Source organism: Xiphias gladius, chromosome 21 (assembly GCF_016859285.1).
Source record: "Xiphias gladius isolate SHS-SW01 ecotype Sanya breed wild chromosome 21, ASM1685928v1, whole genome shotgun sequence".
In the NCBI taxonomy this organism is placed as follows: domain Eukaryota; kingdom Metazoa; phylum Chordata; class Actinopteri; order Istiophoriformes; family Xiphiidae; genus Xiphias; species Xiphias gladius.
In genome coordinates this window covers 30321865-30443760 of record NC_053420.1, presented here as the reverse complement: position 1 = coordinate 30443760, position 121896 = coordinate 30321865, and the positions used below count along the sequence as shown (strand labels likewise).

General features: G+C 39.2%; 1 protein-coding gene and 1 long non-coding RNA gene across 2 annotated transcripts; one reads left to right on the top strand and one right to left on the bottom strand.

Moving 5' to 3' along the window:
- Window positions 1-6453: 6453 nt before the first annotated feature.
- LOC120807109 (dihydropyridine-sensitive L-type skeletal muscle calcium channel subunit alpha-1-like) lies at window positions 6454-99288 on the bottom strand. The gene is made up of 42 exons (XM_040158804.1): window positions 99101-99288; window positions 98752-98857; window positions 90926-91065; window positions 87305-87447; window positions 86901-87053; window positions 84522-84727; window positions 83037-83140; window positions 82718-82863; window positions 78705-78786; window positions 78453-78613; window positions 71942-72167; window positions 70853-71060; window positions 70201-70321; window positions 69911-70025; window positions 66104-66206; window positions 65906-65975; window positions 65673-65805; window positions 63751-63880; window positions 63559-63618; window positions 59943-60049; window positions 59681-59768; window positions 59481-59588; window positions 59312-59364; window positions 57297-57443; window positions 56908-57109; window positions 55460-55618; window positions 54279-54389; window positions 52866-52949; window positions 48505-48552; window positions 46409-46435; window positions 46191-46316; window positions 46047-46112; window positions 45143-45234; window positions 42010-42169; window positions 38790-38917; window positions 33187-33283; window positions 22169-22271; window positions 18342-18443; window positions 17615-17745; window positions 11257-11382; window positions 10222-10370; window positions 6454-7015 (listed from the first exon to the last, which is right to left on the bottom strand). Exons 1-42 carry the CDS (start codon window positions 99286-99288, stop codon window positions 7006-7008), a joined length of 5019 nt encoding a protein of 1672 aa, XP_040014738.1. The 3' UTR covers window positions 6454-7005.
- Window positions 43052-44100, top strand: LOC120807513. Its single transcript, XR_005709836.1, has 3 exons — window positions 43052-43313; window positions 43741-43929; window positions 44037-44100. It is a non-coding gene; the product is annotated as an uncharacterized LOC120807513 (long non-coding RNA).
- Window positions 99289-121896: the final 22608 nt, after the last annotated feature.

Genomic DNA, 121896 nt, shown 5'->3' with positions numbered 1-121896 from the left:
ACTGAAGCGACTGCACTGTAGTGTTAATTTTGTCAACTATTCTTAGATTTAGTCTGGGTCTTAGTCCTGAGATAAATAGTCCATTTTAGTTTTAGTCATATTTAGTCAACCTCACCCTTTTTATATTTATTAAAAACTCTGGATATTTTAGTCTTGTCTTAGTCAAAGAAAAACAAACATTTTGGTCTAGATTCAGTCAAGACCAAGGAGAGCATTTTAGTCAAACTTCAGCAAACTGCTTTCAAATAAGACTTCATCCATCTGATTTTAACAATTAAAATTAATTAACAATTAAAAAAAAAAAATCAAAAAGATGTAACACTTTCAATATGAGTTAATCATAAAGTATCCTGTTGAGGAAGATTTCCTACAAAATACTTTGAACACAATTAAGCACACACAACACTGATAGGGTTAGAGTGAAATATATTTTATGTTACAATATAGGAGACAAACAAACGTTATCACAAGAAGTCAAAGGAGGGTCTCAATAGAAAAAGTCTTACAATCATTTTTTATAGTGTTTCTTGAGACAAAGAACTTAGTTCCAATGGGTTATTTTTACTTCTACCTGAACACATCATCCAATAGGATAGAAAATTATTTGATTTTCACGCACTACCCATGCACTGGCCAGAAATTCAACCTCAAACATGCATAGCTTGGCTTATTTCCATTTGTTGTAAGGCAACAGGCTGCTCCATATGCAGCCCCCCCTGGATTTTGGACATCTAAGGCTCCTGGGAGAGACCTTGAAACTTCTATAGGAGCATCAGCAAAAGTGAATAAATGATAAACAACTTTTCCTTCACAATTCAGTAAAAGAAAACATTACACAATCAAAAAGAACTTTGAACAACAGCCCTGCAATAAATTCTACCCTTATAATGTTCAGTTTTGTCAGGACTGTGCCAGAAAGGTGTTGACTTTATTCTGTAATTTTGTAGGCCTTAGTGGTAGTGTTGTAGAGTAAGTGTTTATAATAGGTTGTACACTACCATTTAAATGAATTTGTAAAGTAAATATTTGGAATGTTTTTGCACACAAAGCAAGCTAAGTACTAGACAGCTAACTACTGCCCAACAGACTTCATTCAAGCCCCAAACAATCCCCTACATTATATGCTGAGCATTTTAATAATCAGCAGAGGTCTCAAATAGACCACATTTAGCCATCATGGACCCATTTAAAATCGTTTAATGTTTAATACAGCAAACCAAACAAAAGGTTGGCCATCATAGCTGACTGGGCTACTGATTTTCAACGAGACTAAATGCAGCTGTTGTGAAATGCTAATAAATAATGTTACACTTCTGCCTTTAGTAGTTGGCTTCCTATGTCTTTAAAAGTAAAGTAACATTATTGAACACCTCAACATTAGGTCAGCTAAGGTCCTGTGTGGTGCACCTTAAAGGTGTCTGTTCAGGTTTGTGGTTTTCCTACCAGTGATTTTGTAGCCGCAGGGCTTCTCTCCTCACAATAGGTTACACTCAATTTTTCTTTCTGCGGTTTTATATTTGAAGTGGGTTCAATTGTTAACCTGTTTTGTTGCCGTCATGTTCTTTTCCCTTCACTGGATGTTATTTGATCATAGCTAGGTCCAGTCTTGCACTGTTGGCATGTGTTCTGGGGTGCGCTGGTGTGTTGCTGCTGTGCAGAATCACCAGAAAGATGATTGGAGCACGCAGGAGGAGAAATGTGCAGTTCAGCCATTCAAAGGACATTTAGATGATGTAATTGTTTGAAATAAACGCTCCATGTAATTGGGTCTCCTGCTTTTTCATCAATGAAAACTATAAGGGCAGGTGTGTGTGGATCCAAGTGCAAGAGAGAGAGGTGAGGGCATGCAGAGGCGCTGCGACCTGACTGAAGTTCTGGATGAAACGGCGATAAAAGTTGGAAAAACCCAGAAAGCGTTGGAGCTGTTTCCGGTTGGTGGGGACAGGCCAGTTTAAAACAGCCTTGACCTTTTCTGGGTCCATCTGGATGAGTCCTGGTGAAATCACGAGCCCGAGGAATGACACTGGTCTGGTGAAAATCACACTTCTCTGCCTTCACAAATAACTGATGCTGGAGCAGCCGCTGCAACACCCGACCGACATGACCCACATGTTCCTGTTCGGACTGGGAGAATATCAGAATTTCATCCAGGTAAACAAACACGCAGACATTCAGCATATCTGAGGACATCGTTCACCATTGACTGAAAAACAGCTGGGGCGTTTGTAAGTCCAAATGGTATCACCAAATACTCATAATGACCACTGGGTGTGTTGAACGCGGTTTTCCACTCGTCCCCTTCACGAATACGGACGAGGTGGTACGCGTTGCGGAGGTCCAGCTTAGTGAAGATGTGGGCCCCTTGAAGAAGCTCAAAGGCAGATGACAGGAGAGGAAGTGGGTAACGGTTCTTCACTGTGATGTCGTTCAGGCCACAATAATCAATACAAGGAAAAAGGGTCTCATCCTTTTCCACAAAGAAAAACCCAGCTCCTGCAGGGGAAGAGGAAGGACGGATGATCCCAGCAGACAGCGCCCCCTGGATGTAGTCATCCATGGCCTCTCAGGACAGGAGAGGGAGTACAGACGACCCTTGGGTGGAGCTGCACCAGGGAGGAGCTCTATGGCACAGTCGTATGGGCGATGTGGTGGCAAGGACGTGGCACGAACCTTATTAAAAACCTCCTTCAGGTCTAGGTAGACTTCAGGCACCCTGGACAGGTCTGGAAACTCAAGAGGAATCAGCAGGCGGGGAAACCGACAGAGAAGACAAACAGGAAGACTGACAAGTAGGACTCCACTGTAACACTCTCCCAGTAGACCAATTCACGACAGGGTTGTCTTTACACAGCCAGGGATAACCCAGGATAAGGGGGTATTGAGGAGACTCAATAATAAAAAATGAAATGTCTCTTTGTGAGTACCTGACATCAACAGAGACAGAGGAGGGGTCTGGTATGTGACCCAGTTGAGCAGGTGACCATCGAGAGCGCTGGCCCGGCATGGCTTGGACAAAGGGTGGAGTTGTAGATTCAGCTGGTGGGCCAGGTTCAGATCCATGAAGTCCTCGTCTGCCCCGGGGTCAATGAAGGCTATAAGGGCCAGGGAATTCTTGGGAGAAGTGATGAGCTGAACAGGGGTCAAGGAGCGTGCTGGTGTAGAGGCAGTCACGGTGTGGCTCACCAGTAGGCCTCCGGTTACTGGTGAGCCAGGCCTTTTACCGGGCACTGAGCCAGGAAGTGCCCCATTTCCCCACAGTAGAGGCACAGTCCTTCACGTTGGCTCAGACGGGTACGACCAAGCTGCATAGGTTCCTCCTTGGGACTAAAAGGTGCAGATCCAGGGCCTGTAGCTCCTCTGAGCCGCTCGCGTTCCTGCATCCGGTTGTCAATGTTAATAGCAAGTTCCACAAGACCCTCAAAACTTGTAGGAAGATCAACCATGGTAAGTCTGTCCTTTATATCTTCAGAGAGACTCAGGAAAAAAGTGTCTGCAAGTGCTTCGTCGTTCCACTGACTCTCCGCAGCCAGAGTGCGAAATCTGATGGCATGATCAAATACACGGCTTCTACCTTGCTCGAGATTACCAAGTGCACGGGTTGCCTCACGGCCCGAGACAGGTTGACCAAAAACACGACCCAAAGCAGCAGAAAAAGTAGCTACAGAGTCACAGGTAGATGAATGTGCCACTCAGCCGTGGCCCACTCACGTCCCCCCCCTGTGAGATTAGTGATCATAAAGGCTACTTTAGAACGCTCAGTGGCAAAGGTAAGAGGCTGCAGTTCAAAAGTTAGCGAAAGCAAAGAAAAAAAAATGAGCGCAGGAGTGTCAGGAGTGCCATCATTTCGGGTGGGGGGGGGTGCTCTGGGTTCTGAAAATTAACTGAGATGGAGGGGGGGGAGGAGGTGGAGGCAGGACAGCTGGCCCTGTTGCTGAGAAGACATGGAATCCAGAGTCCAGACCACTTGGCAGCTGGCAGCCAGAGGCTGCTGCTCTGCTCAGACAATGACTGAACCCGGTCCCAGGCTGGAAACTGCCCACTCCAAATCGGTGAGACGCTTCCCTTGAGCTCCCAGAGCACGACAAAAATTCTCTCCCTCCGCTGGGTCCGACATGGCCAGATTGTACTGTAAGGGCAGGTGTGTGTGGATCCAAGTGCAAGAGAGAGAGTCAGGCAGAAGTGCAATGTCCAAAATCCAAATCTTTAATCCGAGAGACGTAGCAGAGGTCAAAATACCAGGAGTCAGTTAAACAAGGCAACAAGGCAGATCAGGAACGGGCAGAATCGAGGATCACAAAAATACCGGAAAAACAGATCATACACAGGGAATCAATCGGGAATCAATCAGAACTAAATGCGAGAGAGCTTGAACACAAGGGTAACAAAGACAATCTGGCAAGGCATGAGAAATGAGGCGGGGTTTAAATATACAGGAAACAAGACACAGGTGAAAGACATTAAGGTGGAGACAGTAATCAAAACAGGCGGGAAAAACCAGGAAGAAAAACAAACAGTAACACAACAGAACCAAGACTTCAAAATAAAACAGGAAATGAATACAGATCCTGACAAAAACAGAGAGATTTTGGTAAAGTTTTTATTTTTTTAATTACATTTTAGTCTCGTCTTTTTTGATATTGCAAGTTGATATAGTCACAGTTAGTATTTAATGACGGTGCCGTCTCATCATCATCTACTCTTAGTTATGGAAAAAAAGGTAATTGACAAACATATTTAGTCATAGTTTTCATTAACAAAATTAATACTACTATACTGTATATCTCATCTGCCCTGGGAACACCTCGGTGATCCCAATAGGAGCTGGAAGATGTTGCTGGGGAGAGGCACATCTGGACTAATCTGCTTAACCTGCTGTCTCCACTACCTGACTGTGGATAAGTGGCAGAAAATGGATGAATGTATTGCATCTGTGTTCACAAAGCTTTTACTTGGTTACCAAGCATTTGGACATTAGTTTTTTACTAAACTGGTGTTCTAGAACCAGGTTTCACCATCTACAAAATGAATGAAACCACATTAAATCCTTACTTGAAAACCCTATATGAAAGCATTTTCCATCAAAAGACCCAACAAAGATGTACAGTAAACCGGCCTGAGAAAATTGCTGTACCTGTGTACATGAAATTTTTCACAGGACTATCTTTTTCTTTTTTTGCGTGCATTCATAATAAACTGCTAGTCATTACTGATCTAACTACTGAACAATTTCAGAATTTGAATGTTGAAACACATGCTTATGTCTTAGTAACTATGCGAAACAGAGCCATGCTAGATTTTATCTTGGCAAAAAAAGGTGGTGTATGTTCTCTGATAGGAGATCAATGTTGTATTTCATTCCAAGAGCTAATGTAAATATGACTTTTTATAACTGACAAATTGCACAAGGTTCTTCTAGCTGCTCAGTCTGATTCTAATGATTGGATATCTTGGATGAGAAACCTATTACAAATGTGTATAACTAAATTGTTCATGATAAGTGTGTGCAGTAATGTTGCTACTTATGATCTAAAGTTGTGTAGTCAAATGCATCCAGAAACTGTATTTGCAAGTAGTGACCAGTAAACAAATGGTCATGATGCAGATTTGGGCAAATGCTACAGCTAAGTAGGAGTTAATTGAGGAGGAGACTGACATTGTATCCATATAAGTGTGATGATTATGTTTATTTTACAGGATGTTATTCAGTGAATAAGTCAATAATCAGTTTAACAATAAATAATTTTTATCCCCTTACATGATGATGTCATATATCTTATACTCATAGTCATAATATTCAAATTATGATCAAGTTGATATTTTTGTGATGTCATGTGACTTAGTTAGAATTTGAGTGCATTTCAGATTTTTCCTTTCTCTGCTTTCTGAGGTTTTGCCTAAATTGTTTTGATAGTGTAGTGAGTCACATAAGGTCTTTTACCCATTTCTAGTCACCCCTGAAGTGGGATGCATCTGTGACATATGACCTTTGTCTGTTAATCTTAAACTTGATTAGTTAATATCAAATAATCATAATTATGTTTTGGTATGGTCCGTATGTATGTGGCCAATATTCGGTGTGGATGTAACTCCTAGGTCATATGGGTGTAATTCATTGTATTACTGATCTCATGATCAAAAAGGGGGGAATATGTGAGTTTTTATTCTGGGAGGCTACCATACTCTGTGACCTTGTTATCTTCACCCTACAACTTCAACATCCTCCCTGCACTCAGTGGAGACAGCTGAGAAAAAGACCCTAATTTCTCCAATCACTTTTGTTTTAATAAACCTCATACTTTGATGAATGAACAGACTAGATCTCTATTTGTCCATTTTAATATCACACTGATTCATTTCTTCCACAGAAAGAAACTCAACTCCAAATGAATGCTAATGTTGCTCTGCTTTGCTGGATGTGTTTATTATGTTTACAGCTTGTTCCGTTGTCCCCAAGTGGCGTAAAAAAAAAAAGATTAATGCAGCTTTAGGCATATCACCAGATCCAAATACCACAGAAAAATAAAAGAATTTACTTAAACGTCCAAAGGAAAATGTGCAGTCTTTCAGTATTGATATATCTGTGTAAAATGCATCCATTTCAGTTACCCCTCCCTGTTCTTGAAGTTGTGACAAAATGGGGCCAGGAAAATATATGTAGAACTTATAAAATATGTAAAGGTTTTGTGAACACAGCGCAACAAGTGTAAAAAGTTCACATCAGACTAGTGTTTAATAATTTAATGAAAAAAAAAAAAAAGTCTTTCTGTGGCAGCCAATGTTTTGTAGTAGTGCATTTCTTAGCACTCAGTGTTAATGGTTAACATTAGAGGTTTTCCTCCTGGTCCTAAGCCTAACCCTCTACACTGGTTGAAAGCAGGGCTGGCAGGATTGGCAGCGCCATTCATCACAGTCCTTCATGTCTGTTGAGAAGCTCTTCATGTTGCCGAAGTCAGCGGTCATCGCTTTGAAGTACTGGCAGATATCAATGGTCAGAGGCCAACTCTGTCAATAAAGGCTGAGAAAAGACAGGGAGAAGAATAAAACAATGACATACTCTCAGGCTTAGGAAAATATGCAAGCCAGCAAACCTCTAAATCAAGTGAATCACCATTACGATAAAGAACCATGTACATGGGGCTTCCTGGTGAGTGAGGGTTTAAGTGTTAAGTGTTTTGTGGGCTATGGCAGATTTTTTTTCTGAAGTTTTTCTCCTAAAATTCTACTACACCTATGGTTGCTGGCTGGGCTACAACTCCAGCCTTTTGTATGTGAATGTGTTGCTAAACACTGGGCAGCCTTTTTCAACCCACTCACTGTCAGAACTAGCCCCGTGGAGTCCCCCTGATTATGGGAGTAACTGACACACGCCTAGAATCTTAGGTTAAAAATACTTTCCGGCTTAAAGTCTTCAGTTTTCCTTTTAGCCATTTGATAGTATAATGATCTCTGTAAAAAAAATGTTATTATGAATTATGAGCCAGTGATCAGTATGTCATAGTGAGTTTGAAAAAAGCTGGATATGGCTCTAAAATCATTTTAAAAATTATTCAACTGAATAATAAATACAATGGAACTGATGTTTTGGTGACATTGTGTGAATCTTAGACCACTAGGCCACGAGGCCACATGGATAACACAGTTGTTTTTAACAGCAATGGAAAGTATAACCAGTGACTCAGTTAACTATACAATCAGGTTACTGAGTTTCACATGTAACTACTTTATTTTAATTAACTAATCATTATGAATTATTGTGCAGGGAATCAGTATGTTGTTGTGAGTATGGGGCAGTTTAGAGAGAGAGAGAGAGAGAGAGAGAGAGAGAGAGAGAGAGAGAGATGGGGAATGATATGCATCAAAGGTTCCTGGCTGGATTCAAACCAGTGATGACGTTATTCATTGTCTGTAAATGACACGAAACAGGGCTTCAGTTGTTTTCACAGGCGGAATTACAAATACAGCAGAGGTCTATGAGAATTAATATTGTGGGATCTTTCAATGATAAAAACTTTCAAATTTACAGATACATTTCCAGCAGCAGCAACAACAACAATACAGGATTCTCAAAAACACAGAAAGGGTGTAAAATATCTTCATGAAGTTCATTCACGCATTTGGCATGTAAAGACATATTCTATGTACCTACGTATAATGCTAAGATATTTACTTTCAGATTTTTTGACATATTTCCAAACTTTATACATTATTTGTTCTCCAGAATCTAAACAATCAGTGAAGCAATTTTGGTTTAATTTAAACAAATCCTTCCGGAGTTTATGTTAAAGTCATAAACTTAGTTAATTCATTTTGCAAATTGCAAGTTTATTCACATTTTGCAAAATATGTCGCAAAAAGATTGAACCCTTAAATAAAAAATGAGATTAAATCAGCAGCTTGCAATGACAGTTGGTTAACAGGTAGTATTTATGAGCCATGACCAAGAAACAGAAAAAGATGTGGATGAGATTTAATTGATTGTATTTGTATGTGCCAGAAAAAGTTGTGTCAGTTCTGAGAAACAGATGTAGGTCTTTACGGTTGAACATTATCTCTCCACAGAGAGCATAATTTTACACTCACCTACAGCAGCTCCACCTTCATGCTGTTCTGAATCTTAACAGAAAGCAGAACTACAGGCAATTGTCATATTAAGTTAGCCTACGACACGATTCAAGCTCAGCATCAAACAATGAAAACTCTTTCTACTTAAATATAAATTAGTTGATTTTCGGCTTAAATTGTCTAAAGATGACTAGACCTGTTATATATTTTGTTGAGTTCTTTACTTACATTGTCCTAAATGTTTCCAGCAATTTTCAAACCTAGAGAAATCCTTAATTTTAATCAGCGTAACGGTCTGTTTCATTTAGTTGCCGGTCAATTGCAAATTGATTGTCATATCCCATGCCCAGGCCAATTTTGACTGCTTCTTTTATCCAGTTTTAAGCCACATTTTTACAATTCACTTTTTTCAGATCATGGTAGTTTTTAACTAAATATTTTAACCGATTTTAACCGATTTTAACATCTGTGTATGGTGATCTGACAATGGCTGTGCTGTGATTTCAGCTATATTTACTTGTAAAATGATCACTCAGAGAGAGTAAGAAGCTCATTCATGTCTTTATCAGCTGCCGTGTAGTTAATTGAATGAGTACACAGACACGGGTGCCTGTAGAGGTAAAGACCGACCTTTCATTTAGACAGAGCAATGGCCAGTGGGGAAACTCCAAACATTGGCCGGCAAACCAAAGGTGTAACTTCAGCACTCAGTCAGTCAGTCAGTCAGTCAGTCAGTCAGTCAGTCACAGACCTTCAAATTTTATTTGGATAGTGCCAAATCATAACAGAAGTTATCTCAGGGCACTTTTCAAATAGAGCAGGTCTAGACCATACTCTTACAGGAACTGAGAGTGTGTCCGGTCAAGAGAACCTTACCCCCTAGAAAGTTTGGAAGGATTAGTGCCATGGTTTAAATGTCACAAATGTTTTAACAACATTTGTGTGGACTAGGAGGAGGAGCTGGAAAATGGCGACTTTTGGTGTTATTGGTGTCTTAATTAAATGGTGTTAATTAATTTGTCTTTAATTTAAAAAAAAAAATTACAATTTTTATTTCATATTTTTCAGACATTTATGTTATCACTCATCTTTTCCATCATAGTCATTTGTCTTTGATTTGAGAAAATATAACTTTAATCATGTACCCTTATGTTTATAGTCATACTATAAATATTACTATATTATACTAAAGTAATATTATACTATACTATAGTAGATGTATAGTAAACTATACTATAAATAGTATACACTGCAAAATGGAAATTAAGGAGCGTTACTGTGAAATTTACAGTCGTTGAGGCATGTTATCTTAATGTGAATGACGTAAATATGGTACTTGATGTGTTGACAGCACTGATGCAAACTTGACCAACTTAGCAACAACCTAATAACCACGCTAAATGACTAGTGCTTTGTGTTTTCCCTGAGAAGATAAGGGTGGTTGACTCAGGACAAGGCTATGCCATTCTAAATCACTGCCGAAAGAGTTCTTTTGCCAACTTTAGAGTAAAAGTAAAGGACAATATACAGCTAGAAAGGTATGATGTTAGACATTCCACCATTTGATTAATTGAAAACATTACAGAATTATTTATATTAGTAACATTGGTTATAGTAAATTTTTAATACATAACCAAACATAAGCATGAGCACACAGACCTGTGACTTGCATTGCTTTTGGTGATATTGTTGTTGATGACTCCTTCTGCCATCTGCAGTGGGCGCTGGCTTGTGGCCTGGCTGGCACTGGCTATGTCACTCTCAATAGAGAAAGGGTCTGAGTGGTTTCCAAAAAGACCACCTTGTCTCTGTTTTAGTGGATATAGCACAGTTACTGTGGGCAATATTCATAGTTGTCACATATGTCACACATGTCAATACAAGTTAAAACAAATACATTATACATCAGTATTGAGACTATCAATAATACATGTGCATCATGCCTTATTTTTTTGTTGATCCCCTTTCTGTTTTTATTTGTCGGGAATTTCTAGGAATTACAAAAGATGCAAAACTTTGACTGACTAATTGGCAACTGTATGTCTGCCAACAATTCACTCTGCATATTCAGGAAAAATTCTGAGTAACGACAGATGCATAAAAGCAAGCGTTGTACTGTAATTGCTGAAAAGATAAGCCTATCTTGTGGTAGGCCTAGAGTTGTGGAGTCTATTACAGCCTTGAATAAAGGGCTTAAGAAATCTCCTAACATAGTGTGTGCATCTATCTTTCAATATAAGGACATTACAAATACCCTCCTTTATTTTCTATCAAAGTGCCACCAAATTCCTAAATTGTGTTCCCTTATGTTTTGAAACAACAAAATTCACAGTTGAGTTTCAAAATATGACCACTAAGTTGGTAGTATATTGGAGGTAACTATAAGGCGTATGGTCTAGACCTGCTGTACATGAAAAGTGCCTTGAGATAACCTCTGTTACGATTTGGCGCTATATAAATAAAATTGAATTAAAGTGAATTGAGGTGAGAGGGGTGCTGTTCAGTGCTATGAGGGAATATATTTTCAAAGTCCAATAGCAGATTGTCATTGTTTTCAGGCTCTCCTAGACTACTTTTTTTAGTGAAGACAGGGAAGGTCGTTCAGTTTTTTTGCAAACCCCATAGCCTTCCTTCCATACTTCTTTCCCTCTCTTCCTCCACCTATCCATTCATTTTTCCATCCTGTCCTGTTACCCTAAAGATGCCATCTGCAGCAGCTTCATCAGTAGCTCGGACCATCTCTTCTTCAGTCATGAGGTCTCCAGAGATGGTTCTATGGAGCTCTGGAGCTGCCTCTTCCTCGATGTTCCTCAACCCTGCCTGATGGACACAGACAAGAGTCATGGTTAGAAAAATGAAACAAGAAAGAAACTCATTCAGGCCCAATGTGCATGCATGTGTGTGTGAGACCATGGTTTATCTACAAGTCAATAATGAAATGCTACCCTTTCCCATGGAGTGTTACATAGAATAGATAAAGAACGTGTATGTAAAATTTGTATATAAAATGATTTGTGTATATTAAAGTGGTTGTCGTACTTGGAATGTCTGTCATCTAAGTACATACAGTATGTATATGTATATACCCACTGTTCATGAATCCTTGTACTTTCGAGATGTAAGTGACACTGCTTAGCGGTACCGATACTACTTTTTACAACATTAGATGTGAAGGTGTTTTAGTAGTTTTACGTCATGGATTTTACTTTGACTTTTCACCCTCTCTTCCATTATTTCTAATTTCCAGATGGCCCTCACTAATCATTCTGAGTGATGGACCTTCTTAGCAGAGAGCAGTTGCAGGTAGATACACAACAGACTTGGTGATGGAGAAAAAACACTCGGAAAGTGAGGTTTCTGATCTCACCAAAAATCATTTCCTATCACAGCAACAACAAAAAATAGTTTTCACACTTAATATATACCATTAAAATGTTCAATAAGACATTCATGTGATGTTCACTCATGAAATAAATGGGAGTATGTTTGGGGTATCCTCAAACAATTTTTTTTCTACGGACCAAAACCCCCATAAAATAAAGAATGAAAACCAGGCCTGTGCTGAATTGATCACCAGAGATCACAGCACAATGCAGCCGGTTAGATTTCTGTCCAACTTGATCCCAACTTGTTGGCAATGATAATCTCACGAGATCAAGGTGGCTTCAGTTTTTGGAGCCAAGTGCCGCAATCACTCTCTTCTGACAACAAGATGTCATTGCATGATTGGTAACAACTGGCTCTGGCTCTCACCTGATCTAAAAGCTGATTGATGTAGATGTTGAATCAAAACATGCTTTATAGACATTGTTCTTTCTTTGTGTGCATGTAATTGGAGATATTTTGCTTTTATCGGTTGGATTTTGTGCCAGGAAGATTTATTCTGTTGATAGAATAAGTTTTGTTGTGACTATCAGTCACAGAGGTTGAATACCTCCAGTTTACACTGCAGAAACGTCCGATAGAATGCAAAAAATCTGTGATACTTGTAGTCTACTATATGAAAATTATTGATTTGATTCTTGAAGTATTAACTCTCACCAAAAATGTTTGCTAACAAGTGGAATGTGAGGTTACTTAAAATAACACTTGTGCAGCTGTGAAGCCCTGACAGTCTGAATATCTGACGGATCAATATTGAAAACTATTGTCTTGTACCTTTCCTCTCCCTGTGTATTTTGACAATTGATTCATAATTTAAATTGATGTAGTTTTAGGGTGATTTATTTACTGTTGCAGATTGATATGATGGCTGCCTTACATGAGAATTCTAATGCATCAAAATGTTGATGTAAAATAATTGAGTAATATGGAGGTTAAACAATAAACGCTGTGATGACGGAGACTCCTATACTGATGGCCTTTCCTTCACTCCAGTGACTCTTTATAGCCATCTTAAGGCAGTATCTGTTCCACCTGCAGTCTCTACTTGAAGTGATGCAGTCCTTCCCCACTGGCTCTACCCAAAAGCACCAGTTAATAGGGGCAATGACTGCACGCATTATATTCTTTTTAATGAGTGTGGCCAAAGTGTCACCTGGAGCGCCATGGTATTATTTACAAAATAGGTAGAGGTGTGGCTGTGCCACCCTGATGTGAAAGAGATTGTTAAGATTGATCTTTCAGGTGCTGGATAATTATGATTGAAAATTCCTTGCAGGAGCAAGCTGACGTGCTGAGGTAAGCATATTGTGTCTTTTCCAGTTCCTGGCATTTGTGTGACTGGTAGTGAGTTTTGCTGCTCTGCCTCTACCCAGTTAATTTTGCTATGTTATTCATCACGGCAGCTAATTACCTGCTGTACATTTTAACCTACATTAGTTCTGCTTAAGAACTCTTAGCACTCTCTGTCTTTTAGCAATTTTCTCGCTACTTCAGAGTTGTTTACACACTATTCAGATCTGCTAGTTACTCTCTTGTTCGGTGTGTCTTATGTTTAGTTACGTCTCAGCCTCTTTAAGCGTTAATGGCACATGTAATAAATGTAGTTTATTTGAAGTGATGGAAGTGAGGATAAGTGAATTGGAAGCATGGCTCCACACCATGGCAACCAAATTGTTAACTGCTGTAGTTAATGAGACCTCAGTAGCTGGTGTGAGCCAACCCAGTGTAGCTCCTACTCCTCCCCCAGCAGATCCTGTGCAGTCGGGAAGCAAGGGAGGCTGGGTGAATGGATGCCTCCGCAACAAGACACATAGCACTAAGTACAGATCCACCACCAACCAGTTCTTGTTTCAAAAAGATGGTCCCCACTCAGCAACACATCCGCTGAGAAACCAACTCTGGTTGCTGGCAGCTTTATCTTGAGAAACGTGAAGTTAGCGAGACAGGCGACCATAGTCAAATGTATTCCTCGGGCCAGAGTGGGTGTGAATCCTATTTAAAACTTGCAGGTTAAGGATAAACCTAGATATAGTAAGCTTGTTATTCACGTCAGCAGTAACGACACCCTATTTCACCAATTGGAGGTCACAAAAAATAATGATGAGTCAGTGTGTACATATGCAAAGACAATGTCAGATTCCATCGTTTTTTCTGGTCCCCAGTGATGACATATATAGCCTCGTGTCATCATTCGACAGCTGGCTGTTGAGGTGGTATCCAGCAAACGACATGGGCTTGGTAGGTAATTGGCAGACTTTTTTGGGAAGACCTTGACTGATCAGGAGAGATGGCATACATCCCACGTTGGATGGAGCAGCTCTCATATCTAGAAATCGTTATAGACCTTGCATTAACATGCGTCTTGGGCTTTCCGATCACACTTGGACAGGTCTAAGTACATCAGTTCACACCTGTTATTAGAATGCATCTCCACATGCGTCTCATGAGTGATTAGGGCCTTACATTCTTCTCTGTGCTTCCATTACACCAGTCACCCACCCAGAACCCCATAGAGACTGTGTCTTCCTCCCAACCACCTACATTAATTAAATCAAAGTCAAACAGAACAGGACTTATTCATAAAAACTTAATAAAAATTAAGACGACCACTGAAAAAGTACATAAAAATAAATTCCCATTGCTACGCAGATGACACCCAACTGTATTTATCTATGAAGCCAGAAGAAATTAATCTGCTAGTCACACATTAGTCAAAGTCTTAAAGACATAAAGGCCTGGTTGACCTGTAATTTTTTACGTCTACATTCAGACAACAATGAAGTTATTGTACTTGGCCCTAAACCCCTCAGAAAAAACATTATATAGTTATATCATATAGTTACTTTGGATGGCATTACCTTGGCTTCCAGTTCTACTGTAAGGAACCGTGGAGTCCTTTCTGACAGAGACAAGTCCTTTGCCTCACATATAAAACAAGACTCAGAAATACCCACCTATAATATTTGATAATGTGTTCTTTCTGAATCTATCCCATATTCAAGTGTGGCAAATTACTTAAAAGTATAAAACTGATTACAGCTGCCTTTATCACTACAGCACCTGTGAAATATCGAAGAGCACAAGGTACCAGGTCCATAAATGTCTGATTTATTGCTTTTTTTTGTTTTTGCTGTTTTAGTTGTTGTTTGTTAATTATTTACACATCATATTTATTTGTTTTAGTGGCCTTAAACAAACAACAAGTCCACAAAATGTGGTGAGTCCATTAAGTGTCGAGAGGTCATCAGTTCACACATAATAGTAAGTGTAGACAGAAAGTTTCCGGGCAACTTTCAACTGAATGAATGTCTTCTGTGTAGACAAACAAGGAAAACCGGAGCTGCTGCTGCACTGCTAACCTGTTGCTCATGCTACAACTTCTGTGTAGACACAGTGTAAGTCAACCAAGAACTATGGCAGGGCAGCACAATTATACAGTGGACCAAAAGGTAGTGATCAAACAGTATGCAATTACAGTGTGTTCAGACACTGGGGACTGGCATACAGTTTACAATGACAAGGGGAGAGAGGAAGCAGTTCCCAGACAATACTTGATTATCAGCAGCTACCAAATTGTTATACTGGGGTTCAAAACATTTGCTCTGTATCAACAGGATATAATAAAGAATAGTATGTTTATTATCATGTCTGTGTTATAGGTGCATTTTGCATCACACACTGCCATGATGTGATCCAGTCTTGGACCACAAGGAGTATGTAGTCTGTCTGCACCAGTATTTCTCTCGGTGAATCATTTTGTCATCTCATTTATGATTGATAAAGTATCAGAGTTTACATGACATTTAGGGCTGGCTCAGGCCTCGTCTTGAACCATCCCCTAGTCATGCTGCTATAGGGCTAGACTGCCGGGTGCCTTCCAATGACTCACCGAGTTCCTCTCTCCTCCTCTTCATCTCCATCTGTATGTATTCATATCCCATCAATGCTCGTTACTAACTTGACTTCTTCTCTCTCCCGTAGTCTTGTTCTTTCTCCTCTCTCTCCTCTCTCTTCCTCTCGCTTTCTGCAGGTATTTCTACCCCTGGTGCTAAAGAGTCTGGATCTGTGACTGCAAATCACCTACTGCCCCCATGATCCTGCTCAATACCCACTGCTTCAATTATTATGATTATCAGTACTATTATTGTATTTAGTTTTATTAGTATTATTATTCACCTTATTATTATAATTATTAGTTTTATTATTAGTTTAATTATTATTATACATCTTTATGTGGTACCTGTATTGTGCTATGCCCCCCCCCCTTCTTTCTTTGGGTCTCTGTAAATATAACTATAAAGAGTCTGGTCTAGACTTGCTCTACATGAAAAGTGCCCTGAGATAACCCCTATTATGATTTGGCGCTATATAAATAAAATTGAATTGAATTGATCGAACATAAGTTTTTCATTCTTATCCATCAGTGCAGCTCAAGACAGCATGACGTGACATTTTGAATATGAATATTAAATCTTCTGGTAATGCTTTAGATTATGGCCTGCAGTGCAACATGTACCTCTTCCCAATATGCAGTGTAACTTTTTTGTATTAATGTTGTACTACTACAGTATGTACCTATACATACGTACATCTAGATACAACTAGTTACAACTTTAACTGGCACCTATTATTACTGAATACAGTATGACCTATTGAGCAGTGAACTGGCATTTGAGAGAAATGTAAAGGGAACTTATAGGTAGGAATAGACCATTAAAGTGTTGAGCTCCATGCAGATATGATCTGCAATACAATGTGCACAGCCACATGAAGCTGCAGGCTCTTAACAACCTGAGGTAGTTCTCAGTATATGTGATAAACTCCATGGTCGCTTAAAAAAAAGAGAGAGAGCATCATGTGCAGACAAAGTCACTCTGCTAGAGGGCAGCACCAAATTACAAATGCCATTTTTAAGATCTGAATTTTCTGTCATGCACAGAAACTCCATTATAGACACCACGAGACCATGAAATGTCTGATTTGCACCAGATCTGACATGCCGAAGCTCATCTGAAGCTCATAGAGGATGTGTATACCAAATATAGTGGAATTTGAATCACATGTATGTTTTGGTGAGTTAATTAAAAAATACAATATAATATAATAATAATATAATATAAAATACTTTTTATAGCACCCCGTAGGTGTTCATTTACCCCAAGTTTTACATGGTAAATTAACAGCTCGTACTAGACATGTTCATTAAATCATGTAGCTACTAAACAACGTAAAAAATAAAAATTCGCACTAAATAAAAATTTTGACTCCAGTAACTCTGAGTCTTAACACCACAGACTAATATGAAAAATTAACTTAAGCATATTAACCATCAAGTGACACATCGTACTGAGTAGTGACTAAGTAGTCCCACGTACTTCATGATTACGATAGGAGGTTCCTGGTTTTTTTCTGGAGAATTTGAAATTAGTCCCTTCATAACAAACCGAGACAGCTGAAAAATTTACCTCACATACAGTTCTTTGCAAAACTGGACACCATGGAGCAAATTACATATTTTGTTAAATTTTAAAGTTAAAACAGGAAAAGAAACCAAAAAATGCTGGTACCATTAACCTTAGTTAACATTTTAAATTAAATTTAAAAGATTTAAATTAATTGAATTGGCTGAGATTAAAGAATAATTCACTGAATACCATTAACTACTCACCTGTATCTCATGGGTAGCACTCTTCATGGTGGGCCTGTAGCCATAGTACTCTTCCTGTCTCTTCTTCAGTTTCCTGAAATAATCCTGGATTAGGAAGGTGGCATAGAACTTTCCCACTGTCACCTCATCATCTGTTGAAGCACATAAATGCATGTAAAGTGTGGAAAAACCACTTGAAGAAAGGTTTAGCAATTGAAAAAAAAAGAATAGGTGAAGTGTATATGCAATGAAAAAAAAATTGTCACCCCCTATATTTCAATCCATTTTATTTTGTAGCCTTTATTTAATAGTTCAATCATGCAACTATCACCATATAACATTTTTAATTTAACCCTTTTAAAAATGTAATGCGGTAACATTCACTCAATGTACATTTTAACTGACGTACATTGCACATTCATCTGAATACATTTTTGCACAACTAATTTTAATTTGAAATTTGTAAATTGTAAATGTAACAGTACTCTTTGTGGTTAAGTCCTGTTATGAGATACTGAAAGTCAGGTCACTAGATTTGCAGAAGGCAAAAAAAGTTCCCACAGACCGCAATTTTATTCCCACTTCTTCTTTAATTTTGTATGGACCTCAGGACCCCTGTGGAAAACCACTTGTGGATGGCAGATAGCAGTCTGTGAGTACTTATTGTTACCCAGCACCTGCCAAATGTAGAGATGGACATGTATCTCCTGATGAATACCTTTTTTTCGTAGCCCTCATAAATACTGACCTCCAATAGGCGGGATGACTTGATCCAGTAGTTTCATACTGGTGCGCTTCCAGATCTTCTTGATAATGCCCCTCAGCTCCTCGTTCGCTTTTTCAAAATTACCTGACCAGTGGAAGAAGCATAATAATGAGAAAAAGGAAATTACTGAAATTCAAGAAAATCAAAATAAAGATATGAGGACAGATTAATGAATATGCAGTGTTGGTGAGAAATATCAACACATGTAGTAAAACTAATAGTTAAACTACATTTTCCAGTAGTGGCCATGTAGCATAACTACTTTCAAAATTGTTGTCTGAACACGGCGGAAATCAGAGGTGTTTTATACCGGATGTGAACATACACTCTCAAAGGCACAGTGAAAAGCCAGCTGTCACAGAGTGCGGGTAGATGCTATATTTTTTAAATATGGGGATAATGGCGCACATTTCCAGTCTCTCCCTGATTAAGTATTTGTGTGAAGAACTGAAAAAAGAGGTGAGAGAGCAGCTCTTTCATCTTCTCCTCACATGAATCCACATGCTAAAATGTAGTCTCAGATAGTTTTTTACTGCACCCATTATCATTCTTCTATAGAGGAGAAAAACCCTCTGGCTTTTCCGCTAAGCACAGGATGCAGCGACGGTGCCCCTGCAAAATACTGTCGGAGGGGAACTTATTTTAATTGAACATTTGCGTGCGGGAAGTGATTACTGTCATTAAAATGGCAGTAAAACACATTCAGACGGCTGACAATTGAAAGGAAAAACCAACAAAACTTGTCTTAGTAAGGTGTTGGGCCACCATGAGCTGCCAGAACCGCTTCACTGCTCCTTGGCATAGATTCTACAAGTTTCTAGCACTCTCCTGGAGGGATGGACACCATTCTTCCAAAAGATATTCCCTCATTTTGGTGTTTTGATGATGGTAAGTACAGGATGCAGCGACTGTTAGGAGATGGGAGATTTTGGAAGGATGTGTTAAACAGCATCCGTCCAAAATCTCCCATGGGTAAATGGACTGCACTTATAAAGCGCTTTTATAGTCTTATTGACCACTCAAAGCACCTACACTACTAAGACATTCACCCACTCACACATACAGCACTCTTTTCATTGCTTACACCGATGATACATCCGGGGCAATTTGGGGTTCAGTATCTTGCCCAAGGAAACTTCAACATACAACAAAGGAGGAGCCAGGGATCGAACCACTGACTTTCCACTAAACGAAGGTCGATGGTTCCACCACTCTACCACCTGAGCCACAGCTTGGTGTTTACCTGGGTTGAGATCCAGTGACTGTGAAGGCCATAGCATATGATTTTCACACTCTTCAAACCATTAAGTGACCCCTCCTGCCCTATGGACAGGGGCACTGTCATCCTGTTTCTCTACTCATTTTTCAGGTTTTTCCTTTCATTTGTCACCCATTTGTATGTCAAACGTGTGATTTCACGATCCAAATCTTCATCAAAGCTTGCCATTTTCAGCGTGTACGTTTCTAGCTTAGAGGTCGTTGTTGTCTGCTGTAGTGAAGGGGGATTTTGAAAATGATAACAAGCCGGAAGCAGAAGAGGAGGAAAATGCCACATGAGACAAGCAGCCAATGGCAAGCTTATACCTGCTGCTGAAATCTGGTGGGTCAGACTAGCTAAAATGTAGAAACATGTTTTAAGACAGAAATTCTAGTGCTTTACATTGAATATTGTTGTGCAAACTAATGTCAGTAACTGTACACTTTGTAATGGTTCCATTTTATCTTCAGTGCATTCATTCATTTCTACCTGCTTTTTCCATTGCAACTAGCTCTTGTCTTTCCAGATCCAGCCACTTGCACCTGCCTTTAGTTACCCCAGCCTTTTGCCAGTCCTAATCACCTGATTCCCCACACCTGCCTGTTCACCTGTTCCCTGTTCCCCTAATTAGCTCCTCTCTAATACTGGCCCAGTTTCAGTCACTCTCTGCCATATTGCTTGGTGTGCTGTGCCTGCTTTCCAGCTTTTTATCCATCTGATATTTGCCCCTCCCTGACCTTGCCTGCCTTTTTAGATTTTTGCCCTTTATCCAGCCCTGTGTACCTGTGCAACTGTTTCCTGCTCGCCTGTTTCCAAGTCCTTCCTGCCCACAAGTTTCAACTCTCGTCATTCCCTTTTCATTTGTCTTTGGCTTGTGTTCTCAAGTAAAGGTCTCTATGTCATGCATTTGAGTCCTGTCTGTTTACTGAGCCATGACACAGTTGTAGCAAATAGAGTTTTTTTTTTTTATACTTACGTACAAGTAATTCCCTGAAAATGTTAATTCCTTAGCAGGCCAGAGTGGAATGGCTAGCTACACCATGTATGAACAGTGAAAAAGGACCCCAGTCCTTGCTGAGTCATCCTTTTTTAATGGCTGACAATTTTCCCTCATCTACTTGCTACATTGTGGGAATTAAGAACAATCACTATAATATTTTAAAATATTCCTAAAGCAATATGATATTTTCATCTCATCAAACCGTAGTGTACTGTAATTCCTCCTGATTTACTCCACATCTTAGTTTTAATTTTACATATTGTATAGTACATACTGTACTTTTTTTTTTGAACCACAGAAAATTGGAGATACCGTTTAGACCTGAGTAAACACCCACTGCTATAATGTTCTGCATCTTCTTCCAGTTTGCCACCTTGGGCCAGATTACCATTCAGCCCTGAAAAGCCTTAAAACTAACTGTTTTTTGTTGTTTTTAAATTTGTGATAATTCAATTTCAAATTTAATATGCATACGCAGTGGATATGTGCACAATATCCACTGACATGATAGGGGCCTTAAACCTACAACAACTGATTATTTTGGCCACTTGGAGGTAGTGGAAACAAGTTATGAACAAAACATTGACATATATCATCTTTTAAGTTGTTAACAGGTTCACCATATCAAACAGTTGCTAATACAATGAACAGCAATCAGCACATGAAAATAAACCATTAATGAAGCTGCGCCTGTATGAGCTCCTATTTGTATCCAAATGTGCTCAAACAAGAATTTCTCTGCATTCGGGGACAGAACAGGTGGGAAATAGACTGGGAAGGACCGTGAGACAAAGACAATGTGCAGTGTGTTGCACAGAATTTTCCACCTGAAAGTGTATATGTTTTGACCTGTAATACATTGATAAGCTGGTCGGTTCACAGCAACACAGTTTAGTAACAAATCAACTACAGAGCCAGTTTTAAAAGGCTCAGACCATCTTCAAGACTGTACACTGAAACATCAGTTGCCACCATCGAGCACATTAACAGCTTTTGGAGGCATTTGATGATTGGTCAATACAAATATCTGGGGGACAAATTTCTACTTTTCAGATACTGTGGGTGCGTGATCCCCACGGCGATTACATACTTCCACGTGATGAATCTAAGTCCAGTATTCCCTTTTAGCTCTGTTTTTGGTCGCTACCCATTCCTGTGGGAAATTTCTGACTCCTTAGCTGCTAAATGCTCCACTAAGTTCACCAGCTGGTCTCTAACTGTGTTTGTCTGCTGTTTGCTTCTGAGGGGGTAGTGGACGGTGAACCAAAACAGTAAAGTTGTGGTCCGGAAGGATAAACAATGAGCTGAAACTCACTATAAAGCTCTGTAAAGCCAAAACACTTTTCACATAGTCGTATTGTCTTCACATTGTCATTTGGTGCATTATTATAAAAATATCCCTTTATAGCCACTTAAAAATGTTTTCTGCTTTATTAGAAGTAATTTTGGGTCCCTGTCTGATTAATTAATTTCATACGTTTCCAAGTCATATTCACTAGAAATCACTAACATAAATATACTATTCACATAGTATATGTTAATAACACAGACCTTCTGTCTTTATTTTCAGCGCAGTTCTAACCAGGGCAAACAGTGTGGCGTTGAAGGTGACTGTTCCATCACTATTGAGAGGCATGTTCATGGAGACCAATCTCTGTAGACACAAGACACAAGACACAAACAGGCACATACACACAAGACAATGTAGAAATGTTAATCATAGCTGTTTTGATAAATTACTTACAAATAAGAAAATGCACTACTGTATTTTTTGTATGCATTTGTAGGTAACTTTTCCTTTTTCAGTTATGAAATATTCCATATACATTTTCCATTTAATTATTTCCTCTTTAAAGGATAGGTTCAGAACTTTTTAACACTGTCTTAGTGTACTTTACAGGATCTCATGCAGGTAGGAAGGTCTGGCACCTGGTTCATTTATCTAACATTCAGAAGAGTGTGATAAAGAGGTTTGCTAGTAATTCTTTACTAAAAGTAGTAAATAATGAATCTGTAAGCCAATCCAAACTTTAAGAGTGTCAACAGATCAAACAAATATTAACTATTATTTGTGGTATTTTAAAAGGGTATCACAAAAATAATCTGCAGCTTTGACAGACACTTTACAGTATAAAAATGGTAATAACCGTCTGACAACTAATAACAGGATCAAGTGAAAACATCCAATTAACTTTGTGAATACACTGTACAGTCCTCACAGGGTGGAAAGCAGCTGCAGGTAGTCCTGTTACTGAGTAGCTTTTTTTCAAGAACACAAGAAATCTACTACTAGATCAGTAATTCCACTGTGAGTTATGGTTATATGATGTAATATATAGTCAACTCCATGCACACTGCCTTTGAAACATTACACTGCCTCGTAATGTAGTGTCACTGGACTGGAAGACACTGGTTTGATGTAACTAATGTGTTCAGTCAAGATAAGAGATTAGCTCAGTGGCTACAGTACTGATACTATTACTTAGATTACATTCATATGTTTGTTTTAGAAGCAGTCACTGTGATGATATACATAGGACAAGTGCAGCTAAATTCAGTTACAGTGTTTTCCTGGCTGCATCGGAGCTGGTAAAGTGGAGGCAGAAGTGCTGTGAATGTATTAAAAAAAGTGGATAGGTCATTGGGTGCATACAACTTAAAAAGACTTTGCAGGTTTACATGTTTTTGGGTCCATAGAGAACTGTTTTCAACTCTTTGGATCTTTGTTTCAATGTTACTGTCAACAGTTTTTTACCGTTATGTGTATAAGTATTTGGACAGTGACAGAATTGTCATAATTTTGACTCTGTACAACACCATGATGGATTTGAAAGGAAGCCATCAAGATGTGATGAAGTGTTTGAAAGCCGGCTTCTACAGTGCAAGCAGCTGCACATCCAAGTGGAAATTAAATTGTGCAAAAGTGAAAAATTATTCAGGCTTACTGGTGAATGATTATGAAATTTGAGCTTGGTAAAATCCAAGCATTCACTAGGCTCCGAAGATACTTATCATTAACAAAGAGCCATGTAAAAAACTTTTCGGTAGCAGCTTTTTATTTTTAGCCGGCACTGAGCGTCACTTTTTATTGGTTAAAACGACAAACATCTTTGGTGGCCAGTCATATAAACTGCTGCTGATTAACATTAACTTGATAACTTGATTATTAGCTTCATATCAGGTCTGTTGTTGGGTTTGTGTGATCTGTACTCAACTAGAGATTGTGATGGAAGAAACAAGTACCGTTGTGTTGTGACCCAAAATATAATTCTCACTGCTGGCTCTACCTTGTGGATAGGAGTAATCGCTGCCGTTTAACTACAATGAATAAATATGCAGCTCTGATAAACACTGTCATACTGCTTACTGTGTTTCACCTCCCCAAATTCCACTAGAAGAAAAGACTGAGGCTGACTGAACCAAGAGATCAGCTCTCCATTCAGTAGGAAAAAATGATTAAAGCTATGGCAGCAAATAATGACCGTAATGATTTATAATCGTATAAGCCACAGAATACCTAATTGTGAAATTTAATCACAACTGAATTCTTCATTTTCTACATGTTGAAATTTTAATACCACTAAACTTAAAGTACTCAAATATTTTTCTTTAAAACCCATCTCTCTGAATTTATGTTATTTGAATTCCATCTCTTTAAAAGTTTTTCAATCGTTAATTACAAGTATATGTATTTTTAGGATTTACAAATCCAGACCAAAATGTAAGTACCCAATATTCAGAAACTATATCCAAATTGCTCAATAAGCTCAATTCTGATCTAAAAGTTAAAGTAAAGAAAAAAATAGTTGCTTAAATTGGTCTGGTCAAATTTGGAGCCTAAAATTTAAGATGTGAAATTCCGACCTGAATTTAGGGGATACCCAAGGACTTAGAGACAAGTGTTTTAAATGTAAAAATAGCGTTTATATAGAGAGGAGGCACACACAGCTTACTCTTGTGTATATATATGTTATTTTGCATGAGTCCTCAGTTCCTCAGATTTCTACATCAGAGGTGGTGAGTGCAAAGTTAGAACAACCAATAGAGTCACAATTGATGGGAAATACACCAGGTTGAAATATACCAGAATTTTCCAACCAGAATTATTTGAGTTCAGCTGAATATGGGCAAATTGACATTGCTATTTCAGGTAAAGCAACAAATATTTTGGAATATTTAAATTTTATTTAATTTTAATTTATTTATATTTTTTATAATTAATGTAAACTACAGACCCAGTAACCTGAAGGCATGGTTTACATTTTAAAGGAGAAGTATAGAAGTTTATAGGATTTATATAATAATATTGAACTTTGACTTTGTTCCCATTATCAGGTATAATGTAAAACCAAACAAACTTTAAAGGCACATCATAATTAGTTGAGCAACAAACATAACATAACTGGCCAAACTTCAGTTTTATTGGTGAATAATGAGCGGCTGAAAAGGTAGGTGACAGTAATTTCAGACAGTCTTTTCAGCAGTTAAGATCAGTTATTAATTAGATATTTTGTCAATTTTCTTATCTTGTTTGAAACAGGCGGTATGAAAAAAGTCATTTCTAATAATTAGTACAACAGATGAGTGAAAACATTAATAATAATAATAATAATAATAATAATAATAATAATAATAATAATAATAATGGATAGCAGTTCTTTTAATACAAAATAAGTACAGATAGCACATAAATAATGATGATTGATGATTTGATGATAATGATTTGTGAATCAGAATAACTTGCACAGCTGCGGCAGTCAAATAGTCGGTCTGTTGGATATGAAAAGAGAAATTATAGCTACTTATTTATATAGGCTACTCAAAGGCTTCTTCTCTAATCTGAATTTCAAGTTTTTCTCTGTTATTGTCATGCCAGCAGCTGCAACTGAAAGTGTGGATTTGGCTATGGAGATATTAAACGAACCCCCGTTATGATATTAATTATTCATGACAGCTCCAAAGCGCAAAACTATGGACAGCACCACTTTTTTTTCACCATCTACAGGTCAGCCTTCATGTCTCAAATCAAGTCGAGCACTCAAGCAATTAAATCTCAAGTTGAGTCTCCCAAAAGACAAGTCCAAGTCAAGTTGCAAGTCCTCAGTGTTTGTGACCTGAGTCTGAATCAAATCTAGGTCACATGTCTCGAGTCTGCAGCGCTGGCATGTGCACTTGAGGTTTTACTTGACCAAGCTGACTGACTTCCTGTTGTCTCCCGGAACACATGAATGGAGTAAAATTATTTATTGAGACGGCTCCTCTCAGCTTTCCAAATTTTATTGCACCTAATAGATCAAATTCAGTTAATAAAAATGTTGCTCTTCTTCAGAAAAGTACCTAGCGAATATCTAGCGGCATTTTGGACAAACCTTAGCTGATTTCTGTAGAAGAGAGTCATCAGTATTGCCCTGTGAGGCATATAGGTAAATATGCAGAGATAAATGTATGTTTTCATAGAGGTCCCTAGGTCGGGGGGACCTAAGAGGATGCCTCCCAGTCTGAAAAGGGAGTTAATACTTTGTGATTGAAACCATATATTAGTGACATTTCTTAGGAAAACAACTGCCTTATTTAAGAGCCGGCAGTCAAGGCTGATCAGAGTGGTTGTTGTATCAGCAGATGTCAGGAGAAGATAGAGTTATGGCTTTATCAGTACATCTGTTTAGACCTAGACTTGACTGCTCTTGGCTGGGAAACTTATCATATGTAAATTTACTCGACAAACATGAGGATATGACAACAGCAGTTCCTGATGAACTGGAAGTGAAACCTGTAAAGGCTGGAGACTGTTTTTGTTCAAAGGAAATGCATAATGGCCCTGCTATCTTTATGGGAATAGCAGACTGTGATAAATATATGATGCAATTAAGGGGCGTGAACACAAGACTGGTGATGGTTTGTATACAGTAACCTTTCATACACCACAACACAAACAGAGTAGAACTTTGATGGTAAAGAACCAAACTTTGCCTGCACATGTGACTATAGGGAATTTCAGAGACATTTGGTGGGTTTGTGGTGATAAAGCATACTTATTTCTGCCATATGGATGGACCGGATGCTGTTACATGGCAAGGTTAAAGCTTCCATATGAAGTTCTGGAGGTCCAGAAGGGACAAGCACCTGATGAGGTCAAATCTACTGCTGTTCCTGGTGGTAGAAAGAAAAGGGAAATGGCAGAAATCTTGGAGAGGAATGGGGTATAGGACTATTTCCGTGGTATGGTGTTTTGGCTGATCTTATTGATAATATCGCCTACACTTTGCAGGGTTTTGCAAATGAGACTATAAAAGGGTTTGAATACTTGTCAAATACTCAAAGGAGTCACAGACTGATGTTGCTGAAACATGATATGACTCTTGATTTTATTTTGACCAAACCGGTGATGCCTGTTATATTTTGATTCCTGACAACTCTGATAATATCACTAGTATTGTAGAAGCATTGAAGCAAATTAGGGATGTGTTTTGTGCACCGCAAGGAGCTGGGTGGTCTGGTAATATTTGGTTACGAGACAGATTCAGATTATTAGGTGCAGCGTTGATTCAGATTTTGATAGGAGTTCTTATATCACTGTGTGTGATGTTTTGTTTTTGTACGTTGCTACTGACCTTTGCGAAAACTATGATATTAAGATGGGTTGGAGTTGTGATGCCTGGGGATCAGGTCCAGATGCCACTACTACATAAAACTGAACCAGATGACGAAGATGAGGAACTGGTGGTAGACTGCAAATTGATTGAGAAATATCCTTTTTGAATATATAATCTCATTATACTTTAAGCATTTGTTCTTGATATTATTTAGTTATTTTGTACTCTCTTACTATAGAGTGGTATAATGAAAGGGGGGAAATGGAAATGTGAATGTTAAGTTGGGATAATGTGAGGTATGATATTGTGAATTTCACATCTCATTATAATGTGATAATATGCATCTGATGTTTTTTTCTTTTTGCAAGATACTGGTTGGTGTTTTTTTTCTTTTCTCCTAGAATGGTATTGGGGAAAACCACTGTGAGGGTGGCTGACTGTTCAGGGACCCCGATGTTCTCAAACACTCAAAACAAGGACAGGGGAAAATGGACGAAGGGCCCTGAACAAGGATACTGTGGAAATAAAATGTCGGGACTCAAAACACCATCAACACTACAACGACAGTCGAAGCTGCTGTGGAGCTGCAGTGTGATACCTTCTTATGTCTTTTCTTATATATACATTCTACAGTGTTAGATGTAATCTGTGACATTGATAATATTCAAATTAGGACATTTATATGCTAGTGAGTCCAAAATGATATTTTGCTTTAGTTGGGGATCTTTTCACTTTAATTGCTTTAAGAATGTTGTTCTCTGTCAGTATGTAAATACACTGGGACCTCATTTGTTTTCTTTTTCTCTGTGCTCAGGGCGATTGGTGCTAGGCAGGGAAAGGTCCATTGGAGGGTCAGATGGGACAACCAGCCTAAATTTGGACATTATTTAGTTTTATTTTCTGAGGTTTTCATATGTATTTGCTTAAGATATATCTGCATATATTTTTCACAAATCCTTTTATTTTAATTGGCTTTGAGTATTATATGTGGTCGCTTAAAGGCAGCGAGGGCCGTGAGGGTAGAATTTCCTGTCTTGATTGACTGAGAGAACTTGTAAGAAAGGAAGCTTCCTGACACATTTTTGCTCTCACACTCCACAAATTTGTTGTCTTGCTAAGATTAAGCTGCAGTAAGCAGTATAGGAAGAGCTATCATTCTTGGTACATTTGTAAACATGCATGAGTAATTATTTCCTTTTTTCTAGGCTTTGTAAGCCCCAAAAGGGGGGAATGAGGTGTATGATTAAATATGCAGAGATAAATTTATATGTTTTCATAGAGGCCCTAGGTCGGGGGACCTCAGAGGACGCCTCCCAGTCTGAAAATGGAGTTATTGCTTTGTGATTGAAACGCCGTAGTTCTTTGTAATAAACCTTCTCAATCACTTGAAGCTTTGCTGAGTACTTTTTGGGATCTGAATCCCATCTACTTTGTGGGTTTTCAGATCTCCCTGAATCCATTATACTGACTTGTATTTTGGCTGTGCAATGTTGTCAGAGAAGCAGTGCTGTCCTCAGTATGTAAGGACCTTTTTCTCTATGCAACTTTCAAAACAAGCGATCCATCTGTTTCCCAGGTGAGAAAGGTCACAACACTGCCTTGGGACTTACTCCAGGTTTCTTGTCTCCTTGCAACAGATGAGCAATGTGCTGCAGTAATATTGAGTTTTTCTTTTTGTTAGGCATAGTGCCACATGGATGAACATCACCACAAAATGTATGTTACTGTTTGTTGTTCTCCTTGATACCATAAATCCTTTTAATTGCTTTGCTTTGATTCCAGTTATATTTCAGCCTTTTTAAGATCATTTTTGTTGACTTCCACCGGAAATATTTCTTCTATAAGTTCCTCTCTGTCAATCACTCTAATAATAATAACGATAATATCAGAATCACTATCCAGGACATAGTTTTGCACATTTAAAAATATGGAATACAGAACGTTGAAATTTAATTAGATGTCATGTATTTCTTTATTTATAATTCTGCCATTGCAGAATTATAAATTCTGCCATTGCAGAATTATAATTGCTAATGAGTCTTTATCGATTTTTTTGTGACCCTCTAAACTCAATTTTTTTTTTTTCTCAGACTGTGAGAAACAAGATTCTCTGGTCTGATGAAGCCAAGATTGAACTGTTTTGGCCTCAGTTCTAAGTGTCATGTGAAGTATGGTGGGGGGCACATCATGTTGTGGGGGTGTTTTTTAAGGGGAAGGGACAGGGAGACTGGTCAGGGTTGAGGGAAAGCTGAACGGAGAAAAGTACAGAGGTTTCCTTAATGAAAACCTGGTCCAGAGCACTCAGACTGGCCCAAAGGTCCACTTTCCAACAAGACAATGACCGTAAGCACACAGGGAAGACCACGCAGGAGGGGCTTTGAGGTACCTATATGAATGTCCTTGAGTGGCCCAGCCAGAGTCCTGCCTTGAACCACATCAAACATCTCTGGAGAGACCTGAAAATGGCTGTCCAACCTGACAGAGCTTAAGAGGATGTGCAGGGAAGAACGGCAGAAAATCCCCAAATCCAGGTGTGCAATGCTCCATACATCATACCCAAAAAGACTCGAGGCTGTAATCGCTGCCAAAGGTCTTTCAATTAGGGATTGAGTAAAGGGTCTGAATACTTACGTAAATGTGATAATTCAGCTATTCGTTTTTAATAAGTTTGCAGAAATTTCTAAATTTCTGTTTTGGCTTTGTCCTCATGTGTATGATTGATCTGGGAAAAAAATGAATTTAAACGACTTTAGCATCAGCCTGCAAAAGTAACAAAATGTGAAAAAAGAGAAGAGGTCACAATACTTTCTGAATGTACTGTATATAGGTTTGCAGCATACCATTACTGTAGCTGAGGTGACAATAATGGAATGACCAGAATCCATTATCCTATTATGAAGAGAGAGGGTGTGACTAATCTTTGGGACTCTTTCAGCCTCCTCATAGGAGTTTTAGGGCTGGTTTATGATCTCTCAGAGCTAGTTATTAAGATGTGCTGTCCGACCCAGCTGGGAATGAAAAATGTTTATAGTTTTTCTGGAAGGCGGAAGGAAAAGCCTGACATAAAAAAAAAAAAACAGGGTAACAGTACAAATGCTCAGTCAGAGTCTCTCAGTTGATTTCAGTTGTTCACATTAAAAGTGCCACAGGTAGTTGAGTATCAAAAGAAAAATGAGAGAAGTACAATGCCTGGCTCCTCTCTCACCTCCCCAAGTTTACCAATCACCGTGTGAAGTGGGTGTGAATGTTGGTTCATCAGTTTTAGAAAGTTACAGAAATGGTGGGGTTTCCGAAGCTTTCGGACCATTTGAAATGCAGTTCGGATTATAAATCGCGCTTTGCTCACCCCGAAGTGGTCTGAGGGCAAATAGGAATACCATGGGTTGACTCATAGGGTCAGTAAAATCAAGCAGTAGGAGAGCCTTCATGTTTAATTTTGGATATGCTCCTTTTTAGGGGAGATTCTTTATATAATTGATGAATTTTAACTTATCACTAATAAGCAGTTGTTCAGTTGAGTGTAAATATGTGTGAATATGATGAAACAAAACTGTTGGGCACCCTAAATGAAAGAATGGGAAGAAAACCTACCCAAACTCCATCTTTTATTGATACAGGTGACTAATTTCTAACAAAACCACATGAAATTGCAAATTATTCAAATGATTTTTTTATCAATAAAATAGTAAATTGAGACAAGAAATATTATGTCTGAATCATACCTCACCATGAGTGCAGAATTAAACAACTTATGAAAGACAATTCCTTTTTGACATTTTAATTAAAGAAAGTAAATAGAAACTAAGTGGAACAACAATTATAAAATAAACACTGATAAACCAGCTGGTATGGGTAATCTAGATGGAAAGCTCTTGAAATTGGTGGCTGTTTCGCTGGACCTGTTTGCCACATCTTTAACAACAGGTTAGAAAATAGTGTCTTCCCTTCAACGTGGAAAGAGGTATTGGTTATTCCTCTACAGGAAAATGCAGCAGAGGGATTTAGAGGTACAAACAGTCAGCCCATCAGTCTGCTACCAATTCTTAGCAAACTGCTGGAGAAGATGGCTTGTGAACAAATATAGTGCTTTTTTAAAGAAGATAGCTTAGCTATTTTGACTTTCAGCAAGCCTATTGAGAAGGGCACTCAACTGGTACAGCATTACCACAGATGACAGATGAATGCCTTAAATATATTTAAGATAATAACTTAGTGGGAGCAGTCTTATTAGATTTTAGTTCAGCTCTTGATGTATTGGACCATAAATTATTGTCAGGTCAACTTAAATGTTACAAATGTGCACCTAGTGCTATATGCTGGTTCAACAGTTATTTGTCTAATAGAAAACAATGTATTTTATAATGGTAGTTTTTCAAATACAAAAGAGTTACAATGTGGTGTACCACAGGGAAGCTGTTTGGGCCTTTACTATTCTTTGTTTTCACCAATGATTTCCTTCTTGTTCTAAACCAAGCGTGAGCAAGTATGTATGATGATGATATGAGAGGATATAAGATTATATCTACCAGCAGTATCAATTGGGGAACTGTCCAGTGCTCTGGATAGAGAATTACATTCAGTTGTATTGTGGGCATGGAGTAACAAGTTAGTTCTCAATCCATCAAAAACAAAATTATTGTATTTGGATCAAATTTAGACTTAAACATAAGCTACAATTAAAATTATCTGTACAGGGAGTGCCTGTTGAACAGGTAGATGAAACAAAACACCTGAGAGTAATATTAGACAGCAGATTGAAGGGATCAAAGCAGATTGAAAAAACTCTTGCAGTCATGGGGAGAGGACTGGCTGTTATTAAGAGATGTGTTTTTTACCACATCAATGCATTTATCAAATTGTTCAAATATTAGTTCTTACTCTGTTGGATTACTGTTCAGTAGTGTGGTCAAGTGCATCAAATAAAGATTTGGAAAAACTACACTTAATCCAGAATAGAGCCGCGCAACTGGCTCTGAACTGTAACAAAAGAGCTAAGATTATCAGAATGCACATAACCTTAGGTTAGTCATTGGTGACAGACAGATGGTTATTTCTCTGTTCTGTTTTTCTATTTCATTGTTTAAAATTCCAAATGTCTTGTACCATCAATTTTCATATACTAGTAATGGCCACAACTTTAATAATATACATTCATCAAGAGGATGTTTTTCAATTCCAGTCTCAAACATTACTGCCTAATTCAATAAATATACTGTATATAAAGGTATAGTATTGAGGGTTTGTTTGTGAATGCACCATTCAGAGTGGGCCCCTCCTCCCCGGCTCAACGAGCAAGAGTGCAGCGGTGGAGAGAGGGATTAGTACAAGCAGAGAATCGGAGAAAACCGTATTTTCTGATTGATTCACGGTTGTTATGTTCTAAAGCACAAATAAACATGCCCTCTAAACACTGTCTGTTCTGCATGTGTGTGTGTGGGTGTGCGTGTGATGTAGCTCAGCCTCGCCCTTGGACACAGACCTGCAGCTCTTTATACATCCATATTTTGATAGAGTCCTGCCCTCACACCCTGCATGCTGTTATTGGCTGGGGTCCACACACCCACAGCCCAAAGACTGTTGCCCAGAAACGTCCCAAAACCAGCAAAATAAGAAGAAAATAAGAAAATGCAGACAGAGAGCAGGATCACTCTGCAGATAAATACACTGCCACAAATTACTTTTGTATGAGTCTATACATTGTTTTTTTTTTTATACCTTTTTTTAAGGAAGTTGCCTTTACAAGCCATTGTCATCTCTTCTGCTTTGAAACACTAAGGCCTGCCAACTGTGTGATTTCACTCTACCCTCAGAACACTTTAGGTAAGTACTAAATTGACAACTCACTACAAATAACTGAGCTAGAAGAATCAAACAGAGGCCAATTAAGACTTGCCATCCTCTAACTGAGGAACAAAATACTTGATGACATTAGGATTGCCATGTGACAGCAGACATTAGACTGAACATTCTTCTCACCTTGCAGGCAATACGATGGGGACAAAACTTTCCAAAACCAAGAGGAGGAGGTATTCTCCGTAGGAGTGTCACCACATCAAGGTGCTTAATACGCCCTCTGTAAGAAAGAAGAAAGCAATAAAGGATTTTATATTCACACAAATACTGACAGAGGATCTTTCTCAAACTTCAAATTGATTAGTATTTCTCTGCAGTTCGTTTTATTTAATAGTGAAGAGAGACAAGCATACTAACCAAAACCAAATCTGCAGTGATTACTTGGTGGACATGCTTATACATTTAATGAAGGAGGCAGTTTGATCCTATTAACCCTATCCACCTGCACCAAAGCTGTCTCCAAAAAGATATCAATGTCATAGTCACTACCACTACGAGCAGGGAAAAATCCCACCATAAATTGATAATGTGTCTATCAGCAGAACCAGACCACCAATTTTCACATCAACTTTCCAAAGAAGCAGTTCTTAATTACTTACACCAAGTTTTAAGCCCTGTTTACACCAGCATTTTTAAACAATGAAATTTAGAGTTCAATTTAAAACCGTTAACTGGTTTTAACATTGTAGTTGATCAGAGTATAACCCCCTCCACAGCAAAGAGCCATCACAAAAAAACCAAGTGAACAAACTGAAGCAGAGAAAAAGCCCTGTGATTGTTGGTTTATCATTTTTTAATGCTTTTGGAAAATATACTGTACTTCTTGAAATATGAGGGGAGGGAGAGACCGCAGTAATTCAGAGTTTGATATCCACTGTCAAACAACAACCCTGTAACGTCAACCTTTACGTTATGGTGACAAATGTAATTGGTGGCTGAATTATGTTCTGTGACAACATAACTTCAATGAATGAGGTGGTACTTGTATTAACAGCTGCCAATTTGCCAGGAGGTGGATGGCAGGCGTCAAAAGCACAGGACCGTGACACCAAAGACCAGGGTTTGCATCCTGTGTCCCCTCTATGGTTATGTTGTAGGTAACAACAGCACTTCGGTTAAGATTCGTGAAAGATGGTGGTTTTGGTTCAATGTAAATAAACACATTGTGTCTGAAATCACTGTGAACTTTTTCTGTATTAAACAAGACCAGGTTCTTTCCCAAACCTAAATCAAGTGCTTAGTATAAAACAACCATAAAACAATTTAATAATGCTGGAGTCACAACAAGTGAATATTTTCCTGCAAGATCAATAAATATGTTGCATGTGATCATTATACTGATACCTTCAGTATCAACATATTTGTGACTTGACAAATACGTATCTGCTGTTGCAAATGAGTTGTACATAAACACAATTTCTTGGAGCCAGGGCTGGAAACTATCATCAGTTTACCAGGAAATGAAAACCCCAAGCCAATTAAATACATTCACAAAGTACATCCCGTTTATTTTTGCTGACAGTCTGTTGCTGTCAGTGTTTGACACTGTGTTTGACTGTGCTGTCTGTACACTGACAGATACTGTATTGTTGTATCTCCCTGATTGGTGTTTGGTTGCTCCAGGCTGTAAGTGGCTGCTTCTTTTTAAATGCCCTAAATATATGTTAAACTCGTGTCCCATAATCTGATTTAAAAGTCAGGGAAATTGTTTACCTCCTGCAGGAGGGAAGGTGGAGGTCCTTGGGGGTGGTTGGAGGAATGACTTCACTTTATCCGAGCTCATAGCTCCTGTATTTTATGATTCAGCTTTCCTCTGATATGAGCTGATACGCCATGACGCACTGTCAGAACTTCTCTTTGAGGAATTCTGCGATCAGACAGTACAGCTGTTTTCATTAACCCTTGTTTATTTATTGTTTATTTTGTCGCAGGACTTGGACGATGGATGTCTCAGTCAGCAGTGCAGCATTTAGGTCTTTAAAAAACAACCTGAAAATGTTTTTTTGACAAAGAAGCAGTGATGTCCATATCCCATTGATCTTCTAAATGGCCCATCAGTACCTCCTTCACAGGCGGCAGGATGCCCAGCCCCCGGTATTATGATTATAAAATGATGAGACCTCACGGTCGTCTCCATTCATGAGCCCTTTGTTGCTTTTCTTCAGGCCCTGGACACAAGAGGAAAAGGCTTCTGTGAGTAATTTTTAGGGCACTTAGAAACACTTGGTTCGGATCTTTCTAACTGTCGAGTAACATGCAGGGTAAAAAGCAGAGGGTCCAAAAGAGAGTGCTGGAACTAAACAGCAGGCCGTTATTTGCTCCTTGTGGAAGTGACACATTGAGCCTTGTTGTTGGTGATAGAGCTAAGTCATTTGTGACTTCTATCGGCTTCTTTGGTTTGTTACAGCAACTTTACACTCTGTTCAGCTCCTCAGTTCACTGCTGGACCATTCTCAAGAACTTTACACTGAAGGCATTGTCAACCAGCAGGATGAAGTGTCAGGTTGAAGCTGTTAAAGCTGTTCACTACCAGCTTCCCAAAATCGTGAAGGCATTGACTGCTCTACAGGAGTATGCCACAGAGAAACGGGATGCAGATGCCGTCTCAACAGCTGGAAGCTGTACCATTGTGTTGTTCCAGATATATAAATCGAGCAAGATCCCCAAGAGCCCTAAAGTTTCAGTCCAAACGTGAGGAAAGAAATCGAGGCAGTGACAGAATTCCTCCAGGAATTTCGAGATCATGGATTCAGCTCTGCCAAAACAGATGCCAGGGAGATAGCAGAAAGATGAGCTGGCCAGAAGTGCGTCAGAGAAGAACAACTAGACAGTGTGAGGACGATGGAGGAATGCAAACTAGGTCAACTGCAAAAGAGCTCTTCAAAGGATGGTTTTTCCTGCCTCTTATAAACGTAGCCCTTGTCACATTAGGGGAAAGATTTTCACACATGGGAACCTTCTATGAGCTGTATAGATTTCTCGGCTCCACTGACATAATGAGAAGCACTGAGACCGGAAGGAAGCTGGATGAATGCTGCCACAGACTGGAGCTGAGAATGGATGATATTGATGCAGAGGACCTGGAGCTTGAGATAATGGGTGCAGTTAGATCCTTCCCCACACATTGATGGTAAATGGTTAATGGACTGCACTTATATAGCGCTTTTCTAGTCGACCACTCAAGGCACTTTACACTACATGCCACATACAAACATTCACACACACACAATCCTACAGCGCTCTTTTCTATACAGATACACTTAAGGTTATTCAACACAAAACATGAAAAGCATCTCATGAGACATGATGGCTGTTGACTTTCGAGAAGTACACCAGCTTGACTGGGGATATCAGGAGGGAAAACTGAACTACACAAGCTGAAAGGATTAAATGAGTCATTAATTGATAATGTCTTGACATAAACCCAGTGTAATTATATTTTTCAATATTTTCTGTTATTTTTGTACAATTAAAGTTTAAGTTAAACACTGGCTGAATAGTCATTTCCATCAGTATATTAATCAGTGAGAGGAATCCTAGGCTATCTAAATGTACAATGAAAATAAACTAAATATTACAACACATAAGTAGCCTGATTTTCTAATAACACAGGGATGTTGCTGTTAGGTTAAATCTGGTGTTTTTGAGTTGTTGAATTCTTGTGACATCTTAGAAGATGGAGCTCTGTTATCTTTAGATTAAAAGGATTTTTTATATCAGTGAAGAAAGAAAGAAGAGCAGCTGTGGCTCAGGAGGTGAAGCAGGTTGTCCACTAACCGGAAGATAGGTGGTTCAATCCCCGGCTCCTTGAGTCCAGTCTGCATGTCGAATGTGTCCAGCCATCAGGAGCAATTTGGGGTTAAGTTCCTGATGGCTGTGTCATCAGTATGTGTGTGTGTGTGTGTGTTAATGCAATTTATGAATTTTTGTGTGAATGGGCAAATGTGGCAGTGGTGTAAAGCGCTTTCAGTGTTCAATGAGACTAGAAAAGTGTTACACACATCACTAACAGGTGCAGCATTAGAAATGCTGATGTTTATTTATCAGTATTTTGAGGCTTGTGGGGGAGTCTCTTTTGTCGGAGTTAAGCCCCCTGCCCCCCCCTCTGTAATTCTAACACTGCTTCAGCTCACTCAAGGATCACATGCTGCATTAAACTTAATAGCCTATATGTCATTTTACCGTAGTTCTGCTTCCTGTTAAGATGCAAAAGGTGGGAGCTGCTGTGGGTGAGTGAAAAACGATGCGGTCTGTTGAGAGCTAACATTCACCAAGTCAACACCCACGTCCATTCTGTTTTTCAAAAGTGACAGATCTTTATAAGGCACTCACAAAACAAATCCTTTCTAGTACATTTTTTAAACATTAAACCCCACAAGGGAAAGCTGATATGAATAAATTTAGGATTAGAAAAAGATTAGAAGACCCTTCTTGGTTTCAACTACATGAATACAGGTTAATGACAGCAGTAACATTTAGAATGAATGAACTCTAAACTTTACATCATGTCTCATATTTCAGTGACTTGTGGCACTGTGTTCTAATAGTTAAATCTCTAACAGATTATGATTATCCAGCGTATACTGGATCCTGCACTGTATATCGCGCTGCTATGACAATAAGACAGTTATTCTTAATTTGAACAAACATAACTGATCATAAACATAACTATCACTATGTAGCCACAATGTACACCAATCAGCTTCAACATTGAAACCAGTAACTAGTTTTAATGTTGTGGCTGATCAGTGTTTAAGTTAAACAATGTCGTGTAACGACAAAATGAGATAAAACTGTGACCACATGTAACACAACGAAAGAAAGAATTGATTGTTGTCACTGTTGTATTTATAGTAAATGGTTTGAATAAAGATGTCTTGGACATACAAAAGTTCATTTCTAGGCTGTCAGAATGTCGCTTTTTCTGACAGTATATCCCATTGCACCCAGTGTCACCACACAATTAAAATAAAACACTTGATATCTGTCTAAATGATCACACACAGTAACCTTCTCCTTGTTCCAATGGTCATATGCGACACATAGAACAATATTTAATCCATAAATTATATATTTAATCCCCAATCCCCCAATTCTCCGAAGGGTATGAGTGTGGTTACATGCTTGTAGTTATTTTTTTATTTTTTTTTTTCATTTTTGCATCGATGTATGCTGTACTGTAGGTGCGTTGGCCCATAAAGAGTGATTTTTTTTTCTCCTCTCGCTCATTTCCACCCATGATTTCACCCCCTGCATGCCAAATTGCCTACAGACCACAAAATACACATGTAGGTCCTTTTTTGTGACTCATGAGTCACTGGTAGAGCAGAAAACAGCACCCTCTACTGTGCCACGGATCCAAAAATAATTCTCAGTCCCTTTCCTTATAATTGACCATGCTGTATCTCACCTTCATGTCCACTTCTTGTGGTACTTTTCCCTCACACTGACATCGTCCACCTCACACTGGCTTCATGAACATCATACTCTGTCTTTATATGTATCTCTGTTGAGAGTGTGGTCCTGCCTTGTACTCTGTCTCACATATTACATGTAATGAAGTCTGAGCAGAGTGAAGCAAGCCTCGGCCAACCAATAATCTTGTGCAGGTCCCCATCCAGATCCCTGTCGGAACCACAGTTATGGTTCCAGCCACAGGTCTCAAAGATGGTACATTTCAATAACACTCCTGTTAGAACCAAATACATACATGTACAAACACTTACGTAGCCTCAGGGTCATATTCAGCCCAGATTTTCTTGAACTCATCCAAGTGTTGGGGGCCAAGGATTGACCAATCACGCGTCAAGTAGTCAAAGTTATCCATGATGACAGCCACAAACAAGTTGATAATCTGTGAAGGATAGAGGCAATATATGTGTTTATTGTATGTTTGTGGGAGTATTATTGTGGCACTACACCTTTAAATGATTCCTTACTAATGTGCAGCTGGTTCCTTCCCCTAGTTATTAAAATACATTTTCGTTTCAAAAATACTGAAGACTATTTTTAAGATTAATTTTGTCTTTTCACTTGTCTATTGCCATGGTACCCAAGTTGTTGTCCTTTATCCTTTTTTGGTTGGACCCTGCCAGAGCTACATCCCCGAATGTCTGAGTTTGTGATTAAGTTACACCATTGGTCGGCTGACTGTTGGAATTTCCCCATTAGCCGTTGCTTTTTCAAAATGATTTGGTGAGAACATTTTCTATTATGTCACCAGGGGGCGTTTACAGCAGATCCACAACAGTTTTCAGCTATGTCAGCAGGGGGCTTTTATATCAGTTCTCAAGATATGAGTGTAAAGTTTTGTTCTTGCAAGTTATTATAACCTTTTTTTTTTCAGCACACTTTAGACCGCTACAGAAAATTCAATGAAAATTTAATATCCAGGAATTCACATTATAGACACGACCACTGACTATCCCTGACCGTACGCGGTCCAGCCATACACTGGGTTTTGACCTAGTCTTGTTACTGTGCATTTTCAAAGTGTCACCGCATAAAAAAGACAACATTTAGATCAACTACACTTTTATTTCATTTCAAGTATTTTAAAATTTAAGAAATAATCAATAAACATCCAATCATTGTCTTCAAAAACTCTTAAAAACTGTTATATACAGAATGTAGTTACACTGCTACTAAATCAGACTGTACAGTGAATGATTGTCAGTTTAAAAGGAAAAATCTATCAAACATGGCAATGGCTGCAAATAAACTCAAGCGACATCTTGAGACAAAAGGCCCCTGTGCAATTTAATTGGTGATAAAAATATCTAAGTAGTTCATATATTTTTTTTAGATGCTCCTACAGCTTCCTTATTTGCCATCTTAGCTGCTGAAAAGACATTTTGAAATTATGAAATGGGGTCTGTGCCTCATGTGATCGTCAGTCAGAACACAATCTAATCATTTAAAGGGACATTGGGCCATGTTAGTTGAGTATAAAAGTTAGGCTTACATGCCTCACAATCTGGGCTAATCTTTGACTCTGTGGTTTATTTACATCATTATTAATATTACAGAGTCTAATGTTACCTCATATCCATCTATTAATAGTCCTGCTGACATTTGAAGTCAAAGCCACGTATTTATCTTGTTGGATCAGTCATTCACATACACTGCTATCATCATGAACAGTACACTGGAAAGTTGAATTTAATCAAGGCAAAGCTCTGGAGAATAAAACACCATGCAAGAGCTGTTCATAAAGCTCAAGAGAGAAAAATGGTAGGAGCTGCCAAAAGTATTGTGTTAGAAGCTTTCATTGAGTTATTTGAGTGACCCTTTTTCCTGGGTCCTGTCGTTTTGGAGACTTGAGGACTGTTCTGACAGTGCTGTACCAGCCTTCTGGACGTATCTGTGAATCTCCAGTGAGTTAACACACTCTGGTAGCATGATAAGCTAGAAAATTCCCAAATTGCAAATATCAACCTTTGTTTTAGCTCTTTACACCACAGCAGTACCTTTTGCTCGGTTAGGTGTACTTTACTTTCTCAATACAGTAAGCTTATTGGCGATATATGGGAATGCAGTATTTCTTTTTTGAGTTTGTTTTCTCTCTTCTGTCTTTTCTATAAAAAAAAATGTAAACAAGTTGAGTAGCAACGCCACAAGGTGTAATTTGTCCTTGTGTCTTTGTGTAGTAATAAAGCAGGTTTCTGACATTTTGCTTGAGAAATGGTTTCGTTTTTCAGCAGGAGTTCACATAAAATATTAACAATTTCGAACGTTAGATGTGAATAAATTTGAATTTATGCATAATTCACATACTGTATTATTATTGCTGTGTGCTGTGTCTCAACAGTTGGTCCAATTTGTGTTTTATGTCAAGGTAAGTTACATATATATATTTATATATGTCGGTATATATAATGTGTGTGTGTGTGTGTGTGTGTGTGTGTGTGTGTGTGTGTGTGTGTGTATAAATGTATATTTGTATGTATGTATGTATATGTGTATATGTATATATATGTATGTGTATACATATATATATATATATATATATATATATATATATATATATATATATATATATATATATATATATATATATATATATATGTATATATATATATATGTATATATATGTATGTGTATACATATATATATATATATATATGTTTGTGTATGTGTGTAACAAAATTACTGTACAGTACCAATAAGAGATATTTTCTCCGCTGTTTTTTTTTCACTCTGAAATTATCTCTGAGACGGCAATGATCTGCGGGACGGGAGTATCCAGTTTACTCTGTCATCATACCTGAAGTGATGACAACCTTGTTTCTGGAACCAGAAGCTTATGAGATCTCACTTACACACTCGCTTGGTCAGGGCCCGTTTTCAGGCAAAGGCGAGCTAGGCGGTTACCCAGAGCGCCACCAACTGGAGGGGCGCCAAAGAGGAGGGGGAAGAAATCTTTTGTAAATAATTTCAGGGAAAAGGTCTACTTTCCTTCCAATGCGCGCATTAGTTGGTTAAAAAAAAAAAAAAAAAAACACTAATCAACCTGCGCTAAAGATGCACCTGATGCTGAGAGTAATATGCAGACAGACCATGACCCCACAGTCCATTTAATGACACCGTGGAGCCAAAATCATTCAATTAAAAATAAATATTAACTGTTTAATGTGAAGGCATCAGAGACACTCCAGCACAGATGATCAGTAACCTGGATGATGTTAGAATCATAATTTTTTTTTTTAACTGGGAACTGTGGGTCAGTGGAGGATTGAACTGTAATCTACAGTCAGAGTAATCACGGATTGAAGGATAATTTGTTTGACATTCTCATTCTTATTTGTTACCTTTTGGTTCTAAATGTTTGGTCATTTGAGTCACTAGAGTCACTGTGAATATATGAAGACAGTGTTCAAGCTGAAACAAATGTAGAGTTACTCCTTCACGTGTGTTGAGTGTGTATGCATACGTGTGTTGTTTTACCAGAAAGGCACAGAGCATATAGAAACTCATGAAGTAGATGATGGCAAAGTTGGATCCACAGGTGTACTCTTCCCCAGGCAGGTAGTCCGACTTGGGGTCACACTTCTTCCCGTACATACACGCTAACATCACTTCATGCCACGCCTCGCCTGTAGCACATCTGCAAAACAGATCCAAATACACCTCTAGCCTGATACTCACACCGAAAACCCAATTTATCACCACTCTATTAGTCAGTCTGACATTGCCTTGTTGAATCTTTTAAATTGTACTACTCAAAAATTAGCAACTGAAAACCATTTCTACAAAGGCTGTCAGTCAAAGATTTCCACAATGCAAAAGTTTTCTCCTGTGAGTGTGGATTTTATAATACAATCGCTGTTCAAATTCACAATTCATTATATAATTCATTATCTGCATGTAGGCAATTAATAAACAGAAATGTAATATTATCCCATTGTATATTCCTTGAAAATGATCATCAGTATGATGTTTTGGACATTTTTTGGGTACTAATGATTCAACAAGGCCAAATTTCAGCACAATAGGAGTTGTAGACAACAGCGTGCTGATCACTTGTGGTGGTGCAACTTCAGCTCAAAGGGTATGTGCAGATTGAAGTGTCAAGGAAATATTAAGTAGTGTTTTTGTGTCTGGATGTCAGTCAGTGATACTTTATAGAAAACCAAAGGAAGAAAACTATAGTGATGTTGCACCAAAACACAGCTGAACAGGCCTAATGTAGTTCTAAAGAGTTAGCATTTTAGATGACTTTTTGTATCACAGGCTAGGCTGTGACTCCAGTTTTTTCCCCTCGTGTTTCTAATGTTGCCCTTTTCCCTGTGTTTGCTGTCTTCCCCCTGTATGTCTTTGTGTGTGTGTGCATGTGTGTCTGCATCTGGGGCTGGGCACTCCTCCTTTTCTCCCACTCAGCCACCTGTTGCCATTCAGCCAGCACAGATGCAGTCCATCAGCTCATCAAGCTTGCAGTATATATTCTCTGGACCTACAGCAACTCTTTGCCTATTGTTGTATGCTCAAATCCAGGAGATTACCCTCAAGCTGTTTAGAACTAAACATTCTGAGTTTTGCTCCACTGCTCCTTCCTTGTGTTAAGAGGTCAGGGTTAATCTCTCTGGTTCCAGGACCACTACTCACCTGCTTGCCTGCCAACCTTCTGTGTGCCATGCTCCAGACCTCCAGCTTGCCTTGTCTGCCATCAGCCCTCTTCCCTACCCTGCCTGCCCACTCATCTACTCCATCTCCTGACTGCTGCCTGGCCTGTTTCTTTCACGACTCCCTCTGTACGTACCACCCACTTCCCCCTGCTCCCCCATACACTCTCTGCTTGCCCACTCAGCTAACCATTCCCCAGTTTCAGGACTTCTGCCTTCCATTCACCATCACTGCTTGCAGCCCCTTGCCCAGTTTCCCTGATCCTATTCCCAACCTAAACTACGGGTTTAAAATAAATGTGCTTTTGTTGTTTCCGTACTCCAAGTTCTGTGTCCAGCATTTGAGTTCCTGTGTTACTTGTGACATTTAATTATTATTAAATTAGTTTAAAAAATTTTTAGAAAAATGTTGTTTCAAGTTTAACACATGGTTTTTGCTCTAAAAGAAAAAATATGATTAAATATTCATAATATATAGTTGATTAATTAGTATAGTTAATAACAGCATTTATTTATTTTTCCTCATTTGGCCTCATTTTCCTAAACACCTCATTAGTGCTGCCACTGTGAGCCACAGCCAGTCTCTCGCATGGACACCACCCCCGGATCAACAATAAAACAGAGCAGGCAGATCAGGAGCTGAAGGCTGAGCACTGCTGTGTCTCTTCTGCTAACCAGTCAACCTGGAGCGCTCGGCTACCTTGGGTGGAATAGGCCCACAACTCCCTGCCCAATGTCACCTCAGGTATGTCCCCTTTCCTCTACTACCCTTTGTCAACATCCTGTACTCCCAGCACAGGCGCAAAAACTAGCCGCACTTTTAGTCCAGGCCAACATACTTCTTTGCCACAGAACCTGGAGACAAGCCTGCACCGCTCCTCCACCAAGGCCTAGAACAAGGCTAATTGCACCCTTGCTTCCAGTTACTGTCCTGGTCAAAAGGTAAGGCTCAGTTCCGGGAATCTCCCTCTTAGAGTGAAGTCCAGAAAGTTCTTTTGAAATTAAATCCATCATCGATACATGCGCTGTCTGCCTCAAGCTCCCTCCCAACTCCGCATTCATTCAACCTTCTGTGTATCCCAAGTTAAACCTGTCTCCTACCAGTGCTCTGACCCCCTGCACCTCCCCCTTCTTCGCCCAGGATGAGTGATAAACAACCCGTCTTCACAGTACAGCAGCTGCTGGATTTTCACCGTCAGGGCTGTGATCTTAATATGCCATAGCACAGGTAGCACTGGTAACATGTTTTGTTACAGCTAAACCATATGGTTGCACCAGCTACCAACAGGACACAACACAAACTGAATGCCTCGTTGCCGACAACAAGAAAAGGTTGAACACCTTAGCTGAAACTGGCTGTCGCTGCTGCCCCACTCATTGCGTGATAGGATTCCACCCTTCTCTGGTCCTCCTCTCACGTTGCAAACCTTGCATGAGCTCGCCATTGTTTTCAGTTTATTTAGGTTAACAAAAAGACAAAGACTAAACCAAAATACTTGAGGGATTAGGGTTATCATTCATTGTCCATCATGGTCTCAACAAAAAATGACTGTCCTTTCAGCAGCACACCTCACTCTCCTTCATTTACTCTCACTCTGGTGTCTGCCCTCTGACAGGCTCATATTAGATAAGGTCCGTCCTCTTGAAGCTTGACATCCACTCACAAATCTCAACCTTTTACCAAGACATTCCCTCCTCCCATCAACAAAAAAAGCTGCACTGATGAACACTGTATGAGCACGTCAAACACTTGCTAGACAATACACTTAAGAAAATTTCTACATGTGGGATTTTTTACCCAAAGGAAGTAGGAAATGTAACTGCTATTGCTCTGTATTAGGTGAGACCATTAAAAGGTTAAATTCAGTAGCAAGGAATGGAGTAGTTACTGGTGTTAAAGTGGGAGTGCTGTTAACTAGGTTTTCTGTAGCCTTAACAGAGAGAGGCAGGCCACCAACCTGAATAAGAGAAGGACAGCCTGTGGAAATGTCTGGAAGTTGTTGTTCCTGGTGATGTATGTGCCATCAACCAATGCAATTTTACCAAATATCTGCAGAAAAGAGAAGGTTATTTTAGGGATAACACTCATGTCGGGTAACATGCTTTGCCCCGACATCAATTATTACAATCATGGAACATACAAACTTTCAAATTTTCAAAAATCTGTTTTTAATTTACATGTACAATTAATTTCAATCTCACTTTTCTCTTTAAAAATCATAAAATATAGCCTCAATATTTCTACTTTTTGTGTTGCTAGGAAATACTTAGCTAAACAGGAAGGGGTTAACATCCTGACAAGTTTTGGAACTGGGAAAGAAATAAAATTTATGGATTGCTGACCATATCAAGAACATCACTGCATTCTTCTACACGATATTAATAAAACCGTCTCTCCATTGAGGGTAACATTTAGCAGTGATTAAGTTTTTCCAGCTTCCCTGTGGCTAACGTTATTTAGGTCCTCTCTGTCCTTTCCCCTCTTACTGGGGATTTTGATGCCCAAATGCACACAAATATCAAAACGTTTTAAATTACATTGTCATGGTTCTCAAGGTGAAGCTATTCATCTTTTTGTTTTTCCATGATCATTTTTGGCTCACTCTCACTATTGCTGTTTACCTACATTTTAATAATGGCAAATTAATTTAGAGCTGCAGTCAAATTCGTATGTCATAAGTGTCTACTCACTACGAGTTAACCCTCACCTTCCAGCCAATCAGAATTGAGAATGGGTATAATCTTAAACATGGTATAATGATCAATAATGGGCAGAGTGTGTGTGTGTGTGTGTGTGTGTGTGTGTGTGTGTGTGTGTGTGTGTGTGTGTGTGTGTGTGTGTGTGTGTGTATGTGTGTGTACCTGCATTCCAACCACAGCGTATATAAAGAACAGCATGAGAATGAGCAGAGCCACATAGGGAAGAGCCTGTAACAATCAATGCCACTGTCAGACAGACAGTAATTCTGAGACACAGGCTGGATGACGCTGAGTGATGATACTAACCTGAAGGGACTTGATGAAGGTCCACAGAAGGTTCCGTATCCCTTCAGAGCGATTCAAAAGCTTTACCAGGCGCATGACACGAAACAGTCTGAAGAATGTGATTGATACGCTCATATTCTCAGAAGACTTCTCAGAGAGAGAGGATAAAAGGGACGTTACACAGTGAGAACGGCTAAATTCTACCAAACTAGAATTCAAGAAGAGTGAAAGCAACTCACCGCAATGGCTTGCATGGGGTCCACTGCCTGCAGAAACAAATATTTTTTTTCTACTGCTGCCCTCTGACAAATGGCTTTAAAAAACACACTTTTGGGTAAGTACATCCACAAAGTTTTGAACCATTTTCACGCTCATGTTGCAAAGTTTGTTAGTGTCAACAAAACCACGTGATAATTTCACAAAGGAAACTTGCATGAAAAGCAGAACAATGTTTTTATGTGAGCTTGTCACACACAAGATATTCAACATGCCAATAAGTATTAGTATTAGCCATTCTTACAAGTCTAAGAACCGCAAAACACTTAAAGCTTACATTTTTTAAGTGAAGGAATACCAAAGCAAAATGTCAGATCTCAGCAGCTTCAGTCTGAACACACAGATAACAGAACTGGGCCCCGCTTCCCCATTATTGATCCTAAGAGTTAAGTGTTTTCTAAGACAATTTCTACAAATATTTTCATTTTTACACTTGATTACCAAAGCAGCCTTTGGAGCTTCTTAATGTAATTTTTTCCATGGTGCTGAAGAGAATGCTGGACATACACAAGTAACTTAGTGTATTTAACTGTCTCTAAGCCGCACTATACATTAAAAACACTCCAATCAAAACATTTTCTTGCACCTGTCTGCTGGTAGTTTCTGCAGCTCTTCCACGGCTATGTGTTCAAGCTCTTTTTAACACTGCAGGAATCCTTTCTATAATGGCAGATTTCAGCTCTCCTCAAAGGGTCTCAATGGGATTTAGGTCAGGACTCGTTGCTGGCCAGTTTAAAACAGTCCATCTTTTCCTTTCCAACCATTCTTTTGTGCTCCTGGATGTGTGCTTTGGGTCGTTGTCCTGCTGAAAGACCAAAGACCTTCGCCTCAAACCTAGTTTTCTGACCCTGGGTAAGACGTTTCGCTCTAAAATGATTTGGAAATCTTCTGATTTCATCATTCCTTTGATACATTCAGTGCTTCCAGTACCAGAGGCTGCAAAGCAGCTCCACAGCATGATAGAACCTCCACCATGTTTTACTGTAGGTAGGGTGTTCTTTTCCTTATGAGCTTTATTTCGTCGCCCATAAAAACAAACTGATGCACTGCATTCCCAAGGAGATCTCCTTTGGTTTCGTCTGTCCATAGAACATTATTCCAGAACGACTATGGCTCATCTGTTAAAGTTTTTGTAAACATTAGTTCTGCCTGTTTGTGTCTTTCCTTCCATACTGGAGCCCTACTAGGTTTAATGCGCAGCGTCTCGTACAGGCTGAAACCACCACACCAGATTGCTCCAGGTCAACCTGAAGCTCTTTAGATGATTTACGTCATGTTTTTCCACAATCTGCATCAACCTTCGCAGACTTCTCTTGTTGAGTTTCATTCTAAGCACCGTGTCCTGGAAGCGTCTTAACAGTAGTACGACTGTGAAACTAATTGATAACATTACGAGCTGTTGGAACAGAGATCTCGCAAGATCCTTGGTGATTGCCTTGTAGCCTTTGGAATTGTTCTGTTTTTTGATGATTGCATTTTGCCATTGTGAAAAAGAAACTGGAAACAATCAGCCATTTTTTATGCAGTAAAACCATTATTCATTGCTTAATTCAGGTTTTGAAGTGAATCTGATTTGATTTTTATTTTGTTTGAGGAACTAATTTAAATTTATCAAAAGGGTGTCAATAATTTTACTGTTGCCATGGTAATCCATATCTAAATCAGTATTCGATTGCATTATTATCATTATTATTTTATTATTATTATTATGCATTACCACAAAAATCCCAAATAGCCAAGAAATTTGAAATAGTGATCCAACATTATTCATTATGCATCAGCATCAATTATTATTAATTATCCTCAGACAAGGACATTTCGTCTTAGCGATAGTTCTGTGCGTCACATCTAATGCTACCAGCACTGACACTGGGACATTAGACAGTTGTTTGCCTCTGTTACTGGCGGGCTGAAGATGGCTTAGATGGATTGCATGATCATCTTGGTTTTACACTGTTTTTGGGAAAGGGGGCCCTGGCTTTTAAAAACCCTTGACAGTCCAAGCCATGTTCATGCAACATGTGAATGTCATGCAAAACTGAAGCAAGTGAATAGTTACAGCGCAGCCATGGAGACAGTAAAGTCCTCCAGAGGAGGCCAGTGCTGCCTGTGGGAGGGAAACACAATTTCAAGAAGTGATGTCAGAGAGGAAAGAAAGAGAGCATCCAGCTGGGAAGGTGTGTATGTGGCAAACCTGATGAGGGCATGAACACAGAAAGCAGAGAAGAAAAACATTTTCAGGTATACAGCATTTTCCTAAAAATACAATGTATAGACTCATACAGAAGCAATTCCTCTCAATTTTGTCCTTATTTTTCTGTGTTCGGGAGGTTTCTGGGTGTCAAGATTTGGGCAGTGTAGCACCCAGCCAATAACAGCGTGCGGGGTGGGAAGGCGGGATTCGTAGTGACCAGGTTACATTGCTGTTTCCGTCTCTCTCGTTGCAGTTTTAGTTCTCTGATTTATTGCTTTGTTCCTGCTAACACCGCTCCCTCTCTTCATTCACTCTCTAGCTTGTGTGTGTGTGTGTGTGTGTGTGTGTGTGTGTGTGTGTGTGTGTGTACTCCCACGTACACACACACACACACACAACGTGCTGTAATGCTCTCTGCCGCCTGGCACAAAGGCCATTTTAGTAGGATGAAAGAACTGTTTTTTGTTTATTAAACATTTATGGTGTTACTTTGCAGGTATTACAATACATTTGGCAATGATTGAAATGCTATTGGACTTTAAAAGCAGTATATGTGCTTTGGCAGAGGCATATTCTGAGTTCTGGTATTGGGCTGGTTTTGATTAGCCATTGTGCTGGTTTGGTCACTCATACCTGGCTATCCTGACCCACAGAGTGCCAGACTAAACTGAAGTCGCTTTGTGATACAAGCTCCCAGAACCTTTTCTTTTCATTCCAGTTTGTACAGGAAGTCACAGAAATATTTACTTCCTTTTAGATCCAATCTCAATTTAATAAAATGTTGTCAGACCAAACTATCAGCTCTTCTCCAATAATTGTTGTTGTAATCATGCTCCTCTGTCATATAGAGTAGCCTATTAAAACACCATATACCTGTGACCATCATCACAACATTTGTCCTTTAACTTTCATACCTCTACATTATTTTACATTAAAATATAGATAAGCTATCATTTTCATGTAAGGAATGTCATCATATCGGTTTGTCTTCAGGGCGCTGGCAAATATCCACCATGTGGCATGCCAACCGTGTCAACTGCCAAGACATGATTACTGCCTGTCCACCATAAACTCATTCACATCCTGAGATAAAGAAAATGACTGTCAGGGTTTGCCCCTGGAAGGAGATCTATCAAAAACTCAGCGCTGTGCTCTGTTAAAACACTGACCCCACAGCCTTGTGAGCAAGAGAACTGCAGTACCTCAAAATACATAAAAATAGCAATCAGTAGTTTCAGTGCATATATAACAATGTGTACAGAGCAGTTGTTTTGCATCTGTTTCAGTGACATTTTTCAGGTTAATCACACGTCTACGGTGTTGAAATTGTCAGTATTTTGTTGATGCTGAGGTTTTAGAGAATTGTTCTACATCCCGCCCGGACTTTTTCCAGCAACAGATCCACACTGACTTCCACTCTTTATGGATATTATAGAAAATGCTGTTGGACACTACACAAAATATTGTAGCAAATGGGTACTTTATATTTTCTTAATTCAGAGGTACTCAGCTGTAACACATATCAAAACTGCTTCACTAATTTCAACACACGCCTAAAATTTGCATAGTGAGTACTATGATGTAATATTCAAATAAATATTGAGTCAGCTCGTACAGCTACAACCTTGTCAGGGCATCATAAGTCTTCAAAGCATCATACTGAGAATACCTGCATCTGAGTACAGAAATGGCAGAGATAGTCCAGGATGTGAAGGAGTCAAAGACACTTCTACACAGGCCATCAGAAACCTAGCTTATTTGACAATCATACACGGATATGAAGAAACTGGTTTTTATGTTCCATATCGTATCCCAAATATGATCAAATCATGACATATCACATCAAATATACAGTGTTCATGAAAAGGTGCTAATTGACAGACTACCTCATGCTGATGACATGACCAGAAGTACAGTGAAGTTAAAGAAACTTAAATTTAAAATAAAATACTATAAAAATTATTATAATTATTATAAAATGTAATTAAATGATTGCCAGTCCATGTCAGGCCTTGGAAACCAAAATGGCCCTGCTTATTAAAGTTTCCATCGACTACACTATATTTATTCCGGAAACAATTACATTCAGAGTGTGCAAACTCCAGGATTTCCGGTTTATCAAGTCTATTTCTTTTTATTTGTGTATTAACTTTTACAGATGTTTCTTTTTTTGGTCCTTTAATGTGTGTGTTTTCACTTTTGTATGTTTTTTTTTTTACAATTTCTGTAGCATTTCCTTAATTTTGTTGCTGACAGTTGATTTTGTGTGTGTTTTATCCTTAGGGGCAACCATACGTAACCACTCTCTACACGAAACACATGGCGACAAACACAGACACAAGCACACACATAAAAAAAATACACGTGCGAGATACTTGGGGTTATAATTGATGATTGGCATGATTGTGGTTTAGGCTTAAAGGTAAGACTTTGTTGTAACAGGTCTGAATGTGACTGACAGCATACCAACACACAACTCACTTCAAAGCAAAGACTCATGGGGATACTGAGCAAATCTCTGTCACAAGACAGATACCAGTGTACCCAGCCTCTGCTTATATTTGATAAACTGGTATAAGCAATATAAGCAAAAAGTATCGCTCTGAAGTCTGAAACAAGACCAACAGTCATGCTAGTAGCTTTGTAAAGCTGTGGCCTGAGCTAAATGCTGACGTGTTCACAGTGACAATGCTGACATACTGATGTTTAGCATGTAATATTTACCAGGTTAGCATGCTAACATTTGATAAATAGCAGTTTATACAAAGTACAACTGCAGCTGATGGGAATGTCATTAGATTGGCAGGTTTCTAGTCAATAACCAAAATACTGGACGAAGTAAAATTTAGAAAAATCAAAGGATCAACAAAATAATTGGATTTTTTGGGGCCTTTAATACTGTATCTGTAGCAAATTTAATAGCAACAGTTGCATTTGAGATATTGCACTAAAAACAAAACATGTCAGCCCCAGGGTGGCGCTAGATAAAAAATGTCAGGAGATCACCAAAGACAATAGCATTCATCCTCTTGGGACTTAAATGTACAAAATTTCAGGGAACTCCATCCACTAGTTTTTCAGATATTTCAGTGGTGGTGGAGCCGTGCCACTAGTGTGCCGAAAAAAAGAAAGAAAGAGAGACATAATTGAAGCTATACGCAGGTATATCAGGATATGGCCTCACAAACCCCTCTGCAGGAATTTAAGGATCAATGATATTGTCTTATTTTTAAACTTTGAGCTGCTTAATTGAACCACTAATTTAATTTGACCGAACACCAGAACTTAAATGCCTTGTTTTGTGATCTACATATAAACATTTGTTATTACATATTACATAATACAGTATATAAATGTTATTGGTGTTACTAATTTTACTTTTATACTATTTGCTACCACTGGCAGAAACTGTGTTTTTGAGGACATTTTCTGAGAAAGGACATGAGCAGGTTTTAAAAAATGATGCCCACAGAAAGAAGTTAGAACACATAGAGATCTCTCATGTACAGCATTAAAATCTTGGTGGTTTAAGATGAAGATAACAAGTAGAAAATTTCAAAAAGATATGGAACACAGTATCTACAGAACTGTGATAAAATATGATCAGAAAATAAGTTTTTTTTTCGCCATGCATAAAATAGAGGAAAACGAACAATTCACATATTGCATTTAGTTTATATATACGAGATAAACCACTGAGCAATAGAATGTCAGCCTTATTTGATTTTTGGGATGCAGCATATCTTCAGAAATCCATCACTTAGCTTGAGCATCCTTCATAAGTTCTTAGTAACTACTAGGTAGTCATTTACCTAATCACATTGTACCATTAATGGATAACTACACCCTAAAATCAGCTAGAAGCCCCTCCTCCAGCTCATTTAAAGAATGCAGCAGAGGACTGAGGGAGTAATGACTGTTGGGGACGTGGCTTCGTGGCTACATAGTGTGTGACGTGTAATAAATAATTAGTAAAAACTCTTCTCTACATAAGAACTACTGATTAAGGATAGATTGGGTTAAGCAACCAGTAAATTATTAATTAATTATGAAAATAAATTATCATAATTAATTATAGATAGGCTTAGTGTTAAGCCAATGCAGTGTCCCCAAATGTGTAATAAGTAATAAGTGTGTGTGAGTGTTTGTGTGTGAGTGTGTGAAGGAGACAAAAAAGAATAAGAGAGAGAGACAGTGAGAGAGTTAGAGCAAGGCATGGTACTCACATCAATTTCGCTCAGCATCACGTCCACAACACTTCCAATGACGATGACAAAGTCAAAGACATTCCAGGGGTCTCCAAAATAACCCTTTGAGAAAACAAGAGAAGTGTGGATGTGTATGTGTCTTGGGATGTCGCCATGATGAAAGTTCATTCTTGTACCTCTTCTCTCATAAAAGCATATTTATATACATAGGCGTCCCTGTATATAAAACATATTCAGATTATATACTCTATTATGGCTGAATTCCTAACCACTGAAATGTGGCAGGCACAGTTTTCCTTCCAAAAGGAGGGACTGTGAGTTTGTACAGATCATTGTGCGTGACATATCAGGCAATCTCACTTCTCACGGGAAAATACCCTTTAAGGCGATCAATCTCTCTGACATAATTTGCTCTCCCAACTTTCTCTATATATGCTCGAGACAAGGAATAGGAAAGCATATTCATTTGTCACACTGTTCAACTTCCTACAGTTGACACAACTCTATTTTTTTTTGACGGTGCAATGACCAGCTCCAGCAGTGCTCTGACACTTAAGTATTTTCCAGACCTTGAAAAGGGCTTTGCCCAGCATTGTGGTACAGCGGCAGCACTTCTAAGTGTCCAACTTTTCCCCCGCAGTGTGGTTGCAGCGCTCTGCGGTGTGGTGGTAAGAATTTAGTGTCCCCCCAACTCTGCACCAACCTCATCAAAACCAACATGCTGTACTCTTTTCTGCCATCAGATGTCACACGGACGCTCCCTCATCACTGCTATAAAGTATGTGGATTTCTCACTGTATTTCATATTATACGGGGACTGCGCCGGATAAATAATCCTAATCTGTTACGCAGGGTTTCAGATATTTAGCCAAAGATCTATTAAACATGGTTAACACAGTGCCACAATTCAGAAACAAATTAAACACAGTGTACGCTACAGTTAGGAAGACTTCCCTGTGCAGCTAAGGCTAATGCTACCAATAGTCTGCCATACTGTAAACTGTGTATGTGACGGCTTTACAGCTAATCCACTCAGAAAGTAGACACACACAAATGATGTAAGATCCGCCTTCTTGAAGCATGGCAACCAATCAAAACTGACATATGACAATCAGTGACTGGCAGACAAACACATGCACATACACTGTGGCAGCACAGCACTAAGCATGAGCAGGCTCATGTATGCACATGTACTTTTATGCAAAAAGAGGTAAACACACAAAAGTATGCACGTGTACATGAATAACTCTTCAAAATTGATAGTGTGTGTTGTGTGTGTTTTGCTGTAAATGTAAATGTCTTTAATTGAACACGGAAGGTTTCTCCCCATCAAAGTTGAATTATTTTCAGTAAATTGACTGCCTCTGAATCACAGTCGGCCCTTACAGAATTTATCTGGAAAATACAGGGATATGTTGGGTTGTGCCTAACCTTGGCTTTGAAGGCCATGAGTTTAAGGATCATCTCCACAGTGAAGAGCACAGTGAAAATCACGTTCAGCATGTCAGACAAGTGAGTAACATGGTCTGACTGGTTGCAGTGCTGTGGGTTAAAGAGGTACAGATTGACAGCTGCATGAATATAAAGCGAGACACAGTGATTGTACTTGTATGTTAGTTCTCAGCTTGAAATTAGGACGGTTACAAGATGAGCGGCAAAAGGCTCAGCAGAGTCCAGACCAGGACCACAAGACTGTCAGCTTTTTCTCAGTCTGTTAAGGCCTGTTCACACATTCAGACTCCACGTATCATTCATTAATCATACATTCCACTTTACTCAACAAGGACTACTAAATGCTACCTGCATTTTTTGGTCTTTGTACTTGTTTTTCTGTTTTTATTCTATATCTGTCCTTATTATGTACACCGTGGCATTGAAGGAACACAATTTCGTTTGCCTGCATACTGAATATTACATATGAACAGAATGACAATACCTTGAATCTTCGAGATTCATTTTAGAGGTGCACCAAAGCATATACTACACATCTGGCAGAGGGAATGATGTCACTATTGTAACTCTTCTGAAAAGATTTAAACCTCCCGGATATAGCATTTACAAAATTCTGATGTTGGTTCTCCCTGTGAAAAGTCTTTTCTTCTACTTTTTATAATTGGGTAAAAACTTTCAAACCTGGCAGAAAATATCAGAGAGAAGGTGGATACCAGGTTAGAAAATTAATATTGTGACTGTTTACATTCCAGTGTAGTGCCAGGCATTACACTTAGCTGCTGTTTAGCATTACCTGCTGTGCTTCATTTGACAAACGACCTCACACAAACTATGCACACCTATGCTTTGAGTGTAAAACCACACCAGTGCACCAGTTTTGATTGGGGTTTTTAAATTTTCTACACAAAAGCTCATCCTATTATGATCATTTAATAGATGCTATTATATAAAATATCAATCATGATATGTTATTTTTAAGTAAGTACATTTTAATCAGCGATTAAAAAGGACAGAGTGAAATCTTACATTTAATTCTCTCTACTCTTTCACTCTATCAGCAACGTGCTGAATTGCTGCCACACCAAAATGTTGCTCCCCAACATGGGACAGACAGACAGGGATTGTGTCAAATGCATGTGTGACGTGTGTTGTATTCATACCTGCATTCCCAGACACATGGTGTTGAGCATAATCAGGAGGAACATAAGGTACTCAAAGTAGCAGGAGGTCACAATGTACCACACCTGATACTGGTACGGGTTCTTGGGAATATAACATCGCAGTGGCCGGGCCTTAAGAGCATACTGCACACACTGGCGCTGAAGGGGTTAAAAAAGGAGGTGGAGGGAGATGCAGGGCTTATACAAAGTAAACGTGATAAATTAGGATTTCAAGCAGGATGGCTTTTTGAGGCTGACAGCAACAACAGACAGTTTTAGAGTACAACAAAGTCTAACACTGATATATTAAAATAAACTAATCCATCAGAAACCACACTCCCTTTATTTGAAGAGCAGCTCCAACCACCACTCAGGTTCAAGTGGTGGTGTATGTTTTGATGTTCACAAGGGTCATGTCCCTGGAGTTTTTCCAGTAGGCTGGTAGCCCAACAAGTGTCATGGAGAAAAACTTCTAATTAGTGCACACAAATAATAAATAATCTCATAATAAAAGACTGAGCACACAAAATTATTTAATTTGTGCCAAATTAATAATTGGTGAGCATGAATTAATAGAACATAAAATTGAACAGCAATTGACATTTTAAAAATATGTTTAAGGGTCAAAGAAAACTCACAGTGTCCAAGTGGCAAACAGGCAACAAGCTAAATGGGGAATATATCTGTGCTTAAAAAATGTAATTAATTAATTTTTTAAAAAGTGCTTCATTTGATTAGAACAATAGTTTAACAACTGTAGCCGCTTTATTGCACTGCAGTAGGCTAAACAGTGCTACGCTGTATGTGCACGTTCAATACATGCAAATGAAAAAACATGGTGCATTCATACAGCAAGAAGAAGACCTCTTTTGTTTGTTGTATTTAGCTGAACAATATGTGTGCAACAGCATAACAATAATGGGACCAGGCATGGGGAATACAGTACATTCATACAGTACACTAAACAAGTGTTCAGTTTGCTTCTCTAGCACATGTGCACTCAGCGCACATGTAATGCATTTTAATTTTGGGATGCAGACAGACGTCCGCACAGGGGTCTGCGCAGACCTTTGTGGACTTGTGGCAAATTATGAAATTTACATCACATGGACCCAGATGGCCACGCAGACACAGAAACCATGTACTACTGCTGCCTCAGCCTATACACAGAATATAGGTGGCACCAGCCTAATGAGTGATAAAGATACCAGCTGACATCACATTTCTGCAAATGTATATTCTCCTTGTCCAGTAGGTGTTTTGATAAACTGCTTGTACTATCACCCTGGCATACAAGGGTTTTATTGTACTTGTGGCATCAAGCATTGTCATTGCAACTCAAATAAAATATGGAAGCTTTAGACCAGAGGCCGTGGCCTCAAGTTGCATTGCTGCCTTTTCAGTGTGTGTGTGTGTGTCTGTGTCTGTGTGTGTGTGTTTTGGCATACTTGGTTTTTGTCCAGCTCACAGTTCTTATACTCCTGCTCTCCTTGCTCCTGGAAGGTAACAATGACGAAGCCCACAAATATGTTCATCATGAAGAAGGCAATAAGGATGAGGTAGATGATGTAGAAGATCGAGATGGCCACCCGGTTGTTGTACACTGGGCCTTTGTCCTCTAAGTTTGAATCAATGGCTTTATATAGTATCCTAGGTAAATAAATAAAAAAGACATGCCCCAAGTACACACAGACACACACATACGCACAAATACACAGTCACACAAGATGATTGTGGATTTCTCCCACAATAGTGACTAAAGTACGTATACAGTGGAGAAATTAATGAATTTTAAGCTGTCAATGCTAAAATAAATAGAATGCATAGAATGACTCACTTTGGCCATCCTTCAAAGGTAGAAATAGTGAAGAGAGTCAGCATGCCATTGAGGATGTTGTCAAAGTTTAGTTCTGAGTTGGTCCACTCCCTCTTATGGACCTCCATTTCATGAAGCGCTCCTTCCTGGTACTTTATATACCAACCTCTGAACAACAGAGTGGGAGGCAAAGACAGACAGGTGAGATGCAGTGCCACAGTCAAGATCATCTTATGAAGTCCAAATAAAGACCAGCGGGCTCAGTTTTGTCCCAAGGGGCAGATTCTGGTCAAGTCAATGAGAGAGAGCAACCTGCCTAACTCCCTTATATGTACAGCTCACATTACTCACAATAAAAGCCTGGCATTGTTTTGATGAAGTTTGATGTAAAAACTATAGGTTTGGTCAAGTAAGAAATATAAATTGTATGTTTGAAAGTTTGTTCCTGACTTTGGAAACAATTTGACATCATAAACTTAGTCAAAGTCCACTTACGTTTTCCAGAGCTGTCAACCACATATTACAGGTTTCTTCAGTCGATAGAGTTTGCTCATTTGTCATCACATGACCTAAATATGGAACTGAAGCCCTTGATAACAGGTACTTGTATATGGAGTGAAATCGTAACCCCTGTCTCTGTTCAAAGATGGGGTTTTTTCCATTCTGCTAATTCTGCCTCCTCCCGTCCTCTCTCCTCCGTTCTCCAGCCTGTGACCTGGAGACAGATGAAGATCTGCTATCATTGATCAAGTTCCAGTTCCTGAAATTTGTTATGGAGAAGGACTGAGAAAAAAGGAGACTACCAAAGGAGCACTGAATGAGGAACCACTGGTGTATCCTATACTGTACATATAAATTTTAAGGTTTTTGCCAGGCAGCAACACCCCTTTGATCAGAACCCGTGTAATGATGGTAAGCTAATCTGTAGGCTTTGTAATACTGTAGGCAAAATACTAGTAGAAAAACAGGAATGGCAGTGACTCTCATGTAATTCATATTTTTTCATAAAATATCAAATATTGTGTGTTCATGAATGAATCATGAAAATATTTTTCCATAATTATTTTATTGATTCTTCATAAGCCAAAAAGTTTTTCTTTTCTTCTTCTTTTCTTAATTTCCATTTCAAGGTCATCTTAGTTCTTTCAGAAAAATATACAGCTGCAGTCCAATACAGCTTCACCGTCCCTCTTATGGGTGTTATTATAGTCCTAGAATATCAGACTGAGGCTGAAAAGGATGTCAGCCTGACTATACCTGTTGTAGATTTTATTTAGAATATTTATAGCTTTATTTCTATGCCTTTATTTCTCCCTCACATCTGTTCTGTTAGATCAGTAAAAGTAATTTGTGTTATTTCTATCAGTTACATTCTGACACCTGATGCTGCATATGTCTATGTTAAGTTTTTAAGCAGCAGTGATAAGGTGCCAGGTGTTCTTCTTTATTTTAAAATGTTACTGAGTTATTTCTAAACAATTTACAGTACAGATATGGTGTGTTATGAGTATTTGCCACCTCTTCAAAATGACACCGGGAATGAGGACACAAGTGAGGAAAGCGAGGCGCCATTCTCGCCAAATGGAAAGCACCTTTAGTCTCTGGTCCAGGGTCCTGGGTGTTTTGCTGATGTAGAAGTCCTCACGGCTGTCACACATGATGTCACACACTACTTCAGTCTTTCTCTGTCACATGATGACAACTGAGCAAACTCCATCTGTTGATGAAGACCTGAGATGCGGTCAAAAGCACTGGAACAAGCTAGTAAGTCTAATGAAATTGACTAATTATTTTGTCAACTGTGCTTTATTTACTGCATTTTTTTAAATTCCAAATTAAAATCATTTTGAATTACTTTTGCCTTTGAATAATTTTGCACAGAAAATACAGAGAGCAGAGGTTAAGTTTAACAGTTTAAATCAACACCAGCATCAGAAAGAGCAAAAAACTGCGCACAGGGCTTTCAAAATCTAAAAAACAAGCGAGAGCAGTTCTACACAGAATCACTGTTCTACTAAACACAACAAAGTCCTTACTTGCATTTTTCCTCAGTCATTTTGTCAGGATCTGTGCAGGCAAAGAACTTGCCCTGGGAAGGCGACAAAAGTGACTGTCTTTATGAAAAGTTAGGTAGACAAAGGTCATTTACATTACATTATAAAGTGTTGAGCAACCGTATGTCACTTTGTTTCCTTCTCTTCTCACTTTGAAAAGTTGGACTCCAATGCAGGCAAACATGAAGTCCAGTAGCATGGTGACTAGTACAATATTTCCAATGGTCTTGACAGCAACAAACACACACTGGACTACGTGCTACAAAGACAGAGATATAACAAATAGATGATGAATCAGGTCAATATTAGGTCATTTGTAAAAGTGGAAGTCTACTAATATACATCTAATACCTTGAGTCCCTTGGCTCTGTTGATGGCTCTCAGAGGCCGGAGTACCCTTAACACCCTGAGAATTTTCACTACTGAGATGGCACTGGATCTACATACAAACACAGACACACCACATTCACTGATACATTGGTTTCACTCTATAGCAAAATGTTGTTTAGTCTAATGATGTGATAACTCAACAAGATAAAGAACAGATTGGTTTGCACAAGACAGAAGGTCAGTCAGTAAGAAGTGATGAGGTACATTTCTAGACTCTACTTACTCCATGCCCATTGAGAGGAGAGACACACTGACCACCAGAAGATCCAAGATGTTGAAAGAGTTCCTGCAGAAAGACCCTTTATGAAGAATGGCACCATATGTTGTCATCTGAAAAAGAATACTCGTTATCACATTATGAACACCATAACTGTACTAAAGAACAAGTTCCTGCCGTAGCTATAACATATAGCTTATAGACAAACAGAAAAGGAGAATCACATACCAAAAATTCTTCTTATTATTGTTATTATTATTGTATCTCAAAACTATTAACATTGCCTTCGAAATGATGAAAGGTTGTCTTAAGTGTTCAGAAAATTTGCTTGCATTTGAACTGAAAGTAAGGAATGAAAAAGGTCAAAATGTATCTAAAAAGGACAGAAATGTATTAATTGACCAAGAAAAAGTCTTGAATAAGAATAAAACTAAAAATTACAATCTCTGCCAAAATCAGCAGTGCCAGAGATGTGGATGGCTGCATTTGTGGGCATTTTTGTGTTATTTTGTGTGTTTTGTCTTTTATTTTGTGAAACTGGAGCACTCATCTTATACAACAAAGTGGAACTACTTCGCCTCAAGGAACTCAGGCTCAGTTATTCATTTGTCAACCTGGATTGTACCCCACTGGAGATTCTACGCTACACTGCCGGTCCAGTGAAATACCACAGACAGTGGCCAGTCTGTTTCTGGTCAGTGTCCAGTAGATCATCAACAAAATGGATGAGGTAAGACTAAGGGCAACATTCCACTCCATAGATTGTTTTGTGATAGGTTTAAAGGACATATCCTGATCAAAGAGAACTCAGAGATTCCTAACAGTGGTGCTGGAGGCCAGGGCAATGCCACCTAGAATTTGTATATCATTAGATAATGTGTTCTGAGGTGTTGGGGGCCAAGCAGAATAAATTCATTTTTTTCTGAGTTTAACAACAGAAAGTTGCTGGTCATCCTGGTCTTTATGTCCTTAAAGCAAGCTTGAAGTTTAGCTGACTGATTGGTTTCATCAGGCTTTACTGACAAATACAATGGGGTATCATCTGCACAGCAATGGAAATTTATGGAGTGTTTCCTAGTAATACTGCCTATAGAAAGCATATATACGGTGAATAGAACTGCTCCAAGCACAGAACCTTGTGGAACTCCGTGACTAACTTTTAAGTATATGGAGGATTTATCATTAACGTGCACAAACTGAAATTGATCTGATAAATAGGATCTAAACCAGCTTAGAGCGGTTCCTTTTATGCCAATTAAATGTTTCAGTCTCTGTAATAGGATATGATGGTCAATGGTATCAAATGCAGCACTAAGGTCTAACAAGACAAGTACAGAGACATGTCCTTTGTCCAATGCAGTAAGAAAGTCATTTGTAACTTTCACCAGTGCTGTCTCTGTGCTATGATGCTCTATAAATCCTGACTGAAAATCCTGAAATAAACTATTATCATGTAAAAAGTCCCACAACTGGTTGGCGACAGCTTTCTTAAGGATCTTAGAGAGAAAGGGAAGGTTAGATATGGGTCTATAGTTGGCTAAAACAGAGAGGTTTAATTACAGCTGTTTTAAAGGACTACAGTACACAGCCTGTTAATAAAGACATAATTATTATATCTAGTAAAGAGTTGCTAACTAAGGGTAAAACTTTCTTAAGCAGCTTAGTTGGGATGGGGAAACCCGTTTTCCATGACGGATGTGTAAGACTAAGAACCAGGATTTCCAATTAGTTATAATCGAGTTTAAGTTTAGGGTTGTTTATTTGGCTTGAGTTAAAAATGGCTGCAACTCCACCTCCTCGGCCGTGCCTCAAGGAATGTGAGTATTGGTATTACTGGAGGGAGTGGATTCATTTATGCTAACATATTCATCATGACAAAGCCAGGTTTCATTGAGACTAAATAAATCAATATAATGATCTGATATGAGATCATTTACTCATACAGCTTTGGATTGGAGTGATCTAATGTATAAGAGTCCACATTTAATTCTCCTATTTTGTTGTACTTCTGCAGTTGTGGTCTTTTTTTTTTATTCGGTTTCTGTGTCCCACTCCATTTCTGTTTATGAGTTAATTAATTTAGTGGGTCGAGGGGCAGACACAGTCTCTATGGGGGTTTGGGTGGGCTGACTGCTGTAATGGAAGCACAGAGAAAGCGTGTAAGACTGCAACTCTGCCCCCCTGGTCTCAACTCTGGGTTGTCATGGTTTAGGTGTGCTAATAAACTCAGTCAGATTTCTAGATATGAGATCTGCTCCATCCAAAGCGGGATGTATGTCGTCTCTCCTAATCAGACCAGGTCTTATTGTCAATTGAATGATGACATGTCATCACTGGTCAGATTAGGCAGGGGCCCAGAGAAAAATACGGAGTCTGACATTTTCTTTGCATATGTACACACCAACTCATCATTAATTTTTGTAACTTCCAATTGGGGTAATCGGGTGTCGTTACCGTCGATGTGAATAACAATCTTACTATATGTATGTTTATCCTTAGCCAGCAGTATCAAATAGGATTCAATGTCGCCCGCCCCGGCCCCAGGAATACATTTGACTATGGTCGCTGGTGTCGCTACCTTCTTTTTGAAACATGAACTGGTCGGTGGTGAACCATGGGCTTCTGTTTGGGGCTACACTTCTTGTTATGGACAGTCCCCCAGGTGCCCTCGCTTCCCGGCTGCTTGGGAGAGAGTCGGAGCTACTGGGGGATGGCTAACTACCGCGACTAACGATTTCGTTTCTGTGGTGCGGAGCCATGCTTCCAATTCACTGAGTCTCACTTCCATCATTGCAAATAAACTACATTTATTACATGTACGATTATCGCTAAAGGAGGCAGAGTTTTAACTAAACATGAGACACACCAAGCAAAAGAGAGCAGGAGAGTGAGAAGGAGAGAGAGAAGCCATCACTAACTGCTAAGCTAAAGTAGCTGGCCGATCTGAATAGCGTGTAAACAACTGTGAAGTACTGAGAATAATCACTAAAAGAAGGAGAGAGCTAAGGGTGCTTAAGCAGAACTAGTGTAAGTTTAAATGTACAGCGGGTAATTAACTGCTGTAATGAAGAGAATAGCAAAACTAACTGGGTAGAAGCACAGCAGTTAAACTCGCTACCAGTCAAGCAAATGCCGGAAACAGGAAATGACACAATACACTTACATCAGCACGTCAGCACGTCAACCTCTGTCTGTCCAATATTATCCAATAGTATTCAGGAAAATTCTTTTTTATTACCATCAAATTCCTAACAGTCAGTGCAGTGTTTTGGGTTCCAGTGATTTCTTTGGTTGTTGAACAAAGACTTCATTACATTATTAGAAACATGTGAGTGACAAACAAAAGAAAACCCAACATGAGGTGTCTCTAAAAGGTGTTCCACAACGAATCTCCAGAATAGGTCCAGTGCCCACTGGTGTAAATTCTCCAAGTCTGTGGGACTTTATTGGAGGGTGAACAACATTCTTCCAAAAGAATAGGTTCAGTTGGGTTGAGATGCAGTGATCAAACCCTTCAGTGAGCCCTCATGACCTGTATGGAAGCATGTGGATAAACCATATTTCTCCACAACCCTTCCGGTTTCTTCTTTAATTTCTCACCCATCTGTATCAACATTATTACCTTGAGCACAATTTCTGCCGTGAAGACCGAAGTGAAGACTATATCAGCATAGGCCAACACCTAAAAATGTCACATCATTTGTAATATTAATAATAATTTAATACATATACTAAGTGCCGAAAATGAGAATTTTGCAATCACAATGTAACTTAAACATTTCAGTGACTTTGGGGTCGGCATGCACTTTGTCACCTGGTTCCTGAAAGACATGGGGTCGATGGGATCCTCAGCAGCTAAAGAAATAGATGACAGCAGGATGAAGAGGAGGATGATGTTGGTGAAGGTAGTTGCATTGATAATACGATGGCAGAGCTTCCGGAACCTGAAATGGTTAAAAGACATATTCATTCTCTTAAAAATGACATTGTTGAAAGAACTTGTTAAATGCCTCCAGCGGGCCATATTAAACTGTGGCAAAACATTTTTCCAGACCATGTAGTCTGTACTACATGGAGTATGTGATCCGGTTGTTGGTAGACACCTTCATTTTCAACTTCCCCAAGGGTACCATCATGAAGCAAGAGCCATGCAGAGATCCAAAGTTTTCAGAAACTGCATTAAGAGCTCAAAAAGGCAAATCTGTGCAACCTCACCACTACCAGCTCACACACATACCAGGGAGTATAGTGGGGGACAACTGACTCCACTCCATCTGCCAGTAACTTCTGAGAACCTACACTTGCAGAAGGCTTAGCATAATTGTTTTCCATCAGAAGTCGATCACCTTCAGGCCAGCGGTACCACCAACTAGCCTTCTGCTTAACCTTTCACCTGACCTGAACAGAACCACACACTTCATCCAGGTGGGGGCCGCTTACATCATAGCACTGACCTTGACCCTTAAACCATCCATCCAATTGAAATAGGCCGTGGCAACCACTTATCAAGGACAGAGAAAGGAGAAGGGGGGTATCATATTTAAATGTATGACAAACGATGAAGTTTACTACTGTATTACTACTAGCAATAATACTACGCCTGGTTTAACTACTAGCACATGACCACATTTGGAAAGATTTCATAAGATATTACCTCCCTGGATTACATGACAGGATGATTGTGGATCTACAACTACCCAGTCCACAATGGCCTCTTTGATCACCCAGACCATCCCTGGACCAGACAACACAATGAGGACAGAGAAAGTAAGTGTGGGAGATCACACCTACTATATGTGCACCCAGTGTCCCGGACCATCAGTCTTCCTGCACTGGCAGACTAAGGACTCTGATGGCCTTTCATATAAAAGAAAAGGGAAAACCTTCATCTATTCTCCCTATTTCTCTTCTTTGTGCTTTTTTTCCCCCTTCTTACCTCATATGCAGCCACACAAGGATTCGCCAATCAGCATTTAGAATCTTTATTACTAAAGGGTTTTCTCAAGGGTGCATTTGCTCAGTATAGACTATAATCTTTCTCACAAGATATGTTTGACTGTTCACTACGGACTATAACTTTCATCTGTGGTGTTATTTGACTGCTGAGATAATAACGGCAATGGCAATTTTACCTATATAGCTATTTTCATAGACTAAATGTACATTTCATTGAAAGACGAAATATAAAAATAACAATGGCATAACAATGAGAAAATAGGTAACATAAATATGGTGGTAAGTATATCTTTGGAGTTTTGGCAGGAGCAACATGATCAATGATCTGAGACACGACATTAGAGAAATTGTCCACCATGATCACTTGATGGCAAGATGGGTAATGTAAACATTGAAAATGTATTAATAAATTTATTTCACCTGTATTAGTGTTAATGTAACATTTGTTAATGCTTCTGTCAGCATTCATCTGTTGAAAGGAGCATAGTTTGACATTTAAATTATCTACTGAATTAATAATTTTCTGCTTTTTCAGAATGTTAAGCGAAATCTATATTTATACCACTAGTAATTACAATGCCCAAGCCACTTTCATTCTTGCTCGTTGAAGGATTTTGCAATGTTTGATTTAAGAGTCTAATGACAGAGGGTGTTGTATGCTGTACAGATTGTTAAGGCCCTCGATGTAAATTTATGACTTGTGATATTGTACTATAAATAAAAATTGTCTTGACTAGATTTTTTCATTACTATCAACACCAACAATCACCACCATCGTACTTGTTCTGAGGTCCAAAGATAAAAAACGAGCTGGCTTCTGGCATCGGCACCGCTTCTTCCTTCAACTGCAGATCTGCCATTGGACGAGGTCTGGGGCTTTCTGGGATCTCAGGGTCCTCCTCCTCATCATCACCTAGCCAACAGAAAGAGGAACAGATTACCAGAGGCCCTTTCTTACCTCTGAGTTTGGAATAGTCTGATTAACAATACACTAAGGAGGCATTAGGATTTACCAGGAAAGTCTGCTGGAGGGAAAGGGTCTTTGATCTCATTGACATTGGACTCAAACTCGTCAATTTTGAGCTGCATATTTGAAAATGAAGCAGTTAAGATGTAAGGAAGAGAAAAAAATATATAATTATAGTGATTGTTATTATAAGAATATTATAATATTTATTTACATGGTCAATGAATGCTATTGTATGCCTCACCTTGGCAGTAGTAGGGATGCCCTCTAGGCCCTTGGCCCTTTGCTCAGCCAACTTCTTTGCCAGATTTGCTTTCTCCTCTGACGCCTTGTCAGGCATGTTAGCCCTATTAATCAGACATGACAGCTGAATCAGATCTGAGCTAGTATGTATAAAACGTCTAAGATTTGGTCTCATTGTTCGGGGATGACTGCAGTGACTACTTACTGTTGGAAAATAAAGATTACAATTATTTCTACCCACAAGGCTCTACCTCAAGCACCTAAATCAGCCAACGGCAGGCCCCTAAAGGTGATGTGTCATGACGGTTTCATCACACCTTCATCTGCAGTGCACACCTTTGACTGTGGTCATGTTTAGGAATACCCATCATTCATTATGTCCATATATATAATTATATATATATATATATATATATATATATAAATATATATATATATACTTCAGTATATTGTAGCATGCAAGAGGAAAGCAAATTGAAGTTATAATTATTTTGACAATGCTACAATGTTATTTAGGATATTATTCATAAAGAGTAGGATTAACTAGGCACAATATTATTTTTGTATGTTTTTTAGTGAAATACATATTCATTCATTTCTGAGAACATAGGGGTTTATTGTTAAGTTTATATATTTAGAATCTGTTTAATTTGTTATTTCTGTGTTTTGCTATTTTCTTTTTTTGTTATTTCTTTTGTCTTTCAAACTCACCAGAGTTCTTGTATTTCACAGCTCAGCTTAGACAGTAAAATATGTATTTCAGATTTATTCATAAGAATCGCACTAATGTGACCATTTGATTGTATTCAGTCTGAATTCACCGTGTCATTAACTTTCTCCTGTTGCTTTTTTTAGTGTGTCCAATTGGGATATACCTTTTATCTTTTACCAGCTTGTCCTCATATACTGTATGTCCAAAATATATAATGTGTAGCTACTGCCTCTGCTGAGGAGGCCTCTGAAGGTTTCTTAAATAAAATGGGAACTCAGATCAAATCTTGATATTTAGAAATGTTTATGCATAGCACTCATGCCTAGTTTTGAGAATAAGAGTAAAATAACATCATTCTTATAATTTTGATGCACTTAAGAACTGTAAAGCTGTTCTGGACAGCTTTACAAATACATACTGTTCCTGGTTAAAACAGGACTTGACATGGTAGACAGATATGCTCAGAGAAAAAAAACCTGGTTAATACATAATATCTCCATTTAAAGAGCACTTTTCAAAATACAGTTAAGTGCGTCATATAAAAACAAGGAATAAAAGGAATAAAAACATGAACCTAAAACAAGATAAAAAAATTAAAACAATGACAACAAATACTATCAGTTGAGAAAAAGCCATGGCATAAAAGTGAGTTTTAAGGAGAAATCAGGCTCACAGGGAGCTAGTATATCACAGATATAGGCAGAGGCCAGACCCTTCCATGCCTTAAAAACAAGCAGTAAAATCTTAAAATCAATTCTAAAACTCACAGGTAAGTGAAAGGAAGCAAGGATTGGTCTGATGTGGTTGCTCCTCTTAAAACATGTTAAAAGCCTGGCAGCAGTGTCTGTATCAAGTGTAGTCTTTGGATGTTCTGCCTGTTGCAACAGGCCAGTCTGGAGGATAAAAAAGCATGGATGACCTTTTTCATCTGCATATGAAAGGAATAACATGATCTCCGTTATATAAAGCAGGATTGCAAAACTTTAGTGACATGTCTGTCAAAGGTCAACTCGGAGTCCTAACACCTAGATTACAGGCCTATGTTTTTAATATTATTTGATAAGACACCCAGACTAGATGAGAGATTGATTACGCTGCTGCTAATTATTTTTGATTTGGAGTTATTCAAGGGGAAAATATTGGACATCCAGAGCTTAATTTCATCAAGGCAGGAAATAAAAGATGACACATCAGTAGTATAAGCGTGGGCACGATACTGGGCCCACTGCAGATGGATCATCACTGGTTAGTATCAGCAAGAGTTGGCTTTTTTATTCAAATTAATTAGGTATACATGATACAGGTTAAAAGGCAAAATAACAGCAAAATAAAGAGAATCCTTCTGATGCAAACATATTTCTCCCAGTAATCCCGATTCAACTTGATTGGTTGAAACCACAGTCCAAAAATAACTGGATGTGCGGTGGAAAATTTTACCCCCCCCCGAAAAATGTTGCCATATTGGATAATTTTCCACTTAATTCAGCGGCTTTAGGATAAATTATGTGGAAAAAATAAGCTTGGATGGGTTGACAAAATTTTGGCCTAGTTTGTCGCAGTGTGGACATTTTCTTTTATTTCAATATTTAAATTATTTTCTGGCTATTAATAATGTCCAACAATGCAAAGGCAGGTGGGCACATCTGATTGACCAAGCTGGTCAACCAACCAGATGTGCCCATCTGTTTCTAGCTGTCAGACCAGCTAGTAGCAACAAGACTAATGTAGATGACCAATTTGCCAAAAATAGTATTGATTCAGTGCTCTAAAATCCGCTCAGCCAGAGGAAGTTATCAGAAAAGCTCACAGTGAAAAATCCGGGACCAGACCAGCTGAAGGACTTGAATATTAAACAGCGTTCTGGACGTGATCAAGGAATATGCTACATTCAGAGTTTTGCTAATCAGTGGTAACAACACATCCAAAGATCAGCTGTTACACACACAAAGTCCAGGTTCATACAGTGAAAGTGTTTGGAGTAAAGTAGCCGCCATCTTACCTGCATCAGAGCTGTCTGAAAAAAATATTTCAGAAACTAAACGTTTACTTCTGTTTGCACCGGGATAGTTTCTTCTGTCCTGTCAAGTTTATAACTACAGTTGTTAGTTTCACTGCTTATTGTAGTGTCGGCTGCTTCGGTTCCGGCTCTGTGTCTCAAGCTCTGTTCTTTTCCCCACTCCACTATGTTTGTGCACATGGCTATGCACTGCAGTGTGTTTTTGTAGTTTCCATTCAACTAATTAAATGTTATTTAACAAGGATGAATTATTATAAACAACAACAATAATAATAATTATTATAATTAATGCTGCTTCCTTATAAGATAACATTTACCCCCTAATGGCAGCCAAAACATGCATTGATTGTTTTTGTATTGTGTTTAAGTTGTAAAGTGAAAGCAGTTGCTAAGTGGGCACCAAAAGATACTTTTTTAAACTTTTAAAAACTGCTAGCCACCAGCAGCTGGCTCTCTGCTACATTGTACATTACATACTCACGGCCAAAATACACAGAGCTACCTACCTAGGACAATAACCCTACCTAATGGAAAAGTCATGCCAAGACACTGGATTTTCACATTACCCAGTAGTAAAAACAATAGAAAATCAATATGTGGCGGTCAATGTTGATATTATGGTGGGCAGCCACAAATAAATCAGTGTATGGGAAACACAAACTGTTCTCATTTAAAATTTCCACGCTTCAGCTCTGCACTGCTAAAATCTATATTTTGATGTGAAATTTCCCTTTAAACATTTGGGCTAATGAATCATGTCTACAAATTATAAGACATTCATCAAATTTCTAGAAATGCTGTTAATGTGAAGTGAGGATAGTAATGAGTACCAACAGCTATGTGGTGACGCTCACAGAACTGGCCTGTTAAGTGTGGAAGCACTACACAAAAAAATCATTAGTTGTGGGGAAAGTTGGAGGGATTGTGGTTATGATGCATACCATATAACCGAAATGTGCCTTGTTTGATTCCAGCCAGACACCTTTGTTGCATGTCAGTGGAGTGCTGTGAAGCCTGGAACAATTCATCTTCCTTACTACAATAATAAGATGATGGATGAATCTGGATGGAAGACTTACCTGAGCGCTTTCTTGCGTTTTTTCTCCTCTGCTTTCTCCTTCTGGGCTAATGTCAGAGACTCAGCCTCTGCCAGATTATCAACAGCAATGGCCAGGAAGACATTTAGAAGGATGACTGAATGACAGGTGAGTTAAAGATTATGACAGTGTTTTGAACTGAACTGCTCTTGTCAGGGTTGGAGTTCAGTGTTTGTTAAAGATAAACACTCACACACACACACACACACACACACACACACACACACACACACACAAACACACACACACACACACACACACTATCAGGATACAATTTCCACAGACAAAGAGGATGATGAAGTAGATGCTGACTAGGATGCCAGGCATGCTGGGTCCTCCATGAGCTATTATGCCATCGTACATGACAGCGTTCCAGTCCTCACCTGTCAGGATCTTAAAACACATATAATTTACACATCCTCCCTATCTTCATCTTTTTTTATTTAATGTAAACTTAAATATCTTTCTTTTTTTTTTTTTTTTGCAGGGGATTCTCTTGAATAATTAAATAATAAAGAGTAACTGTATGTTACTGCAAATAATTTTAACATATTTCAAAATATTTCAACTTTGTTTTAGAGAAATCATCAATTTATGATGAGTGTTTCTGAATACTTATGGACATGTTAGCATCAGAAGCCACTGTATATGTAGAACTGCACAAATCCAGGAAACTTTGTCACGAAATTAATTTAAAACTGACAGAGAAACCAAAAGTCGATCGACATATGAAGAGCTCGACTGAGCATATTTCCTAACTTCAGCCTCCCATCAGCAACTTTCTGTTTTATCAAAGAACCCCATTTTCTTTCAATGCTGTTTCCAATCTGTACTGCTGGCTGAGGAGAATTTTTGGGCCCATTCCAGCCTTAATAGGGGGGTTACACAGTACATTTTCTTTCAGAAAAAAACCTCTTCTTGTACCTGGAACACAGTGATGAGGGACTGAGGGAAGCTGTCAAAGGTACTGCGGGGTTTTGGTTGGTTAGGAAAGTTGAATTTCCCTCCAAACACCTGCATACCCAGCAGGGAGAAGATGACAATGAAAAGGAAGAGGAGCAGCAGCAAACAGGCAATGGAACGGACCGAGTTCAAGAGGGAAGCCACAAGATTACTGAGAGACGTCCAGTATCTACAGCACAAAACATCAGTTGAAAAAATCATCAGTTATTCAGTCATCTGTATTCAACAGAGTATTTGTGACTTATATTATTTTTTTACAATCAGCACTATTATTAGATATTTTTCACTATCAAACTTCGGTCAGACTATACTTACTATACTTATCAGTTTAAAAAGTAACGAGCAACAGCATCCACTAGAAGAGCGATTTGGTTTATTACACCCTAAACCCCAAGCCTCCATAGCAGGGGACATGGAAACAATTTTCAAGACGAAAGCACTGAGTGGACCTCACACTCTGGACATCTTCATCCTCCTGCTCCTCTGTCTTAAACTAAGTAGACCAGTGATCACAGACACAGAGAGATCACGCACCAGGAAGACGCATCATGCAGACACCAGCGCCTGCATACTATACTAAATTCTAGCTGCATAATAGGAAATCATAGCTATATTATACTTAGCACACCCCTGTGACCCATCACCCCTACTCTTTTAACCCCGCTTAACCTTTTGCTGGGTCTTCTGTTTGGTTCCTGGGTTCCTGGGATCCTTCCCAACTCCCGTCTTCCTACGCTTAATGACGATGTTTACACTGATAGCGTCTAATTGCCCAAGTCTTTCCTTGTTGTTACCTCTTTAAGAGAACTAAAGGCTCAACTATCAAACAGTAAAACCTAAAAGAATAAGATGATAACTATCATTTCAAGGGTGAAACACAAAATTGGCAATAAAGAATAAAAACAGACCAGCTGTTTTAGTAAACAATTTTTACCATCAAATGTTCCTGATGAAGACCTTCTGTGATCAGGTCACTGATGGATAATGCCCATACTGCTAACTCCATACACACTGCACATAATGGCTGATATGTAATCAAAGCTATCTCACCTGGTGACTTTGAGTAGGCGGAGCAGTCGTATGCAGCGCAGCACAGAGATGCCCATGACTGACATGACGCCCATGTGGACAAGGATGAGCTCCATAACACCAGTGGACACCACAAAGCAGTCAAAGCGATTGAAGAGGGACATGAAGTAAGAGGGCAAGCCTAGAGCATATATCTTCATGAACATCTCAAGGGCAAACATTGACAGCAGTAGCTTATTGGCATTATCTGTCAATAGTGGATGTGTTTGGGGCCAACAGCATGAAGAGGAAGACAGGAATGAGAGATAGAAAGAGACAGTTATTCAGTTGTTCTAAGATTATATTAGTAGTCAACAGCATGGGAAACATGGAGTTTTCCATGTAATTTTATACAGTTTCACTGGTTAATTATAATGATTTTTTAACTCTGGAAACAGTTTGAAAACATTTCAAATCAAAAAGTGAAGAAGTGAACTAGTCTTAGGGCGCGGAGATAGACTGGCGACCTGTCCGGGGTCTAGCCCGCCTCTCACTCTTGGATAAACCATCTGCTAATGAGAATCCATAGCTGTGAGGAATAACTCATAGTTTTTGCATATGGTCAATGTGAAAATCAAGGACGTAGTTGAAAACTGAACACTACGTTCAATGGGAAGGAGCTACAGCCTGCTGGACAAGTCAATAAATGTTACTAGAATGACATAATACACTAATTAGCATATTCATGACATCATCATGTCATATTTGCATTCTGCCTAGTGTCAGCCAGTTTCAGCCCTTTATCTGTTCGCTTTTTTTCCTGCTGACTGTGCTCACGTATACAGTATTTTAATACATCCGAATTCCCAATAAAGCTGTTCTCATTTACATGAAATAGTGACTGAAATGCGGCCCATTAGGACTTTACTTTACGTTATTTTATAACCGCAACGTCGTTTGACACAATCACCAGACACGAGTTAAAGACAACGGCTGTGCTGTGATTTCAGCAAAATGTACTTGTAAAATGATCAGTCAGAGAGAAAGTTAGAGGCCCATTCGCGTCTGTGTCAGCTGTGGTGTGGTAAACTGAATGAGACGCATACAGAGGTGTGCCTGTAGAGGAAAAACCCAACCTCACGCTTGCCGGGCAATACTGGCGACTCTCTTCTATGGAAAGTAGAAGTATACGCCCAATGGTATAACATCAGCATTCAATTACAGACATTCAAATTTTAAGGCTGGCCTGGCTGTAGACAATTTTCAAAATTGTGTATGGTTATACAACTTAAAAGTGTCCCACTTCCACCATTGTTTGTTTGCAGCTCCCCTGCAGGGTTGACAAGTAAACACGCAGTATCCTAAAACCTCACCAAATCCAACATACTGTTCTTTTCTACCACCAAGAGTCATAAGGATGCTCCCTTATTACTTTCTTTGTATGTACAGTATGCCCTCAAACAGCTCGTGAATTGTCAAACTGGATTTTTAATCATACAGGGACTGTGGCGGATGAATAATTATTCCTTGTTACACAGGGTTTTTAGATATTTAGTAAAAGATCATAACATGTTTAGGAAAAGGGCCACAAGTCAGAGACATATTACACATGATGTCAAGTTTAGAAGACAACTTGAAATCAGAGGAGCAGAGAAAGATACATGGAATCAATTATATTGTGAATTTGGCTGCATTAAAACACAGTATGGATGATCACAGAGAGCAGAGAGCTTAACAGTTTTAATGTGCTGGGTAAGCCACTGTTTCTGCCTGCAGTCAGGGCTGTGTGGAAGTGAAGTTAAGAAGAAAACCTTCTGTCCTCTCGAACTTTATCTGTGATCACTCATTTTAAATATGGCAACAGCTGATCACACAGCTGCTGCCATTAACCTGGATTGATGCTGATTTTGTCAGACAATCTCCGGGGTTATAAAATTAAGATTTGATTATCACTGCAGCGCAACAGCTTGGGAATGACATTTGAGCTGTTTAGATTAATAGCCTATTTCTTCCTCGTTCTGTTGTCTGACAACAGAAACAGAAAAAATATGTAAATTATAACATATTTTGAGTTATTTTGGTTTTATTTACACATCAGAAAAAGATCCAAGTTTATGAAATTATGCACGCAGATGAAAAATGAAAAGTATGTCACTGAAAAAAGAAAGGAAGAGTAAAATGGAAACATCATTGGAAAAAGACAGAAAGCAAAAGATAAGCTCGTACATAATAGCAGACATCCAAATATATAACTACTAAAATAATAAAAATAAAATTAAAACAACTACTTACTAGTGGGCAGTATATGCATTAATCCATGTAAACCATGAGGGTAAAATTGCTGAGAGGGAAACTAATTTGTTAAGGCTTTCTTAAATTGTGCAGGTGCTCAGTGTAAAATATGAGAAGGCACTGCACTCTAGAGGAGTGCAGTGCCCTTCTCATATTTGAATTATTATTAATTTTATTATTATTATTATTATAAACTTTATTTGTACTGCACCATTCATTCAAGAAATCCAGCTCACAGTGCTTCCCAATACAAGAAATTACATGCACAACTGCTTCACATGAAAATATATCAAACAATTAACATTAAAACAGGAATTAAAATGTCATAATCATTTAAAAGAAGTTCAAGGGTAAATGAAATATCACATTAACATAATTATTCAGACCCTTTGCTATGACACTTGAAATTTAGCTCAGGTGCCTCCCATTTCCCTTGATTAACTTTGAGATGTTTCTACACCTTGACTGGAGTCCACCTGTAGTAAATTCAACTGATTGGACATGGTTTGGAAAGGCCCACACCTATCTATATAAGGTCTCACAGCTGACAATGCACACCAGAGCAGAAACCAAGCCAGGTAGGAACTGTAGGTAGGAACTGTAGGTAGGAACTGTAGGTAGGAACTGTAGGTAGGAACTGTAGGTAGGAACTGTAGGTAGGAACTGCCTGCAGAGCACAGACACAGGATTGTGGTGATGCACAGATCTGGGGAAGGCTATGAGAAAATTCTGCTACATATATTTCTATGGGGGCGGCCTAAGTCTTGCCTATACATTTCTATGCATCAGTAATTAATTCCTTTTTTATCCTTTCTCTTCGGGGAAGAAGACTGCAGAACCCAGTTCAGGAACAATAATGTTAATCTTAGACATTTTATTGTTTAAAATGGTTGGTTTTTGGTTGATGTTTCATTTCCAAGCCTTAATACATTTCCACTTTCAACTAAACATTTTAATTAGTGTTATTGCTTTGATTTTACTGTTTTGTTTATAAAAATTACTTAAACATCTTGTGTGACAGAGTCTTCTACAATGTGTTGGTTTAGCTAGTTTTTTTGCATTGAATCAATTTTACTCAGATACATGTGACTGTCAGCAAGTCTCAGAAAGCAAATGCAAAACAGTCGAGGACTTGCACACATTTTTATGATTTACAATTCCTTCCCTTTGTGTTTTCTCTTCTTTCTTTTATATTTGTTTCTAGAAGTACAGTCAAATTAACTAAGACACTTCAAACAATAAATCAATCATTTTGAAACTCTCCAAATATGCATGGGAAATGAGCAAAATTATTCCGGGCCATGCAGTTTAAATTGTTAGGCTAACTTGAACAAAGAGATGGATTTGTATGATCAGGAAAGTAGTGTTCTGTACAAAATTCAAAATACTAAATAAAATGTATTTAGTGCCTATGTATTTTAAAATTTAAAGTGTTGAATGGAATGATATATTTTTTTGTGACAAAGTGTTTTCATTTTACAGTATGTAATTACTTTACAGTTATTAACTTGAATTATTAAAATGTATGCAGTAATTCCTGTTACAGGGGTCTAATATTTGCAGTAGTCAAAATACAGCACCATACATATCAATGTGATGACAATTACAGTACTGTCATTATTACTGTTATACCATTACAGCATTTTATAGGTACTGTGATTAAATTTAAAGTAAGCAAACTGTGGAATGGATTGCAGTAACCTACTGGCTAATAGATGCAGCTAGCTACTGTAAATTTCAGTGTTCTTTTTACAGTGTATTCAAACGTAGGTTTATGATATGATTTCTGGGGAGACTGCATACATCGATATGAAGAAAAGAAAATTCACAATTTGTTCTTAATGGGTTGATGGAATATTTAAATTGGTCTTCCCTATAATAACCTGAGATTTAAAAGGCGTATTTTTTTAGCTGATTTAGATACTTAACATTCAGATCATTAAGATCCAGTAACATTGATGTAAAAGAATCAAGGTCAAGTATCCTCAGCAAGCATGTGATTCAAGAGAACTGACCATAAACAAATGATAAGTAGTTAAATAAAGTAGAATAGAAAAGGGAAGAGAGGCTACATCAAATGAAAAGATATGGTAACTTAGTAAATTTAAAAACAGCTAACAGGAACAACATACTTTGGATCTTCAAAGAGCTGCAGAGGCTCTCTGTGTTGGTCTAGGGTTAGGGATTGATGTCCGTTGTCCTGGGTCAATCAATTATGATACTGTTTCTTTGGCTCTGATTTTCTAAATAATCGATCTTGGAGATAATGTCATTGTTTACGCTGACCGTGCACTGAGATGAAATGAACTGCAGTTGATTTTCTAGTGATCCCACCTTCTATTCCACACGGAGTAATTCACTTCTTTGAGCCTGGGAGAGTTGTTGCTGGATTTTAGCTCCTGGACCTCTTTCATGATTCCATGAACTCTAGCAGTAGTTGTCTCCATGATCAACTTGGTGGATGACGTATAGTTTGCCTCTTGTCTGTTCAGCACTTCCACATAAAAATGGTCTTGCTTTTCAAGCACATCCTTCAAATCTTCCATAGTACCACAGTCTTCATTGCTGGAGGCAGTCAGACATGGTTATCTCACCCAATGTTTAGGCTCTGGCACACCATTCCCTTTCCGCTGCCGGTCCCGCTATACGCAGCACAGCCAGAGGTCACTCCTGGGCTCTGCTCCTTGCTGCTCCTAGCCTGGCTCTCGCTCACTACCAGCGTCTGTTCCTCGCCTGCTCAAGCAAACCTATCAAAGCATCCTCATTATATTTTAGGTCTTCCAAACTACATCTCCCTCTGGTCCCATCAGTCAGTCAGCACTGAGTGTTCCCTTTTCGCTGTGGTTTTTTGGTCAGGAGAACGGTGCGAGTGCCGCTTGTTGTGTGTTTGTGCTGCAGAGAGGAGGCGGCCATCCATACCACGAATCTGGCTGCATTAAAACACGCTATAGATGAGATTAGATGAGATGGGCAGCTGTGGCTCAGGTGTTAGAGAAGGTTGTCCACTAATTGCATTTATTCAGAGTTACCAAAGTATTAACAACGTTTGCAGTTTTGTTTATTCTCAAACCTTTGTGTATAAAACCAAATCAGTTGTATACTAAACCAGAGTTTACCATGACAGCGCATCTCCCTCTCTTTAGCCGTTTACCAACAGTTATTAAAGAGTGTTGGGATATTTAATGGTGAACTGTTCGCCGCGCCTGCCTGGAAAAAGCCCCCTCAAAGTCTCCAACATGCTTGGATATATAACTCTGTGGTCGTGTAACTGGTTTAGTTATAATGTTTATATAGAAGGCTATAACATCATCTGATCTCATTCATCCTTATATTTGTCCTTTGGTGTGATTAAATCTATAAACAATGGCTAATTAACACAGTGAAACCCTGCTGACCTGCTCCTCCTCTGCATCTTTGAAAAACAAGTCCATCTACAAAAATTAGTCCTTATTAAGTCATCCAACAGTCATTAAACATAAATAATGGTATATATAGGGTTTTTGAAACGCCTCTGCCAACTAGTTAGTCTGAACAGCAGGAAACACTGCAGGACATAATCCACTGAAAACACGGAGGCTGTTTCACGTCGTCTGGAATTAAGAAGACACCCCTCTGTAATCACTACATTGATCTGTGATCACTCATTTTAAATGTCGGTACAGTCGATCACTTAGCTGCTGTCATTAACATGGATTTAGGATTATACCTGGATATCAGGATTGTAAAATAATGATTTGCAGCAGAGCAGCAACAAGCTGTAAATACCAATTGTAGGAGTGATTCTGGATGCATGAAGCCTGGTTACCTCTGGTATAGGTTATATACTGCAGGGATTTTTTTCCTCTGTCATCTGTTATATTTTGGTATAAATAAAATTTTTAAAAAGTGTGCTTTGCATTTTCAGCATCAGTTCACAGTTGAGGAGTTACTGTAAGTGTGTGGGCCTTTTTTCAGGGGCTGGGCATCCCTGCTGCCTGTGAGGATTGACTGATGAGCCATTAGGTGATTAATTAATTAACTCATCATTAAGTTCTGAAAAAAAGCATTCGAGGTAGGTTAACAACATTTGGTCCTATGTCTGGTCTGGACTGTGAAGCAGCCATATTGTACTGTATTCACCTGTCATCTTTCCAAAACCGACAGTTCCGGTATTACTGTATGTGTTTCTTTTGCTCTTACTAAGAGAAAGCAGAAGAATGAAAACTCTACTGTAATAAACACAGGATGAAATGCATGCTTGTAAGGTTTGTCATGCTCAGACCTTGCCAGTTTGTGAGTCTCTGAGACTGCTTGTGGTGTTCCGTTGCAATGGCCAGCGTATTGAAGAAGACGAGCATGATCACCCACCAGTAGAACAGTTTGGACTTCACATACACTCGGCATTTACGCCGTAACCTACGATTCCACTTTCGAGCCTGCTTACTGCATAAAAGGGGCAGAGAGATCAGATTAATTAAGAGAAAAAATTAAGAGAAAAAAGCTAAACTGTAAAGATGACAAGCGCACTACTTACTAGTAATAGATGATCAGCTGTGTTGTGTCCATTATGCTGACACTTCCAGTCTCTGATCCTCCATTTTCTGTGGGGAGCAGGCCTGATGAAACACACACACACACACACACACACACACACATTTGTGCCTTTTCCTTAAATTCTTTTTTCCTCCGCCACTTTCCTCTGCTGCACTTGAGGATGGCTGACAGTGAAACTCCACTGACTGTGTCACATAGTGTCGCATCGTTACATGACACCTGTAGCACAAATCTGATTCACCATACAGACAGGAGAAGTAGTTAGAAGTGAGACTCTGGCGTCTCGTAGAAAATGAATAGGGTCAAACTTTGCTTTATGATGCACCACTTTCAGTGGGCTGCTACTGTTGCTGGGCCAAACGTGTTTAAAGGTAGCTGCCAATGGACAAGTTAAAGTGGCAATCTGGAAGATTTTCATTTAAATAAATGTATGTTAAGTCACTATCTTTTGATGAAAACACAATGGTGACTGAGCCTATGGCCACTGATGAAAGTATGGTAATATTCATATACTGTATTTGAAATTATGAACTGGGTGTTTACTGTTACTGTGGTGACATTCCCAGAAAAAATGCTGTAATAAGTTACTGCTAATGCAAACGGAACCTTTCCTTCTAAACCTGATTCACCATCTCTACCACTCGTTTTGGGTATGATTTGCTAAAAAAAAATCCTCTATATGTCACTGTGTCGTTAAGTAGTATGCCTTTTCAATTTGCCTCTTTACCAGAAGTCAGAAACAAAAAAGTCACTCCGGACCCTAGGACTCTTGTGGAATTTCCAAGGGTAAGCATATTTTTTTTTTTACATATTATAGTTTCAGAAGTCTTACTGAAAAGAATTATGTATCTTGATTCAACAAAAACATGCTCAACCAAACGGTTGAACTGTCATTAGTGGTAAAGGTAGTGATGCTAAGATAATAAATTTAAAATTTTTAGGGAAATAAGAAAAACTTATGAACATTCACTGTTGTTAATATCATATATTTAATGTTATTCCATCATATACACACACACACACACACACACACACACATATATATATATATATATATATATATATATATATATATATATATATATATATATATAAAATGAAAATTATTTCAGTATGATTTTTCACCATTTCTGAGATGTTTTCATAGTAGTGTAAATATGGTAAATATCTAGAATAGTGGATTTAATTTTCATCTGTTTGGTGGTACTGTTGCACCACCAAACAGATGAGCAAGTTAGTAATTTATTTGACTTTTTCTAAATATTTTGATAGTTGTAAATGTACTTTGACTATTATCAGACTGTTTTAAAAAAAAAAAAAAAACATTGATTGTTTTTATTATTGACCAAGGAAATAAAAAATGAAAAGAAAAAAAAATTCCTTTGCTTTTTTCATTGTGATGTCATGAAACGGTTAAAAGCATTTCACTGCTGAAACAACAGTTGACTTTTTTATAGTGTAGTCACAGGAAATGCAATGTGTTTGTTAGTAAGCTTAGCACTTACCGCTAAACCGCAAACAATCAGATCATGGTCGCTCACAGAATAGTGGAAAAAAGACAATTATTGCCTGACTTCTTTATTCATACCACAATGGTTTGTTTTGCTGCCCCTAGAATTCTGTGACCCGTTGTATTAAACTACATTTGCTGTTACCACCAGTGACTGCTGATGTCGCAAAATCAACCAGGACTGAAATCTTCCAGAATGACACTTTAACATTACTTAGTCAAATACAACAACATTAAAGGAACAGCAAACAAAGGGGAAAACACAGAAAAGGTAAGAGGAGGAAAGCCAATGCCAGTGTGTCATCTTACATAATCTAGGCTTGGGACTCTTTTGGTTTGAGAGTATGCAAAATGATGCCTTTTGGAAAGAGCCTGGCTTTATTATAGAGCTCTGTTGGATTAAGGGTATTTTATTATCTAGTCTTGAAGCTTTATCATTAAATGTATCTGGTCTTGACTATTACTTTCACTATTACATTTCTAACATGACTGGCCTGTTTGCTCTGCCAATTCTGTCTCTGTTCCCTCAGCCACTTTCTCAATTCCCCAGGCACCTGCATCTCTGTGGAATTTTCCCGACCCTGCCATTCCCCACCTGACCCCTAGATGCCCTCAGACTTCGCGTCTGTCCCAGTCACCTGACTTTTACACCCTACGACTCACCTGTTCCTCATTCCCAAAATCAACCCCTCAGTATTAATACCTGCCATTCACACCTGCTCCCTTCCAGGTTATAAATGTTGCTGTGTGCGTTTGCATTGCAGCAACCTAAACCTAATCTTGTATCCCTTTTACATGCTCGTCCCCCTCTCCTGTAACCTGACCCTGACAGCTGTTACTTAATATCTTTATGTACTACTCCTGTGACAACACCTGCTGCACACTATACACGTCGTGCACCCAAACACTCACCCTCTTTCTATCCTCCTGGTCAATAAGAGCTTATACCAGTTGGTTCTCTGATTTACTTTACTGAACCCTCACAGGTTTGTTTTGCCGTTGTAGGCTGCCTTGCGCTTGACACCACCAAACTGAGTGGTGCTTACACCCACAAGTGGTGGGTTGGATATGGCTTCACTTTGACGTCTTTGGCACAGAGGAGAACACTAACTGCCCTCAGTGGTTTCTGATGCATGGCCCACCAGGTCCAGTGGGGACAGATGCCTTGAGCTTTTCATGGCCTCAAGTGAAGCTGTATTTTTTTCCTTGCTTCATCTTCCCTAGGAGGGTGAAAGTACTGTGTGCCAAGGAGATCTTGGTGGCACCAAAACCAATCAAAGCAAAGACAGTGGATCGCAGAGTTTCAGGAGCTGCTGAAGGGATGTCCGCTTCATTGGCACTGTTTATGGTGTGTGCCCTTAGAAGATGTGTGTAATGCAGCTGCATTCACTTCATCCTTCTCTCTCTGATCCTTGGTTCTCAGGGTTGCAGCAGTTGCATAGGCTTTCAATGTGTTTTAGCTGCCAAGGCCTTCTCATTGTTAGTATTCATTCCATTTGCGCAGCTTTCGCTGTCTATGTGGGTCATGCTCCAGGATGTTTTACTTTGAATATGAACATGTCCATTTATTGCCTTTTAATCTGAATAATCTTTTTTGCAATTTCATTTCCATAACTTTCAGTTACTGATAACAAATTCAGTAACTGAATTCAAAGGGTTCTATTTCGGGTATTTTATTGTGGTCAGTGATTGGATCTTCTGCTGTGCCCCTTGGCAGAGCACTGCACTTACAGCAAAATGTTACTGACAGATAAATGACATCTAAGGAATGTGACACACTGCCATGAAGCTTTATTTGGCAAACACCAATCAGCTATTTAATTTTTAGATCTATAAAGTCTTTCAGTTGTAGCACTACCTAATAAAACCTACTCAGAGATCGGAACTGCACTGAATAATATTGCTGCAGATGACAGAAAAAAAAATTTAAACTTTTGCAATGAAACTCAACAAACAGCAGCAACCAAACAGCTGCAAAAGCAATCCAGGGATTTCACAAACATTCACAACAGTAAGTCAATGCAAAAGACAGCGAAAAATATTTGAAGATTTACTATAACAGGACTGCACCACTTTCAAGTCTGTGTATCTTTGATATAACAATTGATAAACTTATATGTTTTTTTTTTAAAAAAGGATAGAAGAAAAGGTCCACATCTTGAGCACACCCTATCAAATTAGAAACACACTGAAAGAGAAACACTTCAGTGCACCATCAAATGGTGGCTTTCAAGGAGAGAGGAAGACAGAGTGGACAATCATGTAAAAGGATTTTTACATGAAATCTACCACATTGAATTTCCGGTAAGAACTGATGAGGAAGACATGATGATTTGGCAACATGGACATTAATCATTAAGTTTAAAAGAGGGAGCGACTTGTCCTAATAGGAGTTTTGACAATTGCACCAGACTGTCAATCCTATGTCTTTTCTATTCTATTCTTTTTTACAAGTAGTCTAATCTTTGTGCTTTGTGTCTTACCCTGTCCCTCCTGGTCATTGTCCATGACCTCAGCCTGAGTGATCCACTCCATATAGCCCTTGAGGTCCTCATCTAGCTGCTGGGTTTCTCTCAGCTTTTGAAACTCTCCACGGGACTTGGCCTTCTCTCGCTCTTTTGTGAACTCACTAGTAGGAAACAAGACAACCGATCTGAACTAAAACGACATAACAAAGTGAGAAATAATGTGAAGAGCACACACTAAAGATCGCTGGGAGAAATGGACAAAGCAAAAAAGTAAATCATGATTATGCAAAAGAAATGAATGGAAGAGTAGTAGTTAGGTTTAGAGTAATCCTACCCACTGAGCACACCCAGAACCAGGTTGAGCACGAAGAAGGAGCCAACCAGGATGAGTGTTGTAAAATAGATCCATGGCCATTCCATTCCTATAGCATCATTTACCTGTCAGACAAAGCAAACATATTTGTCTAAAATGGGCCAGACAAATGGGCCAGATTGAAATCACAAAAACTGCAACTCTGGCTCAGAGAGGGTGGGCTGGCCTTGGTGAATATTAAATATTACCAACTGGCTTGCCTGTTCTGGTATCTCTGGGACTGGTTTAGAAATTACCCACTGTCCAAATGGCTTAACTGGGAGGCTGTTCCACTGGGCAGTTTTCTCCTCCAGAACCCATTCAAAGCATGGAGAATAATTAAGAAGACAGGGACACAGGAGGATTGTTTCTCTCTCCTCAATCCCATTCATTTAAATCTGGATTTCTCCCCTGGTCTTGAGGACGGTGCGTTACTTTTGTTGTCTGGGAAGGGTATCTGTACTATAGAGGACTTAGTGGCTAATGGTACTGTTGAATGTTTTGACCAGTTCAAGGAACAGTATGACCTTGGCACACACTTTTTTAGGTACTTGGAGATCCGTAGTTTTGTCTTCTTGAAAGTAAAGTTTACACCCCAGTGGATTCTATTGCTCATCTGTAGAAGGGGTCTTGCAAGATTCTGATTCCTGAAAATTGACTGCCAGGTTTTACAATGCTCTGATCCCCACAGCAGAAAGCATGGGTCATCTGAAATCTCTTTGGGAGGCTGACTTGGCCATAATCATCTCAGATAACGAGGGGTGAGATGTTTGGTTTAGCTCATGTGGTTTTTTTTACTACCAACAAAATCAAGGAGATGCAATTCAAAATTATTCATAGGCGCCAGAATACAGTAATATGCAATAAGTTTGACCCTCTTTTTTGTAATAAATGCAAGGTTTCTGAGGGGTCATACTTCCATTGTATTTTTGATTGCCCCTTTATAAAAAATATCTGGGGAAAGGTTTGTAAAGAAACTTCTGAAATGTTTGGTAAAAATCTAGATCTTAAATCTGTTTTGTATTCTTGGATTACATTCTGCACTGAACCCTAAACCCCATATGTCATAACTGCTTGATGTTGTTTTGTTTGGTGCTTGAAGGCGCACCTTACGTCAGTGGATCTCTGACAAACCTCTTAACCCCTCACAGTAGTTACAAGGCGAAATAGAACTCATCCCTCTGAAAGCCATGACCTACTGCCCCAAGGACAAACCTTCAATGTTCTATAAATTTTCAGATCCCTTCTTGAATTACATTGTAACAGAGAGAGCACTGTTTTTGCTGAGAGGCCCCTATAAACTTATCATCACATTTGTAGAGAGGATCATACCTGAGTCTTAGTCAAGTAATTTATCATATATATATATATATATATATATATATATATACTATAAAAAAAAGAAACAAGAGAGGGTCTCTGGGTATTCAGACTGTCACCTGGGAGACTTGTTGACCAATACCTTACCCAGTAGAGGACATCAGTCCACCCTTGTGTTGTGATACACTGGTAGACAGTCAGCATGGAAAAGCCCAGGTTGTCAAAGTGAGTGATTCCATGGTTTGGGCCTGGCCACCCAGCACGACACTCTGTGCCATTGATGGTACAACGGCGACCGTTCCCCGCTTGGGCACATGGAGCCGGCTTCTCATTCTCCACTGTCGCAATAATGTCTGAAGGCCAGAAGAGGGTAATGCTAATGGTTAGCCAGATCTCTGCCTGTGTTTGTGTGTATTTCTATGTAGGAGAAAGTTAAGCTATGTGAAGCTGGATGACCCCACATGTATTATATACATGGTAGCATTACTTAGAGATGCACTTCTCTATGTGTAGGGTAAGATGAAGCTGTCACTACACATTTTTTCTTAACCATAAGCGAAAAGGCTTATACACCATTTTTGCATTGTTATAATCCAACAACTTCTGCTATTATTTTATTACCATATGCTGAACTGAGGGCAGACACATCAGCAGTTCATCTTGTCGACATGTTCATCTTGATACATGTAACATATACAGTTGCTCAGTGTTGTTTACAATTACAGACCTCGCAAACAGCACTGGGCTGCAATGAGCAGACCCAACAGACATCCTCTGTTTGTCAATGGGACAGCTAGATATTGAGAAAAAGCCTCTGCATCTCTTCATCTAATAACAGGTCACCTGTGTTTGGTTAAATGATAACTTTTTCAGAGGCTACATGCATAAATATCAGAAAGCAGTTATGTAAGTAAGATCATTTTATCAGATCTAATCTCTCAGAACTACCACAACTCCAGCATTTTTTCAGTGTAACTCAACTAGTCATGAGATTGAATTACCCCTGTAAAATTTGAGGAATTTCTGAAGTAATTTACTAATAAAATCTCCCATCTTATTGTCCAAATTTCACCTCAAGGTAGTGACCCTTCAATAGTCCAATCATTGATCCAGCAGAGTTCTACTCATCTCACCTACTTTGAACCCATATCTATTTCATTGTTAGAAGAGATAACAACTGATATGAAACCCACATCATGTCCTCTAGATATCATACCTACTAAGTTTCTACTCTCAATCTCTACTTAAATATGTATTTAAATATGCTAATGTTCTGGTTGTGTTCCTTCCTATTTCAACCATTCTATTGTCCAACTAATTTAAAGAAACTCAATCTTTATCTACTGGACCTCAATAGTTACAGACCATTTCCAAATTACCATTCCTCTCCAAAGTCTTTGAAAAGTATAGTCATCTCAGTTAATATCATTCATGATTATCAATGTCAGTCTGCAATCAGATCTTATCACAGCACAGAAACTGCCCTTCTAAGGGTTAATAACTATATCTTGGTTGGTGACTGCTCAGTTCTGATACTAGTGGACCTTAGTGCTGCATTTGACAAAGTTGACCATTCCACCTCAGTTGCCTTGAGGGGTGGTCCAATCTCGGATTTTGCCCTAGTGGGTAACACCAGCTGTGTAAGTAACTTCATATAACTGCCTCAATGACATTAAGTTTTGGATATCAAGCGACTTCCCCTATTCAAATGAGAGCAAATCTGAGGTTGTTTCATTCAGCTCACCAAACTCTATCCAGTCGATCCACAATAACCTAATCTATCTAAACCTAATAACTATAATCTATCAGCATATGTAAAACCTGCTGATAAAAACTAAGAAGTGCTGTTTGACTCTGTATTTAGCTTTGATGCCAAACTGTGCAGTCCCGTTTTCCTCACTTTTTTAACCTCTGCTGACCTGGAGAAAGCTATTCCCACTTTCTCTCTCTTCAAATTTGGAGTACTGTAACTCCGTCTACTAATTTACTAATTCAATGAAATATGATCACATCACCCGTACCTTGATTGGCTACCTGTTAATTTAGAATTGTTGAGATTTTTTTACTAATACCGTTAAAGTCCAGATGGGGTCCTGCTCCTATGAGCCAAATCACAGTCTGATGTCCTCACCTGTTGCTGTTTTTAAAGAGGATAAGAGGAGCTCATATGATTGGTCATTACTGAAGCCCTCTCCGACTCCACCTGCTCATTCTGTATTGTTCTTCCTTTCACATTTATTCAGCCTCTCTTCCATATTGCACCCAGCTTCACCTAGTTGTGCCTGGTTTGCACCAGGGCCTATGGTCATCAAAATTGCAAAAATTTGATGGTCACATCCGTTTGTGTTTGCATGTGGAGATTTTGCTTGCGTTTGTGTCATATTTCCAGAAAAATAGAGCCTTACATCTTGCCAATATATGATCACTAAATAAGGTCAGTATTGGCCCTAATAGCAATCCCCATTTAGAATGGGGCATCCCAAGTATTACTGCCATATATATAACCCTATTGCACTGCATATGTACTTGTGCCGGTGTAGTAGCAGGTCTTGTGCATTTTGCACTTGAAGAGCTCCAGTCCCATAATGGAGTAAATGGTGACCATGAACAGAACCAGTAAGGTGATGTGGAACAGAGGCAGCATGGACTTCAGAATGGAGTTCATCACCACTTGCAGGCCTGAGAGGTTAAACAAGATGCATCTTGGAATAAATCACGTCAGTTGTCATGTACCATATATATAATATATATATATATATATACATACCATACACACTACATTGACTTAAACCTTTACTATTAATAATAATAAATAATACCGCTAGAAATAAAATAATGGTAGTAAAATAAACTTTATCGATTATGGCATGACAAAATGCTACAGTTGAACTATACAAAGTATGTGTTTCAACAGCAGACCAGTTACTTACTGGGGACACCAGAGACCAGTCTGAGTGGACGGAGGACTCTGAAGGCTCGTAGAGCTTTCATGTCAAAGCCACCACCTTTTTCTCCTACTGGAGCTTCCACTCCACTGATGTGGTTAATGGCATCCACAACCACAGTGAACAACCTGGAGAGATACAAACTCAACATGAGGTTTTCTCTGATCAGATATCTGCCAAAATGGTTGTGTAGAAAATTCTAAGTTTCCAGAATATACTGTAAAAAGCAGTGAGCATCTTTCCTGTCTTTGCTCATTGACAGGTGCCTAAATTGTTCTGCTTCTCCTTTGGTGAATCTCGGCTCCCTTAATGTTGCTCTACATTTCTCTCACATGCATCTTTTCTTCCAACTCTAGTCCCTCCTACTGAGGATATGAGAAGATATATGTTAAATCTCTAACAGATTTCCAGTAAAGGGCTGTGTTGGTGCCATAACAGAATTTAGTGAAGTCTGGTCTTGTGTTTTGGCTCCCTCCTCTCTTCTCAAAGCAGAAATAAGAAAATTGTAACATCCTTCGGAATGGCGGACTGGATCGATTTCTTCAAGTGAGAACGGATCAAATGAGGGTATTGGATTGTACTCCATCTCTATATATTTATACAGATGTGGCTGTAAGTGATGGTACCCTTCCACTTAAAAAAAAGTTTAAGTGTATTCTCCGAATAATTGAAACTGACAAAAGTAATCGGCATCCACTATTCTCTATTCTCTATTTAATAGAATCGACTTTGATTTTCAACGTAATAATATTTTAAATAATACAACAGAAGAAAATGGTATGGAAAAAAATATTGGGACACTAAACCTAATATTGTGTAGCACACACTTTTCAGACAATTACTGCAGTGCATTGCTTTTTGTAGCTCCTAATGACACCTCTACACTCCTCAGCTAGTATTTTGGCCCAGTCTTCTTGATTAAACTGTTCCAGTTCTCTCTAGTTTGATGGATGCCTTCTCCTATCTGTGAGTTTCAACTCTTCCATAGATGTTTAGATGGATTAAGATCAGGTCTCAGAGCTGGCCACTTCAGAAAGGTCCAATGTTTTCTTCTCATCCATTCTTGGTGCCTTTTTAAATGTGTTTTGGGTCATTATCCTGTTGGAGGAGCCATGACCTGCAGCTGAGACAGAGCTTTTATACACTGGGTAGAATGTTTATCTCGAGAATACCTCGGTAATCTTCTGATTTCATTGTGCCTTGCAGATTTCAAGGCCCCCTGTGCTAGACACAGCAAAGTAACACCATAACATAACTGAACCTACTCCATGTTTCACAGTGGGGATGGTGTTCTATTCTTTGAAAGCTTAATTTTTTTTTTCTGTGAACAAAGACCTGATGGGGCTTACAAGAAAGTTCTCCCAAACTTATTGTGACTAGTTAATATAAGTTTCAACAAACTCATGTCAAGTTTTATATTCCTGGGACTTCTTCCATGGAGCCCACTCTTATTCAGAAGAGTGATGTATGGTGCAACCAGACACTGTTGTATGTCGATCCTGGTGGTCACCTTGTATCTGTTTTGAAATTTTCCTTGCCTTTTTTTCTACCATTCAATCTATCTTTCTGTTCAGTCTGGGCTCAATTTTTGTGGTCACAGCCAGGGAGGTTGGTATGCAGTTTTTGTATGGCGGTAAACCTAAGGCAGGGAGAGCAGCAACAAAGATCCTCCCCCAGGGTAGACATCATTGTCAGCCATGACATAGATTTAGTCAGATACCGCATGAAAAGGAGGAGCTGGAGTGGAGGTGGGTTGCGCAGCAGTTTGCAAAGGAAGCAGAAAGGGTAGGCAGGTGAAGTCAGCTTAAATAGGGCGCCCTGTATGAGATTTGCCGGTTGGATGCTTCAGAATCAGCTGATGTCTCAGCTTGTGTGCTGAGCTTGACTTAGTGGGCTTCCTGAACTAACACAATGCTCAATTAATACAATTAGCAGCTGTGGTCTGAGGGACATCAAGCTGATTGGGGGTGTCTTGTAGCCTTTAAATGGCCATGCCCAGCAATTATTTTCTTCCTTATCTCCTCAGACAACTCTCTGCTTTTCTTTCTCTTGTCCATATTCAGTGTAATGCACACAATGATACCAAACAGCACAATCAGTACTTTTCTCCATGTAAATAGGTGGGATGATTGATCATACTATTGAAGGCACCTGTGGTGTTAATTGGAGATAATAGTCTACTTAAAATGTCACTACAATCCAATTATCACCACTTCTCATGGGTACCAATCATTTTGTCCAGACAATTTTAAAAGTATTTTTTTAGACTAAGCAAGAATTCAGCTCTTTTCACAGCTTCTTTTTTTTAATCCTATGGCAAACTAAAGACATGCAAGTATGCAGGACAAAAGAACTTTTAATTTCAACACTAAGAAGAACGGAACATTATTTCAGTGAGTTCTAAGGGTACCAACACTTTCAGCTGCATCTTTATGTGTCAGTTATAAGGGACTGGCAATTAGACTCTTCCGTTTTCAATACCTGCTACTACATTAATTAGCTTTTTTAATTTAAAGCTGTAACACAGTCTTCCCAACTCCAGGTATGGAGTTCTGCTGACCACTCAAGCCATGCTGGCACAGTGCATGTCTTTTTGTACTGCACTGTATAGAAAAGACATGCACTGTCTTTTTGTACAGCAATGTAACAAAAGCCTGTTGTCTGCTGCTCTTCACTGTGGCTGCATGTTGTTTACCATGGGCAGGACCACAACAATGCAGCTCCATGTAACTGTCTCCTGCTATGAGGATGCAGCGGAAACACACATGTTTGTGACTTGGTAAGGCACATTAAAGCTGACTGACCCAGTCCCATGGCAACACAGGATAAGACCAAGTGCTACGAACCCAATACCTCCCCTTCTCCACCTTTATCCTCGGTTTATCCTGAGAGATGCAGCTGAAGAGGTACCATCAGTGTCCTACAGCAGGGGTCAGCAATTATGTTCCCCTGGCCAGTTTTTTTTTCATGTTTACTGAATGGTTGGGGCAACATAGTTTTACAGATGTGATGGAAATTGTTGTTTTTTTTTATTTTATTTTTTGAGAAAATTAGTCACGATATTTAAAATGTAATCTAGGTTATCCACATTCTGAATGGATGAGTGAAAATTACTATTATTGTTGCCTCAGGTAAAAAAACGTATTAGCAAGCCATGTCTATCAGACAGCCACCGATTTGTATTTGAAATGCAAATTATTTATTATATTTGTTGTTAAAAGGTCATGTTTACATGGATTTATACAAGCCTGTTACTTAAATTGTTGGCAACATTTTTGTGAAAAATAATTCAAAAGTTTTGATCCAACTATGAAAAGGGAAACCTCAGATATTTTTGTTGGGCTAGATTTGGCCTACAGGTCACTATTTCTCCCTTTATTGAGCTATATTTTAGTGTCTATTCCTCGCACTTGCAGGGAAACTATAGGAATGAGGGGAGGATGGGCAAAATCCAAGGCTTGACCAGGGCTAGGCATCAAGCCCAAAATCTTCTTGTAATGAGCTGATACTTGTAAAGACTGATCCTTCGGGGTCCAAAAACGTCCTCTTCACCACTAATTAGCAAAGCAAAAACAGCATGGGCCAAATACAAACTTATCAACTTACCCAACAGATACGCAAACAAAGTCCAAAATGTTCCAGCAGTTTCTTAAATATGCATCAGCATGAAAAAGAAATCCGTAGGCAACAATCTTCAGGAAACACTCGATAGAGAAGATGATGAGGAAGATGTACTCCAGGCTTTCCTGTGAAACAACAGCAAAGGGTTTTGTTTGAATCTGTGTTGCTCGTAAATCAACCGAAAAAAACTTATAGTAGTGTTATTTCATGCATAGCTTTTGGTTTTAATTTACTGACAACATTCTTATATATTAATAATAACACAACATGTCAGACTGTCAGGGAAGGAGCCATTAAAGTTATTTTCATTGTTGTACCTTGTGTTTACACTAATGTGTAGCAAATAATTTTTTTAAAATCAAAATCAGTCTTTTAGTTTTTTTCACTCAGGGCGAAGACTGTTGTTGAGTAGTCAAATACTCTCACTGCTCATGTTTCTGACAACTTAACGAGTATTTTATGTTCCACGTCACACTAATCTCCTTCTGTCTGTTCATGTCACTTACAAACACACACCACTACAGTGTTCTAGGGCCTCTCTCATTTCAGTAGAGAAATGTAGTGAATGTCTATTTTAAATACACATCACACTGACTGTGCCCTTCAGTGATGTTAAACTGATATGAGAGCCTGATATTGTCTTCGTAACCTGTCCTTGAATATAATTTAATCCAGGTAAATCAATGAATTTAAATTAACTAATGAAAGTAATTAATCAATACAAGACAAAACCTCTGTCTGCAACCAAGACTAAAATCTAAAATTAAAAGAAATTGTCAATTTCCACTTTTCTTTTTAAGTATTTGTGGGCTTTAAGAAACTGTTGATGTGAAATACAACAGCCATGACGAGAAATGAGTGCAGCAAAAGTCCCTGGCCACACTCGAACTGTGGATGCTGCAATGACATGGTCAGCCTGTTAAACTGTGAGGACGGCCCAGTTACTGTCAAAAGATGTTTTAAAATTTTTAAAAGAAATACAAAGCGAAACGAATAAAACAAATGCAAATGATTCAATGCGTAAAAACCACAATTAAGTATGATAAAATGGTTTATGGTGGAAACTCGGATGGGAGTAGACTCTTGATTCTCAAAGGGGACCTGAGGAGTTTTCTTTTAAAGAAGCAAGAGTCATGTTTGCATTCAACAAATAACTTTAGTCTAGTTCCTTCCTCATTAAAGAAGTAAGAGGCTGGTTTTGAAAAATATTTTAAATTGTTTCATTATTTATATTCTGTATTGGTTTCATGTGTATAAATTGCTTAAGTGCCTTCTTGTATTCTTTTTTGTTAGGATGTATACTTTGTTTATTTCAAAGTGGTGCAATCAAGTTTAGCTAACAGAACGTGCTGTAGGTGTGTGTCATAGTTATGTTCATCAGTGTATCTTATTTTGAGGCTTCTTTTGCAATGTGAACTATTTGGTAAGGCTTCTGTCATGTTTCTTTTATATATGTTCAGTTTTAAAGTTTGGTGGTATAATGTCTCTCACCAGCTGTGCTATTTTGCTGATGGGAAATGTTCCTATTATGCTTAGCACAGAGTCTCAGCAGCTCACCTATTTGGCAACCTTTTTATACCTAGTGGTGCAGTGGTTCCTTTTATTTGTCTGTAAAGGACTTTAAGACACACATGGACTTTGGGGATTGATACAACACAGATAAATTTGTATAATGAATTTTGGCAGAAGCGAGGAAAGGAAACTACCTGTGCCTGTATCATTGTTTTCCCGTTCTTCACAGAACAAAATAATAATCTGACTGCAAGCCTCAAACCGGAGGCCTGTTACACATTGCTTTTTTTCTTTGCATGTTACAGCCACTAATGGTGCCTGTGTGCAACTGAACAGACAAAACAAAGACTAAGTTAGTTTTGTGTGACCCACTCAAAAACGCTGCTCCATAGTGCAGCTAGTAAACAGAAACTCCAAAGAGAACCTCTAAGTTCAGGATTCCTAGCCTTATCCACAGTCATAGGTTGAGACTGAAGCTGTTAAGACGCCCATGACTTATGGACATATACCAATAAATATCAATTTGAATTTTGTTTGAACAGCTTGAACTGTGTAATTTCATCTTACTATCAGGTCCTCCATTGTTTCCTATGTAAACCCAACAGTAGCTGCGATAAACAGAGGGAGGCTGGTTGCCGCTCTCCTGAACGCTCAAAGTTCATGATGGTTCAACTCCTTCAACTTGCGACTGCAGCTTGCCATGTGATCATGGCACTCATTGAAATTATGGAGAGGGAAACCATCCAGGAGCTGATTTTACTGTATCTGAGTTCACTAAATGATTTATGTCTTTCTCCTATCTATCTGTCTTTCTTCTTGTTTCTAACTTTCTATATTAATTCATGTAAATTTTCTAACCATTTCCACTATTTTAAGCTATAACCCAATAACCCACTCTATTTATGTGTGTGAAGAGATGATACTTGGTGGATAGCAACAGTCTGTGGTGTGCACCCTGGTAGTATCAGAGGTAGCTGGGAGCTGCGGTAGCATTGTATCCTGCTGCTGCAGATTCAAAATACAAAACATTAACGTTGTCAGCACTAACTGCTAACTGTCTTAATGCATCACTATGGCTGTACTAGCTACTAACAAGCCACAACATACACTGAGTGTTACGCCCTTGTAACTTAATGCCTATGGGTTTGTATACCACATTACCACAATGAGCCAGGTTCGGTTCCAGTTGGGGACCTTTGTTGAAGTAATACAAAACAAAATAAACATGCAAACAATGCCACTATTATGTGGATTGCCATAAAATGTGGTATACGTTTTCATGTTCCCACAGGATGAATGTTCATTTTGTTATGCATTTGATGCCATTGTGTTTGCAGTGTGATTCTCTCCTCACTGCATATGCATTTAACAGATTAATTGTTACGACCTGTACTAGTACTGTTGTGTTGCTGTGCAGTCACAACCAATGTCAGTTTTGTCCTGCCTCTTCTTTGGCTGGTTGTGGCAGTGAATACACACTATATCCAGTCAGGCAACTCCTCCTCTTCTTCATCACCTGCCCTGCCCACCAATCCAATGCCCTGATTTGGACATGTGAGATGCTACCAAAAGCCGCCAGCCTACACAGTAGTCCACCTCTGTGTGTCTATTGACTTTGTATTTGACCATGCGTTTTCATCATGTATTCAGAGTTAACATTTTCTGCTAACACAGTTGGTATTTGTGATTGTTAGCTATCTGATATTGTTGACCTAGTTTGTTGTTATTTGTTACTGTTCAGAATGAGACACACTAGTTCTGTTGACGCTAGAACTGGGCATATTTGGGAATGTTACATTATGTTGTTTTTTCATACTGGATTCAAACCTGTATAACTCACTAGGGGTAGGGGTGGCTGCTGCGTCTCTTTTTGTTCTTGGTAGGTTAGTGCAGAGTAGTCAGGCAGCTTAGGATTTTGTTTTATTTTTTGTCTGTGGTGAAGTGGTAAGACAGTGGGGAAACTTTTAAGTTGTTAGAAAGACCTTTTTGTTATAATTATTTATTTGGTTTTGCACCTCCCGCTGGCCATTTCCTTTGTTGCTCATCTGAGTTTTTCTTATTATCGTTTTACACGCCAAAAGTTGAGTATGTAAAAAGCTTCTACATCAATCACCTCACCAGTAAATGATTTCATCTTTCAATAATACTTCAGCTTTATGTTGTTTCCCTTTCCCTAGACCTCCAAGTTGTAACATTAATAATAGGAGGACACATTTTAACAGAGATTGATTCTGAATGCTGCAAGATTTACTAAGGTCACACAATTTGCGACAGTCAGTCTCTCCACCTCTGAAAAGCTATCATAAACTTAGCACAAACAGGATTTACAAGAGCCACAATGAAGGCTGTGGTGGGAAAAAGAAAGGAGAATTAAATACAGGCTTGTATATAGCAAAAAACGATTATTAGAAACAAAAGCAATAAAGTTTTTATTAATGAACACAATAACTGTTTACTGTAACACATATGACTACTAGACAGGGAGGTTTGGTTTGTGTCCATACAATCTGATGTTGAATTTGACCATCAATGAATTGTGAAATCACTACAAGCTGGAACTAAACAACTCAATGATGACGCTCAGAATTGAATGAAAGACAGGGGCCTGTCACAGTGGCAACCTGAGAACCTGCTGGTGGACACCAGCAATGAAGGAGGCTGTCAAGCTGAAGAAGGAGGCCTTTTGGGCATGGTTGGCCCAAGGGCCTCCTGAAGCAGTGGACAGGTACCAGCGGGCCGGAAGGGCTGAAGCTGCAGTGGTAAGGACGCTTAAAAGCGGTTGTGGGAGGAGTTCAGGGAGGTTACGGAGAAGGACTTGTGGATGGCCTCAGAGAAGTTCTGCCTAACCATAAGACAACTCAGGAAGGGAAAGCAGGGCTTGGCCAAGGCTTTGTTCAGCACAACACTGCCTACTCTGACTGGGGATATCATTGAATGGTGCAAAGAACAATTTAAGGATAAGGCAGAGTTTGAAGTCTCAGTGGAAGCCTCTCATATCCCTGGCAGACATCTCTGTGGTAGTCAAGAAGCTCTCAGCCTCAACGGCAAGGCTGTATTTGTCTGTCTTGGCTGACCTACCTCTTCAGTGTCGCATGGAGGTTGGGAACAGTGCCCATGGATATTTTAGAGAGGGGGACTGGGGGGTTTGCTCCAACAATCAGGGTATCACACTGCTCAGCCTCCCCGGGAAGACTTATGCCAGGGTGCTGGAAAGGAGGCTCCAACTAATTGTTGAACCTCAGATCCAGGAGGAGCTATTTGGATTCTAAATTGGGCGTGGAACAGTGGACCAACTCTTTTCCCCTTGCAAGGCTACTTGAGGGGGCATGGGAGTTTGCACATCCAGTTTACATGTGTTTTGTGGACTATAAACATGTCCCTCAGGGGATCTTGTGGGGTACTGCGGGAGTATGGGGTACCAAGGACCATTACTATGTGCCAGCCAGTTATAGTTATATAAGGATATAACCCTAGTGAGAGTTGTGTCAGTATTCTTGGTAAGAAGTCAAGCACAGAAGTCCAGTGGGTGCTGGCCTCCACCAGGGTTATCCTTTGTCGCCAATCATGTGAGTGATTTTCATAAACAGGATCTTGAGGCACAAGCCTTCAGGGGGTGAAGAGGGAGCAGAGCCTGAAGGCAAACCTGTTTATTTGCTAGTCGATCTATGTTCCATCCCTCACCTATGGTCATGAGCTGCGGGTAGTGACTGAAAGAATGAGATAATGAATATAAGTGGCCAAACTGAGCTTCTTCCATAAGGTGGCTGGACTCCTCCTTATAGTCCCCCCCCCCCCCCAAAAAAAAGGGTACAGCTGACCCTGGCCTAAGGCCCAGGGGGGGCCGTAGAAAGGTCGACCAAAGGTCTGTGGTTGACCCTTAAATGGGATCAAGTACAACCATTTCTTACTGACTTGTATCACTGACAATACAATTTATATGTATTTACATATAGATATGTCTTGAAAACACATTTCAACTTGTCGTCTGATACCACACCCCCTGTTATAGTAAAAAAGGTGCAGTCAAAACACTTGGTCAGTCAGATGTGCAGAACACACAAGTGCCACGAAAAAACCATCGGGGGCTCAAAAAGTTTTCTCTCTCCTGTTTTGTTGTAAGGTAAAAAGAGGAATATAACTCACAATCTAATATGACTAAAATAACTGACTAGAACTTTTGTGATTTAATATCACAATATTAGTATACAGTATGTATGCAAAACAGAGCTTGGCCTTGATGGGTCTATAACACTGGATTTGGAAATGGTTGTTGTAGACACCAATGGCCGTTCCCATCATTGAGGTCACTGAGATCCGGACCTCTATATTTTTTCCAAGGTGTATATAATAAAAGTCATGAAATAACTGCCTTAAAAAACTCACCTTTGGTGCTGCAAAGACATTGTACAAGGCAAACATAACTTTTCTCTTCTGATCACCTGAGTAATTGCTTGTATGTGGGTGGGTGGAGCGAATGATCTTGTCGTTACTACAAAATCTTTACTCATCATGGTAGTTTTTTGATAATGTCAACAGACAGGACGGGCAGCTGAATCAACAAAAGCATTATTCCGTGGTCCTGGAGAATTTTACTAGCAGACGGCGTGTTGTTCAGTGCCATTCATCCCTGGTCATCATCTAATGAATAGCTCCTGTGTGGTCGTGCTACATTAAACAGTGGCGGGCCATTATGATGGCAGCTCCTTAGTTTCACTTGAGTGAATTAACTAGCTAGCTAACATCAATTCCATCCATCCAGTGTGAGACTGATAAACTTTGAACAAAAGCTGAAATGCTCCTTTTTCTTTTTTTCTTTTCAGTTCTTCACGTTGAGCTCTATTCTTAAACATCTACAGGCCACCTAAATATTTGCTGAAAACTGTCTATCATCTGCACTGACCTTGTGTAGTTATTGTTGGTGATTTTAACATTCATGTTGACAGCAACAGCACTAAACAACTGTGTTCTATTTGGGATACAGTAACTGTAGACTGACTCATAAAAATCTAAAATCTATAAACTTTGCATTTGGAATTCAGACCTGAGAAATGCAAGGCAGTCATCTGCCTTCACCTCTGACATCCCTGCCAAAAACAATAATAATACTTACTAAACAATAATACTTGATTTATTTTCTGCTGTTGACAGGCAGACAAACCCTGCAGCAGCCCCTCTACTTTTGCAATTTGTCTCATTCTTTACTGACAAAGTTCAGAAAATATGAAAAGATTTCACTGCCTCCATATCAGGGTCTGTACTGTCGTTGTTTCCCCTTAAAACTAATTCAACCCAAAATCCGGTTCTGAATTGGAACCGATTCTAAATTAATAAGACCCCAGAGCATCAGGCCCTTTACAATTTTCTTTTTAGTTTATTTTTCTATATTTTTTTATAACATTTATAAAACAATTTAATAAGCTGAAAAATATTGATATGGTGAAAAAAAATCTCTATTTATAATCCAGTGGCTACTGAACAGGTTGTTTCTCAGTAGTGCTGTGTTGTGTTTTACTGTTAATAAATAAACATTGTACCTTTTTACTTAACTACAATTGTGTGGGAATTGCTGACATAATCAGATTTAGTAAGTCCACTTAAAATGATAGTCATTTTAATAATGAAAAACAGGTTTGGTAAAACAGAATCCAGTGGTTGCCATGCATATGTAAGCCAGTTTACTTTGTACTACTTTGTTTACTTGGTATTACTAATTCGATTGAGTAATGGAGGTTCAACTTTGATGTTACATTTACATTTTCAGTTAAGCCAGAACTACAAACTATATCTATTTAAGCATTAATGCACACAGTTAATCGAAGCAAAAGAAAATGCATTATGTTGAATTCATCATGGTCAGTTTAGTTTTAACCAGACACTGAAGTATTAATTAAATCCAAGTTGACCATATAACGTTGGAATTACCCTATACATCCATATTGGTTGCACATAACACAGTTACTGTCATCTTAATAAAAACTTTAAATTACATTAAACAAAACACAGTTTTGTGGAAATCGTTGACATGGTTAATTAAATCCAGTAATTTTCTGGGTGCAAAATACATTAATATATTGATAGATTAGATAACAAAAGATTAGACAGAAGATTAGAAAAATATCATACTTTATTAATCCCAGTGAAAGACTGGTGTTACAGAAATTCAAGTTATTCAGTATAACGTTACAACAAAGTACACATGCTTTGGGGTGATGTTGGAATCTATAAGAAGAAAGCTCTGTCAGTATCCACAGTATATTATAGTGTCCATTTATGCACACAACACAAGCATGCTGACGCACCAAGTTGCTGTTGGTGTTGTTGCTGTCTTCCTCAGGCATCGGCAAGTACACAGCCAGGGCCACACAGTTGGCAAAGATGGCCAGTAGGATTATGATTTCAAAAGGTCTGAAAGGGATCTATAGGAAGCTTACGTACCAACCATAGTAGTTCACAGGGAAACAGCACACACCTTGACACACACATTCACACATACACCTACAGCTGTACTACAAATAGAACAAACATATAACACTTAATGATTACTGCAAGAAAACACTGTCGGCAGTAGCAACAATCACAAGAATTGTTATCTTATATGTTTGATCCAGCCATCCTTCTGCATAGTGAACCCTTACTAAAGCAGGATACTTCCACTCCACAATACTGATGCATGCCTTGCGGAAAGGATTCCTCAGTGTCAAGAAGAGGAGCGAGCGCGCAGGCCTTGGGTTGCCTCCTGTTGCCATCAGCTTCTTTAACTTCTCCTTCTGTTTTCTCTTCAGAGTTTCCTCATCCATGATGTAGGATGACAATGGAGGACTGCTGCTGTCTGCCATTGTGGCTTCAAGAGAGTATTTGCGCCAAGTTTACTTTGAATTGGAAGTGATATTCCAGAAGATCAAAGATTTTTTTAAAATATGGTAGCCCTGTCGGCTAGGTCTCATTCCACTCAGTTATAACCTGTCTCAGCTTGTCTCAATCATCTCCCTCACACTATATCTCTCAGTGACAGTTTGGCTGAGCTCCCTCTCTTACCATGTCCCTCTCAGTGGAATGGCAGCTGTCCCCTCTACTTGTAAGGGATTGGTTTACTGAGCAGCTGTTTGGACAAGAGAATAAATATAGACAAAGGGCATGGCTGTCTTAGCATGCAATGACAAAAGAGGACATTTGCACCGATATAGTCTTGGTGTATGATATTTTTTCGAAGTGACTGTGTCCCAAAGTGAGAGGGGTAGAAGTATGGGGCATGAAAGAAAGTTCAAAAAATTAAAGGTAAATAGTAACATGGTGCTGCAACTCTAAAATCCCATGGCCTAAATTTCCACCACAGACTGAAGGGTGTCTATCTATCTTACTTAATGAGATTGGCACATTGCAACAACAAAAAATCATAAACTTGCTAAACCATGTAATTAAAATTTGCACGTTTTTAGTGGCTGAACGATATTTCATCTCATTGAGAAAGGTGTTGCAGGTGATATATGTTGTTTTGTTTCATTTGGTTTATTTGACTTACAAGTGCATTTAAATGCTAAAAAACTGGACCTAAAGCAAATCCTTACTTAAAAGGGTGAAAAGCCTTTTGTGGCTCTCAGTGAAGATGTGGAGCAGAAAGGGACATCGCCTCCCCCACCTTTGATTCATCCTGGCAGGACTATTGAGGAGCTTCAGCTTGTGCTCCATGTTAAAGAGCTGGAGATAAGGAACAAATATTTAGAACAGGAGACAGTGCACCTGTGAGTGCACACTCTTGAACTGGAGCAGGGAAAACCCCCTTTGTTGAATCCTTGTGACACTCAACAACATGACAGGACGTGTGCTTTTCGAGCTATGAGGGCATATTCGATGACAGGTGTTGGCTCATAACTTGTTGTCTACCTGGGGATATAGAGTAGATTGTCTATGTATTTCTCCCTCCTCTTCCTCCTGGGGTCCTCAGTCACGTGATCCACAACGGTGACTTACTCGGCAGTTGCTGAGCAGAGTTTGTCAAAGCTGACTGGGATTGGCTGATTAGACTGATGAACTCTTAGCAGATCAGCCAGTAGGATTTATGGACAGGAGACAAAATTTTCCAAATTTGAGATCTAATACCAACAATTTAGAATAGGCTCTTGTTAGCTTTGTAGTGACGCAGATTGATTCTCCATGACCATATGCAGGGTTTTAGAAATTCCGAGCTCGAAAAACTGAGTTTGGTAGGGGGATGGGACATACTATATTATGACACTATAATTATGCTAGGTTAGGTTTGTGTAGATGTTAAATTGAGCCTATAGGCTCCACTGTACATATATCTCTGTGGTAATTAGGCCCACGGTGTTTGAATGTGATCAGGTCAGCTTTTGTTTGTGCTGAACAGCACAGGGACATAATGGTAATCCTCTCTAACAGGCAGTATCTGATCTTCGTCTCCCATCTCCATCACCGTCTCTTTCTTTTTCTCCCTGTTCTCATCTTGTCCCCTATCTCTTACGCTTCCCACAGCTGTGCTTTGATCAATGCAGTCTGTTCATTTTCGTCTGCATCAGTGAAGAAGGTAAACACAGGGTCAATTGATGTAAAATGCAAATGTTACCAGCCTCTGCTAGGTTAATCTCATAATGAAAATAAAAATATATAGGGGTACTTCATTTCAACCCTTTACAAAAATTTAATTGAAATAAAAGCATTTCACCTTTCCTAGAAATTTTATCAGTCTGTTTAGCAGCGTGTGTTTATGTGTTTGGTGGTAGTGTATGCTATGCCTTTTTAAGTTTCCGTTTCACTATTGAACACCAGAGACAATTGTCAATCATGGTATACTCAACAAATTATGTAATTTAATCCATTTGTATTCTATTTTTTTTTGCAATTCCCTAACAATAAAGTAGGTCTTACCAGTGAATGTAACTCAAAGCTTCATATGAAACCATGAGATAAATGAAAAAAATTCTCATAGCTGAAAAGACAAATTGGACTAACCATGGGCCTTTCTTCATAGATCTTCAGGAAATAGGTAAAAGGAAGTCAAGTGATATCATCAGTGTTATTTTCATTTAAAAATAATAGATTTTTGTTATGGTGACACCAGTGACACAACTCCAAGGGACCCCCTACTTTCATTATATATTTTATAATATGGGCATTTGGCATTTTGGTTTTTATGTCATTTAACTCATATATCTGAGAGTTATGTATACATTATTGCATTTTATATCTGTCCGATCACAACAACCTTGGTGAATATGAAGAAGTTTCCTCCTTACCTGGAAAACTTACAGGGGGAAACACATTCTTTCAGGCTATATTTTCGACCCACCACAAAATGTACCCCCCTCTTTAATACACAGATGATGCCCTGCCAGCAAGTGTTTTACTTTGTATACACTTGAGATTGCAACAACTTTGGCGAATATGAAGATGCTTCCTCTTTCCTCTTTCCTTTCCTTTTCCAGGGGGATACACATTCTTACAGGCCATATTGTTGTCTGCCAGTATATGTATCGCCCTCCAACAATCCAGATTTTGTCCAGGTTTGACCATGTCCAGGGGCCATATGCACAAGCTGGATGTAAAAAAAAAAGGGTGTAAGCCTGACACCGGGGTTGGCTACATCCAGCCTTGTGATTAATATTTACACCTGCCATCTAAAACTACGAGTAGACACAGCTAAACTGTTTTAATTAAACTGGAATTTATAGCTGAATGAAGATAAAATTGTTTTAAATATGTAAATGTTGATGAGGGGAAACCCTGTGTTTTGTGTGATGCCACCTCTGTTGCTTATGACACTGGTAACCACAAGGCAAATGGAATCAAATGTATGCCTCAGCAGACAGTACTGGGTAGAAGTAGCAATGTGTTTACTTGGAAAAAGGTCAGTACACAGGCAGGTAAACAGAGCTGACAAACAAATCCAAAAAGGGCAGAGCAGAAGGCAAGGTCAAAAGAAAAAGGCTAAAAACAAAAACCAGGAATGGTTGTCTCAAAGAACGGAGACAAACTGGTATAGGGGGAAGGTAGCACAGAGACTAAATACACTAAATACAAGGAAGGGGAGACATTGAGACACAGGTGAAACAAATCAGGGATGGGGCAGACAATGGCAAGAAATACACAATGGAAGGAAGTGAGAGGAAAGCTTAGTGACCCCAAAATAAACCAGGAAATACTGCACAAATGACAAATATAAGAAAACATGACCTAAGAAGCAGATTAGAAATTGCGATTTTATTTGTATAATTATATAATTATATTGTTTTAATTAAACTTGAATTAATTGTTCAATGGATATTTTTTAACTATATCTATATTCTTGGGAGTTCATTGTGGTCCTTGCTATTTACATAAAGGTATTATGTGTGTTGGTCCAATGCTGTTACAATCACCCCTAAACGTTGGGGAAGATTTAACATTCGACTTCTAGAATTTCAATCAATATTGTGTCTCTAACATTGCTTGTAAAAAACATTTGATGACTGCTTTCAAGTACAACTAAGATACAAATGACCCACATAAAATTGGTATCCTAATAGTTCAAGAGGTTTCTGAGTGAGGAGGTAGTCAGAAGGTTAAGAGGCTAATTTAATTTAACAGTCAGGCTTACTAACACAATGGAGCCGAGGGATTACGAGCAGATAGTTAACTAAACTGAGCAAATATGCCTTAATTAGCACTAGGAACACTAACTCCTTTTGACCTTGGGGCTTTCTTTGACCCAAATACTCTCCACTATTTCCAATTTACAAACATGTGCAAAGCATGCTTTTATGATCTTTAAATACACCTGTCAAAAAAGTCCTTCTCATAGACACAGTCACTGTCCTACATTACTATGCCAGAGCTTTGCAGAACAATACACTTGACATTTGAGACAGTATATTATTTTGTAATAAACAGTGGTGGAATAAGTACTCTGATCCCTTACTTAAGTAAAAGTATCAATACCACTGTTAATCTCCTAGTGCCGTGGATTGTTTGTTTTTGTGTTGCTCTCCTCTCTCCTGTACCTCAGGTACCGCTCCTCCTCCTGTGGAGCAGGTTAATCACCCATCACTGATCACAGCTGACCCCCATCACTCATCCACAAGTGCATAAAGGGGGAGAGAGGGAGCTCAGTCGGGGCCAGTGGGCCATGTAGCAATTTGGGTGCTGTGGCTGTGTGTTTCGATCCTGCGCTTGGTGCTGTTCTCCATTCCCCACTTTCTCTTCTCTTTTCTTTTTTTTTGATAAGGACATCCATTTGAGTTTTTGTTTTACCTTGTGCCATTAAGCTGTAAATAAATCTTTTTTTGTTCCAGAGAAAACATCCGTTTCTCTGTTCTTTCTTCCTCCCGGGCTCATTTTTACATGTGTTACTCCCTTTATCCCCTGGACATTTTTAGGGGACACAACAACCACAATGTAAAAATATACACAACAACCACAATGTAAAAATATATACTTCATTACAAATAAAAGTCCTACATTTAAAATCTGACATAAGTAAAAGTACAGAAGTATAGTATTACCAGCTAAATTTACTTAGAGTATTAAAGTAAAAGTACTTGTTTTGCAGTAAAGTGGGCTATGACTGATATATCAAATGTATTGAATCAAGTGCATTATTAATAATAAGGAAAGAGGAAAGAACATAGTTATTACATTAGTTTTTAAGAACTTTTATGTCAAGTTTGAATTTTTCCAAAATATTGAAGACTTTTCCTCTTTGGGCCTCAAACTGTTATTTATTAAAAACAATGCGAAGGGAAATTTCTCTGATATAACTGAAAACAACTCGTAGACATCTAAAACATGACCAAGAGACAAAAATTCACACTTATTTATTTTTAAGGGGCCACAAGCCAAAAAGTCTACACCTGCCACACCTGCAGTGTATCAGCCTTGGTAGCCTCGGCCTATCAGATCCCTGTCTGTTCTCCTGCCTAATCACCTCATTCCTATACCTGAGTTTCTCTGCCAATCTCTCAACCTGCACCTCATCTTCTCCTTAGTTCAGTTTGTATTTCAGTCCTGTGTTTCAGTTCATTCGCATTGGTTTATTAATTCTGATTTTGTTCTGTTCAGTTTGGTTGTGCTTGTCTGCACTTCTTGGACCTGTTTGTTTGTTGTTCAGGAAATACAGGCAGGTGACAAATTAAAGGACAAAAATGAAAAATGAGTGGAGAAACAGGATGACAATTTCCTCATCCATAGGTCACGTGGGGTCACTGAATGGTCTGAGTATGAAAATTATGTGAATCATATGCATATGAGTGATTTATAGACCGATGTGTTTAACAGCGCTCTCTATCTCCACCATCAAAACACCAAATGAGGGAAGATCTTTTAGAAGTATGTTGTTCATCCCTCCAGTAGAGTCCAGAGACTTGTAGAATCAATGCCAAGGAGCATTGAAGCTGTTCTGGCGGCTCATGGTGGCCCAACACCTTACTAAGAACCTTTTTTATGTTGGTTTTTCCTTTTTAATTTGTCACCTATTTCAATATTCTTCAGTTCCTGTGCTTGCTGTCCCCGGCTTTTGGGTCCACCTGCTATTCTGTTCCTGAGAGTGCTTGATTTAAAAAAAAAAAAAAAAAAATCTGTAAGTGCATTTTATATCACAGAATAATTTGACTGGTTTAGAAAGTTCTTAATTGTGTATTTGCAAACCAGGCAGTATAAATTAAGTAATGTCTGGAAGAAAACTGCTCTTTTGTCTTATATAGCAAAGAAAACTTTGCTATATAAGATTTCTCAGCCATTTGAATTGGTTGGGATAGACTTAATTAGGAAAGTGATGGAAACCAGGAATGCACATCAGTACATATTTGTGATGATTGACAACATCACGAAATGGCCACAGGTTTCCCTTTGACTTCAAAGTGAGCCAAGGAAAAGGCTGCATGCATAAATAAATTCATCCATCAGTTCAAATCCCCCAAAAGGATTCTTACTGACCAGGGGAAAGAATTAGTCAATGGTGTAAATACTTGGGTCCTAGGCAGAAAATGCCTACATGTTGTTCATATATGAAATATTACTTTCGCAGATTTTTTCTTGTAATATTTTTATGACTACTATGTTTTTTGGAGACATGCAATGTACATGCAATTAGTGTGTTTCTTCGAAGAATTTTCATAAGGGTAAAAGCGCCGATCTACACGATGAGAATGGGGAAATCCTTCACAAGATAAACATGGACCAGCTGAAGTTCAATACAGAGAAACACCCAGAGTGCCACACTGGGATGTTAAAAAGAAAGGGAACGTTTTAGTGGTTGCACCATCATCATCCCCATCACAACCAGCAGCCCAACCAGTTTACAACACCACTACAACAAACAGTCCCACAAGCTACAGACCCACCACCATCTTCAAAACTCCCGCTAGCTACAAAAAACAAAACCAGCCCTGAAAGCTACAGACCCACCATCTGCACAAGCCCCACCAGCTACAGACCCATCATCATCTTCACCAACCCACTGGTTACAACAACACCACAACAACCAACAGCCCCACCAGCTACAGACCCACCATCTTCACAGCAGAGAAGTTACAACAACACCATAACAACCAGCAGCCCCAACAGCTACAGACCCACAGTCTTCACAAGCCCCTGGAACTACAAAACCACCACAACCACCAGCGCCACTGGCTATAGCATCATCATAACCAGCAGCCCCAAAGCTTACAGACCCAGCACCATCATCAATTCAATTAAATTCAATTCAATTTTACTTATATAGTGCCAGATCATAACAGAGGTTATTGCAGGGCACTTTTGATATAGAGCAGGTCTAGACCGGACTCTTTATAGTTAACTTTTCAGAGACCAAACATTCTCCCATGAGCAAGCACTTGGTGACAGTGGCAAGAAAAGCTCCCTTTTAACCTTAAACATGCTTATGGTGGGCAGCAGTTTGCCCTGACCGGCTGGGTTGAGACAGAAAGGACGGGGGCATAGCACAGTACAGGTATAACATAAAGATTTTTAACAATAATGAAACTAATAATTTTAATAATAGGGTGAATAATAATACTAATAAATCTAAATATAATAATAGATGATAATCATAATAATTGAAGCAGTGGGTGATGAGCAGCATCATGGGGGCAGTAGGGGATTTGCAGTCACAGATCCAGACTCTGCAGCACCAGGGGCTGAAATACCTGCAGAAAGCGACAGGAGGAGAGAGGAGAGAGACAAGAAAGCACAAAACTATGGGAGAGAGAAGAAGTCAAGTTATTAACGAGCATTGATGCCATATGAATGTGTGTCAATGGAGAGGAAGAGGAGAACAGAGGAGCTTGGTGCATCATGGGAAGTCACTTGGCAGTCTAGGCCTATTGCAGCATAACTAGGAGGTGGTTCAAGCCAAGCCTGAGCCAGTCCTGACTGTAAGCGTTATCAAATTGGAAGGTTTTAAGCCTACCTTTAAATGGGGTGTCTAACTCCCGGATATTGATCTAATGTTAAATCAAGAAATAAGACCAGATATTACTATGATGATTGGGAAAAGGGAAGTAACATTTTTATGTGACACCGGAGCCTCACGTTCCGTAGTATATCCCGATGACGTACCAGACATGGTTAGATCCTCAGATGTCATCTATATAAAATCAGCAAATGGTAAAATTCATAAAGAAATTCTATCACAAACAACACCAGTAATGGATCCAGAAACAAATAAGCAAACTCAGACCAAATTAGTCCTATCTCACATCTGTCCAGTAAACCTTTTGGGAAGAGATTTACTGGCCGAGTTAGACATAGCAGTGTTGCCATGTGATGGTAGGCTAGCTGCTAAGCGCAAGACTAAACATACAGATGCAAGTCTACAAGGTGTGAAACTGCCACGATACTGGTATAGCCCAGATTTAGCAGCCTCTATGGCTGTACAGGCCTCAGCCTCTGTGGTACTGTTCCAATAACTCACACTGAGAGTACCACATGCAGTAGCAGTAATCTTATTACAGAATAATATTTCTTATCTCTCACCATCTAGACATCTATCATGCATGACAGTTTTGTTATCCCAACCACATTTAACAATAGAGAGATGTACAACACAAACCCATCTACTCTATTTCCTACACCAGTAGAAGGAACCCCACATAACTGTTTACAAGAGATAAATGAAAAAGTCCTGCCATGACCAGATCTTACAGATATCCCATTTGAAAATGCTGACACCACAATGTTTGTTGATGGCTCAAGCAAGAAAAACCCAGACAGTACAAATGCCACAGGCTTTGCTGTTGTAAACCAGGCTAAAGCATTACCCAGGCATTACTCAGCACAAGCTGCAGAATTAGTAGTATTTACTGACGCATGCAAATGAGCAAAAAGAAACTCTGCCATCATATATACAGACAGCCAATATGCTTTCTCAACAGTTCATGTGTTTGCACAACAATGGAAAAAATAGATGTATGGCGACCTCTACTGGGAAAAATATAAAGCATTAAAAATTATTCCTACCCTTGTTAGAAGCTGTTCAGTTGCCCAGTAAACTAGCAATATACAAATGTGAAGCACACACGCACCGCACTGACTCAGTTTCCAAAGGAAATCAAAAAGCAGATGAGGAACCAAAAAAAAAAAAGGAGCACAGACTCACATAGATGTGCTCGCTGTAAGCACAGAGGAAGTCACACATATAGACCATGATATCTTGATAGACATAGCTTCATCAGTTCGAGTGAATGGTTTCAACACATTTGAAACCATTCACTCGAACTGATGAAGCAGCAGAAGAGACCTTAGCTGATTACATGAAAAAAATGTTGACTAACAGCCAGGCCTCTGTGGCCTAATACTTATCATTTTGTTCCCTATTATATTTCATGAGTTACAGAGAAACAAGCTCGAACATCCACTCAAGAGACAACCACATCCACAAACAGAGACCTCACCGGAGAAGTGATCAAAGTGGGAAAAAGTTCATTCTAAAGTGATAAGACAGCACTGACACTAACCTTGACTGAAATTATCCACACCAACCACAGAGAGGCCCTGTTGTTACTCATCTAGGTCTTACTAATGTAACCATAATGGATAAGATAGCTATTGAAACAGGGTTTATTGATTCAAATTAATGGCTTCGACGGTTAATTTATACAGTACAAAATAATAGACCAAACACAGCCAATTGTCTAGCATGTGCATTGGCCAGGCCTGGGTTGGGCACAGTTCCATTTCCTCTGAATCAACACAATGATCCAAGTGGATTCCAATGTGTCCTCAAGCTGTTCAACTCTCTTAATCCTTTCCCAAATTGTACCACCTTGCACTATCTGTTCCCTCCGAATGCAGTAACCCGGCCACCCTATTTCAGCCCGTATGCAGGAAATGACACCTGCATCGAGCGAAAAAGATTGGGGCAGGCTGTGGGAGAGCTGTTGTGGTGCAACGTTACACTGTCAACCAACAGCACAGGCATTCAGGACGACCGGTTAAAATAATCAGTCCACTCCTCACGCTGATGTGTGGTGGTTCTGTGGAGGAAAGACACTCAGATCCACGTTACTTCATGACTGGAGGGGGAAATGAGCTCTAATCCAACTGGTCATGCTGTTTTATGTATTGCCTCTGACTAATCCTGTTGCGTCAAGAAAAATCTTGAAATCACATAGAGCAAAACGCACAGCAACTTTTCCTCTCGATTTGTTTGATTCACATGTATACATCGATGAGATCAGTGTGCCCCATGGGGTACCTGACGATTACAAAGCTCGCAACCAAGTTGTCGCGGGATTTGAATCTGGTGGGCTACGACCAAAATGTAGATTGGATAACAATTAGAGAAAACTTAATGGCATGGCAGGACAGAATGGCCCTAGATATGTTCTTAGCTGAAAAAGGAGGTGTTTGCAAAACTTTTGGTGATATGTGCTGTACCTTTATTCCGAACAACACAGCCCCTGATGAAAGCATTACTAGAGCCATCCAGGGTTTGACAGCTCTCTCAGTGGAGCTGGCAGAAAATTCAGGTGTGGACAACCCTTTACCAGAATGATGGAGAATTGGTTTGGGAGGTGGAGTGGATTAATCTCTTCTTTTCTAGTCTCTATTGCAGTTGCAGCAGCCCTCCTCTCTGCCTGCGGTTGTTGCTTCATAACATGCCTATGGGGACTTATCCAAAGACTAATTGATACTGCCATAACAAAGACGATGATGTATCAACAAATACAAACTGATGATTATGATGATGTATCTGATTCCGTTACCTATACTTAAGAATGTACCCTGTGATGATGAGTGAATGGCCAATGAAGTACACTGTGAAAATCTGAATGGAGTGTGGTGTACTCTTACTTACTTGTAAAAAAAAAAAAAAAAAGATTTTATTGTTTTTTAGCGTATTTTTACAATTTTTTTTAATTTTGTGCTTAAAGTATAAACAGGAGGGAAATGTTGGAAAAATTCTTACCCTTTATGCTCATGACTGTGTATTGACCTCGTATTATTACTTGTGTGAGAATCTGTACAACTATCTCATGACAACAGAGGCTGTGCCCAGGGGAGGACGTGAGTGCCAGAGAGGAACAGGGCACTCCTGTTCTTCTCCTCAAGGCCATCTCACTTGTCAGTTCCTGTATGATAAGCAAAGAACTGTCTTCACCATGCGTGTGATATATGTCAGCAAGAATGCAAGCCTCTGCCCATCTGGAATTATAAAAGTCTCATGTGAACTCTGTATTTTTGAACATTTGCACTGCAGGCTCTCTGTGTGTAACTTGTTCCCTTGCCGCAAGAATAAACAACCTACTCTTGTGAATTTCAGATGGTGTTCCTGAGGTTTTTTTTTAGAATTTTCCTATCACTCAAGGATCTTAGAGAGCAAAGGAAGGTTAGATATGGGTCTAAAATATCTGGATCAAGAGTGGGCTTATTAAGAAGAGGTTTAATTAAAACAGTTTTAAAGGACTGTGGTACATAGCCTGTTAATAAAGACATATTGATTATATATCTAGTAAAGAGGTGCTAACTAAGGGTAAAACTTCCTTAAGCAGCCTAGTTGGGACGGGGTGTAAGAGACAAGTTGATGGTTCAGATGAAGACACTGTTGAAGTTAGTTGGTGAAGGTCGATGGGAGAAAAACTGTCTAAGTATACACCAGGTTTTACAGCTGTTTCTAAGGTTTCTGTGTTTGAAGATAAATGGGAGCTGGTTGAGGGCAGGAGGTGGTGAATGTTGTCTCTAATAATTATTTTATCATTAAAGAAGATCATGAAATCATCAGATTACTGAGAGCTATAGGAATACATGGATCAATAGAGCTATGACTCTCTGTCAGCCTGGCTACAGTGCTGAAAAGAAACCTAGGGTTGTTTTTATTTTCCTCTATTAAAGATGAGTAATAGGCTGCTCTGGTATTACAGAGGGCATTCCTATATGTTTTAAGACTATCATACCAGGCTAAGTGGGATAGAAAAGACATTTTGCCTAATAGTGTGTAGTCCAGTAACAGGAATTCAAAAGTTATTAAACAATGGTCCGATAAAAGAGGATTCTGTGGAAAGATTATTAAATGTTCAATTTCGATGCCATAAGTCAGAATGAGGTCCAGGGTGCGGTTAAAACAGTGAGGGGGTTTATTTACACCCTGAGCAAAGCCAATTGAGTCTAATAATGAGATAAACGCAGTAATAAGGCTCATTATCAACATCCACATGAATATTGAAATCACGTACTGTAATTATTTTATCTGCACTAAGGACTAGACTTAATCTGAGAATTCAGATAAAAATTCAAAGTATGGGCCAGGAGTGAGGCACACGCTTTAAAGTTTTCCATGATTGATGTGTAAGACTAAGAACCAGGATTTCGAATGAGTTATAATTGAGTTTAGGTTTAGGGTTGATTATTAGGCTTGAGTTAAAAATGGTTGCAACTCCACCTCCTTGGCCGGGGCCTTGAGGAATGTGAGTATTGGTATGACTGGGGGGAGTGGATTCATTTAGGTTAACATATTCATCATGACACGGCCAGGTTTCAGTGAGACTAAATATATCAAAATGAGGATCTAATATAAGATAGTTACTAATACGACTTTGGATGGCAGAGATCTAATGTTTAACACTCCAAGTTTAATTCTCCTGTTTTTTTGTAATTCTGCAGTGGTGGTCTTAATTTTTATTAGGTTTCTGTGTACAACTCCTCTTCTGTTTATTTTAGAGTTAATTAATTTAGTGGGTCAAGGTTCACTGCTCTAATGGAAGCACAGAGAAGCATTTAAGACTGCAACTCTGCCTCCTGGTCTCAACTCTGGGTTGTCATGGTTTTGGTCTGCTAATAAACTCAGTCAGATTTCTAAATATGAGAGCTGCTCCATCCAAAGTGGGATGTCTGCTGTCTCCCCTGATCAGACCACGTCTTCCCCAAAAAGTCCACCAGTTATCTACAAGGCCCACGTCATTTGCTGGACAGCACCTCGACAGCCTGTGGTTGAATGATGGCATGCGGCTATACATGTCAAGACTGGTCAGATTAGGCAGGGGCCCAGAGAAAAATCCAACATTGTCTTTGCATACGTACACACTGACTCAACATTAATTTTTGTTACCTCCGATTGGTGTAATCGGGTGTCGCTACCGCCGACGTGAATAACAATCTTACTATATGTACATCTATCATTAGCCCGTAGTTTCAAATAGGATTCTATGTCAACTGCTCTGGCCCCAGGAATGCATTTAACTATGTTCGCTGGTGTCGCTACCTTCACATTTCTCGAAATACAGCTGCCATTAACCAGAGTTGATTACTCTGCAGGTGTGTCGCTGAGTGGGGAGAATCTTTTTGAAACATGAACTGGTCGGTGGTGAGCCATGGGCTTCTGCTCAGGGCTACGCTTCTTCCTATGGACAGTCACCCTGCTGCCCTGGCTTCCCGGCTGCTTGGGAGGGAGTAGGAGCTACGCTGGGTCAGCTAAGACCAGCTACTGGGGGCTGGCTAACAAATGTGACTAATGATTTGGTGTCTGCGGTGTGGAGCCGTGTTTCCAATGCACTCACTGAGCCTCGTGGTGGTTTTGTAGTTCCTGGGGCTTGTGAAGACTGTGGGTCTGTAGCTGTTGGTGCTGCTGGTTGTGGTGGTGTGGTACCTTGTGGGCTGTGAAGATGTTGGTGGGTCTATAGCTGATGTAGGTTTAAATGTACAACAGGTAATTAGCCACACATTATGCCACACATTACAAAACAGATTATTAAGTAATATAAGCCAGATATTAGTCGGTGCTACTTGATTTTTTTGTCCAGTGTTACAGTTGTTACAGTGCTACCGCCTTGCCGGTATTTTATTACTTTTTCTTGCTCTGAGACATATTTTTCGTTATTTTGCGTCTGCTTTGGTGCTGTTGCTGTTGCTATTTACTTTTACTGCTTGTAATACCGACATAGACAACTTACTGTTTGAAGAGCTACATGAATTCGCCCTTCAAAATAGAACCCGAGAACAGCCTCCATCAGCTCTTCGCTTTGTTCAAGGGACTGAAGGTGCATAGGCACTCTCATCCAGGCTAGCTTTTCAGCTGCTTCTATAACAACCTATTTTGCATCTTCAACTGTCTCTGCACTGCTGATCTGAAATTAACCGAATAAAAATTGGCAACTACAACAACAAAAATGGAAGGTTTCTTTTTTGCCAGTCCAAGCATATCTGGAGCTATAGTAGAAGAGGAACATTTCTCATGAGCAGGCCTTTACTATGATGACAGGTAAGACTGATGCAGCAGTACCTTGTGCTGGCGTTGCTTAAGTACCCACAATCATAGTAAAGACATGCTGGGTTGGAGGTGGGGGTGATGCAATGCTGAACAATGAGCAGCAGCAATACTATGGCAGCAGTGTTACAACCTGAGCAGGCAAGCAGCAGCATGGCATAGCAACATCAAGTGGGGGCATTTGACAGCTTAAACAGGTTCTTATGAAATACGTTGCACTGGATGTACAGCAGAAGAGAGACAGTGGTCATGTTACTTGTGGCACAGCTCAAATCATCTATCTGAACTAGCTTCACGGATTTCATTCCAACCATACCAACACTATCAATGGTCAGAGGTTGGGCATCCAGAGGTCCTTCAAATATCATGTCCCATTAGCAGTGTGCAGAATTCTCCTGTGGGCCCACCATTATCTATTGCCCACTCTCACTGACCATCTTCATCAATGAAACCCATATCCAATTTGGTCTCTGGGTCAAACTTTGCCCGTCTAACTCTCTTTCAGCACAAGCAATTCATGCATTTCAAAGAATGTTAACTCGTTTTGCTGTCAGAGCAAGACGATGAACCCTTGACCTCAAAATTCTTAATATGACACCAAGGTACCAACAATGGTACATCTGTATAGAAACAAGGTCAGAAGTGTTGAAACATTTGGGTTCATTTTTAAATAAAGAGTTCCATATGCGCTCACAAAAGTTCCACAATATCACTTTATTCCACATTTGAAACACGCAACTATTGGCAATTTTTAAGAATTATTTGATAATCAATGGATTAATATTTCTAATTATTATTATACAATAATAATAATAAATAATTATTATTATACCGCTAAATATGATTTGCCAACTAACTTTATAAAAACCTTTTTATAGATAACAAAAAAAAGAATCCTATACAAAAATCTATACTGTTATGGTAACAGCCTGTCAGTCTTTTAAAACAAGAAGACAAATTTCAATAAATGAACAAGATATTGAATCATGAATAGAGATTGACTGTATTATTTCTATTACACCACAGTTCATTCAGATCTTGCATTGTGATTGGCTGAGCAACATTAGAATGAGTGCCAATAACACACTTGTAGCCTCGAGAATGTTTATAGCTGTTCTGAAGATGCATTATATTAATTCAGATTAACTTGATCTAGTCGGAGTCAACCAGTTGTCAAACATGTTGCATAACATATGCTGAGAAGCGGGCAAATCTCAGGTCAACACAAATCACAGGGCCTCAACAATTCAAAGCAAGACTAGAAGTGAGAGATAATGACTGTTGACCTAAATAGGCAACAGTTGATGGCATATAATTTTGCAGTTGTTTGCTATAGCCTACTGTTATAATATTTGTCCTGTTGTATTGCAACTGTCTGTTGGGGGCAGAGTAAAGTTAAAAGCCAAAGTAGGCCTGATAAAAGTATATTACCACCAGATTCCTCTGCTATGTTACACTGGATTCATATTTCAACAACTGTGCGCAATAATCAAATCAATATTGATAAATGATAAAACACACGCGCACACACACACAAAATCAATTGAGTATATCATTTTACCATTGTTAGCAATAGCCCAATGTTGCCATAATATTTGTCCTGTCAGACATTAACCATCTGCCCGTGTACACTTGTCTAACTATATTTGTATGCCATCTGATCCAATTTAACACACAGATATCATAAAATCTAATGTTCCCTGTCTATTTTGATAATTGAAAACTGTACACTCATCATTTTCAATATGAAAAGGGAATTGTTACACTCTGAGTTTATAGGTATAATAACTTATCAGAAATGGGTGAAGGTACTCACTCTTCAATCTCCTCCTGGTACAGGCTTGAGGGGGTGTAGGAGATATATAAGGCACTATGGATAGGAGAGAGAGCAGGAGAATGGGGGGGGGGGGGCTGTGTTAGGTGTTTGAGTGGCTTGACCATTAGTTGTGAATGAGTTTGATATGATTTCCTGAAAATGAATTGGTAAACGGTGTTAATTTCCCCAAAAATAACAGATGTCCAATTGACAGCAAAATCAATTACAAGGAAGCATAGATGGGTAAACCAGGTTCAGAGACTGAAAGTACCAACTATGCAGATTTACTTGGTACATTGCCGTTTAGCAGTGTCACAGGATACAGACAGTACAGATGATGATAACAGGATTGGAAGGTAGAGTACATTCAATAGAAACAAAAAGACCACACAAACTGGAATGTTTCTGCAGGTCTTTCAAAATTGACACTACACATCTACCAACATAAACTGTGGGGGCAGCCAACTGTAATGTCCAGTAACGTCATGCATTTATGACTGATTGAAAATGACCATGACAAGAGAAACTGATGGAGCTTGTCTGCTAATGCCCACATCTCCAGGATTTCTCAATGCTGCTGCAAAGCGACAAATACATACAAGAATAGCTGGAAAGAAATTTTCATGGGTAGGATGGAAACTTGTAAAAAATATGGGAAGCAAATCATTGACCGGTATGTAACAACACAGCAGAAAATGCTGGAGAACTGGAGTGGGGATGGAAGTTTATTGAAATGACATATACATACCTTCAGTCTTACTGTATGTTAATAGCAGACCTTCGTAACACAAGACATTCTTTTTTTGCAGGGGGACAAACAGAGGACAGTTCCAGCTGGTGGATTCTTCTCCGTCTGTCCACAGGGAAAAGTCTGCTCCAATTTTTTCAATGAATACCCACTGTGACTCTCAATGTCTTGTAAATGCTTTCAGGTTATCTTTTCAATAATAACAAATTATTCACAAAACTCAGACCAATTGATTGCAGAGCTTGTATTTTGGAAATTAACTCACTACTCAGAAGTTCTGCTCAATCCACGAAAAAGACACTTGCTACTGTCTGGATTGCTATACATTTTTTATGCGTGTCTTTGTGCTTCTCTCTGTTGTGGATCATAGTAAAGAGGAGTATAGCATTCATTTGAGAATGAGAAATCAAAAACATCTCATAACATTAAAATATCTCATGGGACTAATGTGAAAAAGATGTCATTATCAACAAAAGGTCACATAATTTTGAAAAAGGGATTCTTTAAATGAGAGAATGAGATGAATTCATGTATTTCAGATGCTTCATTCTCCTCTTAGACTATGTTATGGAAATTTCTCTGCTGCTGGTGAAGAATGAAATAGAGACTTCTGCCATCCGACAAGGTTTTTATTTTCTTTGCAAAGAAAAGGTCAATCAACACACAAGCAGTCAAAATGAAGAAAGACCCCAAGCATGGGGACAACTAAGCATTTATACCTGATGAAACGCCCCATACCCAAGGGTGTGTTTTCACACCCTTTTGTAGAGGTGCCGTATGGGGCTTTGTATGTAGATGTAAAATAAAGCACAATTTAAAACCCAACAGGACCTGATATCTCGGTAGAAAGTGGGAAGTGGGGTATCTTGAGTAGTTGAAACACAAGGACGTTGAATTACAGTTACAATTCCCACCTTTTGATTATTGGTTAATCAATTAAAAAAAACAACAACAAAAAAAAGGAACGGACAAAGAAAAATAAATCACAGCTTAATTATCCAACACATTAATTCACACAGATTTTAAAGTGTATCATCATGGCAATTGTTTTTGAAGAGAAGAAAAAAATAAAAGAATAAAAAAAATGAAACAAAAACATTAATTACAAAATCTCATCATTGGAGTCAGATTCTGAGTTGGGGTAATGATGGTCGTCAGGAATGTGAAATGAGGTCGAATTTTGATTGCCATCGTTAATGTTTACATGAACATATGTAGAGGATTGGATTATCTTTTTAGTCAACACATTAGACAACCATTTCAACATACACGGAATTATGGTGCTGAGCAGAAAGAAAATGACTACAACCGGGACAATCATTGATAAAAACCATGATGGCCATCCTTGGTCCCAAGACTTTAGCCAAGTGAGCCATGAGTCCTTTGCTACTGGTGGGGGTCGAATGGCATCTTGCATGTGTTTGATGATGTTGTAGATGTTCTTGTATTCATCAGGGACATAAAACCAATAAGCGACATTAAGTATTTTGCAAATACCCCCTTTTTCAGCTAAAATAATATCAAGAGCAAGTCTATGCTGGATAACTGCTGCTCTAATCGCAAACATTTCAGTATTCATTAAGGTGAGAGCCACTTCAGTTTGGTGTACTGAGGAAAGAACAGACCAGGCTAGTCCATTAATTTTGTTCAGGGCTGCATTTGTTCCACCTCCTAAAAATAGGGACCAACCAACATTGGCGTTGGGGGCAGTCCAGGGGTCAGCCAGTACATAACCATCATATTTGGAGGGCACGCCAATAATATCTCTCTGAATTCGAAAATGCGTGTTAGATTGGATGTTGGTGGTAGGAGCCTTCTTATGCAAGACTTTCCTATCAGTTGAAACAATTGATGGGTGGCAACAACCGGACCATTTAAATTGAGGTGGCAAATCATGATAGGCCTTTTTACCGCAAGACCACATTATTCCTGGTTGGGATGAAAGTTGTTTAAATGGACAGGCAAATCTTGTCAGGGTGTTATTAGGCTGTTTATACAAACAATTGGTTGATGCTGTAGCATTCACAAATATTCTAGTTTGACAACTTGACCGGCCTAAGTAAGGACCTGATGATGTTGTCGAACAGACACAAGTCTCTGCATGCTGTAGAGGAACTTCAAATGCCATGTTACTAGGGGTTGAATGGGAATCAATACAGGTAATATTGGGATGTGGAGCAACTGAGACATTATTCCTGATTTTTTGGCCGGCAAGTAGTAACATCATCATTCCCAAAGGGACAGTGCATTTTCCATGATCTTCTCTGCCCCACTATTCTTTCAAGTGGCCCCGTAACATAACATCTGCATCTCAGGGGTTTCGCTTGCCATCTAGCTGCTAAAGCATGACAAACCCAACAGACACCAGGAATGTTCAACTCTTTTTTGTGTAAAAGAACTAGGGCACATGCACTGTTGTCATTACATTGTCCGAGGGCTTTTTGCACTGTGTCATCTTTGTGATCAGCAATGTTTAAGTCATCGAGGTGGTAGTTTCCTATCTCAGAGGTCGGTGAGACAGTCTTTACATTTGGCAGCATGTAAAGGGGGGTGTCATATGGGTCTGGTGGCCCATTGACTATGACTCTGAGTTGTCTGTACATATCAGAGCTTGGATATTCAATTCCCCACCAATATGTGCCTGTATCAGTGGATTTGACATCAGAAATGGTGATCCGGGCTCCGCTGGAATTTGGAATCTTTGTTATTGTGAAGCGAGGATCTCTGTTTGAAGCAAGGGTTTTGTCAGTAGCAGCCACAATCAAGTGCCAATCGTGTGGGCCGCAGGGATCTCTGCATAGGAATTTGTCATATTTGGCATAATATGCGTGAATTTGACCAGATCACCAAATTTCGGGATAAACGGTGCAAGTGAATGTTGCACTTTGTCCTTCTGAGTGATAGTCTTGGCAGGTTTGTCGGTGTAGGCCTCTATCAGGATCGCTGAATATGATAGGACCAGGATCAGGTGGTGCATGGTGTAGTCTGATGGGAAAAGGTTTGCGTTGCGACCTTCACCTCTGGCTGGTGTCTGTTGAATTCACTGAGTTATTTTTCATGTCTTCCTCGCGTTGTCCGTCCTTGCATTGTCCGTCCTTGCTTTGTCCGTCCTCGCGTTGTCCAGGTTGACAGTTGAGTTCCTCTGTTGGCTCAGGGACCTTCCTGCAGTGGCTGCCATGAATCCATGTTGATCTCTCAGCGACCTTCACAGCAGTATGCGTTGTCAGGAGCACCTGGAATGGACCTCGCCAGCGTTTGGAGTGCCAGTGCTTCCTTCTTAGGTCCTTTATCACTACCCAGCCGCCAGGCTGGGAATCATGGAGTGATGTGGACGCTGGTAGTGGAAGGGCTGATTTCACCTGCTGTTTTATGTGTTGCGCAAACCATACTCTGCACATGGACTGAAAAACCTTTGGTGAACCAGTGTTGAGTTATGGAGTCCAACATTCCCTCTTTTGAGACATGGTCCAACCAATGTGTCAGTTTTGCAAAGTGAGGAAAGAAATGTTTAGGCAGGCAAGGTTTGTTATCGGGTCCCCACCATACTGCTTCTTTATGTGTGGCACCGCAGCGTCTCCACAACATCTTTTCTTATGGTGTGGCAAAGGACTGTATTGCTGTAAGGGAGCTGGGAATAGACACTAGAGTTGATACAAACAAAGGATCAAGGATTGTGGGTTGGAGTGCAGCTCTCCTTGCAGCGGCATCAACTCTTGTGTTTCCTCTTCATGATAGAGAATGGGTTTTCCATCAGAATTTAAGAATTGTCTGTGTTTCCATAGAGTGCCAAAATCATGCACAACACCAAATGCATATCTAGAGTCAGTGTAGATAGTTACAATCTTATTGCTTGCCAGTTTGCATGCTTCTGTCAATGCTGTAAGTTCTGCTGCTTGTGCAGAATAGTGAGAGGGGAATGGACCTGAGACAAGAGTTTCATGATTAGTGACGACAGCAAATCCAACTCTGTTGCGACCAGTTTGTGGGTCACGTGAAGCAGATCCATCTACAAAAACAACCAGATCTGGGTTAGTTAATGGTTTTTCTTGTAGATCCGGTGTTGGGGAGCAAAGCTGTTGGAGGACAGCAACACAATTATGTTTTTGTCCATCATCTGGTGTGGGAAAGAGAGTGGCAGGGTAGGCATTTCTAAAAGCACGGTGTAGTATCTTAGCCATCGTGATGTGGAGAGGTGAGAGGGTTTTTGTTCAAGTAAAATCATGGATACAGCATGTGGAACCAGGAGAGTTACATCAGAGTAGCCCGCTATGTCTCTGGAGGCCATAAATGCCTTTTCAGCAGCAGCCACAGCTCTGAGACATCTTGGGAGGCCTGCAGCCACGGGATCCTCTAACCTGTAAACACCACAGCTTCCTCAGTTTTGGCCTGGGTTGTGTCTAATGCAAGATTGCTCCACATGGTGAGGAACTGCCTGAACAATAAGAAAAATAAAGATGGAGTGGGTATAGGAGCATCAGCATCAGCATCAAGGATTGTACAGCATGTGAGCATAAGGTGGCTTAGCTTGGAAGAGCTATTTCAGATGTACTGGTAAGAAAAAAGCTGTTGTTATAAATAATTCCTCCATTTAAAGAATGCCCAGCAAAAGAGAAATGGGCCTGTGTGGACAGGTCTGATGTGTGAGAGACTCTGTCAGCTTTGAGGATATGATGACCAAAGTACCTCTATATTTCTATGACATTTTACATTTTACATATAAAATGGATGCCACCTTCAACTGAGTCTCCCTAAGACTGAGCATTGGTGATCCCAGCCAGTTCTTCTGCTCAGCACACTATTATTACTATCCAGCTCAGCTATGCCTAGCTCTCTCCAACAATGTCTGCCTGAAATCAGAGCACTGTGATTGATAACTAAGTAACTTTCAGTACACATGTTGCATCTAGCAATCAGTGTGTGTCAATTGTGTCACTTTGCATAACATGACATCAGGAACAAAAAGTCCAGGTTCTGAAAAGTCCCTTTGAATTCTGTAACTTTGTTCTGACTGATGTAACCTCTGTGACCTCCTTCTAAGTGCTGTAACCCCTTCTTACTACTGTAACATCATTCTGACTAATGTAACTCCATTCCAACTGCTGACATCCCCTTCTAACTGTTGTCATCCCATTTTACTGTTGTAACTCCTTTCTGACCGCTGTAACCCTACCTTACTGCTGTAATGTTAATTTGACTGCTGTGACGTCCATCTTACTGCTGCAATCTCCTACTGACTGCTGTAACCCCTTCTGACTGTGGTGCCCTCCTTCTGACTGCTGAACCCCTTCTGAGTGTGGTGCCCTCCTTCTAACAGTTGTAACCCCTTCTGAGTGTTGTAATGTCCTTCTGACTGCTGTAACGTCCTTCTGATGTAACGTCCTTCTGATTTCTGTAACTTCACTCTGACTGCTGTAGCCTCGGTCTGATAGCTGTAACGTCCTTCTTACTGTTGTAACCCCTTCTTACCGCTGTAACGTCGTTCTGACTGTTGTAACCACCTCCTGAATGCTGTCCCCCCATTCTGACTGATGAACCCCCCTTCTGAATGCTGTAACCCCATTCTGACTGGCATAACATCCTTTTGACCTCTGTAACCTCATTCTCACCGCTGTAACCCTCATCTGAAAGCTTTATCCCATTCTGACTGCTGGTACATCTTTCTGACTGTAACCCCCCTCTGACTGCTGTAACCCCCCTCTGAGTGCTGTAACCCCTTCATCTTGCTGCAACCCCCTACTTACTGCTGTAACATCGTTCTGACTACTACAACCCTGTCTTACTGCTGTAATGTCATTCTGACTTTTGTAACTCCCATTTGACTGCTGTAACCCCTTCTTACTGATGTAAACTCCTTCGGACAGCTTTAACCCCCCTCTAATTGTTGTAACCTCCTTCTGACTGATGTCATCCCTTCTTACTTTTTTAACCCACTTCTGACTACTTTGACCTCCTTTTGGCAGGGTTGCCAGCATGCACAGTAAAACATCTACAAATGGTACAAAAAACACCAGAACATCTGGTCTTCAACCAGCTTGAATAAAGTTCAAGTCACCTTACCTGCAGAGTGGCCCCTGGCATTTCATCCATCTACCTGAGTTCCCTCTTTGAAGTTTATGAGCCTTCTTGTTCACTACCATCTGCAAATGAATGGCAACTAGTTGCGAGGGAGGAAATTCCTGTGTGTTCCATCC

What these genes read in the sequence shown, in the direction of transcription:
- LOC120807109 (XM_040158804.1), bottom strand. Translation starts at nt 99,288, where the DNA reads ATGGCAGACAGCAGCAGTCCTCCATTGTCATCCTACATCATGGATGAG. An exon ending in CCCTCATCACTGTGTTCCAG is followed by an intron (nt 70,322 to 70,852) that starts GTACAAGAAGAG and finishes ATGTGTTTTAAG; the next exon opens with ATCCTGACAGGTGAGGACTG. An exon ending in GCATCCCTACTACTGCCAAG is followed by an intron (nt 65,976 to 66,103) that starts GTGAGGCATACA and finishes TCAAATATGCAG; the next exon opens with CTCAAAATTGACGAGTTTGA.